General features: G+C 40.3%; 5 protein-coding genes across 9 annotated transcripts; 2 read left to right on the top strand and 3 right to left on the bottom strand.

Moving 5' to 3' along the window:
* Window positions 1–41,978: 41,978 nt before the first annotated feature.
* Window positions 41,979–58,018, bottom strand: pcgf5b (polycomb group ring finger 5b). Of its 3 annotated transcripts, none has more exons than XM_079801403.1 (9): window positions 57,875–58,018; window positions 55,802–56,070; window positions 53,805–53,901; window positions 53,351–53,406; window positions 53,195–53,254; window positions 49,694–49,839; window positions 45,270–45,368; window positions 44,486–44,575; window positions 41,979–42,381 (listed from the first exon to the last, which is right to left on the bottom strand). In XM_079801403.1, the coding sequence occupies exons 2-9, from the start codon at window positions 55,911–55,913 to the stop codon at window positions 42,334–42,336; spliced, it is 708 nt and encodes a 235-aa protein (XP_079657529.1). In that variant the 5' UTR covers window positions 55,914–56,070; window positions 57,875–58,018; the 3' UTR covers window positions 41,979–42,333. The 3 variants fall into 3 exon arrangements, with proteins under 3 accessions (XP_079657529.1, XP_079657530.1, XP_079657528.1); XM_079801404.1 differs by lacking the exon at window positions 57,875–58,018 and adding an exon at window positions 57,531–57,660; XM_079801402.1 differs by lacking the exon at window positions 41,979–42,381 and having other exon boundaries at window positions 44,304–44,575; window positions 57,875–58,010.
* A 1,886-nt stretch (window positions 58,019–59,904) lies between these two features.
* ankrd1b (ankyrin repeat domain 1b (cardiac muscle)) lies at window positions 59,905–70,287 on the top strand (the record flags this gene model as incomplete). Its single annotated transcript, XM_079846309.1, has 9 exons — window positions 59,905–59,979; window positions 66,644–66,778; window positions 66,868–66,969; window positions 67,053–67,160; window positions 67,241–67,339; window positions 68,306–68,404; window positions 68,493–68,591; window positions 68,678–68,776; window positions 70,201–70,287. 9 exons carry the CDS (start codon window positions 59,905–59,907, stop codon window positions 70,285–70,287), a joined length of 903 nt encoding a protein of 300 aa, XP_079702435.1.
* A 259-nt stretch (window positions 70,288–70,546) lies between these two features.
* rpp30 (ribonuclease P/MRP 30 subunit) lies at window positions 70,547–74,900 on the bottom strand. Of its 2 annotated transcripts, XM_079845893.1 has the most exons (12): window positions 74,671–74,900; window positions 74,388–74,443; window positions 74,249–74,305; window positions 74,089–74,154; window positions 73,924–73,992; window positions 73,715–73,804; window positions 71,854–71,970; window positions 71,747–71,776; window positions 71,620–71,657; window positions 71,451–71,530; window positions 71,210–71,235; window positions 70,547–70,814 (listed from the first exon to the last, which is right to left on the bottom strand). In XM_079845893.1, the coding sequence occupies exons 1-12, from the start codon at window positions 74,750–74,752 to the stop codon at window positions 70,791–70,793; spliced, it is 735 nt and encodes a 244-aa protein (XP_079702019.1). In that variant the 5' UTR covers window positions 74,753–74,900; the 3' UTR covers window positions 70,547–70,790. The 2 variants fall into 2 exon arrangements, with proteins under 2 accessions (XP_079702019.1, XP_079702018.1); XM_079845892.1 differs by lacking the exon at window positions 70,547–70,814 and having other exon boundaries at window positions 71,038–71,235; window positions 74,671–74,888.
* A 133-nt stretch (window positions 74,901–75,033) lies between these two features.
* kif20bb (kinesin family member 20Bb) lies at window positions 75,034–100,171 on the top strand. 2 transcript variants are annotated; one of them, XM_079801116.1, is made up of 31 exons: window positions 75,034–75,118; window positions 75,351–75,463; window positions 75,564–75,653; window positions 76,867–76,986; window positions 77,085–77,223; window positions 77,301–77,482; window positions 77,593–77,650; window positions 77,746–77,943; window positions 78,141–78,252; window positions 79,128–79,199; window positions 79,277–79,426; window positions 79,522–79,684; window positions 79,808–80,071; window positions 80,307–80,443; window positions 80,605–80,734; window positions 84,310–84,502; window positions 84,575–84,636; window positions 84,749–84,868; window positions 85,547–86,589; window positions 86,782–86,920; window positions 86,996–87,118; window positions 87,208–87,268; window positions 87,374–87,496; window positions 88,892–88,986; window positions 89,075–89,212; window positions 91,085–91,243; window positions 91,374–91,565; window positions 94,104–94,178; window positions 94,271–94,409; window positions 94,522–94,652; window positions 99,816–100,165. In XM_079801116.1, exons 2-31 carry the CDS (start codon window positions 75,362–75,364, stop codon window positions 99,897–99,899), a joined length of 4,794 nt encoding a protein of 1,597 aa, XP_079657242.1. In that variant the 5' UTR covers window positions 75,034–75,118; window positions 75,351–75,361; the 3' UTR covers window positions 99,900–100,165. The 2 variants fall into 2 exon arrangements, with proteins under 2 accessions (XP_079657242.1, XP_079657241.1); XM_079801115.1 differs by having other exon boundaries at window positions 75,037–75,118; window positions 89,072–89,212; window positions 91,371–91,565; window positions 99,816–100,171.
* Window positions 100,172–141,177: 41,006 nt separating this feature from the next.
* htr7 (5-hydroxytryptamine receptor 7) lies at window positions 141,178–143,505 on the bottom strand (the record flags this gene model as incomplete). The annotated part of the gene is made up of 2 exons (XM_079845604.1): window positions 141,178–141,931; window positions 143,027–143,505. The coding sequence occupies 2 exons, from the start codon at window positions 143,503–143,505 to the stop codon at window positions 141,178–141,180; spliced, it is 1,233 nt and encodes a 410-aa protein (XP_079701730.1).
* Window positions 143,506–144,179: the final 674 nt, after the last annotated feature.

Genomic DNA, 144,179 nt, shown 5'->3' with positions numbered 1-144,179 from the left:
AGTCGAACCTTGTTATGAATGCAACCTTTAATATGCCCGAATAGGCTGCTGTGAGTATGAGTGAGAGTGCACATTTCTGTTTTATTCATGATCGTAGCCATACGTCCTAGCACAAAACCATGTGAGACAGAACACGATATTCTAAAGTTCCTAAAATTGATGGAGGCATCTGATATCACAGTAGCTGAAAACGTCAAAATTAACGTGATGTACGAGAAGACAAAAGCACAACATGCTATAGCTATAGGTTATTTTTTTTTAAATAAAATAAAATAAAATAAAAATGTATAACCTTTACCAAGTTTTATTTTTTTTACCAATTTTTTTTTTTAATTAATATTTTTTTGTTTTTTTGTTTTTTTTGTTTTAGATAGCGCATATTCATGCTGCAATATGCAACATCAGCCTTTATAGGAGCACAAGACGTTCTTCCTCCTAAGGAGGGAAGCCATATCAGATCGCAAAAGGAAGTTGATCCAACATACTAAGTAAATTGAGCAAACATGAACTCTGCTGGACACTTCTAAGCTTGAAACTGTTAGTTCCGATTATACATATCTGTGACAACTTGCAGCCTTTGCAAGGAAAGCTGAATCTAGCAGCATTTAATGTGTACAGATCAATGCACTGATGCCAGTGCAGTGCTTAAGCATATTTAATTCAATTCACCTCGAGCGATCTCATAACGCTGTGCCAATTCGCGATTACTTTACTCAGTTAATCATGGAGCCCGATTGGGTGCATGTTGCTTTAAAACTCTTGTTTGAGGTTTCATTGCGTCCGTGGGAGATAAGCTAACATGCTGTGCCATCTGTTCTGTTTCAGCTTTTCTAAACAAAAGCTATCATTAACGGTAACCGGTGTCGTGCGAATAATTTACGAGGCATTATGGATGGTTACGACACAAGCGACAACGAGCGATCACGTTGCACAAGCAGGTGCGCGTCTGATACATGTGTCTGCTCTATACTAAACATGCTTGCGACCAAATTGAGAAAGAGTAAATACTACACCCAATCGACATCGGAAATGCAAAATCATATATCACTGTCTGTGATGAATGCTGATGGTGATAAAGATCACAGCCGTGTCTTTTGATAACATGCCCAGATTGTCCTCCATGAAAGTGATTCTTCTGAATCTGAACGCGCAATTTTGCTCTCGTTAGTGAAGGCACTCGTGTCTGTTGCCGCGACAGCCAAGTGAACAGAATGATAGGCTGACATGGACTTAGAACGCCACTATATGCACATTATTAACTTAATTAATTAAATAATAGAACCAGCGATCGACCGCAACGGAACGTCCGGCTCGCCATCTGTTGTCGCATCGGCATCTGCGAACTCAAACATGTGTAAGTATGACCTTTATACAGAAAATATGAAGACGTGATTGGATAGAGATTAAGTTAATAAGTGACGAAGTGATTAAGTCTTCCTGGCAGAACTTAAGCTGAAGCTTCCATTTCCGAAGATGAACGGAGGTCTTACAGGTGTCGAACGACATGAGGGTACTTAATTAATGACAGAATTTTCATTTTTGGGTGAACTAACCCTTTAAGTGTATGGAAAAGAGAAATCAAAATTTGTATTAAAAAAAATATATATATATATATTTTCCATGTGCACCAGGAAAGACAAATTATAACCTGAAGAAAAATGCCAGTCATTCAGTATGATAAGCATTTCAATAAAACAATTAATATAATTCATATTTTTGTATAAATAGCTTCGGTGTTTAAAATTGCCCTGTGTATAATGAGCTGGTGGGTTTATGGTGAGGTGTGTTGCAGACCGGGTGTGATGGGCCGCTTTGTGCCAGAAAGTCCAGGGCCACTTTTTTGCCCCAGTCCACCCCTGCACCCACATCACATCGCTATATAGATTGCAAAATAAAAAGCAATCAAATGCTGATTAACAGACAAAGCAATATTTAAAACTGTAGTGATTTATGGTCTTAAATATATATTAATATGGAGTCTTGGGTCACATGTCACCTAAGGTGAGTGTGAGAGTGTCAGAAGAGTCCTTCCTATATTACGAGGCACCAGCCAGGGAATTTCACCTTGACAATAAATAACAATCATAAAAGATTGTTGACTGAATTAGAATTATAAATTGTAGGAAGTTTATCATCTGACTAATCTGAAGGATTCGTGAGATATCGTTAACCTTTAGAGCCTCTTACTGTATTATCAACACAAGGAAGACACAAGTGTAATAAAAGGATTTTATTAAACGGATAGACAAGAGTAACTAACAACTACTGAATGGATAAAGTGCAAAAGGATTGATAAATGCAAGTGACTGAGTTTAGATGTTACTATGGCAGTTGCAAGTTATCCTATGGAAAGGTAAACAGTAAATGTCACAGCTGGGAATGGATGAAAGGAACAAGGACTCAAGCGCAGGAGAAAAAAGCTTTACTAATAATAAAATAAAACAAAAGCAAACAGAACAACCCTGGGGGAGAAAACAAGACTTGACTTGGACTTGCGGTGGAGGGAAACACAAAGCACAAACGACAGGTAACTGATGACAACGATCCGGCACAGGACTGCAAACACAAGGAGAATAAATAGGGAAGCAAACAAAAGAGGGTAACGAGGGAAGACAAGTGGGGCAAATTAACCAATAATCAGATAACAAGATGGGCGGGGTTAGACAATGGACAGGAGAGCACATGACACAAGGAAGCCATGTGCTCACACCAAACATGACAAACACAAGCACATGGCCAGCAAAGACAAATTACAAGCCATGTGCTCACACAAAGACAAGACAAAAACAGGAGTGTCAGGGTTCTGACACAAAACCAAGAATAAACTAGACCGAAGTGACCGAACCCTGACAGTATAATAAGTTAAAGCTTATTCTTCAACAAATAAATGGAGAGATTATTTGTTATCGACTGACATCAGCTATGCCAAATCTAATGCAAATTAGATAATCATATACTGACAATCAGTGTTGGGAGTAACGCATTACAAAAGTAATGCATTACAGTAACATATTACTTTTTGTAATATGTAAGCAGTAGTGTAAGGCATTACTAATCAATTTTCAGTAATATTTTACTCTGCACATTTTCAGTAATGCTTGTGTTACAACACAATTTTAGCCTGAAATGTAATTTCAAAAACAAAACAAAAACAAACATGCGAGACATACGAATGACAAATGCAAGTAGGTAATTACCTGTTCGTGGTCAGTAGCCGCGGTTGATGTCCAAGTTTGTAAATAAAGACTAAATTATTTACTTCGAGTTTGTCAGAGATAAGGACAAGAAGAACGTAATAGTCTAATGCAAATGCAGTCAAATGCAACCTTTGTCTAGGCAGCTGATCTCACTCAGCAACGAATAGGTTCTATTTAACGAGCGTTCCATAGCTGGCGCGGAAGCGTGTGAAGACCGACGCGGGTAAAGACATCTGTATTCGACTCTTCCTCTGTGCGACTCCTCCGAGGCAGGGACTCCGATAAGGCACCAAGTTATCTCCTTCTTCTCCCTTCATCTTTCTTTCCTTCCTCTCTCTAACCATGTGCGTCCACTCCATACCCGTTATCTCGCAACCACGACCCACTATTACACGTAGACGTAGACGGCACCGTAACACTGCTAATCTACTTCCTGTTCCCTCCTCCTCTAATACCTCTACGTCTCTTTCTCTTTCTTTTTCTGTGGGGCTATGGAATTGTCAGTCAACTGTCAATAAAGCTGACTTCATTCCTGCCTTTGCCACTCAATCCACCCTCAAAATCCTGGCCTTGACTGAGACCTGGATCCGTCCAGAAGACTCAGCAACACCTGCTGCTCTCTCTAATAACTTCTCTTTATCCCACACCCCTCGCAAGACGGGGAGGGGTGGGGGCACGGGTCTTCTCATTTCTAACAATTGGAAATACTCATCTCACACAGCTCTTTGCAAAAACAACACATTTGAATATCATGCTATAACGCTTTCAACTCCCACTAAAATACATATTGTAGTCATTTACCGCCCCCCAGGTCCACTGACCACCTTTGTTGATGAGCTAGATGTTCTGCTGTCCTCATTTCCAGAGGATGGCTGCCCACTCATAGTACTCGGCGACTTCAACATTCACCTGGACAAATCTTATGCTTCAGATTTCCACTCCCTCCTAGCTTCATTCGACCTCAAACGCCTCATCACGTCACATACCCACAAATCTGGTAACCAGCTGGACCTCATTTACACACGCAACTGCTCTACAGACAATATCTTGGTCAAACCTCTGCACATCTCAGATCACTTTTTCATCACATTTAATCTTCAACTTACTACTCACACACCACCAGTTCCTCCACCAGTTACTTTCAGACGAAACCTGCGCTCACTCTCTCCTTCTCATCTTTCCTCTGCTGTCTCTTCCTCCCTTCCCTCATCCACACAATTCTCTTCTATGGATGTTAACACTGCAACTGACACTCTATGCTCCACCTTAACTTCATGTCTAGACAATATCTGCCCTCTTTCTTTAAGGCCAGCACGAGCTACTCCCTCTAACCCTTGGTTATCTGATGTTATTTGTGAACATCGGACGACACTCAGGGCAGCAGAGAGGAAATGGCATAAATCAAATCACCCATCAGATCTAGCTAAGTATCAGTCTTTGCTCTCATCCTTCTCGAATGAAGTACACGCAGCTAAATATTCTTATTTCCAAAACAAAATCAGCAGCACCTCAAACTCAAGCACACTATTCAGAACATTCAACTCTCTGCTCTGTCCTCCTGCACCACCTCCCACCACCTCCCTATCTCCAGACGACTTTGCACAATTCTTCACAAACAAAACAACAACTATCAGCAATCAGTTCTCACCCCCACACACTGTGGATTTTAGATCAGCCACTTCCACGACCGAAAATACTCTCTCCTCATTTTCCACACTCACTGAGGCCGAAGTATCTAAACTTCTCCTCTCCAGCCATCCTACCACCTGTCCTCTCGATCCCATTCCCTCACACCTCCTTCAAGCCATCTCTCCTACTCTCCTTCCTGCACTCACACACATCATCAACACATCGCTCTATACTGGCATTTTCCCTACCACTTTCAAGCAGGCTTGGGTAACTCCACTGCTTAAGAAACCCACTTTAAACGCATCACTCATAGATAACTACAGACCTGTCTCTCTCCTGCCATTCATAGCAAAAACTCTTGAACGAGTTGTTTTCAACCAGGTTTCATCCTTCCTCTCACAGAATAACCAGCTGGACTCGAACCAATCCGGTTTCAAAAGGGGCCACTCCACAGAGACTGCATTACTGTCGGTCACCGAAGCCCTGCGGATAGCTAAAGCTGAGTCCAAATCATCAGTCCTTGTCCTCCTTGATCTATCTGCTGCCTTTGACACGGTAAATCATCAAATTCTTCTGTCCACCCTCTCATCACTGGGCATCACAGGGACTCCGCTCCATTGGTTTGAATCTTATCTCACAGGTAGGTCCTTCAAGGTTGCCTGGAGAGGAGAGGAATCCCAAGCGCATCAACTGACCAAGGGGGTTCCTCAGGGCTCAGTGCTTGGTCCTCTCCTTTTCTCCATTTACACTACTTCATTAGGTCCCATCATACAGGCACATGGCTTCTCATATCACTGCTATGCTGATGACACTCAGCTCTACCTTTCATTCCAACCAGACGACCCCACAGTAGCTGCACGAATCTCCAGCTGTCTGGCTGACATCTCTGCATGGATGAGTAAAAATCACCTACAGCTCAACCTGGCAAAGACTGAGTTCCTCATCTTTCCCGCCAGTCCCACTATGCAACATGACTTCACCATCCAGCTAGGTGCATCCCTGATCTCCCCTTCAAAATCAGTCAGAAATCTTGGAGTTACATTTGATGACCAGTTGTCCTTCAGAGATCACATTGCTAAGACAGCTCGCTCTTGCAGGTTTGCACTCTACAACATCAGGAAGATCAGACCGTTCCTAACAGAACACGCAACACAGCTTCTTGTCCAGGCCCTGGTTATTTCTAGACTTGACTACTGCAATGCGCTTCTGGCTGGACTCCCCTCTTGTGCGATCCAAACACTTCGAATGATCCAGAATGCAGCGGCACGTCTGGTCTTCAACGAGCCCAAAAGGACCCACGTCACACCACTCTTCATCTCTCTGCACTGGCTACCACTTGCTGCTCGCATCAAGTTTAAGTCGCTGACGCTTGCCTACAGAGCCACCACGCACTCAGCTCCTGCATACTTTGACTCAATTCTATGTCGTCACACCCCCACCAGAAGCCTTCGTTCAGCTAAGGAGCGAAGGCTTGTGGTACCATCACAGAGAGGCAAAAAATCCCTCTCCAGAACATTTTCATTCAACGTTCCCAGCTGGTGGAATGATCTGCCCACCGCCATCCGAAATGCGGATTCATTGACAACATTCAAAAGTCAACTAAAAACTAATTTCTTCCGTGAGCACTTAACCTCCTAAAAAAAAAAAAAAAACGTTCTTTTCCTCTTTTCCTCCTCTTTCCCGCCCTACTCTAGCCTGTGCTACACTGAGAAATGTACACGGACCAAGTATTTCAGGCTCTTGTTGCGCTCACTCGACTCTTCACGACCAATCGCTTATTGTACCCCCAAGTTGTAAGTCGCTTTGGATAAAAGCGTCTGCTAAATGCATAAATGTAAATGTAAATGTAATGCATAAATGTAAATGTAAATGACAGCTTCTGATATATTTGTATAGGGATTTATTTCATTCAGCTGGTGTACTTTTGTATTGTGTGACATGGTCCATCAGTGAAGGCGTGTTTTTACAGGAGTGCCGCGAGGCATGATTTCGGCCTCTGTGCTCCCGCTGGCCAGTGGAAAAGCGGCTAAAGAAGGCTTAAAGGCTCTGTCATTTCAAAGAATAGCACAACAGCGTGTCGAGTATACCTCCCCAAACGGACGAGGCACGCGCAGTCAGCACCAGCGGAGGCTCGCACTGCGGAGCCAAATGAAAGTATAAACAAGGCTTAATGGGGCAGAAGAAGACTGTACATTCGCGAGATGGACGTAAGCGCATTACTTCGAGTTTGTCAGAGATAAGGACAAGAAGAACGTAATAGTCTAATGCAAATGCAGTCAAATGCAACCTTTGTCTAAAAATGAAAGAACTATCGACGTCGCGAAATAGCACTAGCAATTAAACAAAAACATCTCTTGCACTTTTTGCATTTGCAATGACGTTTTTATGTTGTGAACCTCTTGAATTCAAAAAGAATAAAATAACGACAACAATAAGAATATAACAAATGTACATCTTGTCATGGAATTAGAATTTACATACAGTTCTGTTGTGTCTAATATGAATAGACCCAAGCTATTGCCAGATAATCACTTTACCTCTACTCTACTTTTAACAGACTGTCATCCTTTCTTGCATTGTCTTGAGCCTTCACTTTGCCAATTATTTGCTATATTGTTAGTAGCCTGGATAGCCTTCTACTGGATGTAAAATGCTCTGTAGTAGCCTACATTTTGTAATTTAAGAATGTTAAGTTCTGTAGTCTACTTCTGTAGTTCTGTTGGTGAAAGTAACTCAAAAGTAATACATGAGTAATGTAACGCATTACAATTCTGAGACAGTAATATTGTAATGTAAAGAATTACTTTTAAATAACAGTAATAAGTAATCGATAATGTATTACAGCTTGGAAGTAACTTGCACAACACTGCTGACAATATACACAATGCCAAGGTCTCTGGAAAGAGGTTTGGTAAAGTGATATTTGCGTTCCGCCTGGTGAGGTGTTGAGTCCGAAAAGAGTTGGATTCCATTTCACAGCCTTGAAGTTGTGAACGTTGACAAACCTTATCCTCTGGAACATAGAGATCTGAGAAAAGATTCTGAAGTCCATACAGAAGATCCGGGCAATCTGGAACATGCAGATCTGGAGGATCTCTATGTTAGTGCAGAAGTTCTTGAAAATGGGGGGCACTGAGCTTATGGTCGATGATCCTGTTTTGAACTCCCCAAATTAACTTCTTGAAGAACTTCTTTATTTCTATCTTTCAAGAAGAAGAGAGATACAGCTTGTTCCTTCAGTTTATTGCATCTTGGAACTGGAAACTCTTGGGCCTGGAACCAGGAACTAAAGCTGGAACAACCCAGAAACTGGAACCCTGGAACCACAATCCTGGAACAATCCAGAAAACTAGAACCCTGGAACCAGAACCATGGAACAATCCAGAAAACTAGAACAACTCTGTCTCAGAGAGCACCTTTTAATCTCTCCGGAAAAGGAGGGAATTGCAAATTGGCACCTTTCAGATCCTGTGTTTTAATTGGCTGATGCTGTCAAAGGTGGCCACAGTATGGTCCCCCTCTGGCATGAGGTTCATTGGCATAGCTTAAAGTTCATGTTTAGAACAATGTCTTTAAGGTTTTTCCTATGCATAATTAAATTTCCAAACTAATTTCAGATTAACCTAAATATTGTGCTGAAAACATAAAGACCAAACATCATTGGGGAATATTGAACTTTTGCATGTAATAATGCATGTATGCATTAATGTATACTTTAATAGATACGTTTTGTATGTATACAAACAACATTCATTAAGTATATAGAGATCAGGGGTCCGTTCTTCGTACCTCGCTTAATTCATCTGAGATTATTTGACAGATCCCAGATCTTTTAATCGTGATAACTGATCTCTGGCTAATTTGGACGAATTTGCGGATTGGATTAAAATATCTGGATTAAGTTGTCTAAGTGTAGCGTTTCGGCCACATGTTATGAAATGAAATTAAAATTAGCTCAATAGGGAAATATGGGTATTAATATTTAGTTGTTTATGATTAATCATAACAGGTTGTGATCGAATTATAAATCTCTAAAATCACCCAAAAGGGGAATACTTAGGTATTTATGCAATATATATATGGTTGACAACAATTGATTGCAATTAACTACAGACATATATTCAATCATTACAGAATAACCTTTAAAGAATTTATTCAAAATTCATCTAATCCGTTCGTTTAATGAACGAGCAGCACAATCTTTTATCAACTCTCACAAAGTTTATTCTTTCTACCAAATCTTCGGGAAGGTTATCCTTCTGGCCACAATGAATAAACTTTCCGAACTATTAGGATATTACTTAAAGCATTCAAAGATACTTATAAGAGCTTGTAAGGATCGGTTTTGGTGCTAAGACAAAAGCGGAGATCCAAACCCCAGCAATAGAACAATAAAAGTCACTAATCTTGAGAAAAGATCTCACAGAAACTGTGTGACACCACCCTGATCAAACATTTCACCCCCTCCCCATGTTGCCCTCTCCTTGCCCTGTTTTCAAGTCACCGAATGCAGATATACCAATGATGATGTATCTTGTAAATCTATTGTTTTATCCCTTTCATGTTTGGTGTCCTTTTAAAGGTTTCAGTGCGAATGGTAAAATGGTTTCAGTTTCACTGCAGTCAAGGTTGAAAACTAAAGAGAATTATATTCTCCTTTTTGAGTGGTCTCTTCAAAGATATCTGATCCACTCCCCCAAAACCAGGTGTTTGTGTTGCAAATATTTACAACCCTTTTGTTCTAGTTGGAGTATTTAAGGGAGGGTAACATAGCTGTCAGGGGGATCATTCTGTAGCCAGAACCCCCATGCAGTCCGTGTGAGTGTCTTTGAGACACTCACACACACTGCATGTATTGTGCCAGACATGATGCCGGACAGAATTATTTTCATATTACTTTGCAATTGTGTTTATGTTTTTAAGCTGACCAGTTGTGTACCATTGATTCTTGCTTAATTATTTTCTTGTCTGGTCAAAATAAATGTTAATCTTGATTTATTCTGTATCTTTCTGAAATCATTATTTTAGTAGAGTCACATGAGGAGTAAGTAGGAGCTACCGCAAATCTCTCTGTTGGGACAGATCAAACTGAGGACTCCATAGCGGGAGCAGGGCCGTGCAGAGAGTTCTTCAGGGGCAGGGGCTCAAATGTAAAAAAGGGGCAATATGTAAATATATTATATATATATATCCTTATGCTCATCAAGCCTGCATTTATTTGATCAAAAATACAGAAAAAAACAGTAGCCTAATATTGTGAAATTTTATTACATTATGTTCTTTTTAACTTTTTATTAATTAAAGAATCTTGAAAATAGTATCACAGTTTCAATCATTGACATTAAATCCTCATATTAGAATGATTTCTGAATGATCATGTGACACTGAAGAGTGGAGTAATGATGCTGAAAATACAGCTGTGATCACAGGAATAAATTATATTTTAAATTATTTTAAAATAGAAAAACATTATTTTAATAATATTTCACAATATTGCTGTTTTTTATCAAATAAATGCAGGCTTGATGAACATAAGAGACTTTCATAATGCTGCATAATATTCAAAAATGGTAATATAATAAAGTCCTTTCACGTATCTTCACATAATAGGCCTGTATGCCGGTGGCACTTGGTTTTTGTTAACTTTGATAGTTTCATGAAATGGTAAACGGTGTATCAATATACATAAATACAAGTGAATTTAACACTTACCATTAATGCGACGTTTGCTGCTGCTGCTGCTGTTGTTTTGTGCAGGGATTTGTTTGTTGTCTGTTAAAATCCATTTTGTCAGTGATGCAATTTATAAAATGAGACAAACCGCAGGAAATCGTTCCACAAACGTTAGTTCGTCTGTCCATGTAATTTTCAACCGATTTATGAATAAGAACAGAAAATTACCGCTCCCCTTCACATCGCCCAATGGAATTTGAACTTGCTTTGCCAGATCACGATTGGTTGGTGTATATACATGACAAACGGGCATTGGTGAATTGTGTAATACTTTAAAATATATAATATATAGATTTGTAATTAAATCAACACATTAGCTCTGATTATGGATGAAAAAAAATATTGGTTTACTTTTTTTCCCGTAAGGCCACACACTCTCTGAAAGGACCATATTTGGCTCGAGAGCCGCTTCCGAACAGAGGAAAATCAGCTGTCAATCAAAACGCACGCGATCCATAGCAACGCGTTATGGCAACGCCTCAACAGAAATTGTCCGACTTTTGAGCCGTTCGTTACTATTGTATACATTGTCATGTTATAATAATCACATTTATTTAGTTTTGTTGACCACGATATTATCATTGATATTTGTCTGAGAGGGGCACTTTTGATTCATTTTGAAAAAGGGCAGGGGTTCGAGCACCCAAAGCCCCCCCCTCTGCACGTGCCTGAGCGGGAGCATCGAGCCAAGCATGAGAGAAAATCAGATTTGTCGCTGTCGCTGGTATTATAAGTTGCAGCTTTCGTGCCTATTAATCAAATGACACTTTTTGTTATGAGTAAACCTGTGGGGCTCACTTAAAGTTAAAATAGTTCACTCTGCAATCCTCTGTAATATCAGAACTGACTAATTCGCTACACTAGCCTCTGTGCGGCTCCGGGTCCCATGGTGGAACGAATATTTGAAAATAAGTGATACTAAGAAAAATCAACGATCTAAATTAAATCGCAACTAATCATAAAATCAGCTGATAAAATCTAAATGTAACACACTTTATGGAGTCACATAAAATTGGAGTCAGATAAAATTATTTATGGAGTCAGATTTGAAATGAGATATCAATAAATTAAGAGAACTTCACCGAAATGCTGAAAAGGCTTACACACAGAATTCCTTTTGACCAAGCCGAATCAAGAAGCAAGAATCCAGTTTTTGGGCTAATGGATGGAAGTTTACAAGTGGACTCATGCAGATGGTTCAATCTGCAGGGTTGCCAGAAGACTAAAGAAACGTTTATCAGAAAGATGGAAGAAAACTGTACATTTCTCGTCTATTTCCACCAACTGCAACTTATACCAATGACGGAGATAAGTGCAGTTCCAATTGCAAAATATGTGGGAGAGCGTTGCTATAAGGTGACTATATTGCATTGCAATAGGGAGCACTTCAAAGTCAATTCCAAATCAAAACTAGTTATTTATATATATTTATATTTATATATTTATATTTATATTTATATTTATGCATTTAGCAGACGCTTTTATCCAAAGCGACTTACAACTTGGGGGAACAATAAGCGATTGGTCGTGAAGAGTCGAGTGAGCGCAACAAGTGCCTGAAATACTTGGTCCGTGTACATTTCTCAGTGTAGCACAGGTTAGAGTAGGGAGGGAAAGAGGAGGAAAAGAGGAAAGGATTTTTTTTTTTTTTTTTTTTTTTTTTAGGAGGTTAAGTGCTCACGGAAGAGATGAGTTTTTAGTTGACTTTTGAATGTTGTCAATGAATCCGCATTTCGGATGGCGGTGGGCAGATCGTTCCACCAGCTGGGAACGTTGAATGAAAATGTTCTGGAGAGGGATTTTTTGCCTCTCTGTGATGGTACCACAAGCCTTCGCTCCTTAGCTGAACGAAGGCTTCTGGTGGGGGTGTGGCGACGTAGAATCGAGTCAAAGTATGCAGGAGCTGAGCGTGTGGTGGCTCTGTAGGCAAGCGTCAGCGACTTAAACTTGATGCGAGCAGCGAGTGGTAGCCAGTGCAGAGAGATGAAGAGTGGTGTGACGTGGGTCCTTTTGGGCTCGTTGAAGACCAGACGTGCCGCTGCATTCTGGATCATTCGAAGTGTTTGGATCGCACAAGAGGGGAGTCCAGCCAGAAGCGCATTGCAGTAGTCAAGTCTAGAAATAACCAGGGCCTGGACAAGAAGCTGTGTTGCGTGTTCTGTTAGGAACGGTCTGATCTTCCTGATGTTGTAGAGCGCAAACCTGCAAGAGCGAGCTGTCTTAGCAATGTGATCTCTGAAGGACAACTGGTCATCAAATGTAACTCCAAGATTTCTGACTGATTTTGAAGGGGAGATCAGGGATGCACCTAGCTGGATGGTGAAGTCATGTTGCATAGTGGGACTGGCGGGAAAGATGAGGAACTCAGTCTTTGCCAGGTTGAGCTGTAGGTGATTTTTACTCATCCATGCAGAGATGTCAGCCAGACAGCCGGAGATTCGTGCAGCTACTGTGGGGTCGTCTGGTTGGAATGAAAGGTAGAGCTGAGTGTCATCCAGTGTCTTTACATTTCACTGCCAGTTGTATATTGTGTATATAACTGTGTATGTGACAAATAAAACTCTTGAATCTTGAATCATCCGCATAGCAGTGATATGAGAAGCCATGTGCCTGTATGATGGGACCTAATGAAGTAGTGTAAATGGAGAAAAGGAGAGGTCCAAGCACTGAGCCCTGAGGAACCCCCGTGGTCAGTTGATGCGCTCGGGATTCCTCTCCTCTCCAGGCAACCTTGAAGGACCTACCTGTGAGATAAGATTCAAACCAATGGAGCGGAGTCCCTGTGATGCCCAGTGATGAGAGGGTGGACAGAAGGATTTGATGATTTACCGTGTCAAAGGCAGCAGATAGATCAAGGAGGACAAGGACTGATGATTTGGACTCAGCTTTAGCTATCCGCAGGGCTTCGGCGACCGACAGTAATGCGGTCTCTGTGGAGTGGCCCCTTTTGAAACCGGATTGGTTCGAGTCCAGCTGGTTATTCTGTGAGAGGAAGGATGAAACCTGGTTGAAAACAACTCGTTCAAGAGTTTTTGCTATGAATGGCAGGAGAGAGACAGGTCTGTAGTTATCTATGAGTGATGCGTTTAAAGTGGGTTTCTTAAGCAGTGGAGTTACCCGAGCCTGCTTGAAAGTGGTAGGGAAAGTGCCAGTGCAGAGCGATGTGTTGATGATGTGTGTGAGTGCAGGAAGGAGAGAAGGAGAGATGGCTTGAAGGAGGTGTGAGGGAATGGGATCGAGAGGACAGGTGGTAGGATGGCTGGAGAGGAGAAGTTTAGATACTTCGGCCTCAGTGAGTGTGGAAAATGAGGAGAGAGTATGTTCGGTCGTGGAAGTGGCTGATCTAAAATCCACAGTGTGTGGGGGTGAGAACTGATTGCTGATAGTTGTTGTTTTGTTTGTGAAGAATTGTGCAAAGTCGTCTGGAGATAGGGAGGTGGTGGGAGGTGGTGGAGGAGGACAGAGTAGAGAGTTGAAGGTTCTGAATAATGTGCGTGAGTTTGTGGTGCTGCTGATTTTGTTTTGGAAATAAGGACCTTTAGTTAGCACAGTATTCGTAATAGAAAGGATTTAATGACAAAATCTTGTTATGGTTACACTTAAAATAGTTTCAAAAAGGATGTATCAGATGATAAACTTATACCATTAATCGTACACAGCATGAATACAATGTTACCTGAGGGATAGAGAGAGAGAGAGAGAGAGAGTGGGGGAGAGAGAGAGAGAGAGAGAGAGAGAGAGAGAGAGAGAGAGAGAGAGAGAGAGAGAGAGAGAGAGAGAGAGAGAGAGAGAGAGAAGAGATTTCAAAAAACTGTATTACAAATATTAACACACTGTTTAGACAATCAAGTCAAAAACATACTTCTTAAAAAAATATATATATAATGAAAAATAATTAAAAAAAATTAATAATAAAATTTATGAAAAATAACGGTTAAAATAAAAATAATTCCAAGATGGGCGCAAAGACCAAGTTATTTTCAATAACCTCACACAAAGCCCCACCGTAACACCAAATCAAGTCAAAAGAAAGAAGATCATCCATAGCTTTGAAATAACGAAAATCAATAAAGATTCTGGATTTGACCGAATTGAAAAAAAATGCCAATAAATTGTAACTCATGTTCCGTTCAATTTTGTTTTTCCTAGTACCATAGACAGCCATTTTAGCTTGACCTAATAAAAAGTTCAAAAGTTGACATTTAAACCGTTTTCTCTGTGCATATTTAAACCCACAAATAAAAGTCTTAATAGAAAAGGTCTCACCAAAACACAAAAATAAATTTTGTAAAACAGTGAACAGGGTCTCAAGTCTAGAACAGTGCATAAATGTATGAAAAACAGTTTCTCTTTGCAGACAGAAAGGGCAATCATGACCAACATCAGGATTTAAAATGAGATAAAAGCATTGACTGCAGCTGCCCCATGCAAAATTCTCCACTGCAGATCCCCAAGTTTTTTAGCTAATGGTGACTTGTACAACGTCCTCCATTCAGGAAACTCACCCTCTCCCAGCTGTAAAACATTACGCCAGGGAGTATCCACTCTATTATTTAAAAACATTTTGTTCAAAGATTTCACACACATTTTATAAATTTCTTTTCCAGAAGCTGGATCTAGGCCGATTAGGGTCACATCTTTACAATGCAAAAAAACACCTTCACAATCTTCTAAATTTGGAGATAATGACAAAACAGGAAAAGGATCATCACAGTTTGGAACAGTTAGCCCCTCATGATAGTCCTCCAGCATCTTGAGTTCTTCTGCTGTAAGAGCAGCTCTCCATTGCTCAAGAAGTTTAGCAACTGTACGTTTTGAGTGAAGGCCCAAATGTCCAGCAACTAAATCAACATTTTTGAAGTCCTTTCCAGCTGATTGTAATAGGCACCCAAGAGTTGTTACTTTAGACGAGAGAAGAATCCCATTGAGTGCATGGAAGGGGCCCTTAAGAGATAAGTCCAAGCGTGAACCACAGACTAAAGGTTCTTGTAACAACCAGTATAAGGAACTTATGCCGTAAGGTCTTTGCACTGTGAACAAAGTCCAAACCTTAAAAATATTACGATAAAATATCTGAAGCTTGGATAAATCCATCTTTTTAGGATTCAACCAAAACAGAGATTTGTCCATGTCTAAGCCTCCAAAAGACTGCAAAACCATAAAAGCTATTGATCTCCAGTTTGAGTCCACTGGCCTAGTCAAAAGTCTCTGTACAAATTGAAGCCGAAAAGCTGCTGTTCTGCTCTGCAAATGCAAAAGACCATGACCACCCTCTTCTTTGGGCAAATACAAAACAGCTTTTGGAACCCAATGTAATTTGTCCCCAAAAAAATCAATCAAAATTGTCGTTCAGGTCTCCCTTTTTTGGCAACAAGGTGAGAATCGCTCTACGGCAACTTGTGGGTAGCTGCCCATTGGCCAGGCTTTCCTTCAGCACCTCTAACAGATCCGGGCCCACCTCTGGCCAGAAAAACTTATAGAAGTCAACTGACAACCCGTCAACTCCAGGTGCTTTTCCACATTCCATGCCTTGAAGAGCATTTTCCAACTCCTCCAGAGTTAAAGCTTTGCTGAGCTCAGCATTAGCCTCCTCAGATAACTGAGGCAAGTTCTCAAGGAAGACATTACCAGCAGTTTGTTTATTCAAAAGTTCACTCTTGTACAACTCCTCATAAAAACGAACTGCTCTTTTCCGAATGTCAGAGGGGTCTGACAACAAAGATCCACCATCAGATCTTAAGGCATGTATAAATCTTTTTTGCCCATTTTTTTTTCCAAATTAAAGAAAAATTTGGAAGGTGCATCCATCAATTCTATGCTCTGAAAGCGTGATCTGACCAGAGCTCCTTGTGTAACTGTGTCTAATAATTTTGCTAAAACTTTTTTCTTCTTATTAACAGAATCCAAATTAGCCAAATTACATGTACTTTCAGCAAGCGCTTGAAACTCTACTAATTCTTTCTCAATTGTTTTCATTGAACGAGTTATGTCCCTCGTAACATTGAGAGTATATTGTTGACATAACTGTTTGATTTGCACTTTTGCAATATCCCACCACTGCTGCAAACATTGAAAAGAAGTCTTCGTAGCTCTAAAATTATTCCAAAACTCCTTAAAAATATCTTTAAAATGTTTGTCACATAACAAGTTACTATTAAAGTGCAAATAAGCACTTTTTGGCTTGATGGAACTACAAGATACAACACACTGTAACAGACTATGATCAGACAAACCCACTGGACAAATTGAAGAGCTTCTAAAAAGATTAAGCTGGTGTTTAAAACAGTAAAATCTATCCAACCTTGCCAGTGAGAACAAATTATCATAAGCATGAGCCCAAGTATATTGCCTTTGAATACCGTGGAAATTTCTCCAAACATCAACAATCTCATGAGTTTTTAATAATTGAATAAGTCGTTTTTGTTAGGGCATGTGTGGTTCAACATGATTTCTATCAAGAATGCTCTCAGTGCCCCCCCCCCCCCCCCCTAGAATTAAAAAATTCTTAGAATTACAATTACATAATACTTTACCCAGAGTATCTAGAAAAATCATTCTTTCCAAAGCATTGACTGGGACATACACACAAATAAAAAAATATATATATTTTTATAGAATTTTCAAACTGGGCAACAACCTTCAAAAGCCTGCCTTTTATAACCTCCTCTACCTGATAAGAAAGAGGAATACAATTCTTGGACAATAGAATGGCCACCCCACCACTGGCTGAAGTCAAATGGCTTAAAACAGATAGCCCATCAAATTCTTTAGCCCAGTCAGCACTATTTAAAATATCACTATGTGTTTCTTGAGTAAATAAGACATCAATTTTCTTTTGTTTAATTATCTCATATAATTTAAATCTCTTCCCAATGTCTCTAGCTCCATTCACATTCAGAGAAGCCACAAAAATGTCCCCCATAAATAAGAAAAGAAAAAACGAAATGAGCACAAACAAAAAAGGAGAAAATATGTATGTGCTCTCATTGCTAGCATTAAGCCTTGGTTGGGCATTAAGTTTGGCCAGAATTTTCTTTAGCCGATACACTTCCTGGTTAGTAAAACCTCCATCACTCCTAAAAACATTTGCCTTTTCAATAAAATGCAGAACATCAGGAAAATATTCTTCAACTCGTACTTTTCTGGCATTTTTGGTCACTTTGAGAAAGGATTTTATATCCTCTACAGTGTACGCTCGGCTAGAGAATCCACTTTGAGGTAAACTGCATGAAATGCTACATTCAGAAAGCTCACTTTCGCTCTCTGTATCTGATTGACTCACGTCACTAATACCCCTACTTGTTTTTTTAGTGTGTTTACCGGCGTTCTGTTGCTTTAAATGTCTCTTCTGAGGCGTCTTAAAAGCAATATCATCGTCTAAATCCATGTTAGAAATCTGATCTTGCTCTATATTGAGAGAGGTTTGCTCCTCAGCTGTAACAGGTTCATCGCTATCTCGCGACTCATTCACCAAAGCCTGTGCTGCCTGCTCATCTACCGGGGAAGACGCATCTTTTCCCGCAGCAGTCTCCCTCTCTTCATCAACCGTATCAATCGGCATTACATCTGTAATTATGTCAACTACTGTCTTAGACACCGATTTCTGAGGCAGACTTGTGCTAGGCGCATCAACAGTTGCAGCCGCAATAATAACATTCTGCGTCTTATCACCACACACAACATTTCTTTCTCCATCAGCTGGTAACCGGTTTTCGTCAGGCTGATTTAATCTTCCCGGACAAGTACGGATCAAATGACCCGTTTCCCCACAAGCAAAACATTTCATGCTGTTTGTTGTGACAAAAATAACATAGTTAAATTCATCCTGACGAAAATTTAAAGGGGGGGGGGGACACTCAGTTTCAGTCAGTCTCATGTCAATCTTGAGTACCTATAGAGTAGCATTGCATCCTGCATATCTCCGAAACGTCTTTATTTTTATTATAATTATAAAAGAAAGATGCGCTGTTCCGAGTCTTTCCGAAAAAAGCCGTGCGGCTGGGGGCGTATCGTGTGGGCGGAGCTAAAGAATGACGAGCGTGCGCCGCTGTTACTGTGTTGAGTGCGTCTGAAAGCTGCGTCATCCCTAAAAGCGGGGAAAAACTTTATTCAACATAAAAAATGGCTTTTAATCAGATACAGCCATACATCTATGATCCGGAATCAGACCCAGAGGCTGAAGTTGAACAGGAGCAGCAGCAAAAACGACTAGAGCAGGACATCTCTATGTGGTATAAGTTACACTAACTATATAATATGCTTAGCGGCTTGTGTTATTTACACATTTATACTTTAATTATATCGTGTGTGTGTGTGTGTGTGTGTGTGTGTGTGTGTGTGTGTGTGTGTGTGTGTGTGTGTGTGTGTGTGTGTGTGTGTGTGTGTGTGTGTGTGTGTGTGTGTGTGTGTGTGTGTGTGTGTGTGTGTGTGTGTGTTTACACGTGGTTTGTGTAGACATGATTTGTAGTAAGCGGACTGGTTTTGCGCGTCAGGCTAGTGTTTACATAGAAAGACATGGAATAGTAGCGCATTTGAATGAAGAAGCGCGCTTATTTAGTTCAACATATTTCCCCATTCTTTGTGTATTGTTGTTTGGAGTGCTTTTACAATACACAAACATACACATATAGTGGCCAGCTAAACAAATGTACACACTATACATCGCATGCTCCATTGATCAATACGTGGTCATGTTTGGGCTACTTGATGGGCATAGGCAAAAATAGACATTTGAAGCAGTCTTACTCTCTGCCTGCGGTTCCAACGTTGGGACCTTTATCGTTGGGACCGCTCCATCCTTCAGTATTAGGCGATTTGAAAATCCGGAAAAGCAAATTCCATCCACTTTTGCCTTAACGCGAGGTTATTTGGCTACGAGTCAGCGCTTTGATGGGCGTAGCCTATTGCTTTCACGCGCTCTCTCTCTCTCGCGCGCGCGCGCGCTCTTCCGGTAGAATTGTCCGTACGGCCCATACAAGGAAATTCCGCCCTGTTGACGTCAAGCGGACCCATGATCGAAAAAAACTTTCCGAAACTTATGACTAACAGGAAGTACTAATTTTGGCAAAGAAATACTCCCATCAAACGTCCACCTTAGCTTTTGAAACTGTGTCCATGTTTAGCATGGGAATCCAAGTCTTTAACAGTGCAAAAAGATCAGTATGCATGAAACAGCATTTCACCCCCCCTTTAAAGCCAAATCCAAATCGTCCACATTACCCTGCAAAATCATATAGACATAACGTCTAAAAGAAATGACATGCTTCAATAAAGGGGACTTGCACCCGATTGGAATCTTCTTTATCGGAGAAACAATTTTTTCCATAGCGAGAGAGCATTCCAGTCAAAACCTCATTTGAGATAAAAGGTGGCACATTGGACAAAGTCACTCTCTTTGAGGGAGTAGAAAGGGGAAGCACTTGGGTGAAAATACCATTGACCACTATTCCACTTTCAACTATCTGGTTTGCTAAATCAACTGTCTTTACAAACACTACAATAGCGTTGTTCATGCGGGATGCAGACACGATTTTTTCAGCACCAATTACTTCACCTATTGCCAGACTGCATTCTTCAACACTCACAGCAGAGTCTATTTTAACACCATGGCGCCATGTCAAGAAATCAAAACTCCCGCTACCTGGGGCAGCCATGCTCCCGATACAAAACCGGGAGCAGATGCTCAGGCAGGCTACGTTAAAACTGCCCTACCCTCACAAACTGAATTGAACAATATTCCAACAAAAAGTTAAAGAAAGGAAAGAAAAGATAGAAAAGTGTAGAACACTCGTACCTGACACACACACCAAACGCTCACACTCCACGCTCCGCCCACTCACTCAGCGCATGCGCACAGAGAGAGAGAGAGAGAGAGAGAGAGAGAGAGAGAGAGAGAGTGGGGGAGAGAGAGAAGAAGAGAGCAAAGAAGAGAAGCCCCAATGACCTCAAGAGCCAGAGAGTAAGAGAGCCAGAGAAAAAGAGAGAAAGAGCCACAGTTCCAATCCTCTTTTATCTATTCCTTGACCATGTGACTGAAACCAAATGTATTCTTTCAAAATGACCAATCAGACCAAACTCAAACATGACTTTTAAACTGACCAATCAGACCAAACTTCCCCCACTGTAAAGGTGTGGCACCCATGGGGCCTACAGGCCTCTCTATTGTCTTCCAGATGGCCCTTCTGATAAGCAAATGGGGGTGACAACAGTAAAGCAAATTACTTTGTTGGATTTCAAATATGTTTGATTAATTTCAATTCCTTCAAGCTCGTAGCTAGATCTGAACATTAAAGTGACTAATCAAACATAGATATAAGGGTTTTAATAATTACTACAAATACATATGACTAAATAAAGGATTACATGTATATACAGAATAACAAAAAGTAACGAAAGAGGGTGAGAAGAAAAGAAAGAAAGAAGAGAAAGGGAGAAGGGTAGAGAAGGGTCCGGAATGGCAATTTCATAAAACATAACCATAACGAGCCAGGAAAGAACATTATCAACTTAAACAGTGGTACAAATCTTAACGCATCTAAACTTCGATTGAATTTAGAGAATTCTGAGCGGGAATGGTTTTCTTTGTCTCTGTTTAACAGCCCACTTTGCATGTTTTATGAGGTGTCAGAGTCAATACAGTTTTACTTCCAAATTTGCTAACTGTATTAATCATACATTTCATAATCATATACTGGGCACCGCTGATTAAGACAAAGAGAGAGGGGCATTTAGATACCAAACACGTTTGGCGGCATAAAAGCATTATATATTCTTTACAGATTAATACAAGCATTTAAGATGACTTCAATCACACACACACACATACTTTGTAGGATCTAGTGTAGAGAACATACATATACAAAGGAATCATCATATATACTGGTATAGTTTAATTAAAGGCTAAATAAAGAAAATGTTTGTGTCCGTGTATTGGAATTAGTCTCTCAGTCCAGACCACTCTCTGTCTGCATGGGGAGGGGTAAGAGAGTTAGAGGCCAGGACAGATTGTAATCTGACTGAAGCTCTAACAGGACTCTAACGGTGCTGTCTGCTTTACTTCGGCCAGGTCATAAAGGAGACAATGAGGCCATTTAACTTAAACTCATTGGAGCCATTTGAGCAAGGACCTTAATTTTGTCACAGGGTGTTTTGGGTGTTGGTTCATGTTTCATGATTTTAGGTAATCATGTTCACTGTCTTGTTTTTTAGTTTGCTTTGTTCTGTGTCATGCACTTCCTGGTCTTGTCATGTGATTCCCATGCCCTCAAGTAATCTTGTGTCTTGTTCTGTCATTGGTTCATTGTTTGATCACTGTTCACAGGTTTCACTTGTCTTGTCATTAGTCTCTGTGTATTTAAGCCCTCATGTTTGCCACGTGTCTTTGTCTGATATTGATGTTGTAACCACTGTTGGTGGGTTTTGTTAAGCCATGCTATGTTAGCCAAGTCTTTGTTTCTAGTTTATGCCAAGCCATGCCAAGTAGGGATGTGGAAATGAAGCCTCATGAAGCAGTGAGGCTTTACCCTGACTGTTTCGGGAAAAGATTCAAAGCTTCGAGAGTGTCAAGAACAGTGCCATCTGGTGCTTATTTAAAATAAAGCAGGCAGAAGTCTGTGGAAGAAGCTCTGTCAGATGAAGCAACCACAACACACACATCGTTTCAATTCTATGTATACAAATAAAAGCTTTATATGTTTGTGTTTAATGTGTCCAGTAAATAAATTAATTTACCCATTAAAGTGTGTCAATAAAATATAATATGAGCTTATATGATTCAATAAGATGTAACGTAGGCCTACTCTCTCTCCACACACACACACACACACACACACACACACACACACACACACGCACACGCACACACCCATCCATCCATCCATCTTCTTCCGCTTATCCGGGGCCGGGTCGCGGGGGCAGCAGTCTAAGCAGAGATGCCCAGACTTTCCTCTCCCTAGACACTTCCTCTAGCTCTTCCGGGGGGACACCGAGGCGTTCCAAGGCCAGCCGGGAGACATAGTCCCTCCAGCGTGTCCTCGGTCTTCCCCAGGGCCTCCTCCCGGTTGGACATGCCCGAAACACCTTCCCGGGAAGGCGTTCAGGAGGCATCCGGAACAGATGCCCGAGCCACCTCAGCTGTCCCCTCTCGATGTGGAGGAGCAGCGGCTCTACTCCGAGTTCCTCCCGAGTGACTGAGCTTCTCACCCTATCTCTAAGGGAGCGCCCAGCCACCCTGCGGAGAAAGCTCATTTCGGCCGCCTGTATCCGGGATCTTGTCCTTTCGGTCATGACCCAAAGCTCATGACCATAGGTGAGAGTAGGAACGTAGATTGACCGGTAAATCGAGAGCTTCGCCTTCCGGCTTAGCTCTTTCTTCACCACGACAGACCGGTACATCGACCGCATTACTGCAGAAGCTGCACCGATCCGTCTGTCAATCTCCCGTTCCATCCTCCCCTCACTCGTGAACAAGACCCCTAGATACTTGAACTCCTCCACTTGGGGCAGGAACTCTCCACCAACCTGAAGTGGGCAAGCCACCCTTTTCCGACTGAGGACCATGGCCTCGGATTTGGAGGTGCTGATCCCCATCCCAGCCGCTTCACACTCGGCTGCAAACCGTCCCAGTGCATGCTGAAGGTCCTGGTTAGAAGGGGCCAACACGACAACGTCATCCGCAAAGAGCAGAGACGAAACCGTGTGGTCCCCAAACCTGACACCCTCCGGCCCTTGGCTGCGCCTAGAAATTCTGTCCATAAAAATTATGAACAGAACCGGCGACAAAGGGCAGCCCTGCCGGAGTCCAACATGCACCGGGAACAAGTCTGACTTACTGCCGGCAATGCGGACCAAACTCCTGCTTCGGTCATACAGGGACCGGACAGCCCTCAGCAAAGGACCCCGGACCCCATATTCCCTCAGCACCCTCCACAGGACGCCGCGAGGGACACAGTCGAATGCCTTCTCCAAATCCACAAAACAAATGTGGACTGGTTGGGCAAACTCCCATGAACCCTCCAGCACCCTGTAGAGGGTATAGAGCTGGTCCAGTGTTCCACGACCAGGACGAAAACCACACTGTTCCTCCTGAATCCGAGGTTCCACTATCGGCCGAATTCTCCTCTCCAGTACCCTGGCATAGACTTTCCCGGGGAGGCTGAGAAGTGTGATCCCCCTGTAGTTGGAACACACCCTCCGGTCCCCCTTCTTAAAAAGAGGGACCACCACCCCGGTCTGCCATCCCAGAGGCACTGTCCCCGACCGCCACGCGATGCTGCAGAGGCGTGTCAGCCAAGACAGCCCCACAACATCCATAGACTTGAGGTACTCAGGGCGGATCTCATCCACCCCCGGTGCCTTGCCACCGAGGAGTTTCTTGACCACCTCGGTGACTTCAGCTTGGGTGATGGACGAGTCCTCCTCTGAGCCCCCAGCCTCTGCTTCCCCAATGGAAGACGTGACGGCGGGATTGAGGAGATCCTCGAAGTATTCCTTCCACCGTCCGACAACATCCCCAGTTGAGGTCAACAGGCGCCCATCGCCACTGTAAACAGCGTTGGTAGGGCACTGCTTCCCCCTCCTGAGGCGCCGGACGGTTTGCCAGAATCTCTTCGAGGCCAGCCGATAGTCCTTTTCCATGGCCTCACGAACTCCTCCCAGGCCCGAGTTTTTGCCTCCACAACCACCCGGGCTGCAGTCCGTTTAGCCTGCCGGTACCTGTCAGCTGCCTCAGGAGTCCCACAAGCCAGCCAGGCCCGATAGGACTCCTTCTTCAGCTTGACGGCATCCCTTACTTACTTACGGTGGTGGACACCGGAAGTAAGGGACACGCACACACACACACACAAAATAAGGACATTGTGTGATAGGATCATCTGTAATTAAATGTGCTTATGACACTTGGCAGTGATAGTGCTTGTGTAACAGTAGGAATGACAGTAAGGCAAATATTTTACCAAAATACAAAGACACAACTCCAACAAACAAAAAATAATAAATAGTGACAAATAAATGTTTATCTAAATGTAATATATTATTTAACTTTCAAAGTACAGCACTCTCCTCACAAAACCATCAACCAGACTGAGGCAACAAGGACTAAGATCTGGGGGTTCGAAGTTTCTGACACGCAAAGTGAAACGCGCACGTGATTGGACAGAAAGTGAGGCTTCATTTGTCATCGATCACGTGACTCTAGGAAACCAATACACACCCCGATACGGAGCTTCACTACAAAATGTGTCGCATGCGCGATACGCGCATCGATGCTTCAGTGTCATACGTAACATCACTAATGCCAAGTAGTAATGGCTAGTGATGGGCAGACCGAAGCTTCGTGAAGCACTGAAACAGTTGAAGCAAATGTGCCATATTGTTTCGAAGCTTCGAATCAATCCGACACCCGTCTCTACGTCGACATCTAGTGGTCACTTGTATGTATTGATCTGAAATACCTTGACAATGATCCATGTAAAAAAAAAAAAAAAAAAAAAAACAGTTTTTAACATGTCTTGTGGTCGTGAAAAATGAACATTAATAAAATAAATAAAGCCAGAATGTGTCACATTTGTTGCATAACATTTTTATTAAAAAATATGATTTGTTCTGCTGTTGAAGGAGTTAGCTGACTTCTTTTTTTACATATAATTTCTCCAGCCTTTGAAAAATCCTTTCACATGGGACACTTGTTGTCCTCTGCACCCTCCAAAATGCCAGGATGAGTGCTCCTCAAATGGTTCATCAAGGCTAGTTGTCTATCACAATACACACATCTCACTTTATTTGGTGTTTCCAAATGCAAATGAACCCACACCACAGATGTCCGGCATCTCTTGTAATGGACAATAACAAAGATAACTTCCTGGGCCCGTATTCATAAAGAATCTTAATGCAAAGACTAGCTCCTAGTGACAAAATTCTACGAAAATTCTTAGAAATGTGGGCGTTTACTCTTAAAATTAACTAAAAAATCCTAGTAAAGAAAAAAGTAATTCAGAAAGCATCTTAACCCTTAAAAGAGGTCTTAAGGTCAAATTTGTTAGGAGCACAGACGAGGACTTTTAAGAGGCTTAAGAGTTTCTTTAGCAGCGGAGAAAATGACAGAAAGACGAAGAGGGAGAAGAAATGTGTTGCAGACAATGGATAACAGTGACTTAATAAGACGCTATAGATTAGATCGTGCAGGGATCATGTTTGTTGCATTAAATCCAACTTTCAAACCACCAATTAAATAGACATGCCAGCAATCAGTGTAACTGGAAAGAGTGGAACAATGTTTATAATTCTAAGCCAATCAAATACCTTATAGGAAATTAACAGCATGGTAAATAATAAAAGGATTTATATACACTGAAAAAAATTATTTGTTAAATTTACTAAAAAATGTTATCGAAAGTGGTCGCAATCAATTTATTTGATCTCAATTTAAACAAAAACATATGCAATTCCCATAAAACCAATTCATTTTTTAAAATTAAAATCAAAAAACTAATTTAAATTATTTAAACGAGCACAAATTAATTATGCTTAATTGAATTTTTCAGTGTACATATATATAATGTGTGAGTGTGTGTGTGTGTGTGTGTGTGTGTGTGTGTGTGTGTGTGTGTGTGTGTGTGTGTGTGTGTGTGTGTGTGTGTGTGTGTGTGTGTGTGTGTGTGTGTGTGTGTGTGTGTGTGTGTGTGTGTGTGTGTGTGTGTGTGTGTGTGGGCATGTTTTCGTGAAATATCAGGACACAAATGTGTATAATGACATGGGTATGACATAGGTATTACAAAAAGAGGGTGAAATATGAGGACGTTCCCCATGTCCTCACTTTTCAAAATGCTTATAAATCACACAGAACAATTTTTTTTTCACAGAAAGTGAACTGCACAGTCTCCTGTGAGGGTTAGGTTTAGGGGTAGGGGCAGTGTAAGGGGATAGAAAATACGGTTTGTACAGTATAAAAACCATTACGCCTATGGAATGTCCTCACATTTCACAAAAACAAACATGTGTGTGTGTGTGTGTGTGTGTGTGTGTGTGTGTGTGTGTGTGTGTGTGTGTGTGTGTGTGTGTGTGTGTGTGTGTGTGTGTGTGTGTGTGTGTGTGTGTGTGTGTGTGTGTGTGTGTGTGTGTGTGTGTGTGTGTGTGTGTGTGTGAGTGAGAGAGAGAGAACGGTAAAATAGGACAATTTTGTACTTGTAAATTCAAAGTGAAGGCTTAGAAAAGACCCTATACTTAAAAGCACTCCTTTTTCCCCCTTTTTGGACAACCAACCAATCACAGTCTTCAAAAGACTGTGTCATACGTAGCAACGGGGTCAGCCCCGCCTCTTCACTAAGATAAAAGTTTTTTTATTTTCCTTGCTCAGAGTTGCTCTCAGATCGGTCCCGAATAGCTCTTAAGCTAAGACTCCTACGTAAAAGTGTTTAAGCTAAATTAGGAGTTAAATTAGGACTCTTAGAATCTTTATGAATACGGGCCCTGATTAACAACATCCTCATGCTGGGAAATTTTTATATAGCCTACACAAATGCAAGTTCTTAAAGGTGAAACCAAGATTTTATTAATTTCATAATGAGTTTAACTCTTATATAAAAGCCCTCAAAGTTATGAAAATGCAATCAGTCTTTTTTCCATTATAGAATATGATCTTCAAACAAAACCCTAGCCCCTTTAATGTTTTTTGTTTCTTTTATTATGATTTGCCTGATATATTTTTCTACTGTACTTTCAAGCACCTGATCTGTATTTTGTAATACAACATTTTTCTGTTATTGCCATGCTGTTTGTAAATGATTATTTGTTCAGCAATAACAAAAAAAATGTAAGGCATCTCTTATGTGGAGCCTCCATTTTTATCTATTCTATTAATATATCTATCTATAGAATCTATATAATTCTATATTTCTCACTTATGCTGTGCTATCTGTCACTATCTAACTTAGCCTATATGAATGTGTCATTATATCTATCCTATCTGTCACTGTCTATACCTATCAGTCAATATATCTCATTTAAATCTAGCCTAAATATAGCCTATCCAACCAAAGCGCACTATAAATCTCACTTATATCACAAAATCACTGCTATCACAAAATCTCTCTCCTCTCACAAAAACCCACGAGGTGAAGATGGATTTACTTCACTTTTAAACTGTGGTGAATTAGGTTTATACAGATGTGTGACTGTGTGGTTTGTTCCCGCCCCATTTAATCAACGCAGTTTCAGCAGGCGCCACCTGATGAAACACTTCGAAGCTTAATTTAGCCATAGTCACGTGACATGGGTGTTTCGAATCACAGTTCGGAGCAGTGTTTCGAAACATCTGCGCTTCGGGATCTCGGCAAAGCACCGAGACGTCAGTTTAGCGTCAGCCATCCCTAGTAATGGCCAAATGAAGCGTTTCGAAGCATTATTGCTTTCTGATACAATTGTGTTGAAAATGGTTCATTACTCGAAGCTTCATTCAGATAGAAATTGCTTAAAAAAAATTTGGAAACCAAATTCTAATGGTTTCTATTAAAATACCAATAGGAACCATTGGCTTTTACCATTTAAACCACTACAGAATAATTTTTTGTAGTGTGTTTGGGACATATTCCATTAGGATTCAGTGCTCCCACCAATAGAACCCTACACATATTAGTAGAGACCCACAGAGACCACTATAATTCCCATTAAAACCAATAAAATTCCCATGAAAACCATTAAATCCAATAGAATTTCTGTAATGGTTTCTATCAGGGTTTTTTTTAGCAGGGCAGTATCATGTGTGAAAGCTTTATCTTGTTTAGCTGTGGGAAGCAGAACTCTATAAGTTGTTAACTGGTGGGACTGATATTTTTGTATGTTGAAAAGGATGTGCTTGTGTAACTGGTTGTACTTGTATAATGTAGCAGAGGGTTTTTGAAGTGTCCGTCTTTGATGCATGTTTTTATGTAACAATGTTCATATGTTCTCAAATAAATAAAAATGTGGCAGAGGGTGTGCTTTGGGTACATGCAGAAGGCTTAGACAAAGTGTTCATAAAATGGTATGGTTTTTATTCAGAAATATTATTTTCTCGACAGTCTTTGGTGAAAGGCGATTTCTTTTTTTTTAAACAATTTCACCAGCTTTAGAGAATATCCTCTCGCATGGAACAGATGATGCAGGAGTACACAAAAACAGTTTAGAAAGCTGGTATACTGTAAATGAGTATATATTGCTTTGTGGGTGGAGCAGTAGGCAAGAGGGTCAGCAGAACACTGCAGTGGGGGATCGTCATGTAGCGCTGGACCTCTATGGTTGCATCTGATGTTGCACTTTTGTTCCTCCTTGCATTGTTGTCCAGCAGCTCCCAAAGATTCACCTCATCTGCAAGGGAAATGATAAACAAAACCATGTTATGAGTAATGAATAGTTTTAAGTAACCTTCTAGGATTTTTACTTTACCTTGACCTGTAGTTTCAAGATTTTGTGCTGTATCTGGCTGTGCCGAGTGGCTGGGTGTTTGATGAGCTGTATCTTTGATTAACGCTGTGCATTCCGATGTTAGTCGTCCAATTGCTGTCTGGGCCTGTATATGATTATGAAACCCAAACGTTTTAAATCTTGGATCTAGTAGTGTAGTGTAATGTCAAAACACTTGTCGATTCAAGAGCTGAAAATGTATCTGCTAATCTTCTTGACAGATTCTGTCCCAGCTGGATTGCAGTGTCGTTGGTAATGTTTTTGAGGGTATATCGCAACATTTTCATCATGGGAATGACCTTGGAGCCAGATACTCTCTTCTCCTCAGAAAGTTCAACGGTGGCCACCTGGAATGGGGCTAGCACTTTCATGCAATCAGATATTGCCTGATATTCTTCTGATGTCAGAGGAGCCACATCAGTTCTCAGTGTAACCAGTGCCGCACCCACTGGTTCTCTCTCTTCATATATACGCTGAAGCATTATATTCGTGTATCAACCTCCAGACTCAGCTTCTTCACAGGACGTCCCATTTGTTCCTGTTTCTCTCTAAGCCTCTCTTTTGCTGTGGTGCTGGTCTTAAAGTAAGTCCCCATCCTTCATGCTCTTGTTCTGACATCTTCCAGACCAGGAGTTGCATCAAGGGACTTCTTGACCACCAAATTCAAGGCATGCGCAATGCATATAACATGCCTAATCTTTAAGTTGTTGGCAGTGGCTATCATATTTGAAGCAGCATCAGTCACCAGGGATTTTATTTTGCTCTGGATACCCCATTCTTCAAAGAGCAACCTCTTGGCCTCTGCAAGGTTCTCCACAGTGTGAGTTTTTGGAAATGACCGTACCCCCTTTTTTTCTATACTGTTATTACCCCTCTGGCTTGAATGCTCTGTTTCAAGGGGCGTGTCTGCTGTGAGACTTTGTGAAAACGCCCACTGTTGTGATTGGCTGACATCTTTGCATTCAAAATGAGTGTTAGATTATGTTGCGGAGGGGGCGTGGTTTAGCGAGGCACTGCATGCATGAGAGAGAGAGACTGACTGGCCACTCGTGAACCACGGAGAGCTGGAGGAAGTTTTATTGTTACAGACTTCATTGTAATATATCTTATAATTTGTTTTTGTGTACATTTTTGACATTTCTGTGCGTTTAAATAGGTTTTAGGTCTGTATTATCTGTGTAAATAAGTAGGGACTTTTATTTTGACGGGTGTTGCAGTCTACGGAGCAATATGAAAAAAGAGGGAGCGCTCGTGAGAGCTTGCGGTTCATCATTCAGTGGGTTTAAGCAGATTTAAAGTTTACAGTTTGTTTAGCACCCCCCGAAAAGACAATAGGTGTGTATGTGCTTGTTTACTGTCATTTGTAATGAGTCTGTTTGTGTATTTCGCTGTATTGTTTGTTATTGATAATGCTATGGAGAGAGAGTTTGTGTACGAGGTGTTTATGCGCACTTCTTTGTTTTTTGTTCAGCTTTTGCGGTGATTTTTGGAGATAAACGGTTTCACTAAACTCCTGAAACATCAGTAAAGTCTAGCCATCATTCGGACGGGGTCCGCTACATTTATTGTAACGTACTGAGTTGTTGAGAGCAGGGCCGGCCCTGACCAATTTGCTGCCCTAGGCAAGATTTTACTTGGTGCCCCTTGTATCAAGGTTTAGCACTACACGTTATCAGTCTAAGTTGTGGAAACACTCGTACTGTTTTATTTTTGTAATGCATTGATGTTTTATTTTTATTGTTGTTGTTGTTTTATATGATGTCCAGTCCATTCTACCCCGTCATTATGTTCATGATATTATTATTTTGTTTTTGTTTTTAAAGGCTGATGATAGTAAAACTGTACAAATATTGCACCTATGCCACATTACAGCCTAAACACAAATAGTAAGAGTAATTGCATCTAACATTCATGCACAAACTATTAATTGAGAACTAGCAAAAGTGTTTGTTTTCCAGTAGATGGCAGCAATCTTCCACTAAACTATGAGCATTCATTTTTTCACCAGGAATTCAACTGAGAAATTTTGATATTTAATGTGAATTTTACATAAATAGTTGCCATTTTAAATAAACCTGTATATAAATATCATTACTAATTTCAGCAAATACATTTTAAAATTGCTATACACCCCCTTAAAACTGCACAACTGCAGAGTAAAAACATTAGGCTATTAAAACAGTGAAATTACATGCGTTTAATATTTTTATATTATTTATTTTTTACAAAATCACACTGGCTGTGGCCTCTGGAGAACCCAGAACAGCTGCTTGCATATAAAGTTTAAGGTAAAAATAACTGGAATTAATTAGCAAACATTAGTATTTTACGACTATGCAATTAAATAAACTGTTCATTAATTTGCCTACATCACTTTACTTCTGTCTTTACACGGCAAAAAATGCTCTTCTTATTTAGAATATTTTTCTTGTTTCCAGTCCAAATATCTAAAAATTCTTAAATCAAGGTGCATTTACTAGATAAGTAAAATGACATACTTTATTTTGATTTTATTTTCAAGTAAACAAGAAAAATGTCTTGAGTTTTTGCTTAAAACAAGCAAAATTATCTGCCAATGGGGTGAGAAAAATAATCTTATTTCTGTTTGGGACAGAAACAAGATTTCAATCAGAAACAAGATTATTATTTTTCCACTCCATTGGCAGATCATTTTGCTTGTTTTAAGCAAAAACTCATTTCATTTTGATTTTATTTTCAAGAAAACAAGAAAACTATCTTCTGTCATTTAACTTATCTAGTAAATGCACCTTGATTTAGGAATTTTAGATATTTAGACTAGAAACAAGACACAAATACTATGTAAGAAGAGCAGTGTATCCCTTATCTTCCCTGCATCAGAGGGCTTCTGTCTTTTTAGACACTTCAATTCGGCCATCCGTCATAAATAATCAGGCAACTTACACCGTGTCAACACCTGGCGTGAACGGTCAAGCACCCTAAAAAATGAAAGCAATCCTGTCTGCGTTGAATGCGGCGAGAGGCGACGCAACACAACAAATTCCTCTAACGATAAACTGATCGCGCGTTGTATTTCTGACGCACTTCAAGTAGATCGGCGAGGGGAGATTAATGAGGCGGACCGGAAAGAGGCGGGGGACTTAGTTATGTTTTTTTGCGCTTTATTTGGTAATATTTCAGTAATAACATCAATAATATTAATAAAATAGAATCAGTAATACATTTTGGCGCCCCTATGGATGAGTGGCGCCCCTAGCATTTGCCTATTCCGCCTATGCCACGGGCCGGCCCTGGTTGAGAGCGCTGTGCTGTTAGTGCGAGCTTATTTGTATCTGAGAGTTCTGAATAAACAGTCCCAGTCACGTCGACTCTCTGTCTTCCACCTTTGTAACACATGTAATGTACCATTACAGCCGTCGAGATGAACGAATCGTCAAAGTGTGGATTATAGCACTATTTTATGATCTATTCCTATCACATGAAAAGCTGCAGTGATGAGCATTGAGTACACAGGCAGTCTGTTGATCACGTGAATGCAGTGATCTCATTGCAACGCGTTTTCTCTCACAAAATGCTTTCACCACAACTAACAGCAAACACGACATGGACATGAATACAGTAAGAGCTTTGTGCAGCATAACAGCGTCATTCATTATAATGGCTGTTTGGGCAAGTGTGCACATACACGTGATTGACAGCTCCGGACATTATAAAGAGTGTTCTTTGATCGCTTTATGTAGTTTAATTACTTAAAAAACGTATTTGCTTCATGCTGCTAACAGAAACGATCGGTTTAGTCACTGGCTTGATTCACTGATGCATTACGCTTAGGGCATCAAGTTGGCGATCATTAAATGATCTAGAAAGAAAGTCTGAGTGAACTTGAATGACTAGCTACACATCAGAAATCACTGATCACAGATCAGGCATTAATGAACACTGTTAATCACTGTTTGTCGCGGTGCTGTCGAATCCATATTGTAAAGTCTGTTTGCAAAGCCTGTGCTGACATAAACTGAATCCATTTTCTCTGAGTGCTCTGGGCGGGCAAAGCAGAGGAAGGGGAGGTTACCTTTCCTGGCATGACGTCATAACAGGAAGATTCCAGATCAGCTCGTCTGAGCTCTCATTTTCTCAAAGGCAGAGAAAGACAGCCAGAACTCGGTTTACACCCATCAAAACTTCTAGCCACTTGGGGACCATATACAGACTAGGGGAACTCATATTAATGTTAAAAAAAACTCAAAGTGAAATTGTCATGCCATGGGACCTTTAAGGTTTCATTTCTTAGCATTAGTTAACTCCATTAGTTAACATAAATTAACAAGGAACAATATCTCTACAGCATTTAATATTCTTAATGTTAATTTCTACATTTACTAATACATTTTAAAAATTGTATCTGTTACTATTATTTAATGGACGTGAGCATGAACTAATAGTGGTAAAAAATGTGTAGTTTTAACTGTAAAATATCGTAAAAATATTGAATGGAAAAACTATTATTAGGTTAACCGTATGTTCCCGTACTATATACAGGAAAAAACTGTAAAAGATGTAATTGGACATTTCATAATTTACAGTGAAAAAAATGTAAACTGACATTCCCAGAATTCCCAGTGTGACACTTGAAGGTATTTTGTTCAAATCACTTATTTGCACATAATTGAGTATCAGTTATGCACATTTGTATCAGTTATGCACTTTGTTGTTTAATGTATGTGTATTGCATTATTTAAGTGTCACGTTATGATGATGGTGTTTTGTGTTTGAGTGAATGACTCTGTGCACCTTCTGTATGCTAGTATAATTCAGCTTGTGATGAACTTTTCGTGATTCTTCACGTGGCTTCCTCTTTTACCACCAGCATTATTATGGTAATTTTCTGTATAAGTTAAAGGTATAAAATACATTTTAATAGCAATGTGTAGCATTTGGGTGCACTTTTTCTTGTTTGTAAATTAGTTTCATACTGTAAAATTAACAGGTTGTTCTGTAAATTTGTTTACAGGTTTGCTGTATTTTTGTACAGAAATATTCTGTCAACCACAGCTGCCAGGATTTTTTTTTTAATGTAAAAACGACGGAATTTATTTTTTAAAGTGAATATTAAAAAAGATTAATAAACAATGTAACAAATATTTTGCTCATAGTTGATATTAACTAATGTAAACAAATGAGACATTACTGTAAAATATTACAGTGTATTCTATGTATATTAAAAGACAAACCTGGTGTGTATAAAAATAATCAATATGTATAAAGTATCTTGTAAAATTCGTATTTATCCCTAAATACATTTCATTTTTTATTTATCATTTTTCCCAGAAAATTTGTGTATATAGTATTATAACAAAACTTCTCGGTTACGTATGGTAACCCTCGTTCCCTGAAGGAGGGAACGGACGTCACAGACGAATTGGGATCACTTCTGGGAGCCCCTATTAGCTTCGAGATCTAGAGAACGGGCCAATGGCCATTGGCGTGTGAGATTTGCATCTCGCTCTCCGCCCCGCACTGCGGGTATAAACCGGAAGCAGATGCAGCGCACTATTTTTTTTCACTGAGGAGCCGAACTAGTGACTCGGCCATTCAGTGATGGTACAGCAACTGTAGCGACGGGACGTACGTCTCTGTTCCCTCCTTCAGGGAACGAGGGTTACCATATGTAACCGTGACGTTCCCTTTCAGTGGGTCACGTTTGACGTTTGTCGGACGTCACCCACGAATTGGGATCCCTTTGGAAAACGCCACAGTTACTACCACTTCTAGCGCCCAGCGGCGTCTGTTCTGGGCAGGAAAACTCACGCAGGGTGAGTCACTCACTGCTGCTGTTCCGCAAGACCCACTCAGCAGACTATTACAACGCTGAGAAAGCATGCCCAGGGCCCAGGGGGGCTACTGCGGAAGCCACATCATGCTCGGAGGGAGTTACCATGTGGAGAATACACGTATGGACTGGCCTTGGGTAGTGCAACATACTGAAGTCCCAGGGGTGGCCAACACCTGACTGAGAAGGCAGAGCTCGGATAGACACGGGCTCTCCATAGGGAGCCGTACCGTGGAAGAATACACATACGGGACCGCCATGGGGGTCACAACATATTGAACTTCGGTGTTACTGACTGTTTGAAACGAGCACACAGGAAGATACCGGCTCTACACAGAGGCTAAAAAATCTAGCGAACGTGTTAGGTGTTGCCCAGCCCGCAGCTTTACAAATATCTGTCAGCGAGGCGCCACGAGCCAATGCCCAGGAAGAAGCCACACCCCTAGTGGAGTGGGCTCTTAACCCGAGCGGGCAGGGCACGTCTTGGGACTCATAAGCCAAGACGATGGCATCCACTATCCAGTGGGCCATTCTCTGCTGGGAGACAGCTTTTCCCTTCTGCTGGCCTCCGTAACAGACGAAGAGCTGCTCTGAGGTCCTGAAGCTTTGCGTTCTGTCCACGTAAGTCCAGAGAGCACGGACGGGACAGAGAAAAGCTAGGGCTGGGTCTGCCTCCTCCGAAGGCAGCGCTTGCAGGCTCACCACTTGGTCCCGGAAGGCTCAAAGGGCACTCTCTGTAGTGCGGTTAGCACCAGAGTTAAGTCCCAGGAGGGTATAGAGGGAGGGCGAGGCGGATTTAGTCTCCTCGCCCCCCTCAGGAATCTGACGATCAGATCATGCTTCCCCAAGGACTTACCATCTACCATGTCATGGTTTGCGGCGATAGCGGCAACATAAATTTTGAGGGTGGAAGGAGACAGCCTTTGCTCCAACCTGTCTTGTAGGAAGGAAAGCACAGAACTGATCGAACATCTTCGGGGGTCTTCTCGGCGAGCAGCCTCTGAAAGTGTTTCAGTGATCCCATGTGTCCCAGGAGCCTCTGAAAGTGTTTCAGTGATGCCGCTGTCCTGCATTTGAACGAATTCAAGCAGTTCAACACTGACTGGACGCGCTCATCTGTGAGGCGCGCTGTCAGACCGACCGAATCCAGCTCCATACCTAGAAAACAGATCCTCTGCGTGGGGCAGAGTTTGCTCTTTTCCCAGTCGACCTGAAGCCCCAACTGGCTGAGGTGACTGAGCACCATGTCCCTGTGTTCGCACAACTGCTCTCGTGACTGGGCAAGAATCATCGTCGTCGAGATAGTTGAGGATACAAACCCCACGCTCTCTCATGCGTGGGGTTTGTATCCTCTGCGACATTCGTGAAGACACGGGGCGACAGGGACAGCCCGAAGGGTAAGACTCTGTACTGATATGCCCGTCCCTCGAACGCAACGCAATGCGTAGGAACGGTCTGTGTTGAGGGAGAATAGAGACATGAAAGTATGTATCCTTCAGGTCGATCACTGCTAACCAATCTTGGGGACGGATGCACCTGAAGATGCGTTTCTGCGTTAGCATTCTGAACAGCAGCCTGTGAAGGGACCTGTTCAAGAATCGCAGATCCAATATCGGACGTAACCCGCCGCCTTTCTTGGGTACAATGAAGTATGGGCTGTAGAACCTGCTGGTCATATCGGCTGGAGGGACCAGCTCTATCACGTCGTTCGCCAGTAGGACTGCGATCTCCGCCTGAAGCACAGGGGCGTCCTCCTTCAACACAAAGGTGAAGTGAACGCCCCTGAACTTGGGGGGACGCCAGGTGAACTGAATCGCATAGCCGAGTCTGATGGTACGGATGAGCCAGCGAGACGGGCTGGGAAGCACTAGCCAGGCTCCCAGTGACCGTGCAAGCGGGACCAACGGCACCACAGACGTACCTTACCTGCTTCCGCTGAGGGGGTGTGCGAGTGTGGGAAGGCCGCTTGTGTGCATCCCCACAGCTGGCACCCCCTGCTGGCGATTTGGAGAGGCACCAGAGGGTGACAAGGCATGGAAGCATCGTACACCGCCAAGCGCACTCTCTGAGTGAAGGAGGGGCTGAGCGTGGCACGGCCTGCCTCCCCTCCTTCATCAGCGGGGAACAAGAGCGGCGAGGTATAGCGTCACGTGTCGTCCTCGCACCGCTGAGAAGAGGGGAATGAGAGTGGCGAGGCTTCGTAGCGTCACACGCTGCCATTCCTGAACTCCCGAAGCCCAGAGGTATTGGAACTTCTCTTAAGAATTTGGGTACCATTGGCTGTTTTTAACACCAGTGGCAGAACAGAATTACCAATCTGGTCGCCAATAGTGTTTTGGACCAGGGTGGACATTGTCTGCCCGGGGGCCGGTGCTTGTGTATGCAGCCACCGTTGGGAACGCCCTTACCAAACCAACAGACCAAACAGTGCTGTGAAAACAGCAGTTTATCACTGTATTAGTGAGCTCGCCACTGATTGCGCCTTCTCTCCCAGCACTCAAAGAAAGCCTCTTCTCTCGTTCTCTCTCTTTTCTCTTTCTCGAGATGCAAATCTCGCACGCCAATGGCCATTGGCCCATTCTCTATATCTCAAAGCTGATAGGGGCTCCCAGAAGTGATCCCGATTCGTCTGTGACGTCCGGCGTACGTTGAACGTGACTGACTGAAAGGGAACAGTTTTAACAAACTGTTATGTTTTTTGGGGTGGCTGTCTTGTCAAATTGATATCTTGTGAAGGGCACCAGGCAGTAGGCCTACCTACCACCACCAAATTTTTGTGTTTTACCTCCTCCGAATTAACTCTTGTTAACTGTCATGGAAAAAGGCAGTATAAAGACACAAAGGTTCCAAAAATTCTATTGTGCAGAAGGAGAATGCATTTGGCACAGGTATAGGAGAGACATACACTTTCCTAGACAGAAGAGAGTGCTCTTGGAAAAAATTACTGGCTGGCTGTGACATAAAGTGGAAATCCAGAAGTGTTGTGACTGACCTGTAGAAAGTGGAGAAATCCACTTTCATGAGCCCAGAGCCCAGGCAGTGTCTCTCTGCAGAGCGGTGCATCTTTCAGAACATCAACTCCCAGAAAGCAAACCAGTGTGAGCTGCAGTCTGCTGGGCCTTTATGAGAATGATGCTGTATGACCTTCCAACTTTGGAGACTGAGGAACAGTGTTGGGAATAACGGCGTTATAGATAAACGGCGTTACTAACGGAATTACTTTTTTCAGTAACGAGTAATCAAACGAATTACTGTTTCTTCCGTTACAACGCCGTTAGCGTTACTGAGGAAAAAAAATGCGGCGTTACTATAATTGAGCTCACTCAAGCGGTTTTCATCCCAACAGGTTCTCTGTCAGTAGGACCTGCAACGTGAGTGTGTGTCAGTGTGTGTGTGTGTGTGTGTGTGTGTGCGCGTGTGCGCCAGCCATGCGTGTTGGGGGGTGGGTTGGGTGGTACACATAACTGATGATGATTGGTGGGTGGGAGACAAGGTTGAGGTTGATAGGTTGAGTTCACACACACACACACACACACCTATGACGCACACGCATATGCACAGTCAGCGATGGCAGTCCAACGACTTCAAAGGTAGTTTTCGCAAACTGGAAGTATAAGCGCTACTTTTCCCTCTTTGAGGTGAAAGGTAAGTATGTTTATGTAACGTGCAGCTTATGCCCAGGAAGAAAGAGTCTCTCCCCGTCGGTGGCAAGTGATTCTAATCTAATGAAGCCTCACATCATCACAGCCACAACATTAGTGGCTAAAAACCCAGGTGATAACGTGAGCTCCACTACCAGAGGAGTAGTAAAGAAGTACTGATACTATTTACACAATATTTACACTATAGTAGTGATACTACTGATAATATTTACAATAATATATTGAATTTGATAGGTGTCTCTCACATTGTCCCACAGCAACATTACAATAGTGTACATTTAATGTACAATGTTTTATAATAGCAATTTATTCTATTTAGTGTCCAATTCATTCATTTAACATATTTAAAATTGGGGGCATCCAAGTTATTTGACATATTTGAACATTTGAAAAAAAAAAAACATTCCCTGGTAATTAGTTACTTTTATAATGACGTAACTCAGTTACTAACTCAGTTACTATTTGTAAGAAGTAACTAGTAACTATAACTAATTACTTTTTTAAAGTAACGTGCCCAACACTGCTGAGGATGGACACACACACACACACACACACTCCCTCATCAGCCTTCTAAGAAAATGAGATATCTGTCTCTTTTTTATGATCTTTCGGCAGCATTTTCTCCACAGCAGTGAAAGCCGAATCACTTGAAAAGTCGATGGATTTTGTCCATGGAGAAACTCTATCCTTGGCAGATGAACCTTAGATGAAATCACAGAGAAAATATGAGGCAGTGCTGCCACACCCAGAGCTCTACACATACCGCTGTGCAATGAGACCATTCAGGAGGGAGAATTGAACAATCTGTAACACATTCAATATAATAAACACTGTGGTGTTTTGTCTCTTTATCAATTTTAAATAACATGACATAAGTATAAAATCAAAAATAGTACATGGAGACCAATATCATCAATGTTCATGAGTGTATTTTTCTTCTGAACAAAGACACACAAGTACAATAACTCTCATTATATACATTTCTAATCTCTATAGAAATCACCTCAGGTACTTTACATTGAAAAATAGAATATTCTAAGCAGCATTTGATGTTTGTTACATACAACATACATTTCCATTTCCAAATACATTTCCAAAATAAAATATCTACAAGGGCTTCTTACAAAAATACATGTTGATCGTTGCAGTACAAGGACATTCAAAGGTCTATTATAAACAAATATTATTCAGCTTCAACTTAAAAATTATTTTATTATTTCAGTCACATTTTTAATGTGAAAAGAATCGCAAAATAATATTTTTGTTGATTAAGATCAAATTTATGTGATTTTTTAAAAGTAATTTTTCAGGGAGATTTATAAAAACATGGAAAAAAAATCACAAATATATGTTTTTGAATTCTGAGAAATTAGGTAGTTTCATGCTCAGAAATTCAAGCTTTATCATTGCCACATGGCCTCTGTGTATAGTTGTAAGGCAAGGAAGACAGTTTTAGCCTGTATGCCATGTGGTCAGATGCTTTCGAGTGTCTTTGGTGTAATATGATCAGACTAATATACTATATTGTGGCCCAGTAAATCCCTTAATTCTATTTTGCAAGAATAAACTAGTTTCTTCCTTTGCTTTGACATTTTTCTTTGGACTACTTGATTCAGGATTTATTCTGACATAAAACAGGCAAGCATGACTCAAAAGCTTTGATTTAAGACAGCAATTATGAACATTATACCCATGTTTCTATAAATCTGAAAAACCAAGCTAGAGTATTACAAATTTTGAGGAAGTTTTTAACTCATTGCCTGCCAGCCATAAACCACAATAATGATGATACGATGATAAAGCTCAATTATTTTTCTATTAGGATGCCAGAGAAGTATGACATTGTAAAACCTCTATTCGATGTGTTTAGCCAAGTTAAATTCAACTTGTTTATGATACACACACACACACACACACACACTGTATATATATATATATATATATATATATATACACACTCACCTAAAGGATTATTAGGAACACCGGTTCAATTTCTCATTAATGCAATTATCTAATCAAACAATCACATGGCAGTTGCTTCAATGCATTTAGGGGTGTGGTCCTGGTCAAGACAATCTCCTGAACTCCACACTGAATGTCAGAATGGGAAAGAAAGGTGATTTAAGCAATTTTGAGCGTGGCATGGTTGTTGGTGCCAGACGGGCCGGTCTGAGTATTTCACAATCTGCTCAGTTACTGGGATTTTCACGCACAATCATTTCTAGGGTTTACAAAGAATGGTGTGAAAAGGGAAAAACATCCAGTATGGGGCAGTCCTGTGGGCCAAAATGCCTTGTTGATGCTAGAGGTCAGAGGAGAATGGGCCGACTGATTCAAGCTGATAGAAGAGCAACTTTGACTGAAATAACCACTCGTTACAACCAAGGTATGCAGCAAAGCATTTGTGAAGCCACAACACACACAACCTTGAGGCAGATGGGCTACAACAGCAGAAGACCCCACCGGGTACCACTCATCTCCACTACAAATAGGAAAAAGAGGCGACAATATGCACAAGTTCACCAAAATTGGACAGTTGAAGACTGGAAAAATGTTGCCTGGTCTGATGAGTCTCGATTTCTGTTGAGACATTCAGATGGTAGAGTCAGAATTTGGCGTAAACAGAATGAGAACATGGATCCATCATGCCTTGTTACCACTGTGCAGGCTGGTGGTGGTGGTGTAATGGTGTGGGGGATGTTTTCTTGGCACACTTTAGGCCCCTTAGTGACAATTGGGCATCGTTTAAATGCCACGGCCTACCTGGGCATTGTTTCTGACCATGTCCATCCCTTTATGACCACCATGTCCTCATTCTCTGATGGCTACTTCCAGCAGGATAATGCACCGTCACAAAGCTCCAATAATTTCAAATTTCTTGAACATGACAATGAGTTCACTGTACTAAAATGACCCCCACAGTCACCAGATCTCAACCCAATAGAGCATCTTTGGGATGTGGTGGAACGGGAGCTTCGTGCCCTGGATGTGCATCCCACAAATCTCCATCAACTGCAAGATGCTATCCTATCAATATGGGAATCACAAATATCCTATTTCTAAAGAATGCTTTCAGCACCTTGTTGAATCAATGCCACGTAGAATTAAGGCAGTTCTGAAGGCAAAAGGGGGTCAAACACAGTATTAGTATGGTGTTCCTAATAATCCTTTAGGTGAGTGTATAATATATATATATATATATATATATATATACACACACATATTAGGCACATATGCAGGTCACTGAAACCCTCAAAAGAAAAGGCATTTTTGTGAGCACAGAGGTATGGCCTAATAAATAAAACTCCTTAAGTGGGCAAAATCAAAAACAGACCAGCTTAAACCCCTTAGAGGATGTTTGAAGTTCTGATCAAGCCCAGAAGCTTTAAACATCTGGAGCCTAGTATTAAACCACTTAAAGTGACCTAAAAATTCACATTCTGTCACTCATCCTCATGTTTTTCAAAACCTTGTAGGGCTTGTTTTGTCCATGAAACACAAAAGGAAACAATTCTGTAAAAACACCTCTTTATAAACTCAATGTCTGTTAGAAGCTTTTCATAAGATGATATAATGGGAAAAGGCACTGCCGCATATACTTGAGATTTTTATATCATGTGACATTTTCAAAGGGAGCTACCATCATATGCAATTGAAGGCCTTTAAATATGACTTTTGTGTCACTTTGGTAAATAAACCACAACATAGGAAGATATATAAATCACAATGTTTTAAGTGACAATCTTTTCACACAAAAAAACAAATGAAACTAAACAGAAGAGACAGGTAGAGCACATCTTCAGAACTTGACATGTCCATTCAATTCGCTGTCTGTTCATAGAATGAAATTAGTTCAGGGTTTTTCTACCTAGCCAAAGTCAATGCGTGGTCGATATTCAAGTACCATTGGGTATACCTGGAGAAAGAGACATGTTGTAGATGAGTGTAAACTTGACAGTTTCCTTAAATTACCATATGCAAGCTTTCAATTTACATGACATGGTTTGTATTTTCAGATGTTGCCTTTTTATTGTGCTTTTCTCTATATTTAGGTCTATTAGGTTTTTTTTAAAGCTGCAGTCCATAACTTTTTGTGCTCTAGCGTTTAATAAACAGAACTGCATGCGTCTTGCGGAAGAACATTGCAGCCGGAGCTACTTCTCTCTGTTTATGTCTATGGCAAGTCACGGAGGGACTGTGCTCCTCCGCAGCGGTTCCTACCAGTCTGGCCTGAAATAGTCCCAATATAAACACTTATTATAAGTGTACAATAATGATTCAGGGTAAGACAAAAACACATTTTGGAAAATGTTCATGTTGTACATTCTCATTATATAATTTTTTTAAATCTTGAACACAAAAAAAAAGTAACAGACAGCAGCTTTAATATGAATTTTTACCAATCATTTTCCCTATAGTGTGATTAGGCACAGAAATATCAGAAATATCAGAAAAGTTGTTAGCCATGAACTAAATCTACCAACTATAACAATACAACCTGACAACCCGTGACGTTCTACCCGGAGCGGTTCACATCCTCAGACTCGGATTTATGCGTTTTTATGTCAACACTAGCAACGGCAAAATGAATCTGTAGCAGTCAGGTGGTACAAGTAAGCACTCAAGTAAGTTGTTTACGTTCATTATTATTGTAATGTTATGTGCTTTGAGACATGAGTTAATTTAACGCTGTCTCTCGTCTCCTTATGCTTTGCAGAATCTGCGTTCATGTCTTTTGGAGGGGGAGTGGCTTTGGAGAGTGCTTGCAGTTTCCATTAGTTCCAATCCAAAGATTAGTCAAAAGAATGTACTGAAATTGTAACTGAACCACTGTCAACAGAGGCATCGTGTTTTTTCATGCTTGGAAGGCTGCTTTGCATAGCATAGCGTTTTTGGGCTTGCTGTATGAGCTTTGTTCATAATGCGAAGTTTATAGAGTTATTAAAGTCGGCATGAAACGGATTTTGCAATAGTCTTTTCTTCCCTATTGTGACATACTGTATATCCAAGTCAAACAGTTTTTTGAACAAGAAAAAATATAGGGTGGGACTTGATTTTGTCCAACTGTAATTGGATTGGATCTGTCATTGCTATTGCTGCAATCTCATGTGAGTGACAGGTTGTCGAAAAACACATCATCAGAGAAAAGAAGAAAAGTTGCTGCAAGAGGAAGGATAAGTTATTTTGATTAAAGATTATGAGGGCACATGGATTAAAAACAATAATCATTTATAATAAATATTGACCTATTCCATTAAAAAAATAAGAATGGTCAATTTTGATTTTCTTGCTGTTTTTTATAGCAAGATCTGGCAGCATGAAATTCAAGGCTCATACCTTTTTCCCTGTGGTATTCTTATGCATACAAAAGAGAGACACATCTCCAATCCACAATAAAAAAGTTATTAAAAACTAGTTGTTCAGTTTGGTTCTGTTCAGGAGTTATTTTGGTTGTAGAATGCAGTTGTCACTCCCATAAATTACTGAACTCAGTGTGGATGGCTGTACCACACAGACGGAAAGTCGTACACATATCAACAGACCAAACAGGGACCCTCAAGATTAAGATGTGCCATTACCACATAAAGACCCACCCCGGACGAGCTGCAAGAGGAGATGCTTGGGAATGAGAACAGTGAGGACCCTCCCAGTGGGGCATCTATAACCCCCTTCACCTCTACAGCGATTCATTACACTCTGGATCTAATAAATTCATACTCCATGACAGCCTTGTGTAAAAGTTACAATCATAATGCTAGATTAATGAAGCACCTGCTCAGTTGAGGAGGGGGTGTGGGACTGAACTGACTTGTTTTGGAATAAACCTTAAAGTTTTATGACTGTCTTAGTTTCTTTGCTTTACATTGTAAATACCAAGAAGAGCAAGGCCACACAACTTGCTATGAAGCTGCTTTAAGTAATAGGGTCTGCTGCACTGCTCATCCAAGTGGAAAAGATGAGAGGATTTAGATTTCACACATGAGAGGAAAGGAGGAAATACTGGTATGCTCATGGCTTACATTTTCTCCCCGAAGCCTCCAGCGGGTCATGTAGATGAATTCCATGGTGTGGTCTTTACCCATGATCTCACCATTGCATAGAACATCTAGCTGCAGAAACAGTTATCGATTATCAGATCTGTTTAATTGTACGGTAGTACAAAACATCAAAGCAAGGATCAAACAAACAAAACATAAACAGCAGGAATATGGCAAGTGGTGAAACACATGCAATGAAGTAAAAGAAACAACGCTTGAGTCCCAGACAAGAATATTTAATTTGTAGTGTTCATCTGTCATAGTTATGTTCTGTTTAGTTTCACTTTCATGGATTTTTTGTTTGTTTCTCTTCAGTTAACCGTTTCCTTTGTTCTAGTTTCTCACCAATCATTAGTTGGACATTCATTAACGAGCATACCTGTCTGTATTTAGTTCATCACCATGTCTATTTAAATTCCTTATTTCCTTTCTTTCCTTGTCCGGTATTGTGCCATGCACTCATGTTAAATAAACCTTGTTGTTATTTTGAACCACTTAATTTGCCTTCCTCATCATCATTGGACTTGAATCGTGACAATATCACTAGCAATGCCAAATTCATGTGTTTAATTACCATGTACTGCTAAAAGTTTATCACACTATAAGCTTTGCATAAATGTGCCTGCACAATGCATAACAACAATATATTCATATACATGTGAGATTTAAACAAAATGCAAAGGCAATATGTAATTTTTCAACAAATCATTCCATATTTTTATTGGAAAATGGTCAACTACATAGACTAAAGATATCCAAATGTTACCTCATAAGAACTGGGAAGCTTTAACTTCAGACTTAAAAACTTCTTAATTGTTCCAACAGTAACTCTTGTTGAGCAGCGAATAAATTTTTTCATTAAACCCTGAAAAACAAAGCAAAAAAGACAATACATTAAAAAATGTGAATCCATCAGAATATTACAATGAGAATTTCTGAAAGATCATGTGACACTGAAAACTGCTGAAAATTCCGCTTTACCATTAGAGGGATATAAAAACAGATGAAAATTAGCATGTATGGCTAAATCTGGCACATTTACATGATGGACTTAAGTGCTCATGTTAATTATTTTGCATTGTCCCTTTTAAAATAAAGAAATTAAGAAATAGAAAGTGTCTTGGTTACTATTGTAACCTCTGTTCCCAAATGGAGGGAATGATACTGACACTAGCGGTCACACTTGGGAGCCCAAAATACCTCTGATTCTCTTTAGAAAAGACCAATGAGAATGACCATGTGGAATTTACATGCCAGCCACTCCCCCAGGCATATGAGTATAAAAGGAGGCTGGTGTGCTCCACTCATTCAGGTTTATGCTGAGGAGCCGAGATAGTATCCCGGTCATTTCAGCAAGCAGCTCAGAGCTGTGGAAGGAGGGACATGTCGTCTTGTTCCCTCAATTAGGAAACAGAGGGACAATAGTAACCGAGACGTCCCCTATATGTAAGTCACTTCAACGATGAGTCAAGACTGACATGTCTTAAAAAATCATCTCCGTTACGTAAGTAACCATCGATACCTGAAGGAGGGAATGGAGACATACGACGGAACTGACCAATGAATTGGGGACCGCTTTCAGAGACCAATCTACTTTGACTGTAACTAAACGAGCCAATGAACATTGGCATGCGGTTCACGCATTCCACGTTCCTCCCGCAGCGCGGGTATAAATAAGGAAGTGGAAGCGCAGCATCTTTGCTTTTCCGCTGAGGAGCCGAACTAGTGACTCTGCCGTTCAGCGGAGGTACAGCACCTGTGGCGACGGGACGTATGTCTCCGTTCCCTCCTTCAGGGATTGAGGGTTACATACGTAACCGGGACGTTCCCTTTCAGACGTACGTCGGAACAGACCGACGAATTGGGGATCTACCAACACGCCACAGACGCTGGCCCTTCCAGCGCTCTACTTGCACTCCCTGGACCGCCCCTTCTGTTTGAGCGGAAGTCAGGGCTCTAAGCAGAGAAGGTCAGTCACTGCTGTTCTGCAAGACCCACTCAGTGTGACTATTGGATAACGCTGGGAAAGTGTGCCCATCTCGGGAGAAGGAGTGCTGCAGAGCCACATCCTTCTAAGGAAGGAGAGGTGGCAGTTACACATATGGACTAGCCAAAACATATGGCAGTCTCTGGGGTGGTTCCAGCCTAGTTCTAGGGGGGAAAGAAAACACCACCAGAGACGACAGAACGAGCTCTGTCAAGGGAAAGACACAAGCTAGCCGAGTAAGGTAGCCGTACCGTGGAAGAATACACATATGGGGTCGCCATGGGGACCGCTACATATGGATACCCAGCATAACATACAACGTCTGACTGCCGAGGGTGACGGAAGAACTCAACAGGGGACTCATTTCTGGGGAACACTACTGGAGTCAATAACGCACGTAGCCGGCCCAGCAGGCGGGTGTGGTGTTGCAAGCCAACACTAGAATGGGCCCTTCGTGCTACTGGCCACTGGGGGCGAGTACACAGGAAGATACCGGCTCTACACGTATGCTAAAGAATCTAGCTTGATCGTGACTCGGGAGGCCCGAAGGTGGCCCGGAGTGTGGTCTGAGTGTGCTGTGCAACACTTACCTGGTTCCAGGGTGGGGCAGAGTGTGGGTGAAAAGCCCTGGTGGCGTCCTCGGGCCTTACACTGCTGCCCACTGGCGAAGTGAGAGGAGGAGGGGATTGGCAAGGCATTGAAGCGTCACGCACTGCCAACCTCCCAGGGAGGGAGGAAACTGTTCTTTTATTGAAAATGTGGGTACTAGACTCCGGGGAGCCAGTGGCAGAACAGAAATAAAACAAAATAAAGCCTGTCTTCCAGGTTTAGCCACATGTGGCGTTTCTGGACCACTAACGTGGACATCACCCGACCAAGGGAGCGTGCGGTGACTTTCATAGAAAGTCGGCCCCAAAAGAAACAGCTGGCCCCCCATGGGAAGGACCAGCAAACTCTTTTGGAAGCTCCACCGGCGCAGGTGCGGAGGATTGAGGGGCCAAAGGAGGCTGACTCATCAGGGAAGCCCTCACTGTTATCCTCAGGTCACCACCAAGGCTATCAACCGAAGTAGAAGCCCTCTGCTGGGCAGGAGGACCACTAGATCAGGGGATAAGCGAAGGGACCCCGTTTGAGGTAATTGAGCCTTGACCTAAGCACCGCAATGGTCATATTCCCGCAGTGGGAACATGAGTCATCCACAAATGCTGCCTCAGCGTGCCAAACGCCCAAACACGTGAGACAGCGATCATGACCATCAACTGGGGACAAATATCGCTTGCATCCAGAAACACACGGTTTGAATGACATCTTGAAAAAGATGCAGGGTCAAACCGTGTAGCTCTTTTAGAAAGGAAACCGCTCTGATAGTGCACACAGGGGAAATGGCTGTGGCTCACAGCAGTTCTGTAGTGCAAGCCTGCTCGGAGCATTCACACTCGTTGAAGACACCCAGCTTTGAGCTGTAAAAACAGCTGTTTGTGTCACTTGTGACGCGACCACCGCTGCCCGTGCGGTCACACCCGCACCAGATCAGGTCTCTCCAAAGGCAGACTCGTTTCTTTGAAACACTCTTCGTAGGAAAACAACAAACTGAAGATCAGCAGGCGTTCAACTCCGAAGCAGAAAGCAAAGATGCGGTGCTTCCACTTCCTTATTTATACCCACGCTGCGGGGAGGAGCGTGGAATGTGTGAAACGCATGCAATGTTCATTGGCTCGTTTAGTTAGATTCAAAGTAGATTGGTCTCTGAAAGCGATCCCCAATTCGTCTGTCTGTTCCAATGTACGTCGAACGTGACCGACTGAAAGGGAACTACATTTGATGCAGACCAGAGCATTGAGGAAGCACTCTACTTTCCAGATGGAAGAAGGAACTCTACAGAGACTACATCCTACCCGAAAGGGGAGGTTAGTATGTGGAGAATACATCACATGGACTTACCACACAATTTACAGTGGTAGGTCCTACCTGAAAAGGGAGGGACTACTACAAATGAAGCAACTGACATGAAGCACAGACAGAGACAGAGACAGAGTTCTGTCTAGGGGAAGACACAGGTTTTCAATCCCAGTTGTGGACAATACATAATATGGGATTACCATCAGGGAATCACTACATAACCAGCACCTAGCCTCAGTATACGGGCTGAACTGAAAGGGCATGCATCACAAGTACTGGTCATGGAATCGAATTCTTCCACCAAAATCTACTGCTGCAAGTTGCTGAAAGGTAAGATACATCCAGGGTTCGCCGGTCTAGGGAACTCACGTGGACAAAAAAACGCACATTAATCACCTCAGGACGTGGATAGGCACTGTGTGCAAGCGGAGCACCCAGCTAGTTGCCTGCAGCTTACCTGCTGATACCTAACAACACACTCAAGCTGGAGATTGTACACTCAACTGGCTCAACCTGGAGTTTTGATGGTCACACGATGTTTGCATCTCGAGACTCAAGCATGAAGCGCTGAAGTACCCCTTTAAATAAGTGGAGCACACCTGCCTTATTTTATAGCCATATGTCCAGGGTAGTGGCTGGCAAGCAAATTCCACTACCCAATTCTCATTGGCCTTTTCTGAAGTATCAGAGGTGTTTGGGGCTCCCAAGTGCAACCCATAGTTTCAGTCTCGACATCAATGTCAAAGTGACTGACAGATAGGGAACATATATTTTAAACTGCAATTATATTACACAATATTACTGTTTTTACTATATTTTGATTAAATAAATGTGGCCTTAGTGAGCATAAAAGACTTCTTTAAAAAACATAAAAATATATATGAAATAAAGCTGAATTTAGTTGCCGAGAATAAACATGAGAAACATACATGTTGTCAAAGAAAGAAAGAAAGAAAGAAAGAAAGAAAGAAAGAAAGAAAGAAAGAAAGAAAGAAAGAAAGAAAGAAAGAAAGAAAGAAAGAAGCAAGCAGGGAGATAGTGGTAAAGTGGAGACTGATAGAAAGGATTGAGCCTTGGAGTCACACTGATTGATGCCAGGCTTTAGTAAAGACTGAATATCAGCCTCATCTTTAATCTTAAAATGTCAAACACAAGGATCTTGTGGGAAAAATCTGATCCCTTAGAAGGAATGAGGGGGCAAGACCAATGCAGAGAGAAGATAAAGGAAGCATAAGACATGGAGTGGCACCCAGAAAGGCTGATAGGAGGATTATACATATACTGCATAATTCAAGATGGCTAACCTTAACAATGTTCTCTCCCATCTGCCCATTGTTACGCAAGCAGTCTAGACAGATGGCTATCTGAGGATCACTCCTGTGGTAGTCCCCATCACCTTTATCATCATCCTCTTCATCGACTCGGGCTTTCTTACATATAGGGCCATCCTCTAGAAAAAGACAAAACAGTAGTGCTCATGCTAAAGGATTGTCATTTAAATCATTTTATGAAGGGTCTGAACTATTGGACTAAATTGAGCTAAATGACACTATTGTCTTTTATAGACCTACTTTACATCTGAAATTTAATTTGTTTAATAATTGATGAATTTTTCAAAATTAACACTGTTATTTTCTGTTATGACTGTGAAGCTGCTTTGAAACTATCTTTATTGTAAATAATATAAATAATAATAAAAAATGTTTTCCTAAATATTGTTAAAACACAAAATCCCTGTATCCACCAATCAACACATCTTATTGAAGATTTCCTTGAGAAAAATCTCAACAGACTTCATATGGATTTCTTGCGAAAATTTAATTAAAAAATAAATACGTGCTACATTATGAGCTTCTCCAACGATGTGGGGCACAAAAGCAAAACATTTCAGACAAAGCTGAATAGATATGCAAAACAGCATCTGCATCTTTTTTCAGACTTTCTTTTATATGAAATAGATAATATTCAAATAATGCTCTAGGGAAAATTATAAATGTGGTAATTATCTCATCATTAAGAACTGCTTACAGCTGCAAACACTTACAAGTTGCCTTGGAGACTCCAACTATTATGAAAATCCTTCATTTAGGCTCATACATAGAGCACAAGGACTGTAGATTATTATTTGATTTTCAGCAGCCATTACTTCAGTCTTCAGTGTCACATGCTCCTTCAAAAATGATTTTAATATGCTGCTCAAGAAACATTTCTTACTAATATTGAAAACAAAAGTTTTGCGGCTTAATATTTTTTGTGGATAGTAAAACTCTTTTTAACATTGCTAACAATAAGAAGCACTATTACGAATTGAGCACCAATAATAATTGAAAAGAACTGATAATTAATCAGAATATTACATTTCTGAAGGGTCATGTGACACTGAAGTAATGGCTTCTGAAAAGTCAGCTTTGACATCACATGAATAAATTACGTTTTAAAAATATTAAGATAAAAAAAACTGTTATTTTAAATTTTAAACAGTCTAAATTTGACAGCACATACTGTATGTGTCCCACTTTCTGCAAAGCAATATAACCATAACCATTAAAGTCTATTAGTTTTACATTTTTAAAGTTGTAACTGGATAAAATAGCTGTACATAGTGATTATGTGGTTCCTTCTTCCTTCAAAGAAGCAGAGAGACACAGATAAGCCGCGTTTCCACCGCAGGAACTTTACCCAGGAACTAGGAACTTTGGGGTGGTACTCAGTGTGTTTCAACCGCAGGAACCAGGGTGTAAATGAAGTTCCGGGTAAATATTTCCCCCTCCAAACGACCCTGCTCGCGGGGGCGATATTTTTTCCCCCAGGATGGTAGGGGAAGGTACCGCCTTTTTCGTCTATGATTGGCTAGAAGGGCTCTCCTCAAATTGGTTATTTGATTTGGCCGTGAAACGTCATCTCACGTTCATGGCAGGCCAGGCTGTCGTGTGCGTGCCGTCAGATTTATATTCCAAGTTCACATGGTGTATCTAGGTGAGGCAAACACTATTAGGGTAAATCGACTGTACAGTAACTTTAAAGCCACACATAAATGTGGTGGTTAAGGGCCACTGTGTCATGCCAATGTGCTGATTTGTCCCATCACAATCTCTTTCCAAAACAAATAACATTTGTGAGCCATTTCAAGGTAGGGTTAGGGTTAGTTTATATACCTTGAAATATAAATCTGAAGACACGCACATATAGCGCTTTTCTTAGTAGGCTATGTTGGATTAACTTTGCCCTTCTAGCCAATCATAGACAAAAAAGGCGGTACCTTCCCCTACCATCCTGGGAAAAAAAATATTGCCTCCCGAGGTAGTACTTTTTCAAAGTTTGGGAACTTTCGGGGGTGGGACTTGGGCGCTGAACATGCTGATTGGTTGAACTCACGCCGCATTTTATTTCAACCGGCAGTTTTAAAAGTCTTTTCCGAGGTTCGTTCGTTCTGCGTTCAGTAAATATCAGTCTTGCTCTTTTCTGTCTGATGGCGCGCGTTCATCTCAGCCATCTCACGGTCAATGTCCGTAATAACTGATAATAACATACGTTGTCTTATTTTAAATCTAGCTTTACGAGCTTTCAGAATACGCTTTAGTATCAGCGCTCGTCTCTTTTCCGCCGTTTTGTTAATGACCTCTTTATTAAACCAGTAACGTTACATAACTACCAAAAGCAGCGCTGCTTGCATCTCCTTGTTATTGTTGCAGACAGTGTCGCGCAAAAATGATTACTGTCCATCGCTGACTGGGAGGAGCAGCCGCACGCAGTCCTACATCACCGGACTAATTTGCCTAATCTTCCCGGTACTTTAGACCGCAGTGGAAATGCAGACAGTAGCAGATCTGGGAGGAAAAAAGTTCCTGGTACAAATTGTTCCGGGTAATTTCGGTGGAAACGCGGCTATAGAGTACACCTATACTGATGACTCACATCATTCTACCACCTGTGAGTCAAGGTCACAGAAACAGATTGTGAAGACATTACTTGATAAGGAACAAAAGTTATACCAAAAGTCTGATGAAAGAAGTTTAAATGCTGCTGATACAGCAAAGTAACCTGTATCACAGCCTGTATCACAGCCATCACAGCCAAGGTCACAGCCATGAGAGCCTAATTTGTTGGATTAAAGGGATAGTTCAGCCAAAAATGAAACCTTTGGAAACATTTACTGACCCTCATGCTGTTCCAAATCCATAATCCCAAACACTTTCCATACAATGAAAAGTGCTCTTTTCCATACAACGAAAATGAATAGTGACCAGGGGCCGGTTGCACCAGCTGTACAGTGCATAGTCGACAAAAAAAAAATTGTGTGTGAAAAGAGTAGTACGGTTGAATTCACAGTATTCATAAAACTGTAGGCAAAAAGTTCCCAGGCAACCTACTACTTCTGGCAAGATTTTGAATTATGCATCCAATGGATACTTCACAATCCAATGAGGCCATTGGAGAGGATTTGTGAATGACTGTGAAGTGACACAACTGAAGCTGGTCAAATGGCAATACATCAAGACAATATGTGATTTCTGATGTAGCCTACGTCTTCTGAAGTAGTACAAATTCGATTTGGGCTATTTTTATGGTGCTTTTTTGGCATTTTCAGAGCTTGACATCTCATTGTTGCCATTCACTTTCGTTGTATGAAAAACAGTAGTCAACATTCTGCAAAATTTCTCTCACATTTCATTCAGGTTGGGAATTAGTGTGTACAGTATATGAATGGAAAAAAATATTTTTTCAGATGAACTATCTCTTTAAAATAGATATGCTCTGTGGCAACATGGCATCAGGTGAGTGCAGATCATTTGTGAGTCATTTACCATCAGGATTTACTTTCGATTTGTTTCTTCTCCAAAATTCAACCTCTTGCTTCTGTTCCTCTGTAAGGAAAAAAGTTGGGTTTAAATAAATGCCAGGTGATATTTGGTATCTATATGACACACAAGTTACTTAAAATGGCTCAGTAAAATACGTACTTTGTCGCAGATCAGGCACAAGTTTGAATATGACTTCTTCAAGAGTGTTGTCCAGCCTTTGGAGAAAAGAAATGTGAGCTAACAGAACACATGATGAGAGCAATATTGTCCCGGTCCTATTCAGGGCAGGCTAATGCTGCTCTAGCTCTTGTTATCATGTTATCGCTCTGTCTGGGGTTGGGGTGGAGATGCATCACTGGTGTGGAAAGGCAATCCTGCGCAGGGTCAATAACACAGCTGACACTCTGGCTCCAGAAAACAGCCCGGCTGTTGCCTGGAATGCCTCCCAACCAGGATCAGAAATCAAGTAGATTAATCTGATTAAACCTTATCATGGTTTGTATTGCGGTGTGCTCTACAATGCTGCACTCAATCTGATCCCAAATCACTTGAAACAGATTTGCTGAAGAGGTTTTGTCTTAGTATTAGGATATTATGGATCAGTGTGGTTTACCTTAACATCTCCAAGGGATTCGTTTCATGAACCTGGATACCACATTTTGGGCAATCATTGCTGTCCTCAAAATGCTGGACTATACAGCTTTTACAAACTGTTCAGAAACAAGAAGGCAGACAAATTATTCTTAGAACAGCAGCAAGAACATACCTTATTGCTCTGTGAATACACACACACAAACCTGTCAACACACACATACTAAATTAAACTGCTTTACCTCATTAGTGAGTGTGGGTGGGTTGCCACTGCCCACACACATATAACACACTGATATTGATACACACAATCAGGTCATCACTGTGTGGAATAATTGGGTGGGCAGAGGGCTAAAATATAGTGCATAATTCTAACAAATGCATAGTGCTGCATGCGTTCAAAACATGGAATTCTTGTTATGCCATTAAAGAACATTATTTAAAAAAAAATATGCATATAAATTATCTATTACTATCTGTACTAAATTATACTCGATTAAACTTCCTTATGGTTTGCATATAATATGCCCCAATCAAGCAATAAAAAGCATAAATCAGAAACTGACTCAATCCAGAATATTATATAGTGAAAATATTATAAGTGAAAATAGCTTATGCATTGAGGAGAATATTGGTTGACATGGTGACAGATGACTGTGACACGTCATGTATTTTAAAAGAGTGGGAATATTTACATCTAGTGTGCTGTACCAATATGATGCAAAAAGGAAAGTAGGTAATTTATGCCTGACAATAAAATGACAATTATTTAATACTAAATCCTGATTTTCACATACTCTCTGTGGAAATACATAGGTGCCTAATCAATCATTATGCAATTAAATGTCCCTAAAATCAAATATCAAACATTAATAATAGCAGTTGTGTGATTTATTAGCATAAAAAAACACAGAACAAATGCTGAGTTGTATGTATTAGCGGAAGTGGTTTCAGAATTAGGTGTGGCAAAATGGCTCGATAGCGCCACCTACAAAAATTCAATTAAGCGCCATTCGCGCTACATTTCACGTACAAGTATGAAATTTGGTAGAAACATTGTATCAGCCCAATACCCACAAAAAAGTCCCTGGGACCAAAATCTGAAAACTCAACAAAAAGTGAGATACTTTGAATTTTCTCAGCAAAATGTTTTCAGTTTTTGCCATTTCCAGACGTTGTACTTTAACAAACTCCTCCTAGAGATTTTATCAGATAAACATCATATTTGGTCAGTCTAATCTAAAGGACTTGGCAACGTTAAATTGCAAAGATCTTGAGATGTGTCCATGGCGGCCTGACAAAATTTGCTATTTCGCCATGAAACAGGAAGTTGTTGTAACTCGGGCATACAATGTCTGATCTGCCCCAAATTTCACATGTTTGATAAGAGTCCTGACCTAAACCCATCTACATGGTAATGTTCAGTTAGTCATAGCGCCACCTGCTGGCAACAGGAAAAGGAATGCTTTACACTGTAATTCACTCCCAGAAACATTAAAAAATGAAATCAAGTGCCAAACATACTAGAAACACGTTAAATAATGCAACACTTGGCTAAGTGCTAATTTATACAAGTAACACCACAAAACAGGAAGTTGTTTTAACTCTGGCCTATTATGTCTGATCTGCCCCAAATTTCACATGTTTGATAATAGTCCTGACCTGAAGACATCTACATGCCAATATTCAGTTATATTCAAAGCGCCACCTGCTGGTAGCAGGAAGTGTGGCACATCAGAATGACTTTGCCATTTTTCTCCTATATTTACCCGTTTAAATGCATGTTGCACACTATTCACTGTTTTCCTGAGGGTGGCGGTGGCCCTGGGTGCGAGGGCACTTTCATCGCTGCTTGCAGCTTTAATTATTATTATTATTATTATTTATTAGAATTGCTTTTATCACCTACTGTTCATCAAGCAATCAGAACAGACCATTCTTGGGTGAGGGCACATTAGTTGAGAAATCATCAATAATCAAACATTTCCCTAATCTTTCACAAAGACTGTAGATACTCACAGGTGTGCAGACACTCTGTCACTGTGGTGGGCTTGATCAGGTACCCTTTACAGACATAACAGGTGATGAAATGGTTGAAGTCCCTCACCAGGTATTTCCTATGTGATGTCATTGTCAAGTTGGGGGGATGGAGGGAAAACAGATGGTGTAAGGATGAAGGAAGAATGAAGATTCAACCACTCTGTGGCTCAACTGCAGAGTTCTGCTGAAGGGCCCCTGGCCTTTACGTCCTTCATGACATCATGGGTAATGAAACATGCCTTTAAGACCTGCGGATGTGGATTCAACAATTACGCTTTGAAACAAAAATTTGATATATACTTTTATTGCTTTGGAACATTATATCACTGTGTGTAACTTTTATAGTTTGTTAAAGGTGCATTCAGTAAGGCTAAATCCAAAAATTGCAAACTCTCTGAGTAGGAACTTCTTTTAAAAAAGTACTTATTTTCCGACTGTGGAAACGTATTCTATATAGTATGAATGTGTATAGTAGGCCAATAAATGTAATCCGGATGTACTACATTTGTCATGTTGTCGTTGTTATAGTCATGTGACCTAACAGCGTCAGTTGCATCATTCACTGCCATTGACAAATCCTCTTCTGTGGCCTCATGGGATAGAAAAGTGTCCATCGTATGCACAATTCAGAATCTCACTGGAAGTAGGTAGTCATCATCCAAGGTACTTTTCACCTACTGTTTTATGAATTCTGAAATACTAATCTTTTCACATATTGTTTTATGCTATGGAAGTATGTGATTTTGGATGCAGCCTAAGATTGTTTTACTCTCTTATTTATGCCAAAAGTACTGACACTACTAGCCTTGCTGAAGTATGTTTACTAACTGCACACATGCGCTTTCCATCTTTTTTTTTCTGTGTTATACTACAACACATTTATATAATGGACATTCCCCAATTCACTTCTATATTCACCTATATGGTTCATCCTTGATCTGTATTGTGAGAGCTGCTTGTTTGGACATTTATTTTTCCACTAGGCTGATTCATCACACATATACTGATCAAAACCACGACTCTCTGGACTATGTCCCTGCCTTCATGAAGTTGTTTAGTAGGCCTATCTTATATTGTGTTTGTTGTTATGTCTTGTTTGCTTGTTTTTCTTAGATGCTCTTTTATATTTATGCTTTGTAAAGAAAACTGAAGTTATATATAAAGTTAATATATGATTAATTATTATCAATAATTCTGTGTGCACCTTTAATGTTTGAGAAACTGCATGGTTTACATGTGTCTTTGCGGTCTAACGTTACAGGTGCATCATGACACATACGAATTAAGCCCCGCCCACTGCTTCAAAACGAAACCATTGGATCACAGTAGCCTACAGAGGGCTTAAAAAAATAGCATTTCTAACTCATTCAATACATGTCTAACTGCGTTTATACGTACAAAAAGCCGTGTATAAAGACTCGGAACTCGTGTTATTTTGTAATATAATAGCCATCAACCGACACAAAATTTGGGCCCGTGAATGTAACGTTATATTGTCCTGTTTTATATTAGTTTGACGCCCCTTATCTGTTATGTTGACATATGAAAGGTTTTGACAAATTGATCCAATGCGGGTTTGTCATCTATGCTACTCAAAAGTTTATTCAGCTAACTCAGTATTAGCTACGTCGCTTATCATGGCATCGTCACGACAAGTAGGCTTTTTTTTTCTCAAGTCTACTGTCAAAACTAGTCGGTTTATCCTCACGTTGTCATCAGTGTCATTCTCTGCGTCATCTTCCTGTAAAAACCCTGCGCTGCGTTACGTCGATAACGAATAACGAGCGATCAGAACTGTAGGCTACTCGTTTTAACTTGCTGCCATTTACAAGTGTCACTTTCCGTAAACGAGAGGCGATCGTATTATCGCCCACCAGTGCGCACTAAATAACCAACTCTACCCTGACAACTAGTATCCTACAGAGACACAGACATGCTGACGAACTTGATATATGACACGAGACCGCATTCCCATCCCACCCGAAACTTTACGATAGGGAGAGCATGAAAACGACACGCAGCTGCAGCCAGACAGTAGCGACCATCTCTTACCTTCTACACATGATGGGTCCATGTCGATGATGTGCATTGATTTTTACAAACGGGCTTGACCGAATTTGAGCTATTGAAAGTGATGGTTGTAGTAGCGGCACGGAATACGGAACTGCTTTCATTTGAGATGTTATGGGGAAGGGGGCGGAGGACTTTCCAGTTCTTGTTTACGCATTGCTGTTTTATTCATCCATTGTAGATTGTCTCTGATTGGACACAAACTAGGGCGCAGCCTTCAATTACCAGCTAGTCCAGTAACAGTTTAGAACCAGTTTATCAATGAAGACACAGACATGTGGCAGTCCTGTCAAGCTGGTGGATTCATTAATATTACTATGCCCTGTAAAAGGCAGGTAGGCTACCTGGCAGTTCACGTCAGACTGGTTTGCATTAATAAGGAGAGGCATGAGTGATAATGTTTTGACATCTTCCACCTCAAGCCGCCTACATTTATATAAATTACCATTTTATTTCACAGCGTCACAGAATAAATGATGAAAGATTTTTCAGGTAGACTAAAAATATGGGATGAGTAAAACAAATGCATTTATACACACAAAACAAAAGGCCTAGCCTATATATAAATTAGTGTTCAGTGTGGATGTCACATCACATGTCTGACAACATGGAACTAAAGACCTTGCAGAAATGTGGCTATTGTAAAATTTCCATAGTTGATGGCAACAAGTCAACAGAAAATATTTCACAAGAACTAGGCAAGAAAGCACTTAACTCCACAAAAGTGCATAAAACAAGTGACTCTGCCATAATGAAAATGAATTTAATTTATAAATTAAATTCTAAATTAATTTCTAAATCTGACAACTAGGATTTATGCACAGTCCTTAAGAAATAGGCGTGGCAATGAATCATCACAGGCCCGGTTACAGAATCAAATCACTGAGGGTGCTTCTGAAGTGCAGACAGGCTAAGCAACGGCCTACACTGCATCTAATTTGCATATTAATGTGTTTTGGGATAATATGTAATGTAAAAAGACGTGTAATAATATTTTCATAAGAATGTCTTATATTTCATAAAAATATCAATACTTAAAACTGTGTATGTTGTTGTCAGAGAAATTCCCTCAAATATAGCTAATGTCCTCTACAGAGGCAAAACCTCTATTCTGGGTCTCATGAGGATATTTCTGTCTCGTGCAGAGTGACATTTATATTTAGATGTCACTTCCGAAACTTTGCAGCATGAAATTGGCTGTCGGTCCTCTTAACAACAATATTTTTATTTAATGAATGTTATAGACTGTAGCCTCGAGAGCGAGCCAAGATGGTTATATACGATCACTAAAATGCTGTTTCTTTGTCAGTTCATCGCGATCTCACAAAGTTCCGTTATAAAAATGAAGTTGTCAACAATAAATCTCTTACTTACATCGTGTCTTGACTTTGTTTGTTAACCTACTCACTGCTGCAAAAACACGTGTGTAAACATGCACATGCCATTCCCATTCTAGGCAATGCATCAAAAACACGCTGTAAAGAGCTCGGACACAAATTTGCATATCTGCCAAATCGGTTTCGCCAATATTATTACAGTATCAACTGAGGGTGCTTTTGCTTGCGTTTGAGGGTGCTTAGCACCCCCGTAGAACCGGGCCTGAATGATCATATGATCTATTTCACTTAATTAAATATTGACAAAAGTTTTGGGACATCTGTCTTTACATGCACATGAACTTTAATGACATCCCGTTCTTAATCCGTAGGGTTTAAATGGAGTTGGCCCACCCTTTGCAGCTATAACAACTCAACTCTTCTGGGAAGGCTTTCCGCAAGGTTTAGGAGTGTGTTTATGGGAATTTTTGACCATTCTTCTAGATTTCTTGCATTTGTGAGGTCAGGCACTGATGTTGGATGAAAAGGCCTGGCTCGCAGTCTCCGCTCTGATTCATCCCAAAGGTGTTCTATCGGGTTGAGGTCAGGAATCTGTGCAGGCCAGTCAAGTTCCTCCTCACCAAACTCACTCATCCATGTCTTTATGGACCTTGCTTTGTCTACTGGTGAGCAGTCATGTTGGAACAGGAAGGAGCCATGCCCACACTGTTCCCACACAGTTGGGAGCATGAGATTGTCCAAAATGTCTTGGTATGCTTGGTTCCTTTCACTGCACCTAAGGGGCCCAGCCCAAACCCTGGAAAACAACTCCACACCATACCCCCCCCCCCCTCCACCAAACTTTACACTTGGCACAATGCAGTCAGGCGAGTACCGTTCTCTTGGCAACCGCCAAACCCAGACTCATCCATGGGATTGTCAGACAGAGAAGTGTGATTGGTCACTCAGAGAACACGTCTCCACTGCTCTAGAGTCCTGTGGCGGCGTGCTTTACCCCACTGCATTCGACGCTTTGCATTGCACTTGGTGCTATAAGGCTTGGATGAGCTGCTCTGCAATGAAAACCCATACCATGAAGCTCTACACACTGTTCTTGAGCTATGTTCCTCAGCATGCGCTGACCCCCGCTCTGTGGTTTTACGTGGCCTACCATGTCATGGCTGAGTTGCTGTTGTTCCCAATTGCTTCCATTTTGTTATAATACCACTAACAGTTGACCATGGAATATTTAGTGGTGCGGAAATTTCACAAATGGACTTATTGCACAGGTGGCAATCTATCACAGTACCACTCTTGAATTCACTGAGCTCCTGAGAGCGACCCATTCTTTCACAAATGTTTGTTGAAGCTGTCTGCATGCCTACTGCTGCAAAGCATGCTTGATTTTATACACCTGTGGCCATGGAAGTGATTGGAACACTGAATTAAATGATTTGGAGGGGTGTTCATTTTGGCAATAGGGTATTTGATGCAAATTTATTTTTAAATCCTGGACCGAAAAATTATGAGAAGTGAATGAACAAGCTGTAAAAACAGCAGTTTAGTTGACAAGAAACTGAGCATAACTGTGTTCTATGTTCTTTCTAACTAACTACTTGTTGGCAGACTGATGTAGAGAAAGTTCTCTGAATCCCTCTCTGTGGCGCTGCTCATTAGGAGACATACCACACATTCCAGTCCCACTGCTGTCTGCTCACTCAGCACCTCACATCAGTCACACTGGGCACACTGGGAAAATACAATTACAACCACCAGACAGCACAAATATGTACATATCTGTTACATGAAAGACTTGGCCTACCTGAGAAATCTAAAGTGCACTAATGCAGAAATTATCAGCTTATTGTATATTGTATTTTAAAAGAACACTTTCCATAAATACAGTACAAAAGAAGACCTGAAAAATGAATTAGGTTGCTCACAAAATGTGGGACACAGCTAAATGTATAGACTTAAATCAATAGAACTTTATTTTCAGAATTTTGACATTGTAGAATTGTGTGTTCTATAAATTTAATTGCTGAAACTGGGACAGGACAAAAACACAATTTTAAGGGATCAAATGAGAATGTCTCAAACTGTCCACTCACATTTGGTCTTCCTCACTCTTAGGCGAGATATACACTTTTCCTTTATTGAGACAGGAGATTTCACCAGGATATAATTGATTCATTATTATAAATAAACATAAACAATATACATTTAAATATTCAATATTTATTGCGTAACAAAAATATTACATTTACACCAATCTGTACATAAATTACAACTGTGCTGGTGTCATTTCTGCAACAGGCAACACTTTTGCTGCTTTTACGTTTTTTTTAAGGTTCATATACTTGTGTACAGTGTCTGTAAAAAAACTGAAAAATGTTGAAATATTTGTATTCTGTCATTTCTTGTCAAGCTGTATTTTATTCAAATTAAGCAAAAAGTGAATATTATAGGCTATTTAATGCAAAAATATTATTTCATTGTTATGTATTTATAATAAATAAAATGCTAGCTATGGAATTAGCCACAGAAATTATACAATAATGTGAGATATGGTGAAAATGTGCATTACAATAAAAAATATATCTATTTAAAAAATCCTGTTATGTCCACTATTGGACATTATTATTAGATAAATTATAACAGCGAGAGTGTGAAAAAATATTTCCACCTGTTTTAGTAAAGGATCATCTATCTTCACAAGCTGCAGTCTCTTCCCGCTCAGCTGCATTCAACGATCTCATGTGTTTCATGCAGGAGGCTCATGACCTGTTGCTCTGCCGATTACTCAAATGCTCAACTTTTCTGTAATATGACTGTTAAAATGTCATCAACATCAATGCATCAACATTGAGTAATATTTTATTTTAAATTAAGTGTGACTTAATCCAATGAAAGGTTTGAAAACCTGCCTTGCATACAGTATCTCTAATATAAACATGTATCAGCGCAAGGTTCATATTTCATATTCCATGTTAATATTGCTGAAGGTATGCTGTACCAGAGCTGGGTGGTGACAAGTTCAACACACACACGTGCCATTTAGTAGATAAATCAGTCAGAGTACCACCTGACTGAGAACTCAAAGCATGAAGTTCACGTGATATATGCCTTCAGATTGAGGAACACTAAACACTGCAAAAAAAATTAGAAAAGTTGTTAAAAAGTTTCATTTTAAAAACATGTTTAGATATTTTTATGGAAATACAGTTACTGATTAAAAATACTGTTTAAAAATGAGAAAAGATGACATAAAAAATCACATGGTTTAAGAAAAAGATTAAAGATGACAAAAAATCACATGGTTGAAGAAAAAGACTAAAATGCTAATGCAAAGCCACAGATCATTTCAAGTAGTCTCTTTAGTGAAAAACTGTTTACAGCATTGCGTGTGGCCATCAGACCTGAGGTCATTAAAGAGCAGGTAGAAGTTGTTACGTGGTCCAGAAATGGTTGCTATAGGTATTCAGGCAATGTGTTAAGTTACAGATCATCTTTTACAAGCATTTTAATAACACCCTGAGAATGAGGACAGATAAAACACAAGGCAGAAGCTTCACTTCACATATCAGATATCCTACTGACCTATGGCCTAAATACATCAGCAAAATATTAGATAAATGTAAGTCTCCTTTTTATCTGATTGGATTGATTCCCTTATCAATGAAACCTAATATTCTCTCAATTTCAACTACTTTTTTGTCTTAATGTCTTCATGTAAATATGTGTATGTACATAAAAGATTCAACAACTGAGACATGAACAAATTTCACAGACATTTGACAAACAGAAATGGAAGGGGGTCAATTTCAAAAGTAGCATGCAGTCAGTACAGTATGTGCTGTGGCCACCAGCTGCTTTAAGTACTACAGTGCATCTCACACTCATGGACCTCTGGATTTACCAGTTCTTGCTGTGAGATACACTCTTCCACCAAGGCACCAAGGTGTTTTTCTGAGTTATTGTATTGTAACTTGAATTGCCTTCCGCCTGTAAACATTTGGTGTGAAGTCTGTTCAACAGGTGCATGTGCAATAATTGTTTATGGTTCATAAACCATATTATTCAATTATTCATATGGCTGAGGTAGATGCTTGATAGATGCCAGACCTAATTTAAAGTGAGCATGAAACGAAAGTTGCGATAGTCTTTTCTTCCCTGTTTGTAAGGTATATCCGAGAAAACCGGCTTCATAGAAAACTTCCTTGGATTAGTGTTATTTGCTATTGCTCATCAGAGAAGAGACACGATAAGTTATTTTGATTAAAGATTACAAGGGTTCATGATTAAAAAAAAAAAAAAGATGTCCACATATAAATCCTTTATAATAAATACTGAAATATTCCACAAAAATTTTTTAAAAATTATGCATTTTGATTTCATGTTGATCTTAATAATACAGATGGCGGATTAAGTAGTGGTGAGAAAATCATAAATGTTTTAGTTAACTTTGACAGCCCTAAAAAATACATTTTTCTTTTCTCTCAAATTTACTCCCTTTTCTGTAGCACCAAAAAAATTATTTTAATGTTCAACCTGTTGAACACGTGATACAATTATTTTAAAAAATGTATTAATGGGGCAGTGTTCTTTAATTTGTATTTTTCTGAGCTGCTATGAGCAACATTTCTGAATATCGCACAGACTGTCTTTATTTCTTGATACTGTGCAGTCTCAAGTTTAAATGAATAAATGAGATACACTGTAAAAAAAATTCAGGTCTCCAATTGAAAATTTTCAAGTGACCGATCACATCTAAATTTTTCAGTTGGCCAATTTGAATTTCTGTGAATTGATGCAATTTAATTCACAGAAATACATTTTGGCCAACTAAAAAATTTAGATGTGATCGGTCACTTGAAAATTTTCAATTGGAGACCTGAATTTTTTTTTTACAGTGTACCCGGTGTCCATTGACTCCAATGACAATATTTTGTCCTTTTCATGATGCTGATGATACAAACAAATATTAGGTATTATGGATGAATCTCTCTGGCTAACACCAGTGGAATAATCTGCTTGTTAAAATATGCTACATGTAGACTCCCACAGTGCTTAAGAAAACTTTGAAAATGGCACTCAATTAGACATGGTGCAATGTCACTAATATTCATTTTAACAGATAAATTCTTTACATCCTGCTGCATCATTTCGCAGGTTTATAGAGCCTGGCCATGTGGAGAACTAGTAAAATGGCAGCTGCCATGCAAGTCAACCACCCATGTGACTCATTACTCTAAGTGATTCATGGACAGCTCCATTAAAAATAGTCACAGGGTGTGACAATTTTACCTGCTCTCATAACAGAAGTACTGTAAGTGATGAAACCCAAGAAGAAAACAGCCTCATAAATGAAGACAACTCCCCTAATATATGAGACAGTCAAAGCTGATTATGATGTTATATGTCTCCATATAACTTCATGAACATGTCCTGTCATCTTTTGTGTGTTATGTGGAGTGGTGTTCTGTGGTTTCAGCTCTGTGGACAGCTGTAAGTCATCCTTGGATAGACAAGGGGCTCTATGGCGGCACCTTAAGTTCCCCTCAGGTTTCATTTCCATTCCGTCAAATGTCTCCCAAAGGCATTTGACTTCTGAAAATGGTATTTTTTTCCATCCTCAGCACCCCCCAAACTTGTGACATCACAGTGACATGGGACACATCAGATGTGGGAGTCACTGAACAACAGGACCATGGCCTTCTCCAATTGTCGCCTCCACATATATAAGTGATGCTTGGCTTAGATGCTATAGTTTTGACACAAGGAATTTTCAATTTCAATCATGGGAATCCTACAGGTCGATGGTACTGAACTGGTAGGCACTTGGTATAACTTATAAAGTATAACTTTTTTGGTATAATTTGATATTTTTGGTTCAAGATTTCATTTTCTTCTGTGCATATTGGAATTTTAGGTCCTGATTTCCTGTTATCCCTGCTCAGTTTTTTTTTTTTTTTGTACAAAAGATATACTGGGGCAGTTGTGGCATGTGTGTGTTCACTCGCTACTCCTAATGTGTGTGCACTAACTTGGATGGGTTAGTATGAGTTACCATATTGTCCTTACGAAAAAGAAGTATACTTCAAGTTAATTTTATGAAGTAGACTTCAGTAAAGTTCAAGTATATTTTCAAGTATACTTTATGTAAGTATACTACACTGGTAAAGATGATGTGTTGGATTTACTTAAAATATATATGCACCATTTTTGCATCACACTTTTTAAGTAAACCCAACTTGGAATACATTTACATAAAATTAACAAGAAAACCTTTGTTATACGTACTTAAATATTTGAGTTCACTCAACATTCTTTACTTAAAAATATATGTTAACACAACTTGCACATACTTGCATGTTACATATATTTTTTTAAGTAAAGAATGTTGAGTGTAATATCAATGTACTAATGGTAAACTTGTGAGTGCACTATTTTAATACTACTTGGGACTAAATTGGCCCACTTTTTAGTATACAAAAGTTTCGTAAGTAACCCTTAATTAACTAATTGAATTAACTAATCCTTTCCATTAAAAACATTTTTTTTTATTCTAGCTTCATGCATCATTTTTTTTAAACAATTGAATGTGTTTAATAAAAAAAGCAATATTTTAAACAAAAAGCTGAGAATGTTTTTCTTTTTTTTGTCAAAGACTACGAATCCGATTCAGGTTGATGATCAAAACATAGATGGAGTAGATTGAGACACGCCCAAAGTTTCACAGTTGTTTTCCTCTTCATGGGTTCAACATTTAAATTTGTAATATTAGGCATGATTTTGATTTATATGCTGTTTAATGTTTGATGTGGACTGGCCTACACAAAAATTCAGATACTCAGAGTTAGGAACCAGAGTTGGGGAAAGTTACTTTTAAAAGTAATGCATTACAAAATGTTGTTACTCCCTAAAAAACTATGCGTTACTTTTTATGGAAAGTATTTGAAAACAAACATATACTGCTTGAGAAATTTATAGGGAGATAGATATAGGCTACCTCTTTTTTCTATCAATACTGCATTTTCTGTATTTTATAATGAGCATTTTATAATGTTTTAAAAGGGAAAGTCCATCAAAAAATTAAAATTCTGTCATTTAATCACCCTCAGGTCGTTCCAAACCAGTACTTTCTTTCTTCCATTGGACGCCAAAGATGTTTTAAAAAAAAAAAAAATCATTTAAAAATATAATTTAGTCTATTCAATGGAAATCAATATTCACCAAAACTGTTTGGTTACTAACATTACATTATTCAAAATACGTTATTTTGTGTTCTGCGGGAGAAAGTAAGTCATACAGGTTTGGAATAACATGAGGATGAATAAATGATGACAGACTTTTCATTTTTGGGTGAAGTTTTGAGTGATTGCTTTGGTTATCATTATATAGGTTTTCTATTTTTATGGTATTATGATTTTAGGTTACAGACATCACAAGTGGAAACAAAGAGCAGGACGATCCTGTGGCACAGAAATATCCTCCTGAAGAATGCAAGAGCTCTGTTGACCATCATCTGACAAGCCATAATAATCTTCAGAGTGAGGATGGTTTTAATGTAAGATAAAGATTTGTTAAGCATGCATTTGCATAGCAAGCATATGTGATTAGAACTGTATTTTCTTTGACTTACTGAATAATTTGCAGACTGACAACAGCACAAATGACCTCCAGGAGATTCTACAGGGGAGTCAGAAGATAAAAAGCAGTACACCAGTCTACAAAACAGAGTCTGGACAAGAGATAGTGGTAAACAATGGTCGCTGTGCTTCAAAATAATCATTAATACGAGATTTCAAACCCTAAAGTAATCATATCTCATCGTATCACAGAATGATTTTGTTGACGAAGATGACTTCCTGAAGGCGGCGGTGGAGAACAAATTGCCAATGATCAAGAGTTACCTCGCCAGAGGTGCGGACCCAGATGCATGTGATAATGTGAGTGTTTACCCAACACACTGAAGAAAAGTCAACTGGTAGCACTAAAAGACTAAAACACAAAATACTTTTTTTTCTAGTTCAACCGTACAGCTCTACACAAAGCTTGCTCACAAGGAAACGTGGAGATAGTGAACGCACTGCTAGAGGCCGGGGCTTCAATTGAAAATAAGGACAAGGTATAGCCTAATGAATAATGGTTACATGTCATTTTTCTATGGATACAAACGCACATTAGTGCTTGATAAAAGTGTGCAAGACAAAGACAAGGATAATATTTTAATAATACTGCTTAAAATCCATGAACCAAGTTCTGAGAATTGTTTTATTTATGTCAGTTTCGTATGCTTTTGAAAAACTTTTATACCATTTTCAAGAAAAGTCTGACATGGTGTAACCAAGTTAAAAGTATGGCATTTTTTCCTTACTCTTGGAAAACACATGAATGTACATATCTAGTATTCACATATTTTTTTAAAAAAAGTAATCTAATTAAAAAATATTTTAACAAATATTATGAATTATTAATTCATAAACATTTTGGCCACACTTTAGATTAAGGGTCCAATTCTCACTATTAACTAACTATGACTTTTGCCTCAATAAACTCATAATTACTGCTTATTAATAGTTAGTAAGGTAGTTAAGTTTAGGTATTGGGTAGGATTAAGGGATGTAGAACGGTCATGTAGAAAAAGGCATTAATATGTGCTTTATAAATACTAATAAACAACCAATAGTGAGAATTGGACCCTAAACTAAAGTGTAAACACATTTTTATTGCATTAACATAATATAGAGGATCACAATGTAGTCAACTGTTGCATATCATCAAAAAAAACAAAAATAGAAAAAAAGAAAAAAAGAGGAAACCTGTAAAAAAAATGGCCTCAACATATAATTACACCATAAAAATAACTTTTGAGCCTCAATTATCTTTGTCATGGGGTCAGGGTCTCACTTCCTGGTTTTTCCCCTACAAAGTTTGTTTTAAAATTTTATATTTTCAACACAACTGCTTATATACATTTTTGCTGCACTTTAAATATATACATTATACAAAATTTTCATTAGGTGTAATTGCATTTTTTTTTTTTGGGATGCCAGTGTTCTTAGTTCTTACTCTCATGGTTGTGTTTAAATAGCTTCAAGCAACTGAAGTTCACTGGGCTTGTCGTGGCGGCAGTTTGCCCGTGCTGGAAGCGTTACTTAAACATGGGGCAAAACTGGATTCCAGAGACAAGGTAGAAATTATTCGACTGCACATTTGTTTTAATGATATATCTGGTGTGGTCTGACAATGTCTCTTGGGGTCACACTTGACGTCCTCAGCTTGGCAGCTCTCCTCTTCATGTGGCAGTCAGGACAGGACATTATGAGTGTGCTGAACATCTCATACACTGTGGTGGAGACGTCAACGCAAAAGACATAGTAAGAAATGGGGCAACACAGACTTTTGTTTCAGTAAATAGTTAATTACCACTTTAATGGTTACTTTAAATGTCATTTTGTATCAGGAGGGTGACACACCAATGCATGATGCTGTCAGACTGAATCGCTTCAAACTCATCCAGCTTCTTCTGATGCACGGAGGAGACTTAAAACTCAGGAATTGTGTAAGAATTCTTAAATGTAATGTTTAGCCCTGGGGTGGGGTAAGTTGATCCTGGAGGGCCACTCTCTTTCAGAGTTTGGCCCTGTCGCACCCTAAACCCTCGTGGTCTTTCTACCGGTCCACACTTTCATGACGTAACGCCGCTTTGACTGTCGGGAAGAAGTCAGATGCAGAAGTGTGCATCGAGGGCCCATATCGACTCGCGAGCACCCTTCCGAGACCTAAAATGACAAATGGAACATTCTACGGTCTCTTGGACTTAAAGGGTTAGTTCACCCAAAAATGAAAATTCTGTCATTAATTACTTACCCTCATGTCTTTCGACACCCGTCAGACCTCCGTTCATCTTCAGAACACAAATGAAGATATTTTAGTGTAAATCTGATGGCTCTGAAAGGCCTCCATTGGCTCAATGCACTTTACACTCTCAAGACCCTTAAAAGACACTAAAGACGTTGTTACAAAGTGCATCTCACTACAGTGGCTCTACAATAACTTTATGAATCGGCGACAATAGTTTTTGTGTGCAAAAAACCCCCTAAATAACGACTTATATAGTGATGACGATTTCAAAACACGGCCTCATGAAGCTTCGAAGCGTTATGAATCAGTGAGTCGAATCATGATTCGGAATTACTGCTGAAATTTGGCAATTCAAACTGCTGAATCGACTCACTGATTCATAACGCTTCGAAGCTTCATGGCTGTGTTTTGAAATCGTCATCACTATATAAGTCGCTATTTAGGGTTTTTTTGCGCGCAAAAACTATTCTCGTCTCTTCATAAAGTTATTGTAGAACCACTGTAGTGAGATGGACTTTGTAACGACGTCTTTAGTGCCTTTTAAGGGTCTTGAGAGTGTAAAGTGCATTGAGCCAATGGAGGCCTTTCAGAGCCATCAGATTTACACTAAAATATCTTCATTTGTGTCTGAAGATGAACGGAGGTCTGACGGGTGTCCAACCACATGAGGGTAAGTAATTAATGACAGAATTTTCATTTTTGGGTGAACTAACCCTTTAACTGTAAGTCCACAAGACCGAAAGTGCATATGAAGTGTGCCATTTGGGACAGGGCCTTTAGCCCCAACCCTGAAAAAAAAGAACACTCACCTGCCTGTAACTTTAGTAATCCTGAAGACCTTGATTAGCTTCAGGTGTGTTTGATTAGGGTTGGAGCTAAACTCTGCAAGAGAGTGGCCGATCAACGTTCCCCACCCCTGGTTTAGCATACAATTATCCTGTTGTTGATGTATTAGGATGCTGATACTGATTTTGGCTAATAATGTACTTATTTAAGCTGTGCACAGTGCCATCTTCTGGTAATAAGTGGGGAAAAAGCTCTCTAAAATGATTTTAGCTGACATTTTTGTAAAGTCTTTTCACTATTGTTTGGTCACACTTGCCGTTGCTTTGTCTTCTCCAGGAGGGAAAGTCAGCGATGGACAGTGTTTGTGAGTGGCAGAACGGAACTAAAACAATCTTTGACAACTTTAAGGATGGTAAAAAATAGAAGCAATAGCAATGACCACCAGTAAAACTTTGGGGCACAATATGCTCAAACCCTGCATTTTAGATTGCCTGCATATTAGAATCTAATATTTAAGGAAAGTATATTATTGAGATCTGCATGACATTACACCTTTTTTAGGAATGATGAAAGTAATGAGAAACTTGAAAATGGAACATAATGCTTTCTATTTTCACATGGAAATGCATCGCCAGATATATCTCTGCACCCAAGATTAGATTTGGCTTCATGCTTAAGTATTGATCATGATTTATTTTATTTCTGAATGCATTTAGTAAGACATGAGCAATTTTGTACTGCTTGCACTTCTTCCAAGGTTGATTAAATTAATTTAGTTTTTAGTTCTGTATACATTTTAAGCAGATTGCAACAATTTAAGGAACAGGGGAAAACATTATATATACATTTTTTTAATTACTTTAGCTATTATTAGGGCTGTCAAAAGATTAATCGCGATTAATCACATCCAAAATAAAAGTTTGTGTTTACATAATATATGTGTGTGTACTCTGTTAATTATTATTTCTATATAAATACACACACAAGCATGTATATATTTAAGAAAAAAATATTTATATATAAAACATTTATATTTATATATATTATAGATTACATAAATGTATATACATGCAAACATTTCTTAAATATATACATGAATGTGTGTGTATTTATATAGAAATAATAATTAACAGAGTACACACACATAACTTTTTTAACACAAACTTTTATTTTGGATGCAATTAATCGCGATTAATCTTTTGACAGCCCTAGTTATTATACTTGAATACTTCAATTCCAGCTGAAATACTGAGACTGGCTACACTAGTTCAATTTTGGCCTTTTTAGATGCTGGAGTTTCCTCTTCTTGCTTCTCAGGAGTTTGTGGTTTCTTCATGGTGTGAACAGCACCAAATGCAGTAGCTCTCGTCTCTGTTATAAAGAATCATGAAAATCACCAGTGAACATTCACACAATTTTAAACAAATGTAATCTCAAAAAGATGGACTGAAAGATCAATAAAACCTCTCTCATGCCCACCAGTATAAATGCATACTCTGTAAAATCAACGAGCAGGACCATGTGGCATAGACTTATGCCTATACTGAAGAAATGAGAAATAGTGAAGCTCTTTCCAATCTATTTACCTCCATGGAGCAAAACAGATCGACAGTTAGTAGAAACGGCAGCTTTGGCGTCTCCCTCAGACAGGCTGAACACAAGCCCCCTAAAATCTCAATGAAGGAACATACGGTGCCTTAAATGTACCTTGACATAGTCAGACAACTTATTCATATTCTAATTTAAAAAGGATACAAATTGGCAATGTCATATGGGCCCCTCAACTCAAGAGGCTAAGGAAAGAAGAACAATAGATGGCAACGTCATACTGACCATACAATACAGCAATATTGAAAATATATATTAACAAAATACTTTTTACCTTTTCTGCTCCACTGGACACTATTATATTCTATGAGGGGGGGAAATGCAATTTCAGAATCGGCGTAACATGTTATGGGCGTTTACGTGTAAAAATGGACAACATACTTTTCCTTTGCAGATTTCCATGAGCATGAAGGCATTGGCAATGGTGTATCTTCTCATAATGCTGTCTCTGATGGCTGCTGCATAACAGATCTCAAAGAAAACCCCCCTGTCAATAGCCTGACGTGACAAACAATATGACAGGGATAGTTGAAATTCTCTTATTTCTCAATGCTCATGTTGTTTTAGAGTGAGTTCACACTTGTAGTTTGGCCTGCTTGGTCTGGAGCACAAAAAAACCCCAAAACATTTAGTCCTGGTCCGCTTAGCTTTCACATTGGCATTTTAATACTGAACCTAAAGATATCACTCTAAAGGCATAGGGATATTTTCACAATCTTATCAGTCGTATATTTCGTAAATATTTTTTTCTATAATGTTGTTGTGGTGTGTTGCGTGTTGTGTACTAATGCAGCTTTGAGTTCAAGACAAATTTCCTGAAAAGGACAATAAAGTATAATAAAAAAAAATGTGGTGTGAACTATGTCCTCATATTCACATTGTTGTAATTTGGGTTATTTTATTATCAAAACTACTTTTAAATAAATGCCCCATTGCTGCTTGAAATCATCTAGGTGGGTCAAAGACGAAACAGGGGTTTTCAAGCATCAAAAAAAAAAAAGTGTAACACCGCTTTAAATGTATTTTTTTCCTGTACATTAGAATGTGTCCTGTTTAATTTTATATTTTCTTAGCAAAAAATAATGACTATCACACATTTACCATGATTTACAGAAGACACCCACTAAAATGTCATTCAGTGTAACAATATTTATGTATCAGAAAATCTTATTAGGCATATTTAAAACAGGAATCATTTCATGGCATATTAAAAGACTCTATTTAAGTATCAAAGTCCAGCCCACAAATACTAATTAATTGTAATGTTTAAATCTTTATACTTTGCCACTATCCTTCAAACCACTAGGTTTACCTATTTGCCAGCAAGAAGTTTTTGTAAGGAAGTGAAAATCATTTAAAATATAATCAAATTTTGTATGATCACATTATTTTATATATTTTAATGATTACAGGTTAGAATAAGTATATTGTTTAATTTTTTACATACATATATCTGTTACACTGAATGAAAAAAGCATTACCCTGAATGACGAAACTTCTTCTTCAGCTTATATTGCAGGCCATAAGCTGGCCATCTATATCAAAAAGTGAGCTTGACCAGTGAAGTTAATCACAATTATTCACAACATCTACTTATTTTTAAAAAAATCAAACAATATAAATGTTTTTTTTGGCATTTCACTGAATGACGTGCGGTTTTGTAACTTAGGATACCACACCATGAAAAGGTGGAATTATCAAATATTTAAGAGCAATGAATTCACTTTTCTGCAGCTCCACATGGTCTTCAGGGCCTTATGATGATGTCACAGATCTGTTTTTATATGATTTCAGAATGGCTTCTTGATCCTGTTACACTGAATGATCTCTTACAAACTGGATTTTCGGGACAAAAGTCCCCTGGTTATTTAAATACTTAAAAAAATAAGTAAGACATAGTCCTTTTAATATAACACAGCCAACACATATTTGAAAATGCCAAGAAAACAAATATATTTTTTACTTGTCATTTTATACATTTATTTAAAGATGTAATGGCAAAATCAAAGTCCGGACCATTACGCTGAATGACAATTTTACACTTTGGAACATTATTTCCCCTAAATGTTGACATTTTATTTTGACAAAAGTTATTTGAAATAGTAAAGTAGACAGTTTACTTGCATTTAACATGTTTTTTATGTATATAAAATGACTTTTGTAAACATAATTTGATGCGGACACCAAAATTGTGACGTCTCGTCTTTGACCCAGGTATGGATATAAAATCTTATAAACTTACCCCATTAACTGGAGCCCTTTTAAAATGGAAAGGCTGTTTTTCAGTCACTGCAATGCAGATAATGTCGACATCAAAAGTCATGCAGGCTGCCTGGCTCAGATGAGGGAAAACATACAAACATTTTAATAACACAACTGTTGGTTGTCATCAGAAATGTAAAGAAAATAACTAATAAACTGGAGCTAATTCAGAATTGCAATTTCACTTACATGAAAGAGCTTTTCTGTCTTGGGGTACACCGCCACAAGATCAAAGTTTTTGTATTCATTGGTTGGTCTCTGAAGAGAACAACAACAAGAGAATACAGATCTCACCATGTGGATAAAAATGTAACAAAAATGCTCTTGTTGTTTGTTTCTTTATGATATACTCACAAAATGAGATGCATCAGAGGCCACAATGGTTAATCGATTCAGTACTTTAATGGGTGAAGATTTCCCCTATGAAAAAAACCCCAAACAAACCAGAGACTATTCATTAAAAGAATATTCATCATGGTTAATTATGTTCTGGAAACATGCTGAAGTAATTTACCTGTACTATTGGGAATTTATCAAATATGTCTGACACACTCTGTGGCTTAGGGATTTCCTGCAATACAATAAAATAAGAGCATCATCACATGAAGTCTCAAAGTGCACAGATGTGTAACGTTAACTGCTTTTAATCATACCGTTTTTTTCTGTTGTGGTTCAACTATATAGTTTATTGCGACTGTTGAGTAGCCAACTGAAATATAAAGAGTAAAACATTATAACAGCATTAAGAGTTTCTCTTTTTAAAAAAAGTACAGCAGCCCTAGGCTTTTATTTAACATCTTTTCAAATATGTTAGGACGACTAAGCCTTCACAATCAAAAATTTATTATTAATGAACACTTTATGAGTTAAACTGCTGATTTTAAACAACATTGCAGTGACTGTAACTAAGTTAACGTTACTATTACTGACACTTACGGTGAGCAGCTGTCTCTATGATGCTTTTGAGTCTCTTCTTGTCATTACAGCTGATGATGTTTAAATCCACAAACACCGACATCTTTCTTCCACTGACCCGCAAACTTTGTACAAGCGCAAATTTATACTTTACTTCTTATTACACAAATCTAAACCATTTCAACTAACGTCCACATGCACAAATACACTCGACTAGTACACGCTGAAGCGTGGACCACGTGAGCTTAAGGGAGCTTTGTGGGCTATGTAGTTCAAATATGCCAACTCTTACCTTAGTTTTGCAAATTCTGTCACGTACCTGAACTACAATACATTTACTTCCTTTTTAGGGGCGGGGCTACGTCTGTAGCGAGCTCTCCGATTGGTCCGATTTGAATAGCGAACCGCCGCGGCAGGAAAGAAGCATGCTAGCAACGTAAAAGGGATAAACAAAAGAAAATAAAAACAAGTAAGTGCAATTAGCTAGAAAAAAACACACAGGGAATACATGTATGTTCTTACATGTAATTCAAAATTGCTTCTTAGTTTAATAGGATAACATCTTATTTATGAGCTCATTTAACACGTTCAATGGTCGATGCGTAATTATTGTTGTACTTTTGCTTGTAACGCTAGCCACGTTAAATCTTTGTTATCATATAATAACAAAATGTTTATCTAAACGTCAAACATTTTGATAGGCTTTCTCAAGATGATGGAATCGTGTTTAAATAGCAAGCCTGATAGAGTTGGATCTATAACGGTTGAAGACCTCAGGAAAGATCTCTTCGCCGAGTTCTCCAAATTATCAAGAGTAAGTTATTTATTATTAACAGACATAACTCATGTTTAAAGCAATTGAATCTGTAAGGCTGTAATTATTCTTTTATTTTGCATTGTTCTATTTCCAACAGGACTCAGTATTGCTGGAAAAAGAGCATTTGCAGGTCTATCTCCGAGTACGTCCATTCACTTCTACAGAGAGAGCAGAAGGGGAATCACAGGTGCCTGGAAATGTCCATTTCTGAGAAATATTCTGTCACCACAACCCACATGTTGTTCCAATACATGTATAACCATCTTCAAAAAATGTTAGTTTGACTTAAAGGGTTAGTTCACCCAAAAATGTAAATTATGTCATTAATTACTGACCCTCATGTCGTTGGACACCCATCAGACCTCCGTTCATATTCAGACACAAATGAAGATATTTTAGTGTAAATCTAATGGCTCTGAAAGGCCTCCATTGGCACAATGCACTTTACACTCTCAAGACCCTTAAAAGACACTAAAGACTAAAGTTACAAAGTCCATCTCACTACAGTGGTTCTACAATAACTTTATGGAGTGACGAGAATAGTTTTTGTGCGCAAAAAAAACCCTAAATAACGACTTATATAGTGATGACGATTTCAAAACACGGCCTCATGAAGCTTCGAAGCGTAATGAACCAGTGAGTCGATTCAGCAGTTTGGATCGGCAAATTTCAGCAGTTTGACACGCGATCCGAATCATGATTCGACTCACTGATTCATAACGCTTCGAAGCTTCATGAGGCCGTGTTTTGAAATTGTCATCACTATATAAGTCTTTATTTAGGTTTTTTTTGCGCACAAAAACTATTCTCGCCGATTCATAAAGTTATTGTAGAGCCACTGTAGTGAGATGGACTTTGTAACAACGTCTTTAGTGTCTTTAAAGGGTCTTGAGAGTGTAAAGTGCATTGAGCCAATTGAGGCCTTTCAGAGCCATCAGATTTACACTAAAATATCTTAATTTGTGTCTGAAGATGAACGGAGGTCTGACGGGTGTCCAACCACATGAGGGTAAGTAATTAATGACAGAATTTTCATTTTTGGGTGAACTAACCCTTTAAAGCTTCAATTACCATTAATTTTAATTTGATCTGGGTTTGGAACAACATCATTTTCAGAATTTTCATTTTTTCGCAAACTATCGTTTTACCCCCGGTTTCACAAACCAGGCTTAAGCTACTCCCAGACTAAAATGCATGTTTGAGCTATTTTAACGAGCAACTCGACATATTTTAAAATGTGCCAGTGCCATTATTTTGTCTCAAGATACACACCAGTAATGTTTTTTCTAAGACACGTTCATAAGGCCGAATCCTGGCTTAATCTAAGCCCTGTCTGTGAAACCGGGACCTAATCAGTGTTTTTTTTTTTCTTGTTGGATGATTGTAATCTCTACAAACAGGAGTGCATTTCAATCGAGCCTCCAGATACTGTGATTCTGAAGGCACCTAGAGCCTCTCTGACAGCCAGACACAGCGAGAGATTCGGCCCACAACTGGCACAACGATTTCAGTTCTCACAGGTATGAGGGCGGCCACAGTCACCTCTAGCATTATGATTTATTGTGAACATGCTTTGAAAAATGTTTTCTGCTGTAACAATGCTGAATTAATTTTTTAGGTGTACGGTCCAGAAACAACTCAAAGACAGATATTCGATGGAACAACTAAAAGCCTTGTGAAAGAAGTCTTGGAGGGAGGGAATTCCTTAATCTTTACTTATGGAGTTACCAATGCTGGGAAGACGTTTACTTTTCTTGGTAAGGATGTTTGTTATGAATGTATAGCTGTCTATTAATACATTTGAATGTCTATTTATTCTTCTTTTTTGTTATAGGCCCTGAATCAGATGGTATTCTGCCCAGGTCATTGAATGTTATCTTTAACAGCATAGACGGCAGAATATATTCTCAAAACAACATCAAACCTCACAGATGTGTCGACTTCACAAGACTCACTAAAGAGCAGCAGGACGAGGAAGCTACAAATAAGAGAAACCTTCTTCGTCGATTTAAAGATGTAAATTTTTATATATATTGTTCAATATTCTTATATACAATCTTTTAGTACAGAGAAGAACATTACTAATACTTCATCATAAATCATGGCTGTTTCTTGATGTTTATCAGAATGACTCCCAGAAAACACTGTCCAGCATCTCCAGCTCTAGTTGTTCATCATTTGACAGTAAGAATTATCAAATGTTTTATGTTTTTCTCTTTGCCTTTGAGCATTGTGCCAGTAAATGTAAGCTGACACATAACATTGATTTCTTGTTCCAGGCTCCACTTCTAGTGACACAAATGGGGACAGTATCTGTTTGGATGAGACCTCTTATGTTAAATTCTCAGTGTGGGTCTCCTTTTGTGAAATCTACAATGAAAGCATCCATGATCTGCTTGATCTTGTTTCAAATGGCTCTCACAGAAGGAGTGTGCTGCGACTAGCCCAAGATGTTAAAGGCAACGGTTTTGTCAAAGGTAACCCAATAACTTAGAAGACAAAAAGTTAACTTGTTTTCTGTGTAGAAAATGTAATAGTGAAGAATCATTAAAATAATAGTTCAATAAATATTTTTAATAATTAAATATAGGTTCTTTACCAGGATATCATCTTTATGGTTTTACGTCTATAGTTATATGGTTATTTATTCATTTTGTCTAAATATTTTTCCCAGATCTAAAATGGTTTCAAGTTAACAGTGCAGACGAAGCATTAAAAGTTGTGAAAATTGGAAGAAAAAATCAAAGTTTCTCATCAACCAAGCTCAACAACATCTCAAGCAGAAGGTACTTTATTTTAAACCACTTTAGCATTAATATTGATGGTAACACTTTATTTACAGTGTCCTTGTTACATATGTTACATAACAGTAATTGATGCATAATCACATGCAACTAACCCTAAACCAATTCCGAATCCTTCCCTGACCCTATAGTAAGTACATGTAGTTAATTAATATTACTCAGTACTTAAATATATAATTATACTGTACAGTGCATAATTTACTGTTATTACTATGTTAAAGGGTTAGTTCACCCAAAAATGAAAATTCTGTCATTAATTACTTACCCTCATGTCGTTTGACACCCATCAGACCTCCGTTCATCTTCAGACACAGTGTAAATCTGATGGCTCTGAAAGGCCTCCATTGGCTCAATGCACTTTACACTCTCTTTACACTCTCAAGACCCTTAAAAGGTACTAAAGACGTCGTTACAAAGTCCATCTCACTACAGTGGTTCTACAATAACTTTATGAATCGGCGACAATAGTTTTTGTGCGCAAAAAAACCCTAAATAACGACTTACATAGTGATGACGATTTCAAAACAAGGCATCATGAAGCTTCGAAGCGTTATGAATCAGTGAGTCGAATCATGATTCGGATCGCGTGTCAAACCGCCAAACTGCTGAAATTTGGCGATTCAAACTGATGAATCGACTCACTGATTCATAACGCTTCGAAGCTTCTGAGGTCTGACGGGTGTCCAACCACATGAGGGTCAGTCATTAATGACAGAATTTTCATTTTTGGGTGAACTAACCCTTTAAGTATATGTAAAATATGTAACAAGGACACTTTAAAACAAAGTGTTACCTTAATAATTAACTCTCAAAATAAGTCTTTTTAAAGTGAATTAAAATGATAATTTTCTCCATAGCCACAGTATATTTTCCATTCGAATCTTGCGGATTGAAGATGTGGGTGTTCCTCGAGTTCAGACAATAAGCGAGTATGTGACCTCAATCACACCACTGTTACTTTAACATAGAATCAGTGATTTATTCATTAATTGATTTGTTTTTAAAGGTTGTCATTATGTGATTTGGCTGGATCTGAGCGATGTGCAAAGACACAGAACCGAGGAGACCGCTTAAAAGAAGCTGGAAACATCAACACTTCCTTGTTAACTCTAGGAAAATGCATCAACGCTCTGAGGCTCAACCAAACACAATCCAAGTGAGACGATATCCACTTTTAAAACAATTAATTTGTTTAATGGGCTGCATTGGATGCAAGTTTCCTTGAAATGGAACAAATATCTTTTTGTGCAGGTTTCATCAGCATGTCCCTTTCAGAGAGAGCAAGCTCACACATTATTTGCAGGGTTTTTTCTGTGGCCGTGGAAAAACCTGCATGATCATCAACATAAACCAGTGTGCCTCAATGTACGATGAAACCCTGAATGTCCTCAAGTTCTCAGCGGTGGCTCAGAAGGTCTGCAAGGACCATTATTCTTTTTTACACTGACAGCTTCAGATTATTAGAAACACTGATTAATAGCATTTTTTGATTCTTTGCTATTTATTTATTTTGAACTTTGACTTTGTTCCCTTTTAGGTAGTGGTCCTCAACCCTAAACCAGCTCCTAGCATTGTGCTCAAGAGATCTGCCCGAGATGTGTCCATGATAATCAATAACGCTGACAAGAAGGATTGGACCAGGAGAAGCTCACTCATGGGCTGGGAGATGAGTCTAGAGGATGTGCAGGAGGATGAAGATGATGATGATGATGAAATTGGTGAGGAAGATGTGGAGAGTGGCGATGAGAGCATGGAGAACAACACTGTGCTAGAGGCTGTGGAAAGTCAAGAGCTGTGTGAGGTATTCAAGGTGTCTCTTCAGTTTTCATGAATGCATGTTCATAGTGTTCAGTGTTATTTTAAACTACAGGTGCATCTCAATAAATTAGAAGGTCGTGGAAAAGTTCATTTATTTCAGTAATTCAACTTAAAAGGTGAAACTAATATATGATATAGTTTATAGAACTTTTCCACGACATTCTAATTTATTGAGATGCACCTGTATATGAAATACTAATATGTTATATTTGCCACAGCTACAGGTGAAAATCGAAGAGCTCAAAGAGAAGCTGTCCAAAGACGAGTCTGAAAAATTAACTATGGAATCTCGTATTCGTGAAGAAGTCACCACAGAGTTTATGGAGCTGTTTTCTAATATGGAAAAAGACTACAAGTAAGTCAAACACTGTTTTATAGTGATGAACTGATAATGAATCACAGATGTAGCTTTCAGATTGAGCCTGCTAGTTGGGGAATTGTTCAGCGCGAATTGCTTTCAGCAAAGATTTGTTTGAAAATGCACCAATTTATGTTGTTTTTTTTAAACATTTTCAGTGAACGTCTCCAAAGAGAGAAAGAAATAGTTGAGGAAAGAGCAGAAAGGAGGCTGGAGATACTGAAGAATCTGGTGAACAGAACATTTGGGGAAATGGCCGCTGTTAGCACTGACGAGAATGCAGCAAAGGTAAATGCAGATGATTGTAATGTAAAAGAATAAGGACAAGTGCCATTAATATCCAATTAATTATAAGCCAGTGTGCATTGTCCGTAGAGCTGCATGATTAATCGTTAAAAGATCGCAATCTCAATTCAAACACCCATGCACCCAAGCATCACATGATCAAATGTTGAATTTAGCCAGAGACAGGCGCGCTCAGAGCTGTCATATATCACTACTTTTCAGTGTTTTCAACCACATACTGTTTATTTTAGGTTTCAAACACATAAATTCACATATGTACTAAAAAAACAATACATTTAGAGTTTGTAAAATACACACTGATGTCTATGGAAGAGGTAATAATAATCCTTTCCATTATAATTCGACACGTTTTATTCATATCAGATACACATTGTGTAAGTAACTTCAATGTTTACTCTATTCTATTCCCAGTTCACCAGCCACTTACTTTTAAGTATTTCGGGAGAAGTGGATGAATTCACGTGTTGTAAACATAGAGGTTGTAAATCCAACAGATCCGATTCTCTGAACTGCGTTTGCGGCGCCCATCGCGCACACAGCTCAACTAACGCCATCGTTATAAAGGTGTTTAAACAACAATATACTTCCACTTGCATGTATTTGACAATCGGAATATCAGATATTTCATGCCATAACTAACACATTTGTGAATATTCTGAATAAAAAATGACATAAAAGCAGATCATCATTCATTCAGCGCTGTTGTGGTGTGTCACGTGACAAGCAATGACGCATCACCATGGAAACGCCGCCCCCCCTCTCACAATATAGTTCCCGCGCCCCTGGTAGTGTGTGCGCGCTGGCTTTAGCGGGGCATTCAAGGGCACTCGAAAAACTGATGTTTGTTGTGACTGCCAGAGTTGTATGCAGGGCGAGCGCGGAGAGGGGAAATCTATATCGTTGCTTTTTTCGATAGTAATATCTTGAAAGTTCATATCTAGATATAGATACGATAACGATATATCGTTCAGCCCTAGTTTATAGCTGTTATTTCTGTTGTTTGCCTCTATCATTTGGTTCCGATCTTTCGAATATTCCTATGTAATAATTGTTTAATCGACACGGCATCCTCAATAAACCCGTCTCCGGCGTGATGACTCCGATCTTTCGAATATTCCGAGCTAATATGACCTCTGACCTGTAAAGTTGCTAGAATAATAATCATACACTGTTTGTTAATTGGCCAGAGGAGAACTGCCCCCCCGACTGAGCCTGGTTTCTCCATTATGCCACCTGATGGAGTTGCTCAGTTGGGGACACAAAATTTTCAACTAAATATCCTAATAAATTTAATTACTAAACTAAATTAAATACATCAACTAAATAACTGATCTTCCCGCATTGTCACTATATGATAATTGAAATGATGAGCTATCAGATGCGCGTTTAAAACACGACAGCGAAACCGTTTAGATTTGTATGAAATGGTAACACTACAATAAGATTCCATTTGTAACAGTAACTAAGGTTAATAAATGCTGTGGAAGTATTGTTCATTGTTAGTATGTTCATTTCAACATTAAATTGAGTTTGAATTTGTATCTGTTAAGCTTGGTTAATGCACTATGAACTAACATGAATGATCAAGGTACAATTGTATTGCACATATTAATACATGCTGTAAAAATGTATGCATAATGCATATATAGTTCATGTAAGCTAATACATCCTTGTGGCATAGGGACCTGCATAGTGTTACCTATGAAATGTACATGCATGTTTTTAGGTTATAGGTAAATAAATACATTTGACCTGTAATATTTTAATGATAAAAAAAAATTCTGAAGAATTTGTTCTGTTAGAACTTCTCATTTTCAGATTCATATTTATATGTTTTTAATTTAGCACACTTTCATGGATCAGTACTGTTTTTTTATTTTTTGTTATAAAGTTCAACACTGGTTTACTTATGTTTTTTAATCCAGTATCCATTTAAAAAAACTATCGGTCATTAATCGGTTATCGGCAAGTGCGGTCCAACCTAGTTATCGGTATCTGTAAAATCCACTCTCGGTCGACCTCTAGCCTGAACTTTCTTTAGCTTCCTTGTAACCCATGATCTTTAGATGGATCTAATGGAGTGGGTTTTTAATAGCTAATGGTAGGATTTTAAAACTATAGATCGACAGGGTTCCCACGCTTCTTGAAAGTACTTGAAAGTTCTTGAATGTCAGACACATGGATTCAAGGCCTGGAAAGTACTTGAAAACAAACATAGGTCCTTGAAAGTGCTTGAATTAAGCATGAACTGCATTTTGTTAGAGTAGCATGTGCTATTACAAAAAATGGCTTTCATGCACTGCCAGAACAAAACAGCATTACGGGAGGAAGCTATTTTAATATATTTTTGCTGTTCCATAAGCGCCATCTTCTGTCAAAAGCCCTATTCGGATGGTAATTGTTTCTCGTGGGGTCATAAGGTATTTTCATCCTTGACAGGGGCTAGTCGGAAATTTTATTGCAGCCCGAATCCAGAATGTCAGTGTTTTTCTCCCACCACCCGCATAAAAATCCCCGGCCGAATTACCTACTGTTTTTAGACAAACACCAAGGACGTGTGGTCATTTAATTGCCGTCCGAATCCACAACTTTTCAAGATGAAATCACTTCAAAATGCACTGTTTATATCCTTTTTGACCACTGCAGGCCACCGTACGGTTGCGCTTTGCTGTAATTTGGATGCATTTTAAAGATCTAGACTTTCATTATTGAAATGCTGGCAAGTATTGACGAGAGCAATATTTCTTCACTGCTCAAAAAAGAAAAAAGAAAAGCACGTAAACTTTTGAAATGGGCCGTTATAACGACAGCAATTATATATGTTTAATATATGTGTGCAGGTCTTAAAAGCCTTCAAATTGATTTTTAAAAAGGTAAATGTACAGTTGATTTGATAAATAATTTAGCATATTTTTAATACCTAACAATTAACTTGTTCATATCTTTTCATTTAATTGGAAAATTCATGTATACAATATTATCTCTATATGTTGATGTTTTAATTAAGTAATGACTTATAAAAAAGAACTAAAACTAGTGTGAACTAAATGTTAAAAGCAGGAATAAGAGCTGCAAACTGCATCTCTCGTTAAAACTCGCTCGCTCTTGTAAAATTACAAAGTTCTTGTAAAAACTTTGTAAAATTGCTAATTTTTCCTCATTGGAAATTGTATTTTAGTTGTCAGTATATGCCTTAGCGTTACTGCGTTAATGATAGACATAGGGACAGTAGGTATTTGATATATTGGCAGTAACACACCCACCTTTATCGTATTTATTGTGCTTGATTTAAAATAAAAGGTGCTTTAAAAAGTCCTTGAAAGTCCTTGAATCTGGTGTTCATGAAAGTGTGGGAACCCTGGAACAATCTATATGGATCTAGACAAATTCATCGGATAAGATAATGGAAAAGTGGCAAATTCTACCACACATTTCAGGAAATTCTAGCATACATTTTAACACAATGATATATCTGTTTAGGAAGAAAGAAAAAAAGACTAAAAAACAGACAGCATGCATTTGAAAATTTGAAAATGCTTTTCTTCTCAACATTCTAGGAGGCTAAGATTGAGCTTTTGGACAGCATGATCGAAGCTATGCGAGATGATCTAGCTAAGATAAAGGGAGATGCAGAGGCAGTGCACATGTGTCTGACGAATGTCCCTGAATCACCTCGTCTGAGGACACAGCTGGAGGAGATGAAAGAGGAGCTTCTCAAAAGCCAACAACTTCTCAGTCTTAAAACTAAAGGTGTATTCATTTGCCTTAAAGGGGAAAACTACATTTTTTATGACATAAGTCTAATTATATTTCCCTTTTCAGAGTTTGAAGAAATGTGTGTTCAGGCACAAGAAACAAATGACCAGCTTCTTCAAGCAAATAGGGTAATACGAACTAAAGTTTTCTTTTTAAATATCTACAGTTATTGTAAATTGATTATTTATCTGGACTTCATAGTTTCTGCTCTGTGTTGATATTTTTGTTTGTCTCTTTTAGAATTATGAAAACCGGAAAGTGAGATGTCAGGAACTCATGTCAATCTGCCAGGAGAAAGATGGCATGGTCTCTATATTACAGACTACTTTGGACCAAAATGTGGAGGCAGCTACTAAAGATGTGAGTTTATTTACACTACCATTTTTACACTTCCTTTATTTTAAATTATTGCTGAATAAAAATATGAATTTCTTTCAAAAGAAACAAATCTTACTTACCCCAAACTGTGCATGTTGACCAGTTCCAGTTCAGTCAGGCTTTCTCTTCATGGAATAATCTCTGGGAAAGAGTGGTGCTCTAGAAATAAGACTGCCATCATTTAGTTTCAAACCTGTAGGCTGTTCTTTCTGTGAACACAAAAGGATAATTTAAGTATCTTTTTTTTTTCAACCAACAAGAGTTTATAGGGGATCTGTCTAAATACAAAAGAACACTAAAGCACAATAAACTTAGCTCACATTGCTTCTTTTTACTATATTCATCCAAAATGTGTTCAATAATTAATTCAATAGCTTTGTGTCTGAAAAAGTTAACTGAAAATCCTGTAATGGTTATGTGAACTTTTATTGTGTTTATGGTCTCTTTTCTTTTCTTTTTTTTTGAGTTTGACAGATATGGTCACTGTGAACTATCAATGTATTTAAAAGAGTTGTTTGAACATTCTTAAATTATCCTGTTGTGTTCCAAGGAAAAGTAATAGCTTTCCTTTAACTTTTTTGAGGTCACACATATAAAATACATTAAGTTATAAATTTGGACTGTAATGAGCCATGCTTTTTTTTGTTTTCACATGTACAGAGGGCCTTAATTAACACTATCAAAGAAGAAATCCTACATTTCAAGAACAACTGCAAGTGTTTGCTGAATGAAGACTCTGAACCTAGAGGGGAGGAAATTAAAAGTCTTTTGCAAGAACTGAAAATTAAAGATGACCAGCTGAATGAACTTAAACTTGAGAACTGTTCACTTGAAAAAACAGTGTGTGATATCTCTGATAGACTGGCAGAGCTGACTCATGCACATGAAGCCAATGTGGCAATGGAGAGAGCAGAGGTCAGCAAAGTCACAAATGAGAACAAGGCTCTTACCAATGAGTTACATGTACTTCAGCAGGCAGCCAATGAGATGAGCTCAAATCTCAAAACTCTCCAGATTGAATTGAGCACTCAGACAAAGATGGCCAGTGACCTTTCAGAAAAACTTGATGCAGCCAGAGCTCTGATTAAGGAACATCAATCAGAGTCTTGCAGTCAGTCCAAAATCATTGACTCTTTAATGATGGAGGCAGATAATTTACGTCAGGAAATCTGTGCCTGCCAGCTCTCACATGACAAAAAAGAGGATGAATGCAAGAGAATGGTGGAGTTATCTCAGGAGAAGAGCAGACAGATCAATGACCTGGAGCAGGAGGTCACCCAGGCCAGAGCGAATGTGTGCCAGCTGGAAGAGCTCTGCAGTCGGCTTAAATATGAGCGAGATGCCCAGACACAGGAATATCAGAGCCTACTGAGCCGTTATGAAGCTCAAAAGTTTGTTATGGCCCAAATAAAAAGCAACTCTGAGCTGCTGGGAGAGCTGACCGCTCTGAAACATCAGCAGGGGAAGATGGAAGAACAAGAGCAAGACTCCAGAGATGATTGTTGGAAAACTCTGCAGGACAAACTCATGCAAATGCTGAGCAAACTGAACCAACACGAGGAGGTTCTGAACGTAGTAAGAGCGATTGTTGAGGATGAGATCTCTAAGGCAAGAGATGAGGCCAAGAGGAGAATATCTGCGATGGAGAAAGATCTGACTCATAAAGATTCAGAACTAGAGACTAAAGCCCAAGAGCTTTTGAAGTAAGTCTTATCCAAACTTTCTGATAACACATAAAAAGTAGGTCCTCAATTCTGTCTTGTTTGATATGCACTAAATCTTACATTACTACTCTTTCTTTTCAACTATTTATTTCTAGTTGGTAAAGCACGGAAATTAGAAAAATTGTTTAATGAACAACAGCTGGTCCGAATGACCTTTTGGTCTTTTTACAGGTCGAGAGAACTTGTGACCGATGGACTCAATAAAATCAAGACCATGAGTTGCAATTTGCAGCAGGTGAAGAGGGAGCGATCTGATGTCAGTGATCAGTTATGTAAGGCTAACTTGCAAAAAGAACAGTTAGAGAAACAGGTTGGTAAAGTCACCACTTTTGTCTGTTGTTAGTGTGCCTACTGTCATTTAAACTAGTTTGTTTTATTCCTTCAGATTTTGACCTTGAGTGAAGAAAACAAAATGTTTCTACAGAGACTATGTGAAGCAGAGGAGATGAGGGATCAGGCTGGACACATTTTGAGCTGCACAGAGCAAGCTATTGATCCACTGCAGACTGTGAGTGCTGCTCTTTCCCTCAGCTTTGTTCAGTTTGTGATGCTATCAGGTCTTAGATGCTGGATTATTCCACTTCTTTTCACTCACAGGTGCAGTCAAACCTTGCAATAGAAGAAGAAAACATACAGCCTTTCAAAACAACCTGTCAAGGTAACCCATGTGTCTTTTCATTTATACCCTTTTTTCCGCAATACTATTTGGTGTTAACAAAATCGGCTTAAGTTTTGTCCTTAATAAGACTGATTTTGCTTCCAGACCTTTTGGCAGAGCAGAAGCTGATTGAGGAGACGTGTGTTAACTTAAATAAAGAGTGCACACAGACAGATGAAGAGGAATTGCTGGAGGCCAGGCCGAATGAGATTGAAACCATAACTGAAGGTGACAGAGTCCTATAAATCTCTCCTAGACAACACACTGTGAGAAGTCTGTAAAATTCAGTGTAGGGATTTCAAAATGACTGTTTATTACTGTAATTATTTTATTACCAAACAAATACGTCTTTCTTCAGTATTTGCAGAATTAATTTAAAATAATACTAATCAAATCTGTTAATATTAATTAAAGTTAATTACAAAACAATATGTAAGATTTTCAGATTAAATGATCCAAAAACCACTAGAACAATGTTATATATTTTGTTGACCTGCGTGCTTACATTATCCCAAATGTTTACAACCATGTTTAAAAACGGAGAAATCCGCTATTGTAACCAGTGTTATGAACTGTGTCATTACGTCGCCTGTCAATGACGTCATATACGCGTTACCCCATGGTATTCATGCAACTCCCATGATTCCACGCTCATTCACGCCATCATCAAGCTATTCCTTTGTTTTGAATAAATGACCTCTAGTGGCGAAACTTACATACTGTGCCTTTAATCAGCAATATGGACTTTTTAATTTTCAGTATTAGCAGTATTCATATATAGTTATAATCAAATGTGTTAATAATATTAATTAAATAGTGATATTGACTTGTTAATTTTCTATTTTCTCATCACAGAATCCTGAAAAGAAATGGGTCAAATAAATCTTAAGCAAAACAATTTGATAATGATAAGAATGATAGTAAGAAACAGTAAGAAATGTTTCTTGAGCTCCAAATAAGCATATTAGAATGATTTATGAAATCATTCAAGACTGGATTGCAATTGGTATTGAGAATTGTGAAAATTCCCTGTATTGGTATCATCTACTGGAGTTCTGGTTTAATGGTAACACTACTTCAGTTACACGTTAACAATGTATCACCTCTCAGTCATAATCACTCCATGTTCGTTCGTTGGCAAGGAGAATTGGTCCCCCGACTGAGTCTGCTTTCTCCCAAGGTTTTTTTCTCTCCATTCTGTCACACAATGTAGTTTGGGTTCCCTGACACTGTCGCCTCTGACTTGCTTAGTTGGGGACAATTAATATTCAACTATTGATTTGACTGCACTGACACTATTGGATGAGAACTGAACTGAGCTGGACACAATGGCATCACTTTTTTCTGCAGAACTGCTTTATAGATCAAAATGAACTAATTTAATAATTGATTATCTTTACAATGGCACTGAATCAACACTGAACTGACTTCAGCTGAACAATGACACTATTTTCTTTTAGAGCTGCTGTACTGCCGAAATTAACTATTGCATAATTAAATAATTTTCACTGTAAAGCTGCTTTTAAAAACAATTGGTATTGTATAAAGCGCTTTATAATATTTTTTTAAAACAAACAAAGAAACTGAAACTTAACACCACAAACATCTCTTTGTTCTTCTCAGATCTTGCTAAACTGCAAGAGATGTATCAGAAACCAAGTGTTGGTTTCTCTGATAAAGAGGAACGGGGAACCAGCAGACCTGCAGAAAGCACAAAGGTAAGAACCTGGAAGTCTTTAATCTCTCCCACTTTTCCACAACTGGGGTTTGCCAGCGGTAGAATGATTTCTTTTGATGTTTCAGCAGCCTAATGAGGAGCAGGCTGATGATAAGCTAGAAAAGAGGCAGGGAAAGAGGATGGATGGAGCAGCCGTGGGGGAAGAGCAGAGAGTGGCCCAGGCACCAAGGCAACTAGAAGACGACCAACCGGACAGGCTGCAGCTGGTAATAGGATCAGCATTTCCATCTCTCTCACCCTGCCTTGTTATTTTGCTTGAGGGCAGGATTTAGCTCAGAATAGTAATTTATTTACACAGCAGGTTTCTGAGTTAATATCACTTCTGTGATTCGAGTGGCCTGCCAACAGGAGGAATGACAGGACTCCAGCAGGACAGTAATGGCACAGCAGAAAAATGGAATGTGCAAAACTCTTTATTTGTTTGATTTCTTAAACGACTAATTCATTAACTAGTCTTACATAAGCCCAAACTGGGGACATGATCATCTGATGAAATGAAGCTTGTGTTCAAATTATATGTTTTTTGCATCAGAATGCAGAGGTCTTGGGCGTGTTTTTAAAAATGTTAGGCTATTTTAAACTCAACATGTCATCTTAAAATCAGCATAAGATATTATGCAAGCCCAGTGATGTCCATCTCAATGTGTATCGCTGTAGGGGCAATGCTTTAAATAGCATTTATTTGACGATGCATCTTCTTTAAGAGCATATTACACACACATACACTATATTACCAAAAGTATTGGGACACCCCTCCAAATCATTGAATTCAGGTGTTCCAATCACTTCCATGGCCACAGGTGTATAAAATCAAGCACCTAGGCATGCAGACTGCATCTACAAACAATAGTGAAAGAATGGGTCGCTCTCAGGAGCTCAGAGAATTCAAGAGTGGTACTGTGATAGGTTGCCACCTGTGCAATAAGTCCATTTGTGAAATTTCCTCACTACTAAATATTCTTCGGTCAACTTTTAGTGGTATTAAAACAAAGACCCCCAGACTTCGTGTGGCCTTCAGATTAGCTCAGGAACAGTGTGTAGAGACTAGAGAGCTTCATGGAATGGGTTTCCATGGCCGAGCAGCTGCATCCAAGCCTTACATCAACAAGTGCAATATAGTGTAGCTATAACAGCTTCAACTCTACTGGGAAAGTTTGGTGTGGAGGAACTTGACTGGCCTGCATAGAGTCCTGACCTCAACCCGATAGAACACATTTGGGATGAATTAGAGTGGAGACTGCAAGCTAGGCCTTTTCATCCAACATCAGAGCCTGGCCTCACAAATGTGCTTCTAGAAGAATGGTCAAAAATTCCCATAAACACACTCCTAAACCTTGTGGAAAGCCTTCCCAGAAGAGTTGAAGCTGTTATAGCTGCAAAGGGTGGGCCAACTCCATATTAAACCCTACGGATTAAGAATGGTCATTAAATTTCATGTGCATGTGAGGCAGGCATCCCAAAACTTCAGTGTGTGTGTGTATGTATGTATATGTGTATATATATATATATATATATATATATATATATATATATATATATATATGTGTATATATATATATGTATATATATATGTATATATATATATATATATGTGTATACATATATATATAATATGTGTATATAAATTATATGTGTATATATATATATATATGTGTGTATATGTATATATTTGTATATGTTTACGAGGAAAGTATCTAGATAGACTACAATGGTTTTTTTATGGTCAATAGTGCTAAAAAGGTTGGGCGGGACAATAATGAATGAATGAATACAGTATTTGCTCATATTCACCAAATAATAGTCAAATTGCACTACTCTGATTTTTGATTTTGGAACAGACAATAAGAGTAATGACCATTTTTATTAGGCCAGTTGATGAATGTTATTGACCAAAGCCTAATCATTTAAAAATGACCAAATACTGCCTCATTGATCATTCTGACCAGTATAACAGCCTATCACTTGTTATGATGTACGATATTTAGAATACTTTAAATCAGCAATGTTTTGTGGTAGTGCTATGGTATAATATTAAAACATATTTTTCTCTTCCTCACTTCCATGCATACTGATTACAGGAAATGTTAAAGCAGCAGCTGGTTGAAAAGCAAGATACCATTGTAAAATTACAAAGGGTAAAAGGTGATTTGGCTGCTTCTCGGAAAGTTGACAGTCGCAAACAGACTTCAAACGTGAAGACAAAGAATGAAGGCGATTCATTTAGTTCAACACAAGAGGTCAGTTGAGTGATATTAATGTAAAATGCATGCAACTAATAAGAAGCATTAGCACATGCAAAATGGGAATAGTTCTGGTCTGTATGAAAATTTTGCATATATAATATGTGTTGGCGATTACTCAAAGCAGGTTGCAGTACTGGACTCCTCTGTCCTTTCCACAAAGAGTCTCAGAGATGAGCGCTTCCCCAAACCTGAGCTAGAAATCAGCTTTACACCACTTAAACCTGACAGAATGAATGTCAGGAAACCGGGAGAAGAAGAGTCTGTCACAATCAAACTCCGACGTACAGCCAGGAAGAGAAAGAGCCCAGAGATGCAGGTATACAGATACCATTTCTAAACCATTTTTGTGATTTCCTAAACAATCCAGGATCTGACGATCCAGGAAAACTTGGAAATGTTAATGAATTTCAAGTCATTTTGTGAGTGCGATTACTACAAAATGATTTTCATTAAAAAAAGGCAAGAAAAAATCATGGAAATTTACTGGTTAGAACCTTTAACTAGTCTTGCAATAATTTCCTTACTACATATTAATTTATATTTTAAAATACATATAATTAGACCTATTCATTGATTCAAATTTTTTATGATTTATCATTATACTTTTTACATAGTTAACGCATTTCGTAATTCAATGATGATTTAGTCCAATGATAATTACGTTTCACAATAAAAAGAATGCAAATTAGTTTACTTTTGTCAGGGTTCCTACGGGGTTTGGAAAAGTATGGAATTTGATTTGAGTAATTTCCAGTTCTGGAAAAGTATGGAAAAAATTAATCAGAGTATGGAAAAATATTTATGTTTCCAGACTATTGTCCCTATTTCGTTTTCTAAATATAAAATTAAGAATTTCTAAATGTATATAATAAATATATAATGTATACAATCTGGTTTTTTTCATGGCGTTTGGATCAGTCTGCCAGCGCTGCCGATCGTTTTTACACTTGATCTGCTGGAGTTTAGGTCTGCAGTGATTGGTTGTTATTTTGTTAGGCGGCAATTGCCATCACAGCGCCCCTACCTCAAACTGCTTGACTAAAAAAACCTGGAACGTTGTCCTTGATTTTTACATTTGAGTGTGGACTTCACGGCAAACAAAATGGGAAAATGCAAGTTTTCCGAGGGCTGGCTTGCCAATCCTAAATATAAAGCCTGGTTAGCCAAAGATTTAAAATTTACAAAGAAAGCTATTTGCAAACTTTGTGTCAAATTATTTGACATGTGGGGGAGGCGGCAATTGTAAGCCATATGCTAGGCCAAAAGCATTGTCATCTCATCACAGCATCCACCACACAAAGTCTCACAACGTTAATGGCCCAGACCAAGGTGGGACCAAGATCGACCACATCAAGTCACGAAGCCCATAATGTACCGATTGACACAGCACTTTGTAGTTTGAGAAAGCAAGTTGGGTTTGAGTCGATGGTGGAGTTCTTAAAGGAATAGTACACCCAAATATATTTACCCCCATGTCTTTCAAAACCATAAGACTTTATTATATTAACACAAATTAATATATATATTTTTTTTAAATCTGAGAGATTTCAGTCCCTTTATTAAAGGACTTGTTCACCCCAAACTGAAAATGTCTTAATCATTTACTCACCTCAATGCCATCCAAGATATCCATGCCTTACTTTCTTCAGTGAGAATAAATTAAGTTTTTGAGCAACCAACTGAGTTGGTGCCATTTTGGAAAGCATTGGGGTGAGTAAATGATTAGAACATTTTCATTTTGAGGTGAACTAATCCTTTAAATATCTTCATGTGTCCAAGATTTCCAATATTAACAAAAGTCTTATTAGTTTAGAATGACTTGAGGGTAAGTAAATGATGATAGAAATTTCATTTTTGGGCAAATTAATAACCCTTTAAAAAATTGTGACTGATTTAGCATTTTAATCGTTAAGGTCACAAAAGGCAATATTTTAATATAGGATTTCTAAATATTTGATTTATAATTAGCCTATTGGTTAAACAGTCTTTACAAGTTTGCTGTACCTAACAGCCAATTAAGCATTGTCAATTGACTTTAGCTCTATTTTCTAATTTTCTGGTTAATTGTACATGAACGTCCCTTCTGTTTCTGTAGGGGTTTACAGTTATTTAAATTACAAAATTACAAATATGAATAACATTGCACTGATTTAGCATTTCAGTTTGTGCTTTGAACTTGACTGGGTTTGGTTTTAAATTGACTTGTACAAGCAACAGTAGCTACAATTTTCAAATTTACAAATTTAACATGATAGCCTACATGGAGGTTTTGACTCAGAGTGTAACATACTTGTCGGCGCTGATAGCATTGTGGGTAAGTGCGTCTGTAGTGCTGTTGTGCTTCGGGAGACCCGAGTTCGAGTCCTGCCTCATGGACTTTTCCCAATCCCGCCCCCCTCTCTCTCCCACCTTACTTCCTGTTTAGCTACTTTCCTATCGTAATAAAAGGCAAAAACGTCATTACTAAATCTTTAGAATGTAACATACTTGTTAGCAGTTGAATTTTAAAACAATTTATCAGAACAAGTTAAATATGGTCGGAAAAATCTGTAGGGAAGTCTGGAAATTTGAGTCTGGAAAAGTATGGAATTTTGAAATGAAAGTTGTGTAGGAACCCTGTTTTGTTGAAGGGTTGAATTTATAAATAAATGGTGAAGAAGGTCATTATGTTGCACCTATTGTAGAGATAAACTCATATCACATCCATGTCAAATTGAATGGCATTAATGACATTTAAAAATGAACTGTAAAACTAATTTAATTAAATCACGTGCACTAAAACATTCACTTTGACATCCTTACATGTAATGCAACTCAAAGTCATATAACTTGTATTATATGTTTGTTGTTCTAGAACTCAGTTGAGTCAGAAAATCGGAAAAACCGACGGCTGAAGGTGAATAACTGGGATAACATGCAGTCTGTTGAGGTGACTTTTTTTTCTGTCAATACAGTATACTTGTGACATCTTACATCTGTCTCTGTAATGTTTGTTTGTTAATATTTTTTGCTCCTTACCAGACTCCCACAGTGCAAGGAAAAAAGGTGAGTCAATTTAAGCAGAAAGACTCTCCTTCCAGCCTGAAAGGTAAAAAAGACAGAACTCTCCAGAAGATTGGTGACTTCATCCAGAGCTCTCCAACCCTCTTTGGAAGCAAAGGTCAGCTCTGCCTCTCAATTTTACACTCAGTCAATGGTAACGATTGGAGCTCTCTGCCAAAAGTGTTTTATACTATATCTCAGCATGACCAAACCTTTAACTTCCTCCTCAGCCAAGAAGATCATGAGCATGGTGAATGTTAAGTCTCCTGTTCTGCCAAATGCTTCTGAAAACAACAAACCCAAGAGATCCAAACGAAAGCTTTTCAAGACTCAGGTTTCCTCCCCACTGGACATCCCCTCTGTAAGTAATGTTTGTGAAGAATGAATCAAATGCATGCAGGAATGAATGAGAAGCATGCCTTATGTTAATAAGATAATAATGTAATGTTACGCCAGCTATGTAACATTTGGGGGGGTTAATAAAGGCCTTCTGAAGCGAAGCGATGCGTTTGTGTAAGCCCCACCCCCACCCCCCGGAACTGTGTGGAGCAGTTATACAGAGGGGCAAAAAAATATTTAGTCAGCCACCAATTGTGCAAGTTCTCCCACTTAAAAAGATGAGAGAGGCCTGTATCATCATAGCCTGTACGGTTCAACTATGAGAGACAGAATGAGAGAAAAAAAAAACAGAAAATCACATTGTCTGATTTTTAAAGATTTTATTTGCAAATTATGATGGAAAATAAGTATTTGGTCAATAACAAAAGTTAATCTCAATTAGGGGTGTAACGGTTCGCGTATTCATACCGAACGGTTCACGGGGTGAGTTCCAAATGGAATCAGTATTCCCTATTTGATCATCCCTATGTGAGCAGGACACGCGTGTGCCGTGCCGTATGTAGCAGTTTGGAATGCACTTGGCAAAGGGAGCGGCGTAATTTCCTCATTATCTTCAGCTGGGATTTTCAAACATTTTCGGCTTCAGTTTCGGTTTTCGGCCAAGTGCATACTAAATTTTCGGTTTCGGTCCAGAATTTTCATTTCGGTGCATCACTAATCTGCATAATTCTTTTCTTTTTTTTAGCCTAACTGTTGCAAATAAAAATATTTTTTTATTTTAAAGAGTTTATAAAAATATGCTTTGTAATAGGCTGCTGTATATAAAAAGTAATATAACTCTTAAAAATATGAATTATATATTTATTTATGCCGGCGCTGCGTTGTCACAGGAAAATCCCAGCTGAAGATAATGAGGAAATTACTCCGCTCCCTTTGCCAAGTGCATTCCAAACTGCTACATACGGCATGGCACACGCGTGTCCTGCTCACATAGGGATGATCAAATAGGGAATACTGATTCCATTTGGAACTCACCCCGTGAACCGTTCGGTACGAATACGCGAACCGTTACACCCCTAATCTCAATACTTTGTCATATATCCTTTGTGGCAATGACAGAGGTCAAACGTTTTCTGTTAGAAAAATATACTTTATAGCGTTATTTGTTCACTCACGGTGCGCGTCGACATGGGCAACCACAAACCAGACATATTTCGCAAAATTAAGCAATGGAAAAGCTTACTGTGGGACCATTTCGACAGAAAAATACAGCAGTAGTACAAGCTCCTGACTGGGGGAAAGCAAATGAACGGCACTTCCCGAGGCTGGCCACTCTAGCGAGGCGTTCTCTCTGTATTCCCAGGACATCAGAGTGCCATCTGAAGCCTTGTTTAAGGCTTTTCGTAGTGTGGTTTTGGTCAAGTTTACTAAAGTAAACATTGTCACGTATGTTCTACTCGCCGCTTTTTCCTGATGGTTTATAGAACAATTACTCAGAGTCGCCCTCTGTCGTTTCAAAGAACAGCACAACGGGGAGCGCAGTCAGAGGCTCGCGCTGCGGAGACAGAAGGATTGAGAGGGTGTTTTCTGCCGTGGGATTAACTGTCAACAGACTGCTCTCCAGGCTAACCCACATCACTTAGAAATGTTACTTAAAAAAACAAACAAACATACAAGTTGTGGATTGAGGTAGGCCTACTACCTGAAGTTGCTGCATTTTGGCTGCTGTCTGTATTCCTTCATGCACAACTCGTATTCTTTCGGATGTTTCATATGCAAATGTTTTAACAGCGGCTATTGTTTAGGGTCCTTGCCACCATGAGACAAATGGGCATTACAAATTGAACATGTAGCTCGACTTGAATCGACCTTTCTTTTGACTTAAAGTACTGCCACGTTTTCTGTTCATGAGTTCCATTTTCACTTTCTCACAGCCGACTAGATTCGAATGGTCCACCTAGTAAACACCTTCCCGTAGCCTAATCAACGGCGGCATCATTACGTTCCAGCGGAGCGCGCATAGTGCAAACCTAGGGTTCGGTTCGGTGGGAAAAAATTTAGTGGTTCGGCAGAAACCGAACCCCGTAAAAAAGCTCAATATTCGGCCGAATCCTGGATTCGGTGCATCCCTAGTTTTTCCACACTGTTGCTGGTAGTTTGGCCCATTCCTCCATGCACATCTCCTCTAGAGCAGTGATGTTTTGGGGCTGTCGCTGGGCAACACGGATTTTCAACTCCCTCCAAAGATTTTCTATGGGGTTGAGATCTGGGGACTGGCTAGGCCACTCCAGGACCTTGAAATGCTTCTTAAGAAGCCACTCCTTCGTTGCCCGGGCGGTGTGTTTGGGATCATTGTCATGCTGAAAGACCCAGCCTCTAGGGATGCACTGAAATGAAAATTCTTGGCCAAAACCGAAAAAGAGGAAACCAAGGCCGAAAACCGAAACACCGAAAGAAATTATGCCAATTATTAATACCATTGCATTTATGGCTATGACTGTGTACTAACTTTACTAAAATCAAGGCATTGAAATTGCATAAATTAATATTAAAGTTTCAAAGAATAAATCAATTACAAATTATGCCAATATTTATTTAGCACATTGCAACAATGCACAGTATAAAATACAATTAAAATGTTTAACTTGACCCCACTCATTTGTACATTAAATAATAATGTACAGGCCTACTGAAAGGTTTTAAAATTAAATGTTCTCTCATAAAAACAAAGTGCATTTAGGTCTAGTGCATTTAAAAAAAATTCTCTGTAGGACTACTACAAGAAAGTGCATTCAGAACAAGTGCAACTGCTTAAAGATACAACTATTTTCTCTGTAGGCCTTCAACATAATAGTGTATCAAAACAAAGACTGCCATAGCCCATATGTTAGCTGTAGAATAGGGGTGTAACGGTACACAAAACTGATGGTTCGGTACAGCAGTTTTACAAAATGGCTTTTTATTTATTTTTTTCAGGTTTACTGAAAAAAAAAAAGTATCTGTCCTTAAATGAATTCAATTATAACAAAAAGTTTATTGAAGATATTGCTGTAAACTATATAGGGAGTCCTTACTTGCACATTAATATTAAACGTTAACAACAGAGCCCAAACTATTAGCCCAAATTCAGTTGCTATTTATTTTTAGGTCTAATAATCAACACTCAAATAACACAGTACAATAGCAATAGCAGTGCAATAACTTCTAAATCTAATTATAAAATAGTTTTTTATCCAATTCGTTGTTGAAATATAATCATTTATACACAGTGTCTGTCATTTTCATGACAGGTTAATTTAAACATACATGAAATAATCAAGATATCATTAACAGGTTAAGTAGAATATAATGAAAATAAAGGCTAATATAGGTCATATATTTAGTGAAAGAGTTGATTTACTCTAGTGAATACAATTCTGTGGACACTGAATGACTGCCTGAGTAAATGTGATGCTAACGTTACATGACATTGTTTAGTTTACAAGCAGTTATTGAGGTGTTTCCGGTTGAAACACTGATTGAGCGTTTACACCACATATGATACGTGACAGTAAGTTGTAATGTATCCTCAACACACCTTAGATGTTCATTCATGTTTATTCTTAAGGAAGAGATGATCGATCGCGCTCACAAATGATCGCGTTCACACGCGCGCGCCGCCGCTTGAACTGTGATGTGATTGCTTCAGACAAGCACGTGCAGGTCGCGGTTTCAGTTTGCGCCACCACAACATTTCGGCCGTATTGTTTCGGTGATAAAAGTATTTCGGCCGAAAACCGAAAATGCACTTTTGGGCCATTTTCGGCCAAAAATTTTCGGTGGCTGATAATTCGGTGCATCCCTACCAGCCACGTTTCATCTTCAAATGCCCTTGCTAATGGAAGGAGGTTTTTACTCAAAATCTCACGATACATGGCCCCATTCATTCTTTCCTTTACACGGATCAGTCATCCTGGCCCCAAAGCATGATGTTTCCACCCCCATGCTTCACAGAAGGTATGATGTTCTTTGGATGCAACTCAGCATTCTTTCTCCTCCAAACACGACAAGTTGAGTTTTTACCAAAAATTTCTATTTTGGTTTCTTCTGACCATATGACATTCTCCCAGTCCTCTTCTGGATCATCCAAATGCTCTCTAGCAAACTTCAGACGGGCCGGACATGTACTGGCTTAAGCAGGGGGACACGTCTGGCACTGCAGGATTTGAGTCCCTGGCGGCGTAGTGTGTTACTGATGGTAGCCTTTGTTACTTTGGTCCCAGCTCTCTGCAGGTCATTCACTAGGTCCCCCATGTGGTTCTGGGATTTTTGCTCACCGTTCTTGTGATCATTGTGATCACCACAGGGTGATATCTTGCGTGGAGCCCCAGATCGAGGTCTTGTATGTCTTCCATTTTCTAATAATTGCTCCCACAGTTGATTTCTTCACACCAAGCTGCTTACCTATTGCAGATTCAGTCTTCCCAGCCTGGTGCAGGTCTACAATTTTCATTAAATGTTTTCCTTTGACAGCTCTTTGGTCTTGGCCATAGTGGTGTTTGGAGTCTGACTGTTTGAGGTTGTGGACAGGTGTCTTTTATACTGATAACGAGTTCAAACAGGTGCCATTAATACAGGTAACGAGTGGAGGACAGAGGAGCCTCTTAAAGAAGTTACAGTTCTGTAAGAGCCAGAAATCTTGCTTTATTTGTAGGTGACCAAATACTTATTTTCCACCATAATTTGCAAATGAATTCTTTAAAAATCAGACAATGGGATTTTCTGGATTTTTTTTTCTCATTCTTTCTCTCATAGTTGAAGTGTACCTATGATGCAAATTACATGCCTCTCTCATCTTTTTAAGTGGGAGAACTTGCACAATTGGTGGCTAACTATATACTTTTTTGCCCCACTGTATGTGGAGCAGTTATACGAAACAAAAATTCACTGCCGTTATAAAGCTTGGAAGAGCCAGGACTTTTTTAATATAACTCTGATTTTATTCGTCTGAAAGAAGAATGTCATATACACCTAGGATAACTTGAGGGTGAGTAAATCATGGGCTAATTTTCATTTTTGGGTGAACTAACCCTTTAAGCCCCCAACTTGCCATAGAGACAAAAAAGGTTGATTGTCGATTTGTTTGAAAGCTTTTCAGTGTTAATATACTAGGCACTAGTATTAAATTCATGGAATCATTTTACAGGTCATTGGAGGCTGTGAAGATGATAAAGAGAGCGATCATCTCATAATCAAGAGAAAACTCCGAACAAGAACTGCCAAGAGATGATACAAACATTAATTTGATGGCCAAGTGTAATTTAAGGTCAATTTTATGGCCAATCCAAATTGTCATATTTTGTTTGTCTAATACCTAAATGTTGTTGAACAATTCATTTGTTTCATTAACACTGGGAATGGTTGTAAATATTTTATGTATGTAGCTCACAACTATTACGTGTAATTTTTATTTTTTTTTAATCTTCGATTTCCTGTGGTCATTGGACAAAATGTGAAGAAAAAAAATGCTGTTCATTAAAAAAAATGCCTAGAAGCAGATATCATTTTGGTTTCATTTCTTATGGTTAAGAGAGAAACATTAGCTGAATATGCTTAAAGCATTACTGTCCCATCATGTTGGATTTCACATCATTACATCCTTTAAAAAAGGCTCCGATGAGGAAGACAGTTCCAAAGAAGTAAGGTGAATGGGGATGAAGAGTGTTCCAGATGAATGTTTGGGGGGGTCAACTTGTTGTATGATACTCATTTATTTCCACTGTCAGTAAATGGAGGGTGGCTGTCATCAGAGAAGAGTAAGTAATACATTTTACCTGCACCTTGTGATCTCGGCACTAACACAGGTCACAACTGCACTTCTCACACTAATACACAATTTCACAGAGGTGAAATTAATGTGACATTGAAAACAAACCTTGTGGGTGTATGCTTACATGTCATCAGTAGAAATTTTCAAGTTGCTTCATAGCGTTAGGTTATGTCCTGTCCTTAATGCACAAGATAACATTTTGTTTAAAGTCAGCATGAAACGGAAGTTGCGGTAGTCTGACTTGTAGGTCAGGACATGATTTTGTCCATCAGAAATTGATTGGATCGGTGTGGTTTATTATTACTACGATTTCATGTGAGTGACAACTTGTCCCGCCCTCACGCCGGTAAAAATCATAAGAGAAGGGATGCAAGAGGGAGAGGCAGTTAATTTGATTAAAGATTACAAGGGCACGGATGTGCAAGGATAAATCATTTATAATAAATACTGCAATATTAAATAAAAAAAGTCAATTTTGATTTCATGGTGACTTTAGTTGCAATGAAACAAGATATTTTCTTCCATTAGGGAAAAAAGTCCTGCCTGAGTCACCAGAGAGAAGCCTGTAATTTTCACCGGAAAGGTTCAGTTATGACATTTTGATTTAATGTTAACGTTACGATCCGATGTACCTGTTTTCAGGGGACAGTCCTGGTTTTTGGTGCCCTGTCCACAGAAATGTTTTAATGATCGTTTTATAGCATAATTGCAAAATGCATGACCAACAAAGCCTTCTCTTAAAAGAACAATCTTGTAGTAATGATATTGACAGAGGGGGCAGCGGCCACGCTGATTATTTTGTTGTGTGCTGCTATTTTATGAAAAATGTAAGAGAGAGCAGAGAACTGTTATGATTATTTATCAAAAGAGACATTGTTATCGATATCAAACAGACACATACTATTCATGTTAAATTAAAGTAATACTGTTTGTATATAGCCGGGCCTGAGCAGGTTGCGAGAATAATTAATTGTTTGGACCAGGTTAATTTGCCAGCATAAGTTGCCGGGGTAACTGAGTTTGAACTTTTTTAAGTTTGATTTATGAAACCGAATCTACCAAAAATAAGCCTGACTAACCGAAATAAGCCTGGCTTATACTCTAATCTTGGTTTATGGAACAGCCCCCAGGTTGCGAGAATAATTAATAGTTTTGAAAACAATTTTAAATGTCCTCACATCACAATCACACGAGAGATACAGAACTTGCATTGGGAATCGTGCACGTTATAAATAGGCACTAAAACAAAAGCTAAAAGATTATCAGCTGTGCTTCTCCACACATCCAGACGCAAAGTAAAAAAATCACTTTCTCAGCTACTTCGTTGCCGCACACATTGAGCTCAGCTCCGACACGTGATGTGTAATGTCTAATATCTAACTTCTAACGCCTGTATACTATAGGATTTTGGTCAGACAGCTGGCGTGCATATACACGTCAGTTCTCCTCTCAGTTAGCTAAGCTATCCACTTATTTGTCAGCTCTCACGAGATGGTCCTCACTGCAGAACACGAGATCAGGGGGCGAAGTTGGATCCAGATCCAACTCCCCCCATTTAACGTATCTCTAAACCTACTCGTCTCCGCCCCCTGGATCCAGATCCAACTCCTCTCACTTTTCATATCCCTATACCTACCTGCCTCCGCCCCCTGGATCTCGTGTTCTACAGTGAGGGACTACTGGCTCTCACACCCTATATACACATCTGAAGCACGCGCCCAGAAAGCCGCGTCTGATGGCACGTGATTTAGTAGCGTAGGTAAATTTAGGTAGGGCAAATTCTAGGTCTTAGCTCTAGTTTATGATAACCTTTTTTTGTCTGCTTTATATTCTAATCAGCAGCTCGGCTCCTTACATGGTTAAAAACAAACTAATTTCAAGAGGCTGATGTAACATCAGTTCGTCACATGGGTCACCCGCTCAGTAAGATGCTCAAAGTTCAAGACATTCAGTTTGACGGCCGGTCGTCCGGACACTTGATTTTGGCACGGCTTACCCGCCATAGTTGCCCCCGTTCTCGCATGAGAAGCTACGGGAGAAGCTATGCCGTCTGCAGTAAATTTTGCCAGTTTGATTTGTGAAGATTCTAGGTCTTAGCGCTAGTTTGTGATAAACATTTTTGTTAGCTTTATATTCTAATCAGCAGCTTGGCTTACATGGTTAAAAACAAGCTAGTTGCAAGAGGCTGACATCACATCAGTTCATCACATGGGTCACCTGCTCAGTAAGGCACTCAAAGTTTGGTTTGACGGTCGGTCGTTCTAACACCTTGATTTTGGCATGGTCGCCCCCCTTCTCGCTTGAGAAGCTATGTCGTCTGCAGTAAATTTTGCCAGTTCGATATGTGATTTTGTAAAATGTTTTGTGGCTGTAAATTACTGTATTTTTTTTGTAATTACTGTACATTTGTAATTTTTTTTGTATTGTTTTGAGTAAAAAGAAAAAAAAAACTATGTTGTAACATTTTAGCACCTCCAAATTGCAAATTTAAAATCTGCCCCAATGGCTCTAAATTAGAGTGTGCTGCAGTTCCATTTTTCACCAAAGATTTAAATTGGAAAATTGTGGGGCGCTGTAGAGCTGGGGAGGGCTCAGGCACCCGCTCCCGCTCTTGGTATCTTAAAGGCCTGTACACACCGGGACGAATATCGCGCACGCTTATCGCCAGCGTTTTTCATGCCGTTTTTCGGCGCGTCTTGAGTGTTCACGCCCAAGCGATTTTCACTGGCGCTGCGCCGAGTGAACGTGCACATTCAGTCGATGCTCTCCTGGTACACAAGATGGTGCTGCGGCACTTTAAGCCTCTGACACTCGCTTGTCACACAGAAGGAGAAGAGAGACAGTATATACATGCTTGCCAAAACCATAGACATATTATGTATATGGACAAAACCATTCACACACTTTTTGCTAACTGGCAAGCAGCATTAGCAGTTCATCTTCTTCTTTGTCTACTTACTACTTCTTCGTCGTATCAAGGTGTGCTCGGCAAGACCGTTTTGTGCTTGAGCGCCACCAAGTCGTGTTTTACTGTCACTTCAGCAGCTCCAGGCATGTGAACAAAAGCGCCGATCTCATTGGTCGGACAGTTTTTTACGCGCCGCGTCAAAATAAAAAAACGAACCCGAGGCGTTTTTAAAAAAATGATATATCCTGCTCACTTTGCAACTTAAAATAGTCTAGAAAATCAGAAAAAAATATTTGTTACAGAATGCTGAACGATTTACATTTTATTATTGATTCAGCTTATATAGAGGTCTATGTTTTGGATGAATATTTCCCCTTGCCGTGACGTGAATACTGAATTGAGCTCTTTCACATCTTTTTGCGCTTGAACAGACAATTTCACACAAAATTGTCAAAATTGCCATCTTGGCGAGTATCCTAGTACACATAGTTGATAATGTCTTGAGTGAACGTAAAGTAGAGAGAGAAAACTCATGTGTACAGTATCAGTGTATCCGTGCATTAGCCTATATCTTAAAGTGACAGCGGCCATAATAGTCCTGCCTTCTGTGTTTTTGATGTTAATCAAACAACAGACTTACTGCAAATCACTCAATGCTTTTGACTGAATACATTTTTTAACTTTAATAAGGATTAATGTATATTTCATTTACATGTATAGCGAAAACTATCCATTGTTGTTTTACATTTTATTACTTCATTCAATTTCTTACCTACATCAAAAATAATTGAATGCACTCAAAAAAGATGAGACAGTCAGTTCTCAGGTGTGTAGAACAAAATAAGTTATGTCTAAGTATAGCCAACGTTGTCTGCACACTGAAAAAATGCAGTCAGACCAAAAAATGGTCTATCAGAAATGTAGGCCTATCTTTAATTTTACTTATGCATGTGGGGAAAAAATGTGCAAAGTGTCTTAAAGGGCACCTATTATGCCCCTTTTTTTATGTCATATGTGTCTGTGAAGTTTCAGCACAAAATACCCAACAGATAATTTATTTTAACGTGTTGAAAATGTCATTTTGAGTCCTGTCTATAAAAAGCGCGGTTTTGGTGTGTACCGCTTTAAATGTAAATGAGCTGCATATCCCCGCCCGTCTTTAGAAGAGGGCGTAGCAAAATGGCAGTGTCAGTCAAACCTTGCGGGCGGGCCTTTGCAGTGTGATGTCACACTGCTTATGATTTTTGGGGATAAAAAAAAAAATACTGGGTGGATTTTTATCGTTATAGGGTGGTTGTTTACACACACTGTCAACAAATTTATGTTCAAACATCATGTAAAAGTGGATTTTGCATATTAGGTGCCCTTTAACTTTCTTCAGTGCTCATAAAACAAACAGCAAAATTACTCTTTTGTAAGCACAATTACAAATTGTCACCAGCTGAGCTTAATCAATGAGGGGGAATTACCAAAACCAATTCCAAGAATACAAATGAAAATAAAGTATTTTACTATTTAAAGTATTTGATTTCCAATGGGGTTAACGACTTTGTTGTGGTTGGTAACCAGTTCGTTATTGTTATCGTAATTCATCTGTTGTCGTAATACTGTTGGGAAGTCATGTTTGTGCGCATGTCTCTCAGGGGTACCGTATTCTGTGCCGCCTAAGTTTCATTGATAGTAAACAAACTAGCGTTCAGCCAAAGTGTGTGTGTGTGTGTGTGTGTGTGTGTGTGTGTGTGTGTGTGTGTGTGTGTGTGTGTGTGTGTGTGTGTGTGTGTGTGTGTGTGTGTGTGTGTGTGTGTGTGTGTGTGTGTGTGTGTGTGTGTGTGTGTGTGTGTGTGTCTTTTCCTGAACATAACATTTGGCAACGAGGATGGCTTTATCTTTACCTCCCCCTGAGCCATTTCTGCCCCACGCTGGTGATCCTGTCGTGCCGTGGGAGCGCTGGTATGTGTCATTTCAGACGTACCTTATTGCCGCGGGTTTGGATGATGTCTCGAATGAGAGGAAACGTGCGCTTCTCCTTCATTGTCTCGGAGCAGAGGGATTACGGATCTTCCAGACACTCGGCGTTGCAGATACATACTCTGACGCTGTTGCGCGATTGGAGGGACAGTTTCAAAAGACTCATTGTGTGCTGTTAAAACGCTTAAATTTCAGACAAAGATCCCAACGATCGGGTGAGTCAGCCAGCCAGTTTGTTGCTGATTTAAGAAGCCTTGCAGAGCCATGCAAATTCGGTGCTCTCCGTGACGAATTAATTAGAGACCAACTTATTGAAAAAACAAACAGTGCACGAGTCAGAGAGAGATTGTTAATGGAAGATGATAAACTTACACTGGATAAGGCTCTACTCTGGCACTCCAAATTGAGGATGCTACTTAGTGTGCAGCTAAAATAGTGGAAAATAATGCAGCTAAAACTGATGTCACAACTATACCTGGAAATGCTGTCACTGATGAGGGGCTCCAGCCTCCAGGTGCAATCATCCAGCAAACACAGCCTCAATCAAGCCAACAATGACGAAAGTGTGGCAACTGTGGCTCCATTCGTCATGCCAACAGGTCCCCAGACTGCCCAGCTATTAGTCAAAAGTGTAGGCATTGCGGTAAACTCAACCATTTTGCAAGGTGGTGCAGATCAAAGTCCAGCTCAGGCTATCTTACCTCTCAGCTTTCACCAGCAGTAATTCACACAGTTGGTCCTCACGCAGTCACTTTCTCTACATGTGGCGTACAGCTTAAAGACTGTTGCATTCCACTTCTTCTTGACACTGGGGCTAAAGTGTCATTGCTTAATATGGCCACCTATAAATACGTTTTTCTCTGACGTGGTGTTACAACCATCACCTCTGAAACTCTGTGGTTATGGCCAAGCCAGCATTGCAGTGACTGGAGTGGTTAAGCTGCCAGTACAATATGGGAAAAAATGTCTGGTGGAGTTCCCATTCTACATCACACAACACGGAGCAAATATTCTGGGTCTGGACCTGTTCATTAGTCTCGGTTTTTCTCTGCATGACAGCAGTGGAGCAACTATCCTTCAGGTGGACTCTCCATGGCACACACAGTTTCCCACTCTGTTCAGTGGTTTAGGCTGCCTTTCTGCTTTCGCCCACAAACCCTTGCTTAACCCGGATGTACCGCCTGTCATCCAGCCACTACGAAGAGTGCCTCTTGCCATGCGTGAAAAGGTCACCACTGAACTGCAGGGCATGCTAACAGTCGATGCCTCTCCTTGGGTCTCAAATCTTGTGATTGTACAAAAACGGTCAGGGGGCATACGTCTCTGTGTTGACCTTCGGGGCCCAAATAAGGCAGTGGTGCCAGACAAATACCCGCTGCCGACAATTGAGGATCTCACAACACTGTTTCATGGCTCCTCAGTGTTCACGAAGCTGGACCTAAAGCAAGGTTACATGCAGATACCACTGCACAAAGACAGTAGAAACTTGACTGCATTCGTGACTCACATTGGGGTGTTCCGTTTCAAGAGGATCCCTTGGCCTTAGTTCAGCACCTAGCTGCTTTCAGAAAATCATGGCCACTGTCCTAGCAGGGCTCCCGGGTACGGCCGTGTACTTGGATATTATCGTTGTACATGGAAAGGATGTGGCCACTCACGATGAATGCCTGGGTCAGGTGTTCACAGCTCTGTCTAGATACAATCTGACATTGATCGTAGAAAAATGTGTGTTTGCAGCACCAGCAATAGACTTTGTTGGTCTTCGGTTGTCCAGCTCAGGTATCACACCACTGCAATCCAATGTGGAGGCCATTCTCAAACTTCCTGTACCAGCCTCAGCTGGAAAGCTTGCATCCTTCCTTGGCATGACTGCATACTATCTCAGATTTTTACCTCAGTATTCAGCAATCACTGCCCCCTGACAGCTGCTCAAACATAACACCCCCTGGGCATGGACAGCAATGTGCGAACGTGCTATTCAACAGCTCAAGCACCTCCTCACTTCACCACCAACACTAGCTCATTTTGATCTCTCCAGTCCTACCCTGGTGACATGTGACGCATCAGCAGTGGCAGTCGGGGCAGTCTTGTCATAGATGCATGGCGGAATTGAAAGGCCTATTGCGTTTGCTTCGCGGGCTCTGAGTACAGCTGAGCAGAAGTACTCAGTGGGAGAGAGAGAGGCACTGGCATGCATTTGGGCATGTGACAGTGGCACATGTACTTATATGGACGATCCTTTACACTCAGAACAGACCACCAGGCGCTTACTGCTCTCATGTTTTCTGCGGGAACTGGCCACAAGCCACTCAGACTCCACAGATGGGCTGACAGGTTGAACCAATACAATTACCAGCTGCAGTTCACCCCTGAAAAAGACAAAGCAGTTGCAGATTAACTGTCACGTTCAGTTGTGGAGTCAACTAGCACAGTCAAGCAGCCAGAGTCGGACATAGAGAGTGACCTTGTGCAGCTAGTGTATGATCCCTTACAGACCTCAGTCGCTCTTGAGGAACTTCAGAGAGAGTCTGCAGCAGACCCTCTCTTCATTACTCTCAGCACCTACATTCGGTCAGGATGGCCAGCTCAGATGAGCTCTGACCTGATCCCCTACTCACGAGTTAAGACAGAACTGTCATGTTGGGGTGAGTCATGCATTGCATGGGGGCGCCGAGCAGTTATTCCCCCGCCCTTAGGGAGCGGGTTCTATCAATGGCACACAAGGGTCATGTGGGGATATTTAAACTGAAACAGAGATGCAGAGACTTGGTTTGGTGGCCAGGGATCGATAGAGAGTTAGAAACTCTTGTATGTGACTGCACACCTTGTCTGCTTAGTGGCAAAACAGGAACTCCAGCCCCGCCACCCTTGCAACCTGTCGACTGGCCTGTCAAGCCATGGGAGCATCTCCAGATGGACATCTGTGGGGAGCTTGTTTCTGTTCCCCACCATCAGCGGTTCCTAGTCATGGTGTATGACCTCCACTCAAAGTGGCCTGAGGTTGTGCCTATGGGCTCAATTACAGCCTCCGCAATGATTGATTTCCTGGAGCAGTTCTTTTCCCGTTGGGGTATCCCACGGGCCATTACCACAGACAATGGGCCGCAGTTCATTTCCAGTGAGTTTTCATCCTACCTGTCAGCCAAAGGAATAGCCCACATACGTAATGGTGGCGTGGAAAGATTTAACCAAACTCTGAAAAATGGCATATGCGCACACCTTGCCCAAGGTTTTCATTTTAATAGCTGCTCTCTCCCAGACACTCCTGCACTATCGCGCCACTCTTCATGCCACTACGGGAGTATCCCCTGCAAGTCTCATGCTCGGCAGGGAACTAGAATTGCCATTGACCAGGCTCCGTCCACCTCGTCAGCCCCCAGTGAACACTTCGGCCCGGGCACGGGTTCATCAGCACCAGCGCAACATGAAGGCCAGATATGACAGCAAGCATCGGGCTCGGCCTACCAAGATACAAGAACAGGATTGGGTAAGAGCCCGGAGGCCACACCTTAGCATTAAACTGGGATCTTTCCTGTCCGAGCCCCTCCAGGTCAAATGGCAGATAGGGCCAGTCACTTTTGAGCTTGCTAATGGGTCCCGCTGGCATGCCAGTTGTCTTCGAAGAGTGCCCACACCTTCCGCTATGGACAAAAGCCTAAATCGATCCATGGTCATGGACTCCATTCCTCCCCCACCGAATCTGGATCCTGATGAAGTCATCAGACAGGAAGTGGGAACTGATCATTGTCAGAGTCCACAATCTGCAGATACCCCTGTGTCAACTTGTCCTGTGAGGGCGAGGGCCCGCCCTGCACGCTTCCAGGACTTTGAAGCTACATTTAATGCTTAAGTTTGGTGGGAGGGGGGGAAAATGTTGTGGTTGGTAACCAGTTCGTTATTGTTATCGTAATTCATCTGTTGTCTTAATACTGTTGGGAAGTCATGCTTGTGCGCATGTTTCTCAGGGGTACCGTATTCTGTGCCTCCTAAGTTTCATTAAGCAAACAAACTATTTTCACACAGTCTATAACTCGTGTTTGCAGTGTTGCAGGTGAACGACTGTGTCATCGGAACATTAATTGCATATTGTACTTCATCAAATGCATATTGTACTTCAACTTGTAAGAGAGATCAATACATTTTTCATTTAGGCAAAATGGAAGTCCAGTTGTGAGCCTGATTATGATGCCTAGTGGACCAAGTTTGGACAATTTTCTTCTTGTGAATACTTAATTTGTTTGCTGAGAAAATTTTGAGTTATTTCTCTTACAAACTAATTAAACTTTGTCAAAATACTTATTATAAAAATATGTATATATTACTGTATATATTTTTATTGTGTGTGTGTATATATATATATTATTATTATTTAAAAAAAAGGAATTTAGCCACTGTTATCATTAGAAATAAAATGTCATAATTATACCAACATGAGACAAATCCCGTAAAATAGGTTTAGATCAAGTATAGCTACTGTGACGTGTCATACAAACTGCTTGAATGTTGCTGAAGGCAAATATGGTGTGGTACATGTTAGAAATTCTATAGTTTCTGGTGCTTTGAAACAGCACTTGTTGCCATGACAATAGAGAATGGGATCCATGTGTTGGATGCCCTTTTTTAGCCTGCAGAGTCTAGAGCAGCGGTTTGGGATTTCTTAACGGTAAAATCAGACTCCAAACCAGATGTCAGTCCACATGTGAAAGTACACCCTGATATGAATAAATAACTAAACAATTACACTTGTAACAATTACATTTGCAGAAATGACATATTTTGTGCTCAAAATTAGCCTAGAATGCTAAATAATTAGCCTGATTAGGAAGAGTAAAAATTCCAAAAGCACAAAACATAAAATAACATTTCAAAAAAGTTAGTTTTAATGACTGTACTTTATATAGAATGAAGTGCTCGTAGTTTGTGAAAAAAATAAATGCAATTAGAATTTTTTTTAAATATTTGTTAAATAAAGTTTTATTTCTATTTTGTAATTTGTTTTATTTTTTTTGTAATTTATTTTTATTAAATTTTGTGTTTAAAAAAAAATCATAATTTTGTTTGTGAATTATTTGAATTGTATTAATACCAGTTATTACCTTTTTTTTTTTTTATTCATAGATGATGGTGAGATTTCAATGATATTTTGACCACTGAACTAGGAAATGTCCCTGTTTTACATTTCAGAAATCTAGTCACCTTTTTACGAGGTCAAAACCAAAACATACATTATATAGTTTTGACATCCCATAAAACTTAAATGACATCCCAAACTTAATCCGTAGGGTTTAATATGGATTTGGCCCACACTTTGCTGTTATAACAGCTTCAACTCTTCTGGGAAGTCTTGGTATGCTGAAGCATTAAGAGTCAATTTCACTGAAACTAAGGGGCCAAGCCCAACCCCTGAAAAACAACCCCCCCCCCCCCACCACCACCATAATTCCCCCTCCACCAAACTTTACACTTGGCACAATGCAGTCAGGCAAATATCGTTCTCCTGGCAACGCCAAACCCAGACTCGTCCATCGGATTGTCAGAGAAGCGTGATTTGTCACTCCAGAGAACACGTTTTCACTGCTCTAGAGTCCAGTGGCACAGATTGCATTGCACATGGTGATGTATGGCTTGGATGCAGCTGCTCGGCCATGGAAACCCATTCCAAGAAGCTCTACACACTGTTCTTGAGATAATCTGAAGGCCACACAAAGTTTGGAGGTCTGTAGCTATTGACTCTGCAGAAAGTTGGCGACTTCTGCTCACTGTGCCCCTCAGCATGCGCTGACCCCGCTCTGTGATTTTACATGGCCTACCACTTCGTGGCTGAGTTGCTGTTGCTCTCAATTGCTTCCACTTTGTTATAATACCATTAACAGTTGACCGTGGAATATTTAGTAAGGAGGACATTTCACGAATGGACTTATTCCACAGGTGATCCCAATACAGGGGTGTCCCAATACTTTTGGCAATATAGTGCACGCACGGATGAATTGTTCACAAATAAGTTCTGTAACATAGATGGCAAAAAGAAGGTGAATTTTCAATTCATGCCGACATTAGTTATGGTGCAATGTGAGTTTTAATGTGTGTAAATGTGACAGCAATGCTCTGTGGTGTCATTACATTCAACACCCTTAAACATGAGAAGTGGATTATATTTGGCCAGCCTGAAGAGGGATTTGCTTTGGTGTCTGCCCCTGCCACAGTGTGATGAATTGATTGACATCTTCACTCTGTCATGGCAGTTCATCAGCTCACTCTCTAGGCAGCAAGTGGTCCGTTAAAGGAATTTGCTTATGTTTTTGACCACACTTTGTCCGTATACCACTGAACAGAGAAAGGGCAACGCTGCATGGTGTCGTTTGCTAATATGGTCATTTGAAGGTTGAGGGATACATTTGGTGGCTGCTGGCTCATTTCAATCTAGTCTGACTTTCATTGTAATGAAATAAAATCAGTGTGAATTTCCTTGTAACTGCTGAGGATTTCTGCAATCATTTCAGTCATCATTGGGTATTGTGTGATGATTTTGGTTGTCTGTGGGTGATAAATATACGGGAAAAACATATGATTATTAATTCAGGGAAATGGTTTTGAGTATTGGGAATAAAAGCTCCTGACAGGAGTTAACAGTATAGTGAGCTCAGTGCTTTCATGTACAAGGCACTTTGGTGCCCTAATGTAAACACTGTCCGAATGCTCAATTTTAGAGACAGCAGCAGGCAAAATTACTTATGAAAAGTGCCATTAAATATTGAAATCGGTGCTAGCTTGTCAGCTTTCGTTTTCTACTTCATTTGTTTCAGAGTGAAAATCCCATACTGCTCCCAGCCTTCCTCTGAATGTTTCCAGGAGTGCCATATTGAGCTTTATTACTCTCTTATTGGATGGGTTGCTGCACCAGCCCAACAGCTTCACTTATCAAATAATCAATCACTTATCGCAAGATCCCTCAGCAAAACAAGCAACTCATCATTTCAAACAGCTTTTTAAATGCAACAGAATATTGTCCGTCTCGTCTAGTATTTCTTCTCGCTTAAGAAACTGCAATATTAAAGAAGCAAGTGTGTTGTACTGAATATCATTAGAGCGTGTGATATTGCTTTCATTCAGTTCTGTAAACAAGCAATTAACATTTTACGTCCTTATAAGTTAATTGATAATTAATCTGTTAACTGTCAACCCCATTTTTGAGCATAGGCGTGAAAACTTAATCCCAATTTAAATGCTTGTAATTCATGAATGCTTTGGAAGTTTGGTCTCTTTTTAAAGAAGACACTCAGCAGATTATTGCCAAAAATTAATTGCAAAAATGTTAAGTGTAATAACTGCAGACTGGTAGGCCTATTCAAATCTGACTCCATTTAGTTAGCAACACCCAACTTCCTACGATCCAATAAATTCCAAAGGATGAAATCTATAAAGAATTTTAATTTGTAGGCTACCATATTTTGTGCGAATTTTGCATGATTGATTCGGGTGTTTTGTTGTTTACTGCTGTGAAGCTACTTTGAAACAGTCTTTATTGTATAAAGCAATATATAAATAAAGGTGACTTAACTTAAAAATATATATATATTAGATTCAAATGTAGGTCACAACATGGAAGAAAAGATCTCTTGCTACTTCTGTTTCATTGCAAACAGCTATTTTCCCACTGATATGACTGCAGTCTTCTAGTGTGAGTGTACTTCATTTTAAAAAATATCTAAATATATATATTTGTTGGGTAAAATATTTGTAATACATTTTTGGGTAAAACTTTAGGCTTTATGTATAATGCATTTTAAAGGTATTCATAATGTACATTAAAATACATTTGCAGATTCCTTGCTACAAATTTGTTGTTTGTCATGTGTTTTAATGCATAATTGTTTATTATACTATTGTATACTATTATACAAAGTATAATAATGAATAGATAAGTATTATAACTGTAGTACCAATTCAGGTGTTCCAATCACTTCCATGGCCACAGGTGTATAAAATCAAGCACCTAGGCATACAGACTGCTTCTACAAACATTTGTGAAAGAATGGGTCGCTCTCAGGAGCTCAGTGAATTCAAGAGTGGTACCATGATAGGTTGCCTCCTGTGCAATAAGTCTATTCGTGAAATTTCCTCACTACTAAATATTCCACGGTCAACTGTTGTGATATTATAACTAAGTGGAAGCAATTGGGAACAACAGCAACTCACAGAGCGGGATCAGCACATGCTGAGGCGCACAGTGTGCAGAAATTGGCAACTTTCTGCAGAGTCAATAGCCACAGATCTACAAACTTCGTGTGGCCTTCAGATTAGCTCAAGAACAGTGTGTAGAGCTTCATGAAATGGGTTTCCATGGCTGAGCACTGACTGGCCTGCACAGAGTCCTGACCTCAACCCGATAGAACACATTTGGGATGAATTAGAGTAGAGACTGCGAGCCAGGCCTTCCAACATCAGTGCCTGACCTCACAAATGCACTTCTAGAAGAATGGTCAAAATTCCCATAAACACACTCCTAAACCTTGTGGAAAGCCAGAAGAGTTGAGCTGTTATAGTTGCAAATGGTGGGCCAACTCCATATTAAACCATACGGATTAAGAATGGGGTGTCAATCAAGTTCATGTGCATGTAAAGACAGATGTCCCAAAACTTTTGGCAATAAAGTGCATGTAAAAAAACTTTATTTATACACCGCTTTTTACAATGCCGATTGTTTCAAAGCAGCTTCACAGTGTTAAACAGGAAAATAATGCAACAGAATTTGATTTGGCTGTACAGCCGCTCTGGATAAAACAGTGATGTCATCCAGCTAAGATCAGTTATCATATAGTGACAATGCGGGCAGATCAGTAATATAGCTGAATATTTAGCATCCCCAACTGAGCAAGCCAAAAGCTAAAGGTGACAGAGGCGACGGTGGCAAGGAACCAAAACTCCATCAGGTGACAGAACGGAGAAAAAAACCTTGTGAGAAACCAGGCTCAGTCAGGGTGCCAGTTCTCCTCTGGCCAACGAACAAACAGTGTATTATTATGATTCAGGCAACATTACAAGTCAGAAGTTAGATTAGATGGGAACATACAGAATATTTGTCCAGTTCCATCTGATTGATGATCGGAGTAATCACGCCGGAGACGGTTTTGAGGATGTTGTGCCGGTGACAGAGGAGAGTCTAGTTGACATGATCTCTGCAGACACTTCAGGGCTGCATTGTTGTTGTGTCTAGGCGCAGGTCCACCATCTGATCTGGATCCGGCCCAGATCCGGCTGACTGCAGTAAACCTCGGGATAAACAGAGAGACTAACATTAGCATAGATGCCATTCTTTTGTACATGTAATGAGTACATCAGGTGTTATGGGAAGTGTTCCCGGTTCCGGCTGACCTAGTTAATGCAGCCTAACAATCATTTAACTGATTTGAAAAATATAAATTAAAAATGTTTTATGTGTATGTCATAGTAAAGAGATGTGTTTTTAGTCTAGATTTAAACTGACAGAGTGTGTCTGCTTCCCGAACAATGCTAGGAATATCGACCACCTGCAGTTGATTTGGATATTCTAGGTTTTATCAACTGGCCAGAATTTTGAGACCGCAATAGATGGTGATGGAGTATAATGTGTTAAGAGCTCGCTCAAGTACTGGGGAGCTAAACCATTTAGTGCTTTGTAAGTAATAAGCAAGATTTTAAAATGTATGCAATGTTTAATAGGGAGCTAGTGCAGTGTTGACAGAACCGGCTAATATGGTCACACTTACTGGTTCTAGTAAGAACTCGAGCTGCTGTGTTTTGGACCAGCTGCAGTTTATTTATTAGGCGAGCAGGACAACCACCCAGTAGAGCATTACAATAATCTAGCCTTGAGGTCATGAACTGCAGCATTTGGCATTGAAAGCATGTGCCGTAATTTCGATATATTTTTAAGATGGAAGAATGCAGTTTTACAGATGCTAGAAACGTGGCTTTTAAATTAAAGATTGGTATCAAAGAGCACACCCAGGTTCCTCACTGACCACAAGGACTTGACAGAGCAGCCATCAAGTGTTAGAGAGTATTCTAGGTTACTACATGTAGAGGTTTTTGGTCCAATAATTAGAATATCTGTTTTTTCAGAATTAAGTTGCAGGAAATTACAAGTCATCCAATTTTTTATATCAGCTATGCATTCCGTTAATCTTGTGAATTGGTAAGTTTCGTCAGGGCGTGAAGAAATATAGAGCTGAGTATCGTCAGCACAACAATGAAAACTAACGCCATGCTTCCTAATGAAATCTCCCAGTGAAAGACCAATGGTCCTATCACTGAGCCCTGCGGTACTCCATACTGAATTTGTGATTGTGACATCTCTTCATTTACTGCTACAAACTGATAACGGTCAGATAAGTGTGATTTAAACCATGCCAATGCAATTCCACTAATGCCAACATAATTTTCGAGTCTATTCAAAAGAATGTTGTGGTTGATAGTATCGAATGCAGCACTAAAATCGAGTAACACTAATAGAGAGATACAACCACAATCGGATGAGAAGAGTAAATCATTTGTAACTGTGATGAGAGCAGTCTCAGTGCTATGATATGGTCTAAATATGATATGGACTGGAAATCCTCAGAGATACCATTTCTTTCTATAAAGGAGCATAGTTGTGAGGACACTGCCTTTTCGAGTATTTTTGACTGAAAGGGTAGATTTGAGATTGGCCTGTAATTGACTAATTCTGTAGGATCAAGTTGCGTTTTTTTAATAAGTGGTTTAATAAAAGCCAACTTAAACATTTTCGGCACATATCCTAATGACAAGGATGAATTAATGGGATTAAGAATAGGATCTATGACCTCTGGAAGCATCTCTTTTAATAGCTTAGTCGGAATAGGGTCGAGCATATATTGTTGATTTTGATGATTTAACAAGTTTAGTCAATACTTCTTCTCCTATAGCAGTGAATGAATGGAGTTTTTCCTCAGTGACACTACAATGCTCTGTCTGATGTGATACTGTAGTAGACGGCTGCATGGTTATAATATTTTTCCTAATATTATCAATCTTGTATGTAAAGAAGTTCATAAAGTCATTACAGCTGTGCTATTTACAAACATCAGAAGATAAATGTTTCGTTAATTTAGCCACTGGATCAAATAAATACCTAGGGTTGTGTTTGTTCCCTTACGAGAGTACTCTCGTATTGCGTTTGCTAAACGCTTATGGGGTAAATTCCTTTCCTCGAGATATTGAAGCAAAATTTTTATCCAAAAATACCATGTACACGCAGTGCAGCTGCACAGCTCTCAGCAGGAAGCAGCTGCGTGCTGATTGGCTGTGCCGCTGCAACTGCAGCAACCAATGGCGAGACCGCGGGGCGGGACGGACCAATCAGGTCCTTCTAAATTCCCGCCACAAGGGGCAACAGAATTTGCATAGCCAAGGGTATATAAGACCCTGTCTCGCAAGGTTAGTCAGATTAATTCTTCTTCAGCGAGTTGCCCTCGCTGAGCTCTGGATCGAAGCCGCCGTCGAAGCGCTACCAGCGGAATCCCTGCAGCCCTGAGGACGCCGGATTCCAACCTGGTCTCCGCCTGCTGTTCCAGCTGTGCCATCCAGTGCCAAAATATCCTTTATACTATGTATATGTGTGTAACGTGTGTGTGCGTTGCTGGCAACGCCACTTCTAAGAGCTTCTAGCTCTCCACCTCTCTTCTCTCGTGTCCGCCGCGTGTTTTACGCCGCGAACAGAGAACATTGGTCTTCCGCCGCTTCAAATAAAGGCGCGGACGTACGGAGCACTCCTCTTCTCTCGTTCCGTCGCGCTGAAATGCGGCGCGGACAGAGAATGTTATATCCCCGCCGCTCTAATGGCGCCGCAGACATAAGGAGCTCTCCCTTTCTCTCGTTCTGTCGTGCTGAGAAGCGCCACGGACAGAGAATGTTATATCCCCGCCGCGGACATACGGAGCTCTCCTTTTCTCTCGTTCCGTCGCACTGAGAAGCGCCGCGGACAGAGAATGTTATATCCCCGCCGCGCTAATGGCGCCGCGGACATACGAGGCTCTTCACTCCTTCCCCTCTCACTTAAGCCGCCCTTAAAATGGCCGCGGACAGAGAATGTTATACTGCCGCCGCGCGGATAGCGCCGCGGACAGAAGATGTGCACGTTTGCACACGAGTGAACTCAACCTAATCTCTCCTCACTCTTCCTTCTCTCTTGCTCCGCCGCCCTGATATGCCGCGGACAGAGAATGTTAGAGTAGACAAGCGAACTCAGGCTGCTGGATATATCGAGAACACGCTTACGTCACAGCCGTTCTCGCTGCAGCGCGCGCTTGCTGCCAAAGGTAAACAGCCTTATATGGCAGCGCGCGCTCTCTGCACAGCGCACGTTCGCTGACTAGAGCGCGTCATAACACACGCTCTCCGTCTAGAGCATAACGGTGTCGTAAAATGGCTGCCAAGCTTGCGCCTTTTTTTCCCTCAAATATCACTTCTCCCAGTCCCCCTATTCAGGCGGCTGGAGTGGTTCAACACTGTAGGTAATGTGTCCACTACATAGTGTGCACTTCTGCATAAGCACTGTTAATTCAGTGCCACAAAATCACTCAATAAACCTGATATTCTCCCAGTTCCCTTAGTTCAGGTGACTGGAGATACAATATTGCAATAACTAGCCTGTGGTCATACATGCTCGGTTGCACATTAACGCTGTTATGCGTTTACCTCTTTGAATTCGCTCGCTGGCGTATGCCGCGAGTACTTTTATTATACCCATTATACAGTGCGCGCCACCACACATTATTTACAATGAATCAGAGCTTTTCTAGTGGCTAGGCAGACCTGCGCCTGCAGAGCACGCGCTATCCATTAGCCCTGCCGCTAACGTGCACGTGGTCTAATCCGCAAGAATGCGTCCACTTTACAGTAACACTATCCAAACACAGTGTGACGAGTTCATCTGTAGGCAGTGTGCCAACATCAAAGTTGTACCTCTACACTCAAGCACTTCCCTACGTTCCCCAGCTCCCTGCACTCAGGCGGCTGGAAACATTATTCCCACAATCGACGAGCCCGCAAACAAACGCGCTCGCCTGTACACATGCACCATTTCCCCGGCGACACAATTAAAGCGTTCGCCGCTATTTTGCGTTCTCCGGCCCCCTGCACTCAGGCGGCTGGGAACACAATTTCCACAGTCTACGAGCCCGTGAGCAACGTGCTCTCCTGTACACAAACACAATCCCCTTGGTAAGCGCCACTTCCATGGCGACCCAAAAAAAGGTGTGCATCACCATTCAGTGCACGCCGCCTCTCACAGTGCTACTAGCACAATGCAACCGGGCTAACAGGTCCCTGTTACTCAGTGACCCGCCCCACAAATTAATCCAACCCTTGGCTTCGATAACAAGGTTACTCGCTACAGTTCGCTCGCAGACCACCGTATGCCTTTTTTCCACATACAAATAGCCCCTCATCACAGGCCATTCTTGAGATTCGCCTTCGAGGGGAAAGTATACCAATAAAAGGTGCTACCTTTTGGTCTATCTCTGGCTCCCCGCACGTTTACGAAGTGCATGGAAGCGGCGCTAACCCCGCTGAGGTTTCGGGGAATGAGAATTCATATCTCGACGACTGGCTCATAATAGCTCAGTCAGAGATACAGTTATTAAACCACAGATCTTGGCTTCTCAACCATTTAGAATGCTTGGGACTCAGAATCAACGTGGCAAAGAGTTCATTGTCTCCCACACAGAAAGTTTTGTTTCTGGGAACAGTATTGGACTCACTGCAGATGAACGCGCGACTGACGTCACAGCGCGCGCTCTCTGTTCAGAACCGAGCGGTTTCCCTCAGGTCCGGTGCACGCATTCCTCTCAAACACTTTCAGAGGATGCTGGGTCTCATGGCCTCGGCGGCGCCTGTTCTCAGACTAGGTCTGTTGCACATGTGCCCCCTACAGCACTGGCTGAATCGACGCGTTCCAGCTCACGCATGGCTCTCGGGCCGATTGCAAATCAAGGTAGACCACAGCTGTGTGTTGGCTCTGGCTCCTTGGAAAAATCCTGTCTGGTACCAGACGGGCGTGAGTGTGGGCACTGTTACGAAGTGGAAAGTTATCTCGACAGATGCATCCAACCTAGGTTGGGGAGCCCTTCACGAGGGCAGGCCAGTCTCCGGTCTCTGGTCAGACTCGGAGAGGAGCCTTCACATAAACTGTCTAGAGATGAAAGCGGTCACGCTATCGCTAAGAGCTTTCCTTCCGTACATAAAGCACCACCATGTCCTGATCCGAACGGACAGCAGGTCGGTGTTAGCCTATATAAATCGCCAGGGCGGTCTGAAATCTATCGATCTGCACACAATGGCGGAAGAAGTCCTAATATGGGCAGAGCACAACCTGAGCTCGCTGAGAGCGACTCATGTGCCAGGCATTCTGAATCTGGGTCCAGACATGCTGTTCAGGGGCAAAGTGTCCCCTGCAGAGTGGTCTCTTCACCCACATACAATTCAGACAATTGGGGCAGGTTTGGAGAGGCAAAAGTGGATCTTTTCGCCTCACAAGACAATGCTCAATGCCGAATATATTTCTCCAAGCACAAGGATGCGTTGGCCCACGAATGGCCCAACCTTCCTCTTTATACTTTTCCCCCAATCTCAATGTTACCTCAGGTCATAGAGAGGATCAGGGAGAGCAAATGCGCTGTGCTTTTAATAGCCCCGCTTTGGAGAAATCAACCTTGGTTCTCACTACTGAGTCAGATGTCAGATACAGATTCGTGACCAATCCCGCTGAGGAGAGACCTCCTCATGCAGGCGAAACAGCAGATCTGGCATCCCCGTCCCGAACTATGGGCGCTTCATGTCTGGCCCATCAACGGGTACATGAGAACCTCTCTGAAAATGTATTGAATACTATTACTGAAGATAGAGCCCCCGCGACCAGGCGGCTCTATTCAGGCAAATGGTCAGTCTTTTCGGACTGGTGTAAAGCGCGAAGTCTGACCCCGCATGATTGTGAAGTGTCAGAAGTGCTTACATTTTTACAAGAGCTTCTGGACGCGGGTCGTTCCCCCTCCACGCTCAAAGCATATAGCAGCGAATCACATTCAAGTGAACGGACTGTCACTAGGAAAGAGTCTTCACCCACCTCGCCCCCCTTCAGTCCCTATATGGGACCTGTCCAGGGTCCTGGATGCCATGAAGAGCTCTGCATTTGAGCCTCTGCATTCGGTGAGCTTAAAGCTCCTGTCACTAAATACCACTTTTCTGCTGGCGATCGCGTCAGTTAAGCGAGGGGGTGATCTGCACGCGCTCTCTGTGAGCGCCTCGTGTCTGGAATTTGGGCCAAATGACTCTAAAGTCGTCCTCAAACCAAGGCATGGATATGTACCTAAAGTGCTTTCAACTCCGTTCAGAGCACAGGTCATTTCACTCTCAGCACTTTCATCACCGATAGATGAAGAAGATGCTAATTTGCTATACATAGAGCGTTCCGCTGCTTACAGGCAAACTGAATAGCTCTTTGTATGCTTTGGCGGCCGCACCCGAGGGTGCGCGGTTACAAAGCAGACCTTGTCACGTTGGATAGTGGATGCTATCTCACTGGCCTATGAGTCTAAAGATCTCAGCTGCCCTTTAGGCATCAAAGCCCATTCTACTAGAGGCATGGCCTCTTCGTGGGCTTGGTCTACTGGAATTTCTCTGAATGATATCTGTGCGGCGGCAGGCTGGGCCTCCCCGTCCACTTTTATCAGATTCTATAATTTAGATGTCCCGGCCTTACAAGCTGGGCTTCTTGCTGTGTAAACAGATTTAACCCCTTAAGGCTCGAAAAGTCCGGTCTGGGTTAAATATTGTATAAGTCATAAGCACATTCCTTATACGGCTATTATCTGGCCATTCATTATTCCTGGCCCGACTATGTCTGGTCTATACAATTTATTATTACACGTATATCGTGTTCATTCTCATTAAGGGCCCGACTCAGGTCTGGCTCATTTTGGGACTTCTTGATATCATATTACGGGCCCACCTAGGTTGGCCTGGGTTTGGTGTCGTCGGCTTTAGAGCCGTTAAGCAAGCACGGCGTTTTGCATTGGTCCCCCATAAGCGTTTAGCAAACGCAATACGAGAGTACTAACGTAACCTCGGTTCCCTAAGATGAGGGAACGAGTATTGCGTTTGCTTGCCGTTCTTGCTTACTTGCTCAGGAGTCGCTTCAGTCGATTAATCTGACTAACCTTGCGAGACAGGGTCTTATATACCCTTGGCTATGCAAATTCTGTTTCCCCTTGTGACGGGAATTTAGAAGGACCTGATTGGTCCGTCCCGCCCCACGGTCTCGCCATAGGTTGCTGCAGTTGCAGCGGCACAGCCAATCAGCACGCAGCTGCTTCCTGCTGAGAGCTGTGCAGCTGCACTGCGTGTACATGGTATTTTTGGATAAAAATTTTGCTTCAATATCTCGAGGAAAGGAATTTACCCCATAAGCGTTTAGCAAACGCAATACTCGTTCCCTCATCTTAGGGAACCGAGGTTACGTTAGTAACCGAAGCGTTTTCTTCTAAGAGAGTCAAGAAATAAGCAGTTTTTATGCTCTCTTTCCACGAAATGCGAAAGAACTCCAGCCCAGTGCTTGAAAAACTATTGACCCACGAGGCACAGGAATGCATTTCATTCTTATTTATTATAAACCAACACTGGAATTATCTAATTTTCAAGAAGACTATTGAAGCATCATAAGCCTGATTATGTACCTGTATTTAAAAGTTTTGTTTTTGGGGTTTTTTTGTGTGATGGCCTGTAAATGATTATCTAATCATGCCAAATAGGTTTCTTTTGGCTGTGTGCTGACAGGGCACTCTTCATTCTTGTTAGCTAATGTGCATATTTGTCACAATACAAGACGCGGAAGCAAAGATGCAAGTAACTCTTATTTAATTAAAGCCAGAAAGACAACACTGTTCAGGGCCTCGGATGGGCTGGTGGCGCAGGGACAAGACGGTCAGCGTGGTTGTGAAGTGAGGTGACGGTGAATCCAGTGCAAGTGAACATCCAGACGAGACAATCGACGAAGACACCGAACAGGAACTGGGAAAGAACACGACTGCAGACTGGAACACGGAGAACACACACTGAGGACACCAACAAACGATCTGACAAAGAGAGGAGAGTGAGATGAGTCTTTATAGGTGAGTGAATTGGTAACGCCGCATTCACACGGGGCTTCGGCGTCAACGCTTGACGGAGGGCGTGGCTGAAGCTTGGTGCCTGACGCGACCGTCATAGTGACAACAGCTAATCACATTACTTGCCGCTTGGACCACACAACACAAAAAAGCGCCTTTTTTGACAGCTAGTCTGTGAGACTATTTTGTGTATGAAAACTGATCACTTTAATATTTGATTCCTCATTTGGCTGGGGGATAGCTCTATTTGAACCATATGATATGCTGCCTGTCATTCAATGATAAACAGAGTACACGGACGGAATACAAGCATGATACATTCCAGATTCTCCAACCGTCTCTGCCACCTCCTTCCAGGCCTGGTCTCTCCAGTTTGTGTCCCGGTATGTAAATAATGATTGGTAGTAAAGGGTGATTACCCACCGCAATTATAGCTTTTCCTCCATTTTAGATCGTTCTTTACTCTTCATTCACTCTTCATTCACCGGTGTTTTAAACGAACGCGATTGGCTAGCGTCTGCTCTAGGATATTTGCATAGGGTGATCTGATTGGATGACGCCTGCGTTGGCGCTTGAAAAGTTGAGAAATCTTCAACTTTTGCCGCTTGCAACGCGAGTGAAGCGCCGCGACGGTACCCACAATTCAGTTCGGCAACGCATGACGTCACCCATTCAAAGTAAACGAGAAGCGTTGACGCCGACGCCCCGTGTGAATGCGGCGTAACAGCTGGTGCAGGAAATTGAATACAGCTGACGCGCTGATGATCCAAATGAGTGGAAATTTCCACTCACACACACCCACACACACTAAACAACAAATACACGAGACATGAAGAAAACAGTGAATTCATGAACCGTGACAGTACCCCTCCTCCTAGGAACGCCTCCTGGCGTCCCCAGACTCCCTTACCTGTTGATTGTAATCATCGATAAGGGAGTGATCCAGGATGTCTCTAGCAGGAACCCAACTTCTCTCCTCCGGACCGTAACCTTCCCAGTCCACCAAGTACTGGACTCCGCGTCCCCTCCACCTTGAGTCCAGAATTCGATTAACCGAATAAGTGGGTTCCCCTTTTACGAGTCGCGGCGGTGGGAGAACCGGGACTGGCGGATTAATGCAGGAATAAAACACGGCTTTGATTTTGGATACATGAAAAACGGGATGAATTCTCCTGTACAATGGCGGAAGATTGAGGCGGACTGCCACCGGACTAATGATTTTGGTGACAGAGAACGGGCCAATGAATTTGGGAGCAAGTTCATTAGAAACGGAGCGGAGAGGAATGTTCTTGGTAGAAAGCCACACTTTGGAACCGACGACATATACGGGAGGTCTCGACCGGTGGCGATCGGCCTTGGCCTTGGTGCGCGCTCCCACTTGGATTAGAGTCTCACGGGCTCTAGTCCAAGTGTGATGACACCTCTGGATGAAAGCGTGAGCGGAGGGGACCGCGACTTCGGACTCCAGACTAGGAAAAATTGGTGGCTGGTAACCTAGACTACACTCAAATGGAGATAGGCCCGTAGATGACACTGGTAACGAATTGTGGGCGTACTCCACCATTGACAGTTGTTGGCTCCATGAGGAAGGATTCTTGGAGACCAGACATCGCAACGTTCTCTCCAAATCCTGGTTGGCTCTCTCAGTTTGGCCATTGCTCTGGGGATGGAACCCTGAGGACAGACTAACAGTCGCACCCAGTAATCTACAAAACTCTTGCCAAAATTTGGACACGAATTGGGGTCCTCTGTCGGAAACTACGTCCGTCGGGAGGCCATGTAACCGAAAGACGTGGTTAACGACTGTTAACGCTGTCTCCTTGGCTGAGGGTAATTTGGGCAAGGGAATAAAGTGGACCGCCTTCGAGAACCGATCCACCACGGTCAAAACTACCGTGTTACCCTGAGAGGGTGGGAGGGCGGTGACAAAATCTAGAGCGATATGGGACCAGGGTCTCGAAGGGATCGGCAGAGGTTGAAGGAGCCCATCTGGGGGTCGATTGGAAGACTTACCAGTGGCGCAAACTGAGCAAGCCAAAACAAAATTGTGAACATCGCGAGCCATACGTGGCCACCAAAACCGTTGCTTGACTAAAGATGTAGTGCGACTGACTCCTGGATGACAAGCCACATTGGAACAATGCCCCCACTGAATGACGTCGGACCGTAATCCCTCTGGCACAAAGAAACGGTTTGGTGGACAACCGACCGGAGGCGTTACCCCTTCTAAGGCCGTCTTGACCTTCGATTCGACCTCCCATGTGAGTGTGGAGATAATTAGGGTCTCCGGAAAAATGCACTCGGGAGTAGACGGGTGATCGGAACGGTCAAAAATGCGCGATAAAGAATCGGGCTTGATGTTTTTGGAGCCCGGGCGGTACGAGAGAGTAAAGTCAAAACGTCCGAAAAAAAGTGCCCACCGAGCCTGCCTGGAGTTCAATCTTTTAGCGGTTCTAATATATTCCAGATTCTTATGATCGGTCCAAACGATAAAAGGTACCCCTGACCCTTCTAACCAGTGACGCCATTCTTCCAATGCTAACTTGACTGCCAACAACTCTCTGTTACCAATGTCATAATTATGTTCGGCAGGAGACAAACGGTGAGACAAAAACGCGCACGGATGCACTCTGTCGTCTGCAGGAGAACGTTGAGATAGCACTGCACCTACCCCCACCTCTGACGCATCGACCTCCACCACGAACTGACGTGATGGATCAGTAAGATGGGGGAAACCTTATCGATGGGGGCTGAAACAAAGCGGCCTTTCAGTTTGGCAAACGCAGCCTCGGCTGCGTCTGACCACCTGAACGTAGTTCTGGGGGAGGTCAAGGCAGTCAGAGGCGAGGCTAGTTCGCTGAAATTGCGAATGAACCGCCGGTAGAAATTGGCGAACCCCAGAAACCTCTGTAGGGCCTTACGGGAATCTGGACTTGGCCAATCCACCACAGCTTTAACCTTCTCAGGATCCATACGCATTCCCTCAGACGACACAATGTACCCTAAGAAAGGAACAGACTGTGCATGAAAAGCGCATTTCTCCGCCTTGACAAAAAGCCCATTCTCTCGCAGCCTCTGAAGCACTCGTCGGACATGCTGCACGTGTTCCTGGAGAGAAGAAGAAAAAATCAATATGTCATCCAGGTAGACATATATGAATTGATCGACCATATCTCGCAGCACGTCGTTGACGAGTGCCTGGAAGACTGCTGGGGAGTTGGACAAGCCGAAAGGCATGACCAAGTATTCAAAGTGCCCCCTGGGGGTGTTAAAAGCAGTCTTCCATTCATCCCCCTTCCTGATGCGGACCAAATGATAAGCATTACGCAAGTCCAGTTTAGTGAAGATCGACGCTCCCTGCAACCTCTCGAAGGCTGAAGACATCAGCGGCAAATGATAAGTATTCTTTACCGTGATGTTGTTCAGCCCCCGGTAATCAATACAAGGTCGCAGGGATCCGTCCTTCTTCCCCACAAAAAAGAACCCCGCCCCCGCTGGAGAAGAGGATGGACGGATGAACCCCGCTGCTAGAGAATCAGAAATATATTTCTCCACAGCCTCTCTTTCTGGGACAGAAAGTGAATATAACTATGCCCTTGGGCGGAGACGTACCTGGCAGTAACTCTATAGCACAGTCATAGGGACGATGCGGAGGGAGAGAAGCAGCACGAGACTTCAGGTCTTGATACTCCGTGGGCACGTTTGACAAATCCACTGCCTCCTCCTGAAACACAGAAACAGACGGACAAGCAGACACAAGACAGGACTCATGACATTTACTGCTCCACTCCGACACTGATCTCTGCTGCCAGTCAACCTTGGGGTTGTGTTTGATGAGCCAGGGGTGTCCTAAAACTATGGGTGCTAGAGGGGAGTCCAGAATGTAAAAGGAAATGGTTTCAGTGTGGTTGCCAGATACGATGAGTGTGATGGGTCCAGTGGTGAATGAAATAGTGGGAAGAGCTTGACCGTTGAGGGCATGAACTGCGATAGTCCGGGTGAGGGGTAAAAGGGGAGCCTGAATCTTGAGTGCAAATGAGTAGTCCATGAAATTACCTTCTGCCCCCGAGTCCAACAGTGCTTGACAATCATGAGTGTGGGCTGACCATCTTAGTCTTACCGGGAGGAGTGTAGATGTTGATGAGGTCTTCTCAGCGGAGATCCCACCCGACAGTAGCCTCAGATTTACTGCCGGGCTTGACCTTTTACCGGACAGTTATATGCAAAGTGTCCCGCTGCACCACAGTAAAGGTAAAGGCCCTGGGATCTCCGCCTCTCCTTCTCCTCCCGGGAAAGCCGAGCTCGCCCGACCTGCATGGGTTCGTGATCGTAGACGGGACTGACCGCGTCCCCTCCACTGGCTCGTGGAGTTTCTGCTGCTCCAGAAGCCCGAGTTGGTAGCATCCGGCGTTCGACTCGGGAAAGTCGGGAATCCACGCGAAGTGCCAGTTCGATCAACTTGTTGAGTGTAGTGGGTAAGTCCAGAGCATAAATCTCTCTGGACGCGGTCAGCCAGCCCATGCAGGAACATATCCCACTGCGCCTCCTCGTTCCACTGACACTCTGCCGCCAAAGTCCGGAACTCGATAGAGTAGTCAGAAACAGATCTTTCGCCTTGCTTGAGGTCTGCAAGAATCCGAGCCGCCTCTCTTCCTGCGACCGCACGGTCAAAAACTCTCTTCATCTCAGCGGAGAGAGTGTCTGGAACGAGGCACAGCATGGATCTTGGTTCTCCCACACCGCTGTCCCCCATAGCGCCGCCCTCCCAGTCAGTAGCGTGAGCACAAATGCCACTTTGCTTTGCTCGTTAGCGAAGGTCCTGGGCTGCAGAGAAAAGTGCATCGAACAGCGTGTTAGAAATGCTCTGCAGTAATTAGGCTCACTGTTGTATGACTCAGGAACAGGTAGGCGGGGCTCTGACTGTGAGACGTTCTCTGGTGGTACGGGGGGAGCGGGCGGTGTGGGTGGCGCAGTGGGAGCTCGCAGATGTTGTAATTGCTGGGTGAGCTCGGACACCTGCGCCACGAGAGCTTGAATAGCCCGGCCCGACTCGTTCATGTTCCTCTCCTGGGTATCCATCCGAGAAATGCTGGACTTGATGAAATCCTCCAGGGACGAAGAGGATCCACTTGCTGCTTCCATTGCTTGGTCAGATCGTTCTGTCACAATACAAGACGCGGAAGCAAAGATGCAAGTAACTCTTATTTAATTAAAGCCAGAAAGACAACACTGTTCAGGGCCTCGGATGGGCTGGTGGCGCAGGGACAAGACGGTCAGCGTGGTGGTGAAGTGAGGTGACGGTGAATCCAGTGCAAGTGAACATCCAGACGAGACAATCGACGAAGACACCAAACAGGAACTGGGAAAGAACACGACTGCAGACTGGAACACGGAGAACACACACTGAGGACACCAACAAACGATCTGACAAAGAGAGGAGAGTGAGATGAGTCTTTATAGGTGAGTGAATTGGTAACAGCTGGTGCGGGAAATTGAATACAGCTGACGCGCTGATGATCCGAATGAGTGGAAATTTCCACTCACACACACCCACACACACTAAACAACAAATACACGAGACATGAAGAAAACAGTGAATTCATGAACCGTGACAATATTGAACTCTTTTTTGATGGAACAACACTAAACAGGTACAATGCGATGAGGAGATCATGTTCTAATAGGGAATTCTGAAATTGAATTAGTCTGTAGCTGTATGCCACACTGTTCTAGTGAATGACCATTATAGATAATTTGTTTTAGTTTTGCAACCTCAAATGTCAGCACATCACCTTTATAAAACAGCTGAGACAGCAGGCACCAAGGTTTTTTTCTGAATTTCTGAAAGAAATAGATTTAATCAGTTTCATTAAGTTTTTGGTTCAACCATTGGCCATTCGAAATGAGGGTCTCAGCACTGCAAGGGTAATTGATTTTAATAGAAACAGTTTCCATTCATTTAGCCGCTGCACAATCACTGAACTGCCATTAACCTATTTTTCCCCTCATAATTACCCATCCAAATTAATCAATTACCACTCTGCAATAAAACCTCTGATGAAACGGAGCTCGTTACAAATCACATTTTTATAAATTAATAAAGTGATGTTAAAAAATGTATCTCTGGCATTGCCTAATTTATTTCTTAGAGTGCAGCACTCTTGCACTCTTAACTTGCCGTCTGCCTTTGCTCAAGTTCAGAGATTGACTTACATAAGCATCTATGAATAATTTTTGAGCAGTACATGACTATGATTCTTGCCACGAGGTCCATCCTGAGAGAGGATTATTTGACCCAAAGCATCAGTCAGGAGACTGGGAGGTTTCAAATGAAAATAAAATCTTGCTTGAAGCAAGAAATTTGTTTTGCATATTGAACAAAAGGATCCTCTGATTTTGAGTGCATTTTGTCATCAGGGAGCTTAATGTGATGGAATTCACGAATAAGATGTAACCTTGAAAAGACAAAGGCAACTGTGTCATTTGATTGCAATTTGCACCCTGTGTTTCAGTCTGGCACCCCATACACTCTGACTTCAATCACCCCTCTCACACATATAAACAAAGACAACCTGCAAGGATAAATTATAATGAGGAACAGGGATCCTCATTTACAAAAAATGCCTCAACAAACAGAACCAAGTTGAATTTCAATGATAATTCTTTAGTCTCCCGTTGATTGATTATAGATTGAGTCTCGCTGAAGTAATGCATGTTTGAACACAGAAGAAAGCTTGTAAGATGACCTCTTTAGGATTTATGGCACTCCCAGGCTTCATTGAAAAACATGATGTGAATAAATCCTCTGAGGAATTCCAATTTAGACAATAAACCTGACATGCTGTCCAGAAACCCCTTGGCACCTTGCTGCCTGATGAAGGGCCCTTGAAAAGTGTTTCCCTGGTGAATAACTGTATGTCAGCAGAAGGGTACCCTCAGCACGTTTATTATTGGCCAAAGTGAAATTGGCCAAGTTCTACAGTTACATGTCAACTAAAACCTGGATTTTTCACCTACGCCTTAAGTTTAAATAATTATTTGAATTTAGAATATAAGGATAGTTTGAAATGAATACATGTAAGTTATTTAAAAAGTGTTTAGTTATTATAAATAATTTAGTATTTTTTTTTTTTTTTTTAAATACCAAAATGTTAAATTTAACAATGGCAATTGCTTGATAAAAAGCAAAGATATGCTCTATATGAATATAAATTGCATGCCATGCACAGTCATGTTACATAAGAAATATTGGACCCACTTTATATTAGGTGGCGTAAACTACTATGTACTAACATTTTAATTAATCATTTGATACAATGCACTTATTGTGTACATACATGTTTTTACATTGTACTTACATTATTAAAAATACCTGCATGTAATTATGTCTGTAATTAATTTCTGTAGTTACATTTGTAATTACACAGTTGACACTTCCCTTACACCTAACCCTACCCTTAAACTTAAACTTACCCATACCACCATACCTGTCCCTAACCCTACCCTTAAACTTACCCATACCACCACACCTGTCCCTAACCCTACCCTTAAACTTACCCTTACCACCACACCTGTCCCTAACCCTACCCTTAAACTTACCCATACCACCACACCTGTCCCTAACCGTACCCTTAAACTTACCCATACCACCACACCTGTCCCTAACCCTACCCTTAAACTTACCCACACCACCACACCTGTCCCTAACCCTACCCTTAAACTTACCCACACCACCACACCTCTCCCTAACCCTACCCTTAAACTTACCCATACCACCACACCTGTCCCTAACCCTACCCTTAAAATTACCCACACCTGTCCCTAACCCTACCCTTAAACTTACCCACACCACCACACCTGTCCCTAACTCTACCCTTAAACTCACCCACACCACCACACCTGTCCCTAACCCTACCCTTAAACTTACCCACACCACCACACCTGTCCCTAACCCTACCCTTAAACTTACCCACACCACCACACCTGTCCCTAACCCTACCCTTAAACTTACCCACACCACCACACCTCTCCCTAACCCTACCCTTAAACTTACCCACACCACCACACCTGTCCCTAACCCTACCCTTAAACTTACCCATACCACCACACCTGTCCCTAACCCTACCCTTAAAATTACCCACACCACCACACCTGTCCCTAACCCTACCCTTAAACTTACCCACACCACCACACCTGTCCCTAACTCTACCCTTAAACTCACCCACACCACCACACCTGTCCCTAACCCTACCCTTAAACTTACCCACACCACCACACCTGTCCCTAACCCTACCCTTAAACTTACCCACACCACCACACCTGTCCCTAACCCTACCCTTAAACTTACCCATACCACCACACCTGTCCCTAACCCTACCCTTAAACTTACCCACACCACCACACCTGTCCCTAACCCTACCCTTAAACTTACCCACACCACCACACCTGTCCCTAACCCTACCCTTAAACTTACCCACACCACCACACCTCTCCCTAACCCTACCCTTAAACTTACCCATACCACCACACCTGTCCCTAACCCTACCCTTAAACTTACCCATACCACCACACCTGTCCCTAACCCTACCCTTAAAATTACCCACACCACCACACCTGTCCCTAACCCTACCCTTAAACTTACCCACACCACCACACCTGTCCCTAACTCTACCCTTAAACTCACCCACACCACCACACCTGTCCCTAACCCTACCCTTAAACTTACCCACACCACCACACCTGTCCCTAACCCTACCCTTAAACTTACCCACACCACCACACCTGTCCCTAACCCTACCCTTAAACTTACCCATACCACCACACCTGTCCCTAACCCTACCCTTAAAATTACCCACACCACCACACCTGTCCCTAACCCTACCCTTAAACTTACCCACACCACCACACCTGTCCCTAACTCTACCCTTAAACTCACCCACACCACCACACCTGTCCCTAACCCTACCCTTAAACTTACCCACACCACCACACCTGTCCCTAACCCTACCCTTAAACTTACCCACACCACCACACCTGTCCCTAACCCTACCCTTAAACTTACCCACACCACCACACCTGTCCCTAACCCTACCCTTAAACTTACCCATACCACCACACCTGTCCCTAACCCTACCCTTAAACTTACCCACACCACACCTGTCCCTAACTTTACCCTTAAACTTACCCATACCACCACACCTGTCCCTAACCCTACCCTTAAACTTACCCACACCACACCTGTCCCTAACCCTACCCTTAAACTTACCCACACCACCACACCTGTCCCTAACTTTACCCTTAAACTTACCCATACCACCACACCTGTCCCTAACCCTACCCTTAAACCTACCCACACCACCACACCTGTCCCTAACCCTACCCTTAAACTGACCCACACCACCACACCTGTCCCTAACCCTACCCTTAAACTTACCCATACCACCACACCTGTCCCTAACCCTACCCTTAAAATTACCCATACCACCACACCTGTCCCTAACTTTACCCTTAAACTTACCCATACCACCACACCTGTCCCTAACCCTACCCTTAAACTTACCCATACCACCACACCTGTCCCTAACCCTACCCTTAAACTTACCCACACCACCACACCTGTCCCTAACTTTACCCTTAAACTTACCCATACCACCACACCTGTCCCTAACCCTACCCTTAAACCTACCCACACCACCACACCTGTCCCTAACCCTACCCTTAAATGGACCCACACCACCACACCTGTCCCTAACCCTACCCTTAAACTTACCCATACCACCACACCTGTCCCTAACCCTACCCTTAAACTTACCCATACCACCACACCTGTCCCTAACCCTACCCTTAAACTTACCCATACCACCACACCTGTCCCTAACTCTAACCTTAAACTTACCCATACCACCACACCTGTCCCTAACCCTACCCTTAAACTTACCCATACCACCACACCTGTCCCTAACCCTACCCTTAAACTTACCCTTACCACCACACCTGTCCCTAACCCTACCCTTAAACTTACCCATACCACCACACCTGTCCCTAACCCTACCCTTAAACTTACCCATACCACCACACCTGTCCCTAATCATACCCTTAAACTTACCCACACCACCACACCTGTCCCTAACCCTACCCTTAAACTTACCCACACCACCACACCTGTCCCTAACCCTACCCTTAAACTTACCCACACCACCACACCTGTCCCTAACTTTACCCTTAAACTTACCCACACCACCACACCTGTCCCTAACTTTACCCATAATCGACCTCAATATCAGCAAAGGTGTTTTGCAATACAATTTGAACACAGTAAGTACATTGTACTTCTTTTTTGATGTAAGTACATAGTAGTTAAGGCCACCTAATATAAAGTGGGGCCAAAATATTTACTCAACACCTCAATACAATAACATGTGTGGTTTGCATGTGAGAGTAGTGAAGTCTCAAGGTTCACTATGGAGTGAGATTTGTACAGTGGCATCCAGATTTTTCACAAATGAAAGTGAAAAAATGCTATAGAAGTTTAGTTTACTGCAAAGTAGCCTAAATGTGATGAACTAAACCTTTTTATGTTATACTATACTATACTATACTATATATATATATATATATATATATATATATATATATATATATATATATATATATATATATATATATATATAATTACAAAGTAACTTGGACTCTAAAATGGCTAGAAAATCAAAGCCATGTCTAACCGAGTTGTGTTCCAAATTTGAAGTTGATATTCCAAAACTTGAGCCCACTAAAAGGTTTAAAGTGCTGTTTCCATGGTAACACAATTTCCAATTTCAAATCGGTTTTCACACAATGAATTTTGAGTATTTAAGATTTCGAATGATATCATTTATGTTGATTGCTATCAAATATGGCAATAAAAAAGCATGCTTGTCTCGCTACTTTCAGAACCTCACTGAATATTTTATTGAATATATTTGATGAATTTATGAGTGCACTGTGCAGTGTTCATCTATTCTATGACATATTTGTATTTATTTAAATCAAAATCATGTCAGCCTTGCAGGACAAAATGCTATTTTATACTACTATTATTAGAAAGTATGGAGAGAATATTAATTAATTTCTTTCTTTCTTTCTTTTTCTCCTGTAGCTCCTATCCAGTCCCTGCAGTGACATTCCCATTGGGAACATTGACACATTTCACAGTACCTAGTAAATTAACAGCATAAAACAGTTCAACAAATCAACAAGCATCTACAGAGTTTGTTATCTCTCTCTTTTATACCTGGTCCTAATTGCTGTCATCCATTAATCTCTGACTTCTTGTTAGTAATGCTGTGGGGAAATCTCTGAGGTGTTATTCCTGACCGACTGTGAAGTTCTGTTAATGATTTAGTCTGATTGTATCAAAGAACAATACTTCAATGGGTAGGACAGCTGGTCAATTACAGCTCCAAATCAAGGAAGGGCTCCTGAAAATAGATCCTGCATGTCAGGGTAACTGTAACCTCCATATTTTTAAAAACGTCCAAAACACGAGGACTTAATGAGAATTTCGTGTTAGCCTGTATACGTCCAGTTTGGGTGCCAGAGCCCCGATGATGGCAGGCTAATAATATCGCCTCCTCTCACTTTCAGCGCATTTGGGACTGTCCTTCAGGACTGTGTGATTTATTAGTCTTGAGACTTCTTTGTTTCAGAGGTAGAGGCGGAGAGCATGTTCACGTGGAGTGGCGTATTGTGTGAAAGCTGCTCGGGGCCTGCGGTTTATTGAAGTACAACAGACGGAAGGTCCGAGCACTCGCAGGGTTATTCTTACTTTCCTTTGTAAGTTTAGGCTGCAATTATAAGTGATGCTAGTTGGAATTAGTGTCGTTAAGCTAGTATTCAAAAACATCAGGCTGATGGAGCTTGCTTATGTTTATATATGATAAAACAAACCAATAGAAGCAAAGATAGTGTGATCAGCAGGATGTATAGCATGAAGAATGTAGCTTCCCCAGCCTGGTAACCATAGAGAAGATCAGTATCTGAAGTATCTTTTCAGGCTGGAAAACATCACTCTTTCCTTCTTTGTACATGGTGTAGGTTGAAGGACGTGTCTCTCTGATTAAACCGATATGTGTGCTGGTGCTTTTGAAACTGCTAGCAATAGATTCACCTTGAAATCTCCACTGGGGTGTTGTAATAAATTCCTGAAATGTATTTGCAGATGGCCTAATTTAAAATAGGATGCAATACGTGATTGGTAAGTATTCTTGTTAGATTCTTTAAAAAAGATAACACTGTCAGCCATGAATTAAAAACATATTTTATAAGTTCTGATATTGATAATAATAGCGTTATTGGAAGTCACATTTATTTATATAGCACTTTGTACATTACAGATTGTTTTAAAGCAGCTTTACAGTGATAAACAAGAAAATAATGATTCAATGACGCAAACATACAGTCAAGTCAAGTCACCTTCATTAGCATAGAGCTAATCAAATGATTGGTCTTTTTTTAAACTTTATTTAAAGGAACTGCAAAGCAAACAATCATGTTGTTCGGCCTTTGTGCAGACTGACCACAGGTAGGGTATAACCGTGAAATCATGAAATCATTTAAATGTGAAAGTTTAAAAAAAAACAGATCGATTAAGAACTTAACATGTTTGCTAACGAAATAAACCAATTAAAAGCCATTTGTGTGGTGTGGATAGGAGACGTTTGCTAGCCTTGGTCTTTAATTAACATTAACATTCCTTTGTGTGCAGCCTACATTACAATAACTGTCCTGGTTGAAGGTCAAAGGCAAATTAATTGCATACCCGCTGAAAAACAAGCGTTCAAAAATATAATATACTAGATCTATAAATAATGCTATGCGCCTTCTTATCAAACCCGCCACAGCAATGATCAACCTCTCCTCCATTTTTTGCTTGGGAACTAATTTGGTCAGAACCAAAGTTTCCAGGACAGCGTTATCTGGAATCATCTCAAGCGGAGCACTTCTATATTCCGATTGGTTGGTTAGCCCGGTTGCCGCCGAACCGCGTCATAGCTCATTACCATAAAGTTGACCTGGGCTGCATTCAGCCCCGACAAAACATTGCAAAACATTTTTTAAACGGAAACGGTGGTGCGTTGAACACCCTGTTCTGATGACGCAAGAGTTGCAACATATGGCAGCTGAGAAGGCCATTCTTTGTTCTTTTTGAAGAATTTTCGGAGCATGATGAAATCGATATAAATACGTGTTTACTACTGCAAAATACATGCAATCACTGTCCTTGCTGTCCAGAATAAAAGAGAACATCCCATTTAATTAACTTTTTTATCTCCTGGTAATCAATACTAATTTAAATCATTTTATTTCTAGTTCTTACTTTTTTAATACCTTGCATCTTCTTTCTCATTTTTATGTAAAGCACTTAATTGAATGAAATTTGGTTAAATAAACTTGCCTTGCAATGAAGCAAAAAATATAAACAACTACATCATCATGTTGATATGCTATATTTTTACTATAAAACTCTTACGACAATCATGTCTTTTAATTTCTTCAATTGCTGCGTATACTGAGCTGCAGCGGACACATTTGTAAACAACTTCACTTGGCCCCATTGTGCGAGCTCTCACTTTAATACCTATTGGTTTATATACATGTTGCTGCTGATTGGGCTGACATATTTGACACACCCACCAAACGAGAGAAAACGCATCTCAAACCTGTTGCACACCGTTTCCAGGAAACATGACGTTCAACCGGAAACCGTAGCAAAACGTTGCGCACCGGTTTGAGCTTTGAACGTGCCCCTGATTTCAACTCTCCTCGATGCCCAAATCATACAAGACGAGCCGCGCCACTCTCGCCCATTGAAAATGTATGACTTCCCATGTGTGAACACACAGTTACAATAATCTAGCCTTGAGGTCATGAACATATGAACTAACTGTTCAGATTTTGTATTGAAAGCATGTGCCGTAATTTAGATATATTTTTAAGATGGAAGAATGCAGTTTTACAGATGCTAGAAACGTGGCTTTCAAATTAAAGATTGGTATCAAAGAGCACACCCAGGTTCCTCACTGACCACGAGGACTTGACAGAGCAGCCATCAAGTGTTAGACAGTATTCTAGGTTACTACGAGCAGAGGTTTTTTTGTCCAATAATTAGAAATTCAGTTTTTTCAGAATTAAGTTGTAAGAAATTACTAGTCATCCAATGTTTTACATCAGCAATGCATTCCGTTAATCTTGTGAATTGGTACGTTTCGTCAGGGCGTGAAGAAATATAGAGCTGAGTATCAGCATCATAACAATGAAAACTAACGCCATGCTTCCTAATGATATCCCCCAAGGGTAGCATGTACAGGGTGAAAAGCAACGGTCCTAGCACTGAGCCTTGGTGGCAATTGGTGCCAAAAATGCTTCAACAAAGTATTGAGCAAAGGTTGTGAATACTTATGTACATGTGATTTTTTATTTTTAATACATTTGCAAAGATTTCAAACAAACTTCTTTCACATTGTCAATTTTATTGTTGTTGTTTGTAGAATTTGGAGGAAATTAATTAATTTAGTCCTTTTTGATTTTAATTACATTCTCCATGTATATAAGCCCTGAGTTTCCTTATTTTTAGGTCCGATATCATCCATGTTATTCATGATTGTGTTTATTTTTCCTCCCACAATCTCCTGTGTGTTCCATGTGGATTTAATAAAGACTGTTTCTGTTTTTTACTCCTTCGTTGTGCGCTTCTTACAACTCACCATGACAATTTGTAACAAGGTTTTTGATTTTGCAGTCTTGCCTAAATGGAATAAACACAAGGCTAGATAATGATCTGAGATGTCATGACTCTACTGAAGTATTTCTACGCCATCAACATCAATTTCATGTGACAATATTAAATCTAAAGTATTATTAGAACAAAGAGTGGATCCTTATGACTAAGTTAATCTACTTTCTCTTCACTCATTCCCAACATATTTTTATGAAACTGTGGAAAATTGGATTTCATGTGTGATAATCTCTAAAGCACGGTGGCTCAGTGTTTAGCGCTGTTACCTCACAGCAAGAAGTTTGCATGTTCTCCCTGTGTCAGTGTCGGTTTCCTCCAGGTAATTCGGTTTCCCCCACAATCCAAAGACATGCATGTTAGGTGAATTGGAGAGTCAAAATTGCCTGTGTGTGATAGCCCTGTGATGGACTGGCCATCTGTCCAGGATGATTTCCCCTGCCTCTGGTCAAAGAAACTGGGATAGGCTCCAGTTCTATGACCCTAGAAGGTCGTATAAGGATCAATTTATTCATCTGTAAATCTGGGGCAAGAAAAATATAAACCTCACCGAGAAATGATGTTTAATACTGTTTACTAATAATGTTTACTGTGCAAAATGATGCACATTTCTTTTTCATTTTTATTTGAATTTCATATTAAACTAGATTTGCATTTCCATAAGCAAATACAAGTGCTTTAAAGGCAGCAAACATGTTAACAGAGTTAAAGTTTTAAATAATTTTAGGTTTTAGGCTTAGGTTTGTCAGACAATTTTTATGACACTCTGAGTCAAATCATTTTACATTGTGCAACTCATCATATACTTGACTATAACTGGTTAAATGTAGCCAAGGAAGATTGAGTATGCAATCTTCAATATGCAAAATTCAGTATATGCAATTATTAAAAATGCGCCATTGCTCTAAGTTACAATTTGAATTCTGGGGCCTGTTGCATGTTATGTTTGACCAACTAGCAGTTAAACAAGAGGTAATCAGTTTTACTTTTCTGATTCAAATTAGATATACCTTTTTATATAAATGACTTTAAAAAGTTAGGACCAATCTTGAAGAAAAAAAAATAGTTAAAGAACAATCAAGTCAATGGGAGATTTTCTTAAATATCTTACTGTTGGTTTTAAAAACAATGGAACAAACCCTTATCTAGATGTTTGAGAAATATCAAGAAAGTGCTAATTGCAAACACTGTTATTGTTCAGTTGATCAGACAATTTTGCCAAACTGCATGGAGAACATCAAAAACAATAAACTATATCAAAGTTCATTTAATAGTGATCACTGAAAGTGTTCAATTTACCATTTCAGACCAATGCTATACATAACTACAGGAATACAGTCTGTAACCTCATCATTAACAATATTAAACTGACAGATATCCTCTTTGAATAAAGTACACAGCTATTTCTTATCACATTGAAGCCTTAAATCTGAATATATTTGCAGGTACATTGATTCCAAAAAGCCCCCTGGGAAGTAAGCAGCCCTCATGCTGTGCTTAGACTGAAAAACAAGTCTGAAAGACTCAGCAGGGCAGCATGTTGCTGTCACAGCACACAAAAAGAGGTACAATTTATGGAGCAGTCGTTGTGTTCAGTTCAGGTATAACAAAACCTCTTGCCTGGTATATATTCTGAAACTCTTTCTCGTTTTTCTTTGCTTTTTAATGTGGACTAATATAACTTCTATTCTACTAATATAGCTATCCTTTGCTTTTTTAGTGTTGGAGGGTCGACATATTACACTTTCACATTCATTTCCCCTTTTGTTTATAGAATAGCCTAAAGGACAATATGTCACCTTTTAAATGTAATATTTTAAGATTAATGTGGACTTCGGTTCATGTAGAATATATGACCAATACTAAAGAATGACCACAGCAATTTGTAATTGTGAATGAGCATCAGATATATTTATTTTCCTCACAAAACCTCCCAAACTTATTATCTTCTATAAATTCAAACAACAGATGTTTGATCAGAAAATATTTATTGTTTTGTGCCTCTTTGGTGCCCTCAGCCTCTTAATTATACATTTCCATCTTTTCTCTTTCAGGCCTGTAAATCTTTTTTTTTATGATATCTATCAATACCGGCAATTATATTGTATGCTCATTTCCCCTAGTTTTAAATTTAGACCAGTTTTGCTGTCATCTAACACGCTACTATTTCATCCATTATAAATATATATTTATTTAGACAAAACAATATATTTATTGCTAATTAACCATAACAGGAAAATTACCATAACAATATTTCTTTACATTTTATATGGTAAATAATTATTTATTTATTTATACAATTTATTACATTTTCATTACATTTATTTCATTTTAATAGTTTTATTACAGTCATTTTGCTATGTTTTCACTCCGGTGGCCACAATCTTTCTTTCACTAATGAGTTTTTTACCACATGACTTTTAATAACCTACTTTAACAAACTCCAACTTATCATTCATGTCCAGGACTTTTTTTTTCTTACACAATTAATTGTAACTTTATATGCATAGATGTTTCATATCCAAAAAGCCTGGTCACAAAAATGCTTGATGAATACACAGGGCCACTTAGTGTTGATATATTGTTTACCATCTGTTGGCCAAGCATAATGACAGAAATTAAAGGCACCTGCCCACCCCTGCCTTTCTCTCAGCTAGAAGACAATAAATGCCTTGCTTCTAATAATACAACTATGGGTGAGACACACTCAGCTTGCTGTCACATTATTAATGGCAATCACTGATGGTCAAATCAGGTGACTGTTTGGAGGGCAGAAGGGACAGGACTGCAACGTAGTGAAGTGTTCATCTTTATGAATGCTTGTACACTGCATACTTTATTCTAGTGTTCTAATATGCGTTATTAATTTGCTCTCAAGTACTTACAATTCTGTCATCATATACTCACCCTTATGATGTTTCATATCTGTATGACTTTCTTCTGTGGAACACAAAAATATATATTTTTAACATAACAGGGTTTTTTTTGTTGGTCCATGTAATAAAAGTAAGTGGGGTTCCATTGTATGGATAAAAACTATATTTTCTTAAAGCTACACTGTGTAACTTTTTTAGTTTATTCTTAGCTAAAAACAGTTCTTTCAAAAATATATGTGCTCATTAATGTATATTTACTTCTTTCAAGTAATAAAGTATTCTCGTAAGTTTATAATGTGCCATTGTAAATACATACGGGTGAGGGGTTCCAATGCGGGTCGCCATGTTGCCCCTCCATCTTGAAAGTACATTAGCCAAAGAGGGACATACCCGTAAATTCAAGCTTCGCCTTTGGCGTTTTAACACTCGATGGCACCGTGTCGAAAGTGGACGAGGTCGAACTGGAAGCCATGTTAATCTTGGACTAAATCGGCCACCGTAGGAGTTAAAACGAAATCGGAATTGAGAGGAACAGAAACTAAAATTCACTGGATGGTCATATACCTTTTCACCACTAGATGGGGGAAAATATCACACAGTGTAGCTTTAAGTCATAGATTTTTGGAATGACATGAGGGTGAGTAAATGTTGACAGAATAATTTTTTTTTGCGTGAACTTTCCTTTTATATTATATGACAAAAAATGTCACTTCGATATTACCATGGAATATTACATATAAACAGCACAAAGTAAACTGTATGAAATATGAACGTGATACTGGAGGATACATCGCTCACTGATTTTGATGACTATTTTTCTCTTTCATCAAGCGCATTTTACAGCAATAAGATCTATTATAGTATTTTATAAACCATTTCATGAAGCTTTACAACCGTTCCAATTTCACTTAATTGAAGTCATTGCAATTTGACTTAATTGAAGTGACCGGAAAGATCCTCCACGAGAGCAATAAGGAATTCATCAAAAAAGTCTCTCAGCCTCGTGTGCCTACATCAGTCCCTAGAGAGACATGAAGCTTATATGGACAGCCTACAGCACCAGGTCAGGTCTCTCGGCTAGTTTCAAAGCCTCGTGCATGCTGGCTGCCGAGAGCTTGCGGTTGATGTTTCGATAGCGGCAGCGGATGAGGTTGTGGTAGGTGGTCCTGAGGTCCCTGTTGAAGAATGCATAAATGAAGGGGTTTATGAGTGAGTTGGCATAACCTAGCCACAGCAGCGTCCTCTCCACCCACAGAGGCACGCAGCTGCATTGCACCCCACAGATGAACGGGCGCGCCGTGGACAGCAGGAAGAAGGGCAGCCAGCACACGGCGAAAGCCCCCACGACAATCCCAAGGGTGGCCGCCGCCTTCTGCTCCCTTTTAAAGATGGAGATGTTTTTACGATCACTTTTGAGAAGGCGAGAAAAGCTCACGCACTCCTCCACCTCCCTCTGCAGCTTTAGGGACGCAGTCACGCAGTTCACGCTTTCCTCATCTTCCGCTTTTGGAAAGCCAGCAATTGTGTGCTTGGCAGCACTCACCTTTGCCACCCTGTATATCCGGTAGTACATAATGAGCATCACGGACATGGGAATGTAGAAGGCCACAGCAGTGGAGTATATAGTGTAGCCCAGGTCCTGGCTGATCAGACACATGTTGTCATCGTTGACATTCTGAGCCCATCCGAACAGTGGGGGTAGAGTGATGGAGGCAGAGAGAAGCCATACAGACAGCACTATTTTGGCCATACACTTTCCACTCTGTCTCACGGGATACGTCAATGGCTTGGTAATGCCCAGGTACCTGAGAAAATGGAGTGGAGAATAGGAAAAATGCAAGGGGGGGGAGTTAAGAACTGTTAAAGTGCATCAGTGTCAAAGAATGCATAAAGGTGGACAATTTCACAGTGACTTCGCCCTTCTTGGGAATATTACAATTAGGGCTGTCAAAAGATTAATCGCGATTAATCGCATCCAAAATAAAAGTTTGTGTTTACATAATATATGCGTGTGTACTCTGTTAATTATTATTTATATATAAATACACACACAAGCATGTATATATTTAAGAAAAAAATATTATTTTTTATATATACAACATTTATATTTATATATATTATAGATTATATAAATGTATATACAGTATATACATGCAAATATTTCTTAAATATATACATGAATGTGTGTGTATTTATATAGAAATAATAATTAACAGAGTACACACACATATATTATGTAAACAAAAATTTTTATTTTGGATGCGATTAATCGCGATTAATCTTTTAACAGCCCTAATTACAATCTAAGCTTGAAATAACTTCTTGAAAAGAAACCCTGGCTAATTGCCAAAAGGGCTCAATCTCAGTAGCTATAAGGTTTTGAGTGTTTTTGTATGGAATTCTGTCTTCCAAACTAAAATTTAAAAATTTTAATTTATTTTTAAATATTTGTTTTGTAAACAATGAACATCATAAAATCACACTGACATGCATTCAGACAATATAGCCTGCAATACCTTAAAAGCTACTTACCTGATTTAACCAATAAAGTTGGTATTTATTTAATAATATTTTTTGTTTACTTGAATACCTGCGAATTTAGGTAGGCTTATATTCGTTTTTCAGTGTAGCGTGTGCTGTACTTTTATTTGATTATTTAATCTATCTCTCTCTTTACATTTTGGCTGATTTGATCAGTTTTGCTTCACAGTTAGATTTGTCTGAAAAGCTTGTTATGGGCGGGTCCAACTGTGACAACAATGTGCGTGAAATAAACTGTAGTTTCTTCCTGGTCAATAATGTTGAAGATGTTAGCTTATTTGTAGTGAAGTCTAGGCTTTATACAGAAACTGACTTTCAAAAATAAAATGTCCACCATCATACAGCACTTGGAAACCTACCTGTCTATGCTTATGACACACAGTGACAATATAGAAGCGGTGCAGCACATCACGTCCATGGCGATAAAAACATTACAAAAAACACGACCAAATATCCACTGTCCTCCTATGAGATCAGTGATGCTGACAAACGGCATTACGACCACCGCCACCGACAGGTCTGCAACGGCCAGAGAAACGATTAAATAATTAGACGGTTGCTTTAGTTTCTTCACAAAACACACTGATATGACCACCAGCAGATTCCCACAAACTGTTAAAAAGGTAAGTAAGGTCAGAACTCCTCCGATGAGCACTTTCTCAAAATGCCCGTAACTCAAAATCGGCTCTCCGCATCTGGTGTCGTTGTCCATAAAAGTTTCCGTCGGAAAAGTTGTAGTGGTGTCGTGCATCTTTTTAAGAAATCGCACATCCATCACTTCAGATGTCAAACTGGTCATGAGTGCCTGCACGCGATCCTTCGTCAGCGCCGAGATCATGACTGTTGAGAGCTGTCCGTGGTTCTGAAAAGCTCTCATTTATCCATCAAACATCCGAGTCCGAGTTAAATACATTACTACACTGATGTTCTGGCTCTATCTGAAATAACAGAAGAACATCCCAGCTACACGCGAAGAGCCACACAAAGCATGTCAAGTTAACACTCACTGAACGAACCGCGCGCTCTTCACGGCTTTTCTTTTATTGGCGTCTTTGACTGTGTGTAATGACGAGAGGTGCTTATGGAGACAGAGCGACACGCGTCATAATCTGAAGACCACGCCCTATCAGCTTTTAGACATTGTTCTTTTTTTTTATATAAGTCCGAAATGACAATGAGGCAGCCTCACACAATGCAAAGTCAATGGAGAGCGTTGGATTGTGCGCCCCCCCCCCCCCCCCTGGTGTGGGCGTGGCCTAAATACGCTCCGCCTCTATGGGCGTTGTAATGTATTTGAGTTAATGTTATAATACCTGATGGCCGCTAGAGGGCACTCCCGTGCTGTAGTATGTTGATCATGCAAGCAAGCCGAGTAAAAACAGTTCATACCAGTGCAGCCATGTCTCCGGTTCTTTCTATGCATGCTCTGAAACAAAACAGAATGTTATGTGTTAGTATAGCATATTGATGCAGACATAACAGGCGTAACTCTTTTTTTTAAAACTGACTGGT

Source organism: Gobio gobio (genome assembly GCF_949357685.1).
Source record: "Gobio gobio genome assembly, chromosome: 20".
Lineage (NCBI taxonomy): Eukaryota > Metazoa > Chordata > Actinopteri > Cypriniformes > Gobionidae > Gobio > Gobio gobio.
The sequence above is the reverse complement of the archived record's forward strand: the minus strand, read 5'-3'. Positions and strand labels throughout refer to the sequence as shown.

Bases quoted from the DNA above. Each gene is read 5' to 3' on its own strand.
- kif20bb (XM_079801115.1), top strand. From the start codon at position 75,362: ATGATGGAATCGTGTTTAAATAGCAAGCCTGATAGAGTTGGATCTATA. The intron at 75,654-76,866 runs GTGCCTGGAAAT...CTCTACAAACAG, and splicing joins GAGCAGAAGGGGAATCACAG to GAGTGCATTTCAATCGAGCC. The intron at 77,944-78,140 runs GTAACCCAATAA...TATTTTTCCCAG, and splicing joins AGGCAACGGTTTTGTCAAAG to ATCTAAAATGGTTTCAAGTT.
- pcgf5b (XM_079801402.1), bottom strand. From the start codon at position 55,913: ATGACATCACATAGGAAATACCTGGTGAGGGACTTCAACCATTTCATC. The intron at 53,902-55,801 runs GTGAGTATCTAC...GTTTCTGAACAG, and splicing joins GACAGAGTGTCTGCACACCT to TTTGTAAAAGCTGTATAGTC. The intron at 49,840-53,194 runs GTAAATGACTCA...GTCTTTTTCTAG, and splicing joins ATCGAAAGTAAATCCTGATG to AGGATGGCCCTATATGTAAG.
- rpp30 (XM_079845892.1), bottom strand. From the start codon at position 74,752: ATGTCGGTGTTTGTGGATTTAAACATCATCAGCTGTAATGACAAGAAG. The intron at 71,658-71,746 runs GTAAAAAGTATT...TTCTTTCCTTAG, and splicing joins TGTCCAGTGGAGCAGAAAAG to CCTCTTGAGTTGAGGGGCCC. The intron at 71,531-71,619 runs GTATCCTTTTTA...TTGAGATTTTAG, and splicing joins CCATATGACATTGCCAATTT to GGGGCTTGTGTTCAGCCTGT.